Below are 144179 nucleotides of genomic sequence, written 5' to 3' on the forward strand. Positions count from 1 at the left end.
AACGGTTATTTTAAAGAATCCCCAATGCTAGCCTATGGGAGGAGTAGGTCTCTCAGCAGTGGAAAACGAATTTAGCTGTTTGTCACTGCCAGGACATCTAAAACTTAAAGTACATGTGCTGCCTTTTCGTTACACAGCACCCTGCCCTTAGGGTCACATAGGGCCTACCTCAGTGGTGACTTATGTGTAATAAAAGAGAAGTTCAAAGCTTGGCAAATGGTTTTAAATGACAATTCGATTGGCAGTAAGCGGCACACATAGGCCATACAATGGCAGGCCTAAGAACGGTTTGAAAACCCATGTCTCTGGTTAGCACAGTCAGATCTGCAGCAAACTAGTAGTATTTAACTTACAGACCCTGGGTGTATGGTAGATGACTTTACATGGGACTTGCAAGTAAATTAAATATGTCAATCAACTATAAATCAATTACACTTTTAGGGAAGAGAGAACATGCACTTTAATACTGCTGTCAATCAACTATAAACCAATTACACGTTTAGGGAAGAGGGCACATGCACTTTAGCATTGGTTAGCAGTGCTCAGAGCCCTAGAGCCAACAAAAGAGGGTGAGAAAAAGATAGAGGAGGAAGGCAAAAACTTTATCCTGCAAGAGGTGCCCGTTCATTCAAATCAGTAGTTCTTATTATACACATTCAAAAGGATGTATTATGGAATCGTCTTTGCCTGCATCTAACCGTGTGACTTGAATGTTGACCAAAGATGTCTGCAGCAGGTGTATTGATGCAATAATAAATTGCGAAATGTTGACTGTGCACACAAGAGTTATATCACTGTAAATGTCACCTGCAGTTAACTCACTCTTGGTGTTACCCACTCTGTGTCTATCGGAAAATGCGTTAGTACATATGGCCCATAGTTTTGCAGAGTATGAATAAAACCTCACAGTTATCTGAGTACAGATGATGTCTTCAGCATATTTTTTAATCTTTAGTATCATACATTGGATGATTTTCTTAGCCAGTTGCTCAAAGTATGTATCAAACATTCCCAGGGAGAGGGAGAGCCTCAGTTCCATATTATTCTTGTCTTAAAAGTTGTTAACAGGAATCTGTTCGCTATTGGGAATTTATACTCCCATACACCAATCCTGAAGCCCTTCATATAAAGGGTATCTCATAGATACCTCCAGCAAACCCTGACAAACTCGTTTTCCATGTCAACCTCATGTTACATAAGATGGGAGTTATTCGGAATAGCTAAGTCACAGTCACAATAGGAGCTTGAATGGACAAGGTGGACCAGATAACATCCTTCTGCTGAGAGAATGTATTATCACCTAATTACTATAGACAATCAGTTCAGGAAATACCCGCAACACTGTTCTATCCTGCTTCTAAACATCATATGGCATGGTAGCCATATTAGACTATTATTGCAGGTGGAACTTTGCTTGACAAATTTCTAAAGTACTTATTTTCTTGTACATAACACATAGCAATTCTATGTTTTCAATAGCCTGGACAGATTGACACAGAAAGATCAAATGATCCTTTCTTAAATTCTACTATCTTCTTTCAGTATCATTGTATAGAAAAAGACCATTTTTAGAACTATTTTTAAATGTAGTATTTATTGTATTAGGGCTAGGTGAATGCTTTTATGACAAATGTCGAATAAAGCTTTAAAAATGAAAATGAAATGAGAAAAAGACCTCTTTTAGTATAGACACTCCCATTTTTTCTGAACTGATGAGGGACTGCTACCAGGCGCCAGGGCATGGCCTCGGACTCCTAAAACATGTCGAAATTGACTACGCTCCTGATTGGCATATTTCGCTTACCAGAAAGGCACTTGTATATTATGCAAAGGTTTATCCAGGGCCTTCAATTCAAATGTAATTAGTGGACCAAAGCACATATTGTGCCACTATTAAAGTGGCCATGCAACGTTTGTCACAGGCCTGGGGCTGCACCCTGATAGCCAGTTTTTTTTAAGCTGCCAATTTAACTTGGTAGATAAAGCTTTTGGCAAGACTAAATCTTCCTTACATTTATTTACTAGTCACACCTCAAGCAGATGCTACATGCATAGGGAACGGTGCATGGTATTTGAAAGGATTAGGGGAAAGGGTGCTCCAAGTGTCTACAGCATGTTACCACCCCCCTGTACGCACTCGACAAAAGACAAATATTTAACCCGAGCTGTGTATATGGTTTCAAACGACATCTGGCTGGTAGAACGTCACCTTTCTCTTACTACTGAAGACATCACTCTTCCACAGATTAATCAAGGCTGTTGTGATCCATTAACATCTCAGAGCGCTTTAGGGGTAACAAGCCCTTCAGAGAAACCAAGGACCCTGATTTGCTCTATGACAGAGGTCCATAGTGTGGGTGTAGGCTCAGCCTGCGTAGGGGTTGTGCCTGCAGGAGGTCTTGAGTACGGCCCAACATGCACAGACGGTGGCACCCAGTTGTGTGACCAGTTGTGCGTTTCTGAAGAGGAGAGTGGCCCAAGAGCCAAGAGGAGGAGGAAAATTGCAAAATCCACTAGGCCGAGATATTCTACTAAAATTAGCGAAATTCCTTCGCATGACAAGGCTGTGGATGATGTCTCGCCTAGGGGTCCGGATGAGGTTAATGAGAATACCTGGTATTATTTGAGCAAATGCCTAGGTGACCTCTTGGACTCCAAGTTACGCCTCATTCTTGATCGATTAGCAAACATTGAATCCAAACTGGCGCGTTTGCCTGATCTCAGGTCTTCCATTACCACTTGTATCCAGTACTATGCCTCTGACTTTAACTGTACCATCTACGTTCAAAGCATGGGTGCTCCCCATCTATTTGACATCTTACCAAAATCCCAACCTGCCGTCCAACAAGTAGCCCGTATCCCAGACCTGGCCGTTCTTCCTGTGCTAGACCTTCCCCCAGCTACCGCTTCATAAGTCGTTGTATTGACAAATGTGCCCAGGCTCACAGAAACCAATATGGAAACTACCAAAGGCCTAATGAATAAATCCATCCATTGGCTGAATAACAACATTACTGGTAACTGGGACACATCGAAAGACATTCTTGATGGCTAGACGGGTGAAAGACATTGGGGGCAGGGGAGATGTAGATGGAGATGTAATTGTGGTAAATTTCCGTTCGCCTAGGTCGTCCAGGAAATACTGTAAAGAGCAAGTATGGGAATTGTCAAAACTGGATAACTGAAATAATATTGAGTGACAAAATATCGACCTTCAAAAATATCGTTGACAAAATATAGACTGTCAAAATATCGACTTTCTATGTACAAACAGGTAAGTACAAAAATATCGAGTTTTAAATATCGTTTACAAAAATATAGTTGTAAAAAATATCGACTTTAATAAAAACAATGTTTAATTACATTAATATAAAAAATTAATTACTAAAATATACTTAACAATACTTAAAATAACTTTTAATAATTAAATAATTAATGAAAGTAAAAAAATATATTTTTTTATTCATATTTCTTAAAACATATATATATATAGTAACAAAATTTAATTAAATAATAGCCAATATTATTAACGTACAAATACAAAAGAGTAAAAATTACTATTCGCACTCCAGTGGGTGCAACAGTAGGGAAAGCGTTGGATAGCGTAGGGGTTAAAATTACTATTCCCACTCCAAAGAGTGCAACAGTGGATATATGACGTTACAACACAACTTTTACAACGCACTACCATTACAACGAAAATTTTACAACGCAAAAACTATTACAACGCATGTTTTTACAACGCATGTTTTTACAACGCAGATACCTTTACAACGCATACCATTACAACGTAAGTATTGGTAAGTATATAATAATTTTTTTAAATTTAAATTATTTAAAATTAATTTAATATAATTTAATTTAATTTCATTAAATTAATTTAATGTAAATGTAATTTTACTTTATTTTTACACTGTACCCCTGTACCCCAAAAACCCAAAACTGACCCTGAACCCTAAAAAAAAACCTTTACCCAAAAACCCAAAACTGAACCTGAACCCTAAAAATACCCCTTTACCCAAAAACTAAAAAAAACTGACCCTGAACCCTAAAAATACCCCTTTACCCAAAAAACAAAAACTGACCCTGAACCCTAAAAATACCCCTTTACCCAAAAACTAAAAACTGACCCTGAACCCTAAAAATACCACTTTACCCAAAAACTAAAAACTGACCCTGAACCCTAAAAATACCCTTTACCCAAAAACTAAAAACTGACCCTGAACCCTAAAAATACCCCTTTACCCAAAAACCAAAAACTGACCCTGAACCCTAAAAATACCCCTTTACCCAAAAGCTAAAAACTGACCCTGAACCCTAAAAATACCCCTAATATCAATATAAATTTATTTAAAAATGATTAACTATTTAATATAACATAATAATTAATATATTAAAATTACTAATTAACTATACATATTTCAATTAGTTACCTATTAATACTAATTTATAACTAACTACCAATTATTTATTTGATAATTAAAAAGTAATTTACAAATATTTTATATTAAATACAATTAAATAAATGTTATTATTTCATTAATTATTATTAAATTACTTCCCACTCTATTCCCCTATAAACCCACAACCCGCTACAGGAAATAAATAATTTAATTTAACATAATTAGCAATTAATCCATTAAATTAAATTAATTACCAATTAAATTTTAATTAATTAACACATATTTTTTAATTAACAATTAATTAAATATTACTACCAATTATTAAATTTACATATTTAATTAATTATAATTAAATTACTTCCCACCCTATTCCCCTATAAACCCACAACCCGCTACAGGAAATAAAATATTTAAATTTACATAATTAGCAATTAATCAATTAAATTAAATTAATTACCAATAAAATTTTAAATAATTAACACATATTATTTAATTACCAATTAATTGAATATTACTACCAATTAATAAATTTACATATTTAATTAATTATAATTAAATTACTTCCCACCCTATTCTCCTATAAACCCACAACCCGCTACAGAATAAAATTACACAATAATTAAAAAAAATCATTAATTAAAAATAATTATAACATAAAATGACACTTTTCACACATATTATAACATGAAAAAACACTATAAATAATTAAATATTATTTAAAAAACGATATTTTTTACTATCTAGATTATATACTTGGATATTTTCACTTTCTATATTATTTACAGTCGATATTACTTCACTTACCTTAAAAACGACATTTTGGCTGTCTATATTCTGTCCTGTCGATATTTTGTCCAAACGATATTTCAAACTCGATATTCTGTCCAAACGATATTTTGGAGTCGATATTATGTCTGTGCACCGTCAAAACTAGCTCCATTAAGATAGTCCCTCTTGGATTATTTTATCAGCATTTGGAGAGCCAATTTAGTACTTTTAGTAGCTTTGTTCCCAGTGTCTCTGTGCCGCCTGGTCCCCCCTTCAGTATCACTCCACCTGTCTAATAGATTTGCCCCATTGATTGGGATGGAATAAATTGATTGACAGTTTGGGGAGAAGTCTGACTGTTCTGACCTCCAGTAGGAGGAAAAGTCAATCTGCCTCTTGTTATCTAAATGCCATCCTCTCCCTGTTAAATTCATTCACCCTTAGTGTCAGGTTTAGAGGAGGAGGGTGGGATTTTTTGTAACCCAATCCTGTTATACTAGTAAACAATACTCTCCCACAGAACCATTTGTGTGTAGGACTTCATACAGTGAATCCTATGAGTGATCTTGCTGATTTAATCTCTGTTCCCCAACCGCCCCCTGGATCCTTACTGACCCCTTCCCCCTTACGGGAATGTGGGTGCTTAGGCGTCGATGAAGGACAAATAGACAATGTATGCCTGAAAATCTTAAATTGGAATATAGCAGGTGTAGGCTCAAAGATCGCATTAGAGGGATGGCGATCTTTCATTATGACCTAATAGATATAGTTTTCATGCAAGGAACGTGGGAGTTAAAGAACATTGTATTTGATGGATTCATGTGTTTTAGCTTACCTGTCACTCCATCTATAGCGGGTAGAGCTAAAGGTGTCTGTCGACCTGGTTTAAAGTGGAAATTGCTGGCCTGATTGTTCAGTTATTTCAGGAACAGGGGGAGGCGCAGGCTTTTTGTCTTTCTTGGAATGATTATTTTAAGCTGTGCTTGGTAAATTTCTATTACAATAACTTTATATCCAAAGGTGACTTCCAAGGCTTTTTTGTGCTGATTGGCATGCTTCCAGAAAGAGAGGCTCCACCACTATCAGCTTAAAGGGGCAATCCACACGATTGCCCCTTTAAGCTGAGGGTGGCGGGGAATTTTAACACAAAATTGGGGCTTCCTAGCCCCTTTCCCCAACCATTTTTGATCCAATTTCCCATGAGCTGGATCACAATGTGATGGAGGCTAGGGAACAGGTTCTATTTACCCATTTGCTAGAACAAGATAAGGTCAATAAGGCTCCCAAATTGACTGACCAGCATATTCCCACCTTTATAGGATGAGATGCAGGAAGCACCATCAATTATATATTTGTCACCTGCAGCATGCTTCCCCTTATTAAGGACCGTGAGGTTCTTATCCAGCCATATAGCGATCACAACCCCATCTCCCCCAAGATGGTGTTACCACATAGGGGTCAGAAGCCTTTATCTATCCAGGTATTATCCACTAAGGACGCAGGGCTTTGGGTGGTTTGGCATACAGTGAAAAAGAACAGCATAATATCCCAGGTAATACCGATTAGTTCTGCGCTGGTGGATAGTTGTAATCGCATACCATGCGTGCCAGCCCATAATCTTCGCAGTTTTGCTATTTTATTAGACAAAGTCAAACTTTTATTTGTTAGACCCATTATCCATCCTAGCCATCGGGCTCCTTCCTGGTTTGATAATGCCTGTAGAGAAGCTAACAACACCTTATGCAGGGTTTTAAAGCAAAATCCCAGAGATCAGACTGTGGTCAGAGAAAGTAGGATGCTGTATAAGCTTGCTATAAACAAATAAAGTCAGCCTTAAAGGAGGAGAAGTGAGACTCTATGTTCGGAGCCTGTCACTACAAAGATCCCCAAGCCTTCTGGAAAGCTGTTCGGTCAGTTCTATCTCCCACCCTACCAGCTGATGAAGTAACCGTCCATATATCTACCGAGACAGGGGTGTTGCACTACACTACTCTTTATTCTGCTGATCTTTGTACCATGGAGGCCCCAGTACAGCTGAATTTAACATGTCAAAATCTTGTTTTTAATGAAGGGGTAGTCTGAAAAGCAATTGACAATAGTGAAGGTAAGAAGGCGCCGGGCTCAGACGGCATCCCATTGTATTTATTTAAGGAAGATTCAATATTCTGGTTCCGGGTACTCTCCGCAGTATTTAATTCAGTCTGTAGCGGGGGAGTGCCAAAGTCCTGGAATCTATTACAATGCTTGTTTTTAAAAAAGGTAATGTGCACGAGATCGACCGATATCCCTTTTGCATTCTTCCGTTAAAATAATTGGGAGAGTCGTGCTAGACCGCCTGTTGGACTGGATTAATGGCAACCATATCTTGGCCCCCAGTCAGTATGGGTTCAGGAAGGGGTTAGGCACAATCGAACAGTGCCTTAATCTTCAGCTCATCTTGGCTAAATATACACCAAGGGCACCTCTACCCACCTGGCAATTATGTATCTGACCAGCTCGTTTGACTTTGTCTCACGCTCTAAGCTGTGGGCCATTTTTGTAAATATGGGAGTCAATGCATGTTTGGTCTCCTTTCTGTGGCTTCTCCATCATGATTTTTCTGCTTCAGTGAGGTATGGCAATGCAGGAGAATGCTCAGAGTTGTTTAGCTTTAAGGTCGGAGTGCGCCAAGGTTGCGTCCTTGCCCGAATCCTATTCCTCCTATATACCAACAAATTGGAGAATACTTTAGTCATGGTTGGGGCTGATGTCCCGCAAGTTGAGAAAAAGGCTGTGCCAGCGCTACTCTATGCAGACAATGAAGTCCTTCTGCCAAGGACTGCGAACGGCCTACAAAAACTCATTGCCAGTTATGTCAGTTTTATGAAGGACCTGGAGCTAGAGCCAAATTATTAGAAAACTTTTGTAATGATTTGTGGCCCTAAAAATACCAAATCCTGCAATCTGAAAATAGAGGGCAAAAAGTTGGATATGGTTAGTTCCTTCTCGTTCTAGGCCTGGAATTCGGTGAAGGTTGTACGTGGCATGTCTGCAAAAAAAACAGAATAACATGATTTACACGTGCAGTTGGTCATACTTTATTCCTTTGCTACGATCATAGGTAAAAAACCCATAGCCCCAATCTTAGAGACTTATAATCCTAAATATATACTAATTTTAACATATGGCATGGACATCTGGGGATGTAGAGATGTTCTTGCTATGCAATAAGAGTAGAATAGATTTAGTCACAAAGTTCAAGGAGTTCCCACTTCCTCGCCGCACTTCTCCCTCCATCTGGAGTTAGGTCATGATTATATTAAAGATACAATAAATGCTGCACCTCTAGCCACCTGGGGCCCGATTCACAGGACAAACTTAAGACAAAATTCTAAACTTACTACCATTTTGGTATTCACAGAAGGCATTTATTAATTTTGGTATTCACAGAAGGCACTTACTCATTTTGGTATTCACAGAAGGCACTTACTCATTTCGGTATTCACTGAAGTTAGGAGTCCTAACTTTAGGACTCCTAAATGCCTTCTGTGAATACCGAAAGTCTTAAAGTTAGTATTTTTCTCAGTTTAGGAGGCCTAAAGTTAGGAGTCCTAACTTTACTACTCCTAAATTGAGAAAAATCCTAACTTTAAGACTTTCGGTATTCACAGAAGGCATTTAGGAGTCCTAAAGTTAGGAGTCCTAACTTTACTACCCCGAAACAGAGAAAAATCCTAACTTTAAGACTTTTGGTATTCACAGAAGGCATTTAGGAGTCCTAAAGTGAGGACTCCTAACTTCTGTGAATACCGAAATGAGTAAGTGCCTTCTGTGAATACCAAAATGAGTAAGTTAAGTGCCTTCTGTGAATACCAAAATGGTAGTAAATTTTGGATTTTGTCTTAAGTTAGTTCTGTGAATCGGGCCCCTGGTGTTCTATCTGAACAAATGAAGAAGCTGATCTCAATCGGGCTATTATCAGAAACTGTCTAAGTTGTACTCAAGGCCTCTTTATCCCTTGGCTCCAATATATAAAAATCTGCCTCACGGAACTTGGTTATGCCTTAATGTTTGAGCACCCAGATTCTATTGGTAAAGGGGGTTGGATAGTTTCCGAAAGCACAAATAATTGTCCAGGGAATTGCTTGAAGTGTCTAATCCCACTTTTCAGGATTACTGCCTTATACAAGTACCTCCCTCGATTGCACGTTTTTTTAATATGTAAATAATGTGCACAAAAGAAATTTGTTAACAAGATTTAGGCTGGGATCAGTCCGCTGGCTGATATGCTTCCCCCTGGGCCAGTATTCTTCTGAATCTATTACCACTTGCCTTTGTGATGAACATTTGTGCCAAAACATTTTTTCTGTCAATTTTATCCTCCATTTTCTAAGTGTAAAGCGGCTCTGTTTTTTCTCCAGCAACTCAATGATCGTGATTTTGTTTTGCTGTTGACAGTTTTCTGAAGTGCACTTTAGCAAAGAGAAGGAGCATGCTGTTTTAATAGTAATGCACGTTTATTAATTTCTGTACTTATTGTATTTGTATTGCTGCGAAAACGTTTACTGCTGCTACTAACTCGCTTATATGACTGATTATAACATTTAATGCCATTGGATAATAATTGCTGCTATTTTCAGATCTAGTCTATTTGCACCGTCACTTTAGTTATGGTCAAAATTACTGTTTTTTTGTCAGTGATCGTACTTATTTTATGGTTTAACTCTTTTTATTAGAAAACCAGCCAAAGCAACACAGCGCATTTGCGCAAAGCGGCATACCGTGGGCTATTCAGAGCCTGGAATATAGCTTGGCAGTTGGACAAATGGAACCTAAGACTAAAGGAAACAAAAAAGAACAACTCCGTCACCCTTCTCTTTATCCCCCCTCCCCCATCCACTGTGTGTTTGAGATTGTGTTGGGGTTGTAGTAATGGCAGATGCATCGAAGCTCATGGGGCCTTAGTGTCAGGTGTGGTGAGACGCAGGGGCGTAAGTATCTGGGGCAGCTGAGTTCCATAAACTCCTGAATGAGGACTACCAAGAGTGGTTGCCAAAGCTTTCCAAATGTGGAACCCTTCCTGGCCAGTGTAAGGGATATTTTTTCCATCCCCAGGATATGCCAAAGGTGTTGGAGCCAGCCTATGTGCGTGGGAATCCGGTAGGACTTCCAGTGAAGTAGAATGTTTTGAGTGCCCGTTCCCAGGGCAATAGCTATCTGGAGACCTCTTCTCGACCTGAGTGGATATGTCAGGGGGTTTGGTACACCCAAAAGAACATAGGCAGGGAATCTGGGGAGCTCCATGTCTAAGTGCTTATCAATGTCATCTAGAATCTGGGACCAGTATTATTGCAGTGTTTGCATTCCCAGAGGAGATGGACCAGTGTTCCACATCTTCTCTTTGTGTGGGGTCGGCATAATGCAAGCGCTGTGGGTTGTAATACCAGAAGGTGCCTAACTTGCTTAAGATTTCTGTGCGATCCATGTTGCTTACAGTATGTTGTGCCCTGTAGTACACCCTTCCCATTATTTACAGCTGAGTTTGCATCCCAGGTCCCTCTCCCATTGTGAGCGACTGGCGTTGTATGTGTATTTGTATCGGGAGAGTAGCATTTTATTGAGATTTGAGATCAGTTTTATGGGATCAGAAGTCTCTGAGCGTGAGGTCTATTGTCCGGTTGGAGCGTCCTGTGTCGTAGCTGCAGGTATCAGAGTCATTCTGACTCAGGCAGTCCATAAGCCGCCTTGAGCTGGGGAAAGAGAATCACCCCCTGGATATCAAAGAAGTGACCCAGTGCTCGGCATTCTGTGGCACGCCACTTCATGAAGGAGGATGCCCCATCCTTGGGCTAAAGTCTGGGTTGTCAAAAAGAGGGGTGAGAGGGGATGGAAAGGTCGTCAACCCGTGTCTCCTATTGGTCTGGGCCCATGTTATTTGAGTGGTATGTGTAATGTGAGAGGCGTAGAGGTTGGGGGGTCTATGCAGTTTCTTGAGGAAGAGAACTTTCCGAAGGAATGCACCCGCTACCGCCGGATCTTGAAATAACCAATATTTCTCTGACTCGTGAGATTCCACTCCACTAAGTGTTGTAGTAGAGTTTGATGTCAGGGATCCCAAGTCCCCCCTTAAGGGGTGGAAGGAAGCTAACTAATTTCTTCAGTCGTGGCTTGCGTCCCTTTTCGGTGTCGATGGTGAGGAGCATGTAGTCCCCTGAGATCCATGATGCCTCCTCTATGAGTTGTAAAACCCTCTTGGTGTTGTTGCTTGTTTGTCATTGGGGATAAACCCCGCCTGATCGGGATTGATCAAGCCTGGCATGTGGGGAGCTAACCTGCTCATTAATATCCCTGTGTATAATTTCAAGTCAATGTTCAGAAGGGAAATGGGGAGATACGCTCCACAGCAGGTTTTATCTTTCCCCGGCTTGGGAATTACCACTACAGCTGCATCAAGCATAGATCAGGTAATAGCCCCCAGGGACGCGAAGGATTTGTGTAGCCTAGTAAGTAGGGTGGGCTGGAGTAGAGCAGAACTGTTTTTGCTACTTTAAGTCATGCTATCGGCACTATGACCTCTTCTACCCTTCCAAGTGTTCCGCCTGTTCCGGCCTCAGCGTGGGGCGATGTGCTTGCGTCAGGTAAGCATTGGTGTCCGCGAGTTCTAACCTCTGTTCCACGTATAGTTGGGCATAGAAACCCCTAAATATGTCTGCGATAGTCGCATCATCTGTGTTTATCTCCCCTGTCTGGTCTCGGATCTGTGGGCGAGCCGGCACCTGCGTTTGTCACCCCCTATGTAAAAGGAATGGTGCAGTTGCAGCGCTTCGAACTCCGCCCTGTCTTGATCTATGACTGCCAGTTAGGTACGCGCTGCGAACAATTGGCCCCAGGTGCAACGTGCTCCGGTTCGGCAATGCATTTGCTCTCATTTCCTAACATTTTGTGTCAGCTCGTCCCGTTTACGCTTGTGTTCCGCGTTATCTGCCGTGGAGATAGCGATGAGTACGCCCCTGGTCACGGCCTTGAGTGATTCCCATCTGGTGGACAGGAGGATGTTGCAGTTGCAATTGTGTTGTGTAATAAATAGTCATCTAACTCGTGTTGTACCTGGTCGACCACATCTGCCCGCTGCAGGAGGGTATCTCAGAGTCGCCACTGTCGTGCGAATCGCTGAAAAGCAGGCAAAGTCAGAATGGCCACCTCTGGCACGTGGTAAGACAGTGACGCTACGAGAATGTCAACCGTTGACAAGATGTCGTGGAGTGCTGCAGAGCTTACCAAATAGTCAAGCCTAGTGTAGGTCTTGTGGGCGTTAGAGTAGTACGAGTATTCTTGGAGGTGCGGGTGTTGCACCCTCCAAAGATCCACCGGGACGAGCTCAGTCTGTTTAGGCTGCTCTGTGAAAGTAAACCTACTTGGCCAAACCGCTGGGCCGACCTATCCAGCGCATTGTTAAATACGAGGTTCAGGTCTCCTCCCAAGAGGATCTTGCATTCCGTTGTAGCGGTGGCCTCAGTCAATGCCTCATGCAGGAACCTCTCCTTACCCTCATTAGGCGCGTATATGGACCCAATAACCAGAGTCTGCCCCACCACTAAAAACTGGTAAGAGGGTAATCTCCCCTTGATTTTGGCTATCTTTTGCCCCACCTTCATTTGGAATCAATAAATCAATCAAAGCATGTATAAAGCGCGCTACTCACCTGTGAGGGTCTCAAGGCACTGGGGGGGGGGGGGTTGCTGCTACTAGCCAGGTCTTGAGGTGCTTCCTGAAGCCTAGATGGTCCTGGGTCAGTCATAGGTGAGTGGGGAGGGAGTTCCAGGTCTTCGCTGCCAGGTAGGAAAATGATCTTCCTCCGGAGGTGGTTCTGGGAATTCGTGGGACGATAGCGAGGGCGAGGCTGGTGGAGCGAAGCTGGCGGATGGGGGTGTAGAAGGAGAGTCGGCTGTTGAGGTAGTCGGGGCTCATGTTGTGGAGCGCTTTGTGTGCGTGGGTGAGCAGTCTGAACGTGATCCTTTTGTTGACGGGGAGCCAGTGGAGGTTTCTTAGGTGGGTGGATATGTGGCTGTGACGAGGGATGTTGAGGATGAGACGTGCGGAGGCTTTTTGTATGCGCTGGAGCCGAGTCTGAAGTTTGTCCGGGACACTAGTATTGCAACTCCTGCCATCTTAGAAGGGCTACATGAAAAGAGTTGGGTGGGGAACTTGCGAGATCTAAATCAATGGCATTCCCTGGAAAGCAGATGGGTCTCCTGCAGTAGGCAGACGTCTGCCCTGGTACTCTCCAGGTATGAGAGAATCGCCCTACATTTGATAGGATTATTAAGCCTGCTTACATTAAGCGTGAGGACTTTAAGAGTGTTAAGAGGCATCTAGTGGGCTGGGATTGTAGGATGCAGTATAAGGACCGTATCAGGACTGTCCTGTATGAGCTAGTGTGCACCTGTGGAGGGCTGCCCTTGTATTAACCCAAACTCAATACAGGCCAGAGAACAGTGGACGGGGGACCCCAACAACAAAAAACCCCATGTAAACTCTAGAAAAGAAGTTAAGTGGTCAATTCAGTCCATCATCCGAGGACGATCGGTAGGGAATCTTCATGGGGTCTTTAGTGTAACCACGTGTGTTTCCCCACCCCCTCTACCTCCCTCCTTAGATAATAGGAAGAGAGGACAGACAACCCCTGCGGTGTTCACGAGGCCTGTGTCTTCGCCAAGGCTCAGAAGGTGATTGGATGCATGGATATGGCCTTGCAAAGTATATCTTCTTTTCTGCGGAAGTCCTGAAAGCAGACCTTCATGTCTGCGGGTTGAGCTTTATCTGACCGGGAAAGGCCCGCTCTATGTGCTCTGTCTAATTTAAAGTCTGTGTTACGTGGTTTACCCAGGATATGATTAAAAAGCTCCCTTACATAGCTAAATACATAGCCGGCTTCTTCATTGGTGCGCACCCCTCTGATCCTGATGTTATGCCTTCGGGAACGGTTCTCTAAGTCCTCGAGGTGTGTTTGCAAATCCACCTGCTGCTCATGAATTCGGATGACCTCCTGTTGAAGGAACGTTTACTCCGTGTCCCCTTTGTCTTCTAGTGCAGCCACCCACTCACCAATATAGTCTACATCTCTTTGTACGTCCATGATTTCGGAGGTGAGGTCACGCTTGACGGAATGTAGGTCTTCTCGATGCATCATGAACATTGATTTGAGGAAGGCCCATGTCACCGGCTCCTCCTTAGTGTCATCTGCCTGCGATGCAGAGGGGTCCCCTAGTGGTGGGTGGTCCATGGTGGATCCCCCTGTTGCCGTGCGAAGATTTGCTTCAGTGTCTTATCTTTCTTCCCCCGGGTGGAGGTCATATTCTGTGTTTAGTGATAACAATTATTCAGTGAGCCAGAGCCGTTGGGCTTCCAGGACCCCTCCACAATGGTCAGGGTGGGCACAGATGGTCCTCTATGTCTACTGTTTTACTCCCTGTGTTTGCCCTTTTGGTGTGCAAAGAGGTCCAACTCAGACTGCGGGGATCACAGCTCTATGAGGTGCAATGGGACAGGGGCAGTGAAACACCCAGTCCGGCCTGTTCAGGGACCTCCCCCGAGGTCTCCGCTGTAGGTTTTAGGGGCCTGGCTGTGCCCGATGGATACATAACTGAGTGAGAGCTAACCCCCCGGTTTCAGCTTTTCTAGCCACTTCTGTGTACTTCGCAGGTACCTGCTGATTGTTGGATCCTTGGTGCTGCCTCCACCTCTAGAAATGCTTTCTAAGACACCTCCCAGGGTTCTCCCACTATTCTGCCTGGTGAGTCAGCACCTCCTGCTTGTCCAGTGACTGGGGCTAGGCATTCAAGGGTATCCAACTCTTGCTTGAGGGGGAGAGGAGGACCACACTGTGCCCCACAACCCGCACCCAAGCCTGGCTGGGCCACCTCCGCAGGGCGGCAGTTCTCATTCTCTGTGTCTGCCTCTAAGGGCAACACCACTCAAAACCCCGTGCTTCTTTCCTGGACCATCCCTCCTTGGGGTGGCAGGAAAGATAAATACTGGGCCATCGCTGTAGCATGCTCTGTATGCCTGATCTTTGCGCTCCCTACTGCATTCTGTGTCTGCGCTTGGGAGTCAGGGAGCACCCAGCTGTTTCTGGATCACTCACTATGGTGCACGGGCCGCTCAGTTCCTTGCGGCCAGCATCAGGCCACCATACACTCGTCTCGGGCTGTGGCCGAGCCTGTGCTGCTTCTATGTGTGGGGCCTGACTCCGGTAGAGCTGGTAGCTGTGTCTAGGCCCGCCTCATGCTGTGCGCCATTCAGGCCATGTCTCGCTGCACACTCCCCCTCTCTTCACTCCGCTTTCACTAGAGCGAGGGTGCAGGCTCATGGTCACCGATGCGAAGGTGTGGTAGCTGGCGGGCTCGCTCTCCCTTCTCTTACCGCAGGGCCTGGTATACGTCGGTGCGTTGGAGCCGGACAAGATGACAAGATGCGCTCCAGACCTACGTCCACAGCCGGTGGTCCCAGCACCTCCTGTGCTATCTCCAACCCGCTCTGTGCTGCGGGTGCTGGTATCCACATGTGAGACTCCCGGCGTGTTAAAGTGGATCCCACCACTCCAGGGCCCTGCCCGGGGCCATGGCAAATCTCCAGGCGGGGCCATCATTCCGAAGACCATTAAGCCACAGCACTGCCCCAGGCCCAGGCGCCGCTCCAACGGCCTAAGCAGACCTCGACACTGCACCTTTAGGCTCCCGCGTGTCTCAGGACACAGGGCTATCATCCCTCAATGTTCCTGGCTCCATTGGTGGTGGGCGGCCAGTGCTAAGCTCAATGGTCTGCAGAGAGGTAGCGAGAGACTTCTTACCTCGCCACCATCTTTGCCATGTACCCTCGTACTTATTTTGAATGGAAAATGCGATTGTAACTTTCTGTGATGTGTTGGAACTTAATGATGTTTGTTATTATGTGTATCTTTTATGACATGTCTTCAGAAGGTCGAATAAAGAAATAATTGAATTGAAGTGTTTGCTCTAAGTTGATAGGGTATGACAAGACATGGGTCCCTTACTCACTTTGCCACTGGATGCAAGTTAACCTGGCTGATGAGGGGTGTTACACCAAAACTGGTCCCAGGGTGCTTGTTTCTGGTCCTGAGAAGGCCTGGCTTGGCAGTTCGGCTGCACTGTACTCATAAGGAACAGCGTCAAGACTGATGTGCATATGGCTGGGTCTGAACTGGGGTGGTGAAGTAAGGTAAAAAATTAGGATGGATTCAACCTAGATTTGTGACTTGGGGTGAGGGTCTGAAAAGATTCAGCACTCCGTGCATTATCTCCTTTTATTTGCTTTGTTTACCTTACGTTGGCAGGATACGCGCAGACGTGGGTCCCTTGCTCACTTTGCCGCTGGATTCGAGCAAGCCTAGCTGTTATGAGGTGGTACCCCAAAACCTGTACCAGGTTGCTTGTTTCCTGTCCAGGGAAGACCTGGCTGGGCAGTTCGAAATGGACTGTTCCCATGTGCAACAGGGTCAAGACTGATTTGTTAATTGCCGGTTATGATTTCAAAGCACATCTAATAGTCACTGGGGTTGAGTGTCTGAAAGGTTTCTGCACCTGTCCATCATCTCCTTGTGTTTTCTTTGCCCCCTTTGCATGCCTATTACCAATCCTTTTTCCATCACTGAGCACTAGCAGGTCTGCCCCAGATGATGGCTGATTTACAGGGTGCATGACAATTCCAAATTCCAATATGTTGCCTTCATCAAAGATGAATACCTAATACCCGAACTACCCATGCTTGGATTGGAAGAGTTGACTTGAACTAATGCAACGGTGAGTGAGTGTTTGTGTGAGTGATGATGATTGAGGATTCATGATGTGGTGGCTGACAGTGAGGGAGGGTATGTATTGAATTGTAAATCAGGAAATTCTTCAGGTGATTGATTTGGGGCCTGAAAGATGAGTGATAATTTTTTTGCTAGAATTGATTGTCCTTTACAAATTTGCTGAGTGAAAATTAATTAACCTGTATGGTTCACTCCTATGATCTATGTTTTTTCATCACTTAGGATGGCTAACGAAGACAATTATTTGATTTACAAGATGACAAAACTCCAATTTGCTGCTTCCATAAAAGTGGACATAGTGTACTTACCACCGTGCTTGGATTACCACAGGTAACTGACAATTGCACCAATGAGTGATCTGATTATCGAGTGATGATTGATGTGTCATATGGTGGCTGATAGTGAGGGAGGGTGTGTTGAACTATAATGCAGGATCTCTCTTGAGATTATGGATTTGCAATGTGTTGGCCTGAGAGATGGGCTAGCATTTTGCCCCTGGAGGCGATTGGCCCTTTTACACTTAGCCAGATTTAATTTCAGGGTCCTCTCTTTTTTTCTGGTTTTCTAGGGACCAGAACAGTCACTTTAGGTAACAAACAAAAATCTATGAAAAATCTGCTATTCAGTTTCTCTACTTGTTCTTCAACACTACAGCAGTGAACTGCATGTCTACTGTGCTCGGGACATGATGACTGGTGTGGGACAGAGTTACTCAGAGTCAGGAGGAAGATGGAAGAACTCAGGATGGGAGCTGTGTGACTACCTAATTAACAGCTAGAATTAAGAAGTTATTGAATTCAGTTCAAAGGTAAATCAAGAGTCTGAGGCCTAGTACTCAGCTATGTGGAATGGAGAGAGGGGTGTTGTTTGGTGAAATGCTGAATTGTGTTTGTTGGACTTGTGGTAAAAGTGAAACTCTGAGTTCCCCTGCTGCTATTTTTGCTCTGTCTCTGAGTCTTCTTGATACACTAATGATAAACCTTAACTTCCCTCTGTCCTTCTACTTGACTCTAAAATACAGTTTGTTTAACAATCTGCAGTCCTTCTAAATCTTGTCTCCTGCAAGAACAAAAGGAAAAAGATGAGCTCAACACTCCTGCTTTCCTACTGGACCAGTCCAGACAGGCACCCAAATGTGATGGACAGTCCAGAAGAGAATGCAGCTGCATCATCTAATTTTGCAATACAGTATCATTTTTCTTATAGCAATATTTGGAGAACTGGATGGGTGGGTTCACTTCACTCGTAACCTAAGATAGAGACCATGTAGATGACTTTTAAGTTGGGTCTTGGGGGTAGAAAGACTGTTTTAATGTATTGTTTAATATAATATATAACATAATATAATTTAACTGTACTCTGGCATACTCATTCCTTTGTTTCCTTCCACAAAAGATTGTTGACGAATAATGTGCTGCTCATTTCCCAGATGAATGTTTCCTTGTGTAGTGTTTGTCTTTGTTAAACCTTTACCCAAATCCCATTTCCCATTCATTCATCAAACCCCTGACCCCCTTCTCTCATACTGTGTGATTTATTGGGGTGTTGCTTAATTTACACCATCAACGGATCACACACTTTGTGGGGCAGATGTGATTAAAGCAACTCCAACTTACCACAAGATCTTCTAAACAATATGCCACACTGGCCCCATTTTCCTATCCGCGCATGAAAAGTGATCCATATTTAATATACCAAATGTCGTCAGCATCATTGAGGCCTTGTGTTGCGTAACCATAAACGCGTAACTTACGATTATCCACTCCAGACTTTGAGTCAATTTTATATGGGCCTGATTACAACTTTGGCGCAGTCTCGCCGCCTCTCCACTGACACAGCTGTGCCAAATGCCATGCAAGAACCGCCCGCCATGTTACTTGTGTAAGGCAGACAGCCCTTCGCCTTTCCCATCTCGGTGACTGGAAAACAGGCACAGCAATCAGAACAGAAAAAAACTTCCAACACAGCATGGACCATGACATCCACGTCTTGCTGGAACTTTTCGGAACACAGACAGGAGGGCACATACTGTGCCCCCTGACTATATCCCCATGGTTGGGGGGCATGGCCACCCTGTAATGCCCCCTTTGTTCCTCCAGTGCCAGACTTTTCATGGCGGGGCCATGAAATGGCTAGCGATTGCGGAATTTGTAATATACTGAGCGGGACTTTGCCAGTCTTGCTAGTCATGTTACATTGCAATGTAGCCCTGCCACCCCCAGAAAACAACTGTTCCCTGGTACAGCTGGTAGCCATGTGCCACAACGACTTTTGAAGTCGTAATGCGGTGGACAGAATTCTTGTTGTGCCATCAATTTGTAGTACTCTGGTGTCAATTCTTTGTAAAGCTTTGATACAATCCATTAACTCAGTCTATTTATCTCTATTTAGTTGCCTACGATGAATATTAATTCTGTTGATTAATCCTACAGTTGGAGCTCACCTGGGTTTAACTGGAAGTCGGACCTTGCTTGTGTAGTTGTGATGCATTTCCTGTTATTGCTTCATCTATATTCAGGTAAGACTACTATGGAGTGAAGTGAACTTCTTAACTTAGTAAGTAACTAACTGCTTCTATCCTTTATCTAGGTTGTTGTTTACAATATAGGTCATAGCAGCCCCCTAAGGGTGAAGACATTTAGCCAGACAGAACTCTATAACCAAGAAGTACACTCTCCCTTACAAGGACATAAAAAGGCTGCGTAAAAACTAAAGGCAGCAGTGCAAGGTAAAAGTAAAATAAACTACTTTAGACATACACGTAGATAAACTATAAATTCCAATTTATGTTTTTTACTAAGAAACCCACACTCTCCACCCACACAACATGCGCACCCCTCTCCCAAAACAAACTGATCTGACCCAAGCCCCAATGTCCCAAATGTCCAAAAAAATCAAACCCGGTCCCAACTCCCTTTCCACCCTCTCCACACAGCCACAACAAGTACCTTCCACCAAAACCAAAAATGTAAAAAAGGGCTAGAAGAGGGCATTATGGATGTCACTCAGGAGCTTGTCAAGGCTCTTCTTCGTTGTGGTGATCCGCCTTCGATGGTGACTAGCAACCGCAGGATGCTACCCAGCAATGGCCTGTTGTCAGTTTGAGAGTGGGTTACAGCAGTTGGCTGCTGGTGGCACCTGTGATGGAATGAAGGGGAGTCTGGAGGCTGAGGAGGATCGTCTGTCCTGGGGCCCAGTAGAGCACAAGTTACTTCCTCCTTCTCCTCTTCCAGGACCACCTGCTGCCTGTATTCTTGCTGTATACATTCCAGCCACTGCAGATGGACAGCTGTCTCCTTCCTGTTGGGTCCTACGGGTGGACCAGCAGAAGTAGCTATATTGAGAAAAAGATAAAGAAAAATTACAAATTGTAAATAATGCTCTGTGAAAACAATTGTTTTCAATTAGTAGGTGGCCCAGTAGAAGTACATTGCTGGTCCCCTGGGGCCATTGGAATGTGATTATGATAGTGTTTGGCAAAAAAGTACTAAGGCAGAATAACACTGGATTAAAAAACAGTGATTTGATACATTTTATTCTAAAGGCTTTTTAAGTAACCACAAACACTTTGATTTTAAAAATGAATTACCTTTCATTAATGAGTACAGCAATATGTGCTATGGAGCACAAGTTGTGTGTTGTGTTAAATAATGGAGCCATGCTCATTTCTAGCCAGCGCATCAGGTATTTTGCTACTGTATGCAGTGATTAAACCACAAGCAATCAATCAATCAGTGGTTGGTAAAGCACGCTACTCACCCGCGAGGGTCTCAAGATGCTGGGGGGGAGGAAAAGGCCGCTCTGGTCAGTCGAAGAGCCAGGTTTGGAGGGCCCGCCTGAACGAGTGCAGTTTTGGAGAGCATCTGATGTTTACCAGGAGCGTGTTCCATGTTATGGCTGTGGTGTAGGAAAATGCCCTCCCACCCGCTCTGCTTCTGTGGATGCGGGGGACATCTGCCAGGTCGAGGACGGCAGAGCGGAGGTTCCTTTTGGGGGCGTGGACAAATATTTAGTTGTTGAGGTATTTGGGTCCGATGTAGTTGAGTGATTTGTAGGCGTGGGTGAGGAGTTTGTAGGTGACCTTCTTCTTGATGGGGAGCCAGTGGAGTTCTCGCAGGTGTTTAGTCACATATTCGCGGTGCTGTGTCCCCATGATGAGCCTGGTGGCCGCGTTTTGAATAGTTTTGAGCTTGCGTAGGAGGGTTTTGTTGAATCCGGAATAAAGGGTGTTGCCGTAGTCAAGTCTGCTGGTGATGAGTGCTTGGGTGACGGTCTTTCTACAGTTTAGGGGGATCCATTTGAAGGTCTTTTGGAGGATCCAGAGGCAGATGAAACTGGCAGAGGAGATGGCGTTGATCTGGCGGTTCATGGAGCGGGAGGCGTCGAGGAATATGCAGAGGTTCCGAGCGTGGTCTGTTGGGTGGGTGGGACCTCAAGGGCGGTAGGCCACCAGGAGTTGTCCCAGGCAAAGGGGCAGGGTCCGAGGATGAGGACCTCGGTCTTCTCGGAGTTGAGCTTAAGGAAGCTGTCCTTCATCTAGGTTGCCACGTTTTTCATTCCTTCCTGGAAGCTGAGTCTGTTGTTTTCTGGGCTCTTGGTGAGGGAGAGGATGTGCTGGGTGTCGTCAGCGTAAGATATGATGCTGAGCCCGTGCTGTCTGATGATGGCTGCGATTGGGGCCATGTAGATGTTGAAGAGAGTTGGGCTTAGTGAATATCCTTGGGGTACTCCGCAGATAATGTCAGTGGGGTCGGAGAGGAAGGGGGGGAGCCTGACCCTCTGGGTTATGCCGAAGAGGAAGGATCGGATCCAGTCGAGGGCATCCCCCTGTATTCCCTCGTTGTGGAGCCTGGTAGCTAGTGTGAGGTGTGAGACGGTGTTGAATGCTGCAGAGAGGTCTAGGAGGATGAGGGTTGCCGTGTGGCCTTGGTCAAGCAACATGCGGATGTCGTCGGTGGCGGCAAGAAGGGCGGTCTTGGTGCTGTGGTTCCTGTGGAAGCTGGACTGGGAGCTGTACAGGATGCAGTTTTTTTCGATGAAGGTGGTCAGTTGGGCGTTCACTAGTCTTTCGGGGACTTTGGCTGCAAAAGGGAGGAGAGAGATAGGCTAGTAGTTCTTCAGGTCTGTAGGGTTGGCGGTTGGTTTCTTAAGGAGGGGTTTCACCTCAGCACGTTTCCAGTCGATGGGGCAGGTGCCGGATGCAAGGGAGGAGTTGATGGCAAGGGCTATTTCGGGAGCGATGGCAGTGGTGGCTCTGTGGAAGATGTGCGGGGGGCAAGGGCCCGTTGGGGCTCCAGAGTGAGTTTTCTTCATGGTTGAAGAGATGAGTTTGACGGAAGCGGTGTTCCAGGTGGTGATGGTAGGCTTATCAGCGGTTGTTGGTAGATTGATGCTGGCTTCTGCTGGCTCGCTGAAATTGTCGTAGAGGGCCATGATCTTCAGGTGGAAATAGGAGATGAGTTTGTTCCAGAGTTCCTGGGAGGGTGCGATGGCGGTGGCTCTGCAGGAGGGTTTAGCAAACTGCTGAATGACGTTGAACAGTTCCCTTGTGTTGGATGCATTGATCTTGACTTTTTCACTGATGATGGTTCTTTTGGTGTCCCTTATGAGCTGGTGGTAATCCTTTATGGCGATCTTGTGGTTGTTGTGGGCTTCCGTGGTCTTCCGGTGCCGCCAGGTTTTTTCGAGATGTTTGCAGGTGCGTCTGGCTGCTTGGAGTTTGGTGGTGAACCGCGCAGCCTTGGGAGGGTGTTGTTAGGTGGTCTGTTGGAGAGGTGCCAGCTTGACGGCACAGCTGGCGACCCAGTGGTGGAATCCCCTGGCTGCAGCATTGATGTCGGTGGTGGCCTAGGGGGGGTTTTGGAGGAGGGTGGAGTTTAGGAGTTCTTCGGTGACTTTACTCCAGTTCCATTGAGGCAGGTGCAGGGCGGGTTTGGGTGCGGTGCTCGAGTTGAAAGTGAAATGGAAGCAATAGTGGTCTGTCCAGGAGGGCCGGGTGGTATGGCTGAAGTGGATGTTTGATCCTTCAGCAAAGATGGGGTCGAGGGTGTGTCCTGCTCTGTGGGTGGGGGTGCTCACAAGCTATTTCAGTCCCAGGTTGGCGAGGTTCTCGAGGAGAGCGGTGGAGTCGGGGTCCTGGCTGTTCTCGAGCTGGAAGTTTAGGTCCCCGAGCAGGATGTAGTCAGTGGAGGTAATGGCGTGGGATGCGGCGAGCTTGGTGATGGTAATAGTGGGCTGGGCACGGGGTCCTGGTGGTCTGTAGATGAGTGTGCCATGTAGCCTCGTCCTAGGGTTTGTCTGAATCTGGAAATGGAGGTATTCCGTGTTGGATTGGGGGTTGCTGGAGTTGAAGGGAGGTTTTGTGTGCAATGGCGAATCCACCCCCCCGGATGGTGTGCGTGGTCACTTCTCTGGAACTTGTAGCGTCAGGGATAGCTGTGGCGATGTCAGGGCCGGAGGTGGCGTTGGTCCAGGTCTTAGTGAAGAAAGTGACGCGAGTGTGTTGATCATGTCCCAGATCTCTATGGCATGTCGGTGAAGGCAGCGCACATTAAGAAGGATGCAGTTCAGCGTGTCGGTGGGTTTTATCGTTGGTGGTCCTTTGGTGGCTGTTGGCGTAGTGTATGCGGTGAAGGAACTCCGGCAGTGTCTGCACAAGAATTGTCCTTGGGTGTTACCGGGCGAGGCTCATTTGCAGTCTGCGAGGCCCCTGGGCTTGAGTGCGAGGAGGCTGGCGGAGTTGTACCGGTGGAGACCAGGAGAACCAGGGTTCCTGGTGCTAACCGCGTTTGGGTCGCAGACGGGCTTGCCTTAGGCGCGCCTTCGGCATGCCAGCGGCGCCTGCTGGGCACTTCAGCTGCGCGACCGATGCACGGTCCCTGTTAGGTAGGGGAGGGAGGTGGTATTCAAGGAGGAGTCGGGAGAGTGGCTGGTCAGGGGCGGGGCTAAGAGGAGGAGAGGAGTGTCGTGGCGCAGGAGGCGGGAAGTGATAAAGCGCTGAAGCGGAGCAGTCAGAAGCAGAAACCTGAAAAAAAGTGAAACAAGTACACAAAACCAAATATGTAACACACAGTGCTTAATGGGTGGTGAGACTTCCACGTGCACAAAAACCTGTGGCAGAGTAAGGCGCGAGGCTCAAACTCTGCTGCTGGGGCTGCTGGCGGCAATTAACTACTGGCGGAGCTGCCGGGGAGAGAGCTGCCTGGACAGAGATCAAGACGGATCACAAATGCGTTTACCACGCATGCCGAAACCACAAAGTTTAAACAGTGAAATTCTTAATCAAGAACATGCCTTTACCACGCATGGCTTTAAAGGAATCATGTGTTGTTAAGGCTGTTTTGGTAAATACATATTTGTGGTTACGAATTTAATCCCCCAATCCCTGCACCTGGCCTGAGTTCCTAAAGTACCCCACTTCCCCATCCCTCGTTACTTTTTCACCTCTGCCCTCTCCATATCCCTAAAAACGAATTCCTAATCCCTAAAAACAACCCTGTGCCCTCCCCGCCCTGAACCCTAAAGCAGCCCCCAAGCCCTGAACTAAACTACCCCCTAAAATCGACCCTTCACCCCATAAGTCCTAGGTGCTATCACGATCACTGGCCCCGCCCTGAGCCCTAATACGTCCCCCGATCCCTGAAAACTATCCCAAATACCTCCAATCCCTGAAAACTACCACAAACCCACCCCCCCGGGTCTCAAAAAACCCGAATCACCCAAGCCCAAAAAACTACAGCTACCCACACTGAGCCCACAAAACAACCCTCGAACCCCCAGCCCACCAAAGAACACCGAACCAGCCAAACTTTAAATAACCCCAACCCACTCACCAGCCTAGAAAACTTCCCTCAACTCACCCTAAGCCCACAAAACAATCCGACCCACCCCACAACCCCACTTACCTCACAACATTCTCTTCCTGCTTCCAACCATCTGCAAGCCCTACTGCACATATGCCTTAACCACGCACATGTGTGGTTAAGGCAAATGCGCGGGTGGGCTTGCGTAGTTCAGCCTTCGTTGTCAAGGCTGTTCATTGTTCAACCTTCGTGGTAGAGGCTGTGCTCTGTATGCAGCTGAAGCAGCTGTATTTGACAATTATTTATGTTTTAATTCCAATAGCGCTGTTATTCTACAAATGCATTTCTCTTTCGACCCCGTCTATAAAGAGACAGATGAATAATAAGTAAGATACTACCTCACACACCTCACGCATGAAAGGCAGATATTATCCTGTCTGCCATAATTAGACATTGGGGAAAATGATGGACTGCGCTACAGGGAAAGGAACTGGCTATATAGATTGTGTTTGGCCCGTTCATTACAGAGTATCCCTCACACCAAACTTGACATCAAATCATACATTATTCCCAGTTTATTCACTAGCCTCCCCCACCACCACATATTATTTCCAACAAATGTATTTGTTGTGCATTAAGTAAGGAAACTTGACTTACTCTACTGCAGGGTAGGCTAGACGGAGTAGGTGGGTAGGGTAGAACTTTTGCCATAGAATAGAGGGGTCACTACACTGATCATCGATTTGTCATATTTTCGAATTCAGTCACTATACTGGTTGATTGAAATCAAAAGGGAAAATTATGAACAGGTGTAAAATAAATCTGTTATAAGAAACCATGAAATATATTCTGGAATCACTTAACTTCACATGGTAAAATCAAACGTGGCACATGTGAAGAATGGATTTTCCAAATTTTTGGTAGGCTGGGATGGAAAAACTAAAAAAGAAAGGATTGAAGTACTAAGAGGTGGCTGAGTGGGCAAAGGGAAACAACTTATGTGTTCGATTTGGAATGCATTGAAAACTTTGTGAATGCCGTATTACCTGAAGCAGACATACATTGCACACTTCTGCAGTCATGTGACATCACAAATTGAACAACACTCTACTTTGGTCATAGGTGGCAAAATGCTACGGGCGAGGAGGAGGGTGATGAATGATCAGTGGGATACGCCTGGCTCACTTAATAAATACAGTGAGACAAGGGAGTAGAACAAAAAAGTACCCCCCCACTTTGAACCATAGTTTTGATAACCCAACAAAAACAAAGTAAACGAAGCAGATGAGCAGCATGCCCCTCTGCACGATAAGAGCTGCCTTGCTCATTCATCAAAACAATTCAAATATTCATTCATCCTTTCATTCTAATTTACCAATTGCCACCGTGATTAAGCTTTACTTTCTCTTATCCAGTCTTTCACTAAAAGTTTCAGTCCATTTGCCATTCATTTAATATCCACCTTTCCTTCCAGTCATCCTTTCAACCAACCTTGTGGCACTGTCATGGAAAACTGCTGGCATAGTGGTATACTGTATATATGAAAATGAATTCAAAAGCACCCAACATTGGGGGGGTGGTACATAAGACCACAGCCACTCTCTCCTGAACTCAACTGTTAAAGCATGGGCAGGAAAAGAAAGCCTTCTCAACAAACATAAAGGGTGAATATTATTTATATAGTAGCTTACATGGGCCTGCAATCTTCACGGTAGATATTAGAGTACCAAAAAAATGTGTTATTCTTAGTCTTACTCTTACAGCACCTATAGTACTAGCTTTGAGTGTATCAACTATTATACAGTTGCTCATACTAATCCTAAAATCTTTATTCTAAATTTCCTTAAGTAAAACTACATTTGGAAGTAATGCATTACAGTGAATGATCTTTGATTATATTATCATTTCTCAATCTCAATTCCAACCCCCTTGCTGGACCAGCTCAGTCTCCCTCTTTTGTAAAGCATAGATGCACACTACACATCACTGTCAGCTTGAGACTGCGTGAGCTACATAAACAAAGTCACGATGATGACAGGAGGACAGTCTGCAATGCCTTTTTAATTAATCAGCCAAATCGGCACCAATGATGAGTACGATTAGGTAGCACTGCTGAACACCTGCTTCACAGAAACTAGAAACTAGAACACATAATAATATTCCAACGTAAAATAAATGTATCCGTCTTCTGAGTGTGAGCAGCATGCTATTTGGAAAATAAATTGTAGAATGGTAGAACACAAACACAAACACAGCCAATAATAATTACTCATTGAGCCCTGGAATCTCGACGCCTAGCAGGTTGAGCATGTGCTGTTCGAGGTCCAGGATATCCTCCTAGTGGTGCATCAGCTGCTAGACTGTGTGCTGCACCTGGTTGATGCATCACACGCCTCAGTGCACCCTACCCCAGTGCAGCTGATGCTCCCACAGGGGGTATCTGCTAATGGTCCTGCCGCCTGATAACAGCAAGGATGGGAGGTGGCACTGCACAAAAGAAGCGAGTGCTGCCACCTCCTCCTCACCAAAAATCTCCCGGGACTGCACACCTATGAGGCGGTGCTGTCTGCCAGATAGCTGCATCACCCGCTGTTATGGCAACAGTTGAGTTAGAAAAAAAAGGAAAAGGAAAAGGAAGGGAAAGAAAAGAAAAGAAGTCAGAAGTAAGGGAAAACAAACAAAAGACAGATACGTAAAACAGGAAAAACAAAATTCCAAATACTTTAAATACACAAGCAAAAAGACACACACTAATATAAAAATAAAAAATGAGGGCTCAATAAGTTTTAATGGGGGAGAATTAAAAAGATTAATGAGAGATTAATATTTAGGAAAACATACGACGAGGAAACGCACTACCGTTATTGAACTAATTTATATGAACTGTTGTTTTTACGGAAACATGAACAATAGACATGGTGAGATATGCAAACTGTACAATATACATGAGATCATATCCAATGATTTTTTCTTTGTAAGACAAGGAGAAAATCATTGGATAAGTTTCTTGTGCACATTTTAGCCCCATGGGCTCAATGAAAGAATGGAATTCACATGTTACCTTTAAAAGGCGTGTTTGCAGAGAACTATTGTTTCTTAAGTATCATTGATATGATCTCATGTATATTGAACAGTTTGCATATCTCACCATTTCTATTGTTCATGTTTCAGTAAAAACAACTGTTCATATATATTCATTCACCGATCTCTTATGCACATACTTTTTTCAATTCACACCCCTTAAGTTCTCATTTATCCTCCACTATTCTTTTCCCATATTGTTAGTTTATCATACTTTTGCGGATAGCCTTTTCAAGATGGCGCCCACATCTTTACACTTTTAGTCCCTTGTTGATGTCCCCGACTAGGACATTCCCGGTATCTAACAAGATTAACTTTATTAAACACTGCGTTCACATCTCTGGTTCACTAACCATATCGCACTGGAACATCAGACCCGATTAACAACCTACGGGTTTCTCTTGCTATTATTCCAGTAAGTACCTTTTAATGAGGACTCAGATATTATGTGGCCACTGCAACATGCAGCTTTTATTAATATCGCTCTTATGTTATGTTATGTTATGTTATGTTATTAAATCATTTATTGAGCGCACTAACACTGATTAGTTTCTTGGCGCTAAAGTTGACAGTAACACAATCGGAGGTGGAAAAGGAAGATTAAAAAGCTTGTCTAAAAAGCCAGGTCTTCAGTGCTTTCCGAAAAGGTAAGAGATCTTGGCAGGAACGGATCTCCAGGGGAAAGGTGTTCCAGAGGCAGGGGGCCAGTGTTGCAAATCTGCGTCCACCAGAACGTTTAAGTTTAAAGGGAGGGGTCTGGAAAAGGGCTAGATGGAGTGAGCGAAGGTTGCGGGGGGTGACGTATTTGGTGATCAGTTGATTAATAAATTTAGGGCTTTTGCCGTGTAATGACTTGAAGATCATACAACCTGTTATGTTATGTTATGTTATGTTAAAAATTTTGTACCGCGCACGTACACCGAGACGGTTTCTTGGCGCTCATAACAGACATAGCAAGACAGGGCAAGGGTATCATACTGAGGCCGCTTTAAAGAGAGAAGTTTTCAAGGTTTTCCTAAATGACTCGTAGGAGGGGCAGTGACGAAAGGAAGAAGGGAGGGAATTCCAAAAGGAGGGGCCAAGAAAAGAAAAGCGCAATCCGCCGTGCTTTTTGCGGCGGTTAGATGGGATGCAGACCTGCTTTGAAGTAGCAGCGTTGTGTGACCGGAAGCCAATGCAGCTCGATGAGAAGAGGAGTCGTCGCCTGCCATCTTGGTTGCTTCAGGATCAGCCTAGCAGCATAGTTCTGCACCATCTGGAGACGCTTAAGTAAGTAGTTAGGGAGACCTAAATAGATGGCATTCGCGTAATCCAGATGGGACAGGACAGTGGCGATCACAACTTGGGTAATTGCTTCAGGCGTTAGTAGCCGCCTGACCTTCCTAATTTTTTTTAACTGGTAAAAGCATTTGGATACAACTTGTCCCACTTGTGTTTTTAGTGAGAGATCACTATCCACAATGACTCCAAGCGTTTTAGCCGAAGGTGATGGTTGCGGAGCTTGACCCAGTTCTGAACGCCAGTAGTGAGAGCCCCAGTACTTAGCACTATCCCCAGTCAGTACCAGTTCGGTTTTACCTGGGTTTAGTTTCAATTGATTTTGGTCCATGGACTCTTTCACGCTAAGAGCGCAACCGTTGGTAACGCTTTCATAGTAATTGCATGTTCTCGCTATATCTCTTCAAACACACGCTATCCCAGCGTACTATCTCTTTTCATGCATCAGGCTTTTTGCATTTACTATCGGGTTTTCGGTTCTGTTCGCACAACATATTTTCAACGTGCATTTCAGAGCACTGGACTGTTCTTTAAGAAACCGGGTTTAAGGTATTTTTAATGCACCATGTGATTTTTCTTTGCAACACTGCACACTTAATCACGGCACACCGAATAACCAGATTCTATCACCCTCAGCATAACGTAAACTCTATATACATGTTGATTGCACATGATTCTATGTATTTGGATTGAAGGGCTTCCTGTAAGGATTGTATATTTTTTTATTCATTTTGCAGAGTATTCCCCTGACGAAGGGCACAGATGATGCCCGAAATGCATTGGGATGGATACAAATATGATTTATCGACTTTTTGGTTGTTAAGCCACCAAAGACTTTAATGATGAACTGTGTTTTGAACACTTATTGACATGGAAAAAGAATTTCAAATGTTTGATTTTTGATATTGATTAAATACAAAAAACCTACAAACTGCAGTGCAAGTTCTAGGATTTTTACTTTGATTTAAAAGACTCAACCATTTTATGGTCTTTTGCGCTGTGCACTGGGGGACAGCTCCTCTGTAGGAGCTGCGACATTGTAGATTAATATTTAGGCACAGCACAATAACAGAGAGCAGAAAAACAAGCGGATTGAACCCCTTCGGACCAGGTGTGATTTGGAACACGAGGACGCGCATTAACACTGTGTGGTGCCGTTTGTGCGCGATTTGGAACTCGAGAATGCACTATGCCTTCATAGAGCAACCTGATCGGACGAGCCTGCAAACTCGGTCCGCAAGAGGAACTCCACATAGGGCAGCAGTGGTTTTTTGCGACTTTGCGGAGTTCCGCGTAGCGCAACTCCATGAATTCTGCCCGGGCCTAATATTGACATTATAACTTGTGCTGGACTGCCATCTACCCAGCTAATAATTCACTTTGTAAAACCTTGAATATGCCCAACCATGTAATATGTTATAAAGCCTCTCTACATTTATTTGATCTTGGACCACAACTCATAAATCTTTCTTTGTTGTTCGAGTTGGAAACAGATAAAGTTCATAGGAATCTTACAGAATTTAGAATTGTTAGCATTAAGAATGAACTCTTGTTTTTTTACTGCCACTGGCAGAGACATGCTTCATAATGAGCTGGATGTAGATGTGATTGGTTTGTGCAAGTGTTTGGGAATGGGAACACTGGCATCCCATTTTGGATTAAGGTGTTCTGGCTGGTGTATTTTTCCATCTCCTGCCTCATACCTCCTATTCAGCAATCCAATGACATGGCATGGGAAAGAAATTGCCCTTTGGCCAGACACAGGGTTCCTGCATAAGATCAATGAGACCACTTCATGGGGCTAAAGGAAAAGTGAAGTTAATGTTATTGAAGAAATTGTAGAAATGACAGGATCCTATGTGAGATTTTCAGGTAATGACCCACATTTGGTCTTTGAAAATCACAGGGATTAGCTTGGCTGCCTAAAGTGTTGCCACTAGAGTTGCGGGCAGTTTAGAAGAAGAGCACCTGCTTCACACAGTAAAGATAACATTACTCTTAGGGTCTGATCTAGAGTTTTGTGGACAGGATGCTTCATCACAAACTTGATGAATGTCCCATCTGCCATATTAGGCCACTTCTATTAAGGAGGGTGGGATATCCTTCATGTCTGCAATGAGTAATCCTCCCTCGTACGCTAAATCAGACCCTCAGGTGTGTGCTTTCAGCAGTGTTTATGCACTGGAGAAGTTCTAACTAGGCATGGGCGGAACTCACAGATTTTGACTTTGTGTAATTCTGTAGAGTTACAAAAAACTCTGCAAGATTCTGCAGAGTTCTACAAATGGGCAAAAATTGGTATATTTGTGCTGCTTGCACTGCGACTTAACGCTGGCAGGGTGTTCCACAATGAAAAACAAAACATGCAAATGGCACTATGTAGTGTGACTGAGGGCGCAGGTACCCAGGTTGGTTTTGCTGCTGCTCTAGTAGATTTTCTGCTTGGCAGCCTTCTGGCCACAAATGGTCACAACCGGCTGCTATACAAAAATCTCCCTACATGTCCTCCTAGCAACTGGAAATCATGCTAGGGGATGATAAATCTTGCTTGCATCCTGGGCCATGCATGCCAAGCAATTAGCAAAATTTGGTTGGAACTCCACATTATAAGAGTAACGCAAAGTTCCCAAAAGGAAGTCAATTCCATTTTCCGGGAAAGGAATATTTTGACCACTCCTAGTTTTAACAGTTCATGTTTGCCTGAAGTTTTAGCAGGAACGTCTGAGGTGAAGAAGAGGAGACCCAGTAAAAATCTAATGTGTTTTGCATTAGAGCTGTGCCTTTGAGACTAGCTGGTTTGATAATTGTGGTAATTGTCTTGTTTAGGGCAGATATCATAAATGAGTTTGTGGTATGAAAAAAGGATTCAACAAATTTACAAACAGTAAATGAAAGAGACAGTGACCAAGGCACTGGTGAATCTCAGGTCAAAGATAAGCCCAACAGGCATGGTCAGATATGGGTTAATGAAAAAGTATGTATGCTTAAACTTGAGAACTTTTAACAGCAACCACATTCTGATCCACTATGTCAGCAGACAATATTAGTAAGAAGTCTTATTAGTGCCTCTGGGGATATGGCATAAAGTAGGAGCGGGGCTCTTACTGTAGAAAACAAAACAATGATAAAATGTTATGTGGTCAAAGTCACAAAACTGATGATGAGTGCAATCATAGGCACCATTAAAAAAACACCCTCACCATTTGACTAAGTCACTTAGGCCCAGGCAAAGCCTTCCTTTTGCTAGCATAGTCCTCTGTCAGGTCCTACATTTCACATTATGCTTGTTACATGAAATTTGCAAAATTAAGGGGCAGATTTATGAGGCACTTGCGCCACGTTTACGCCGCTGTTGCGTCACGCAAGGCGGCGTAAACGTGGCACATCCCTACGAACGATTTACAACGTGACGCATCTAGGCAGATGCGTCACGTTGTAAAGCCCTGCGCCGCTTGTGGGCGTTCCGGCGCAGGGTGGGCGTTCCGGGGCAGGTGCGCCTCGCAAAAGTGGCTGAGTGAAATCTATAAGATTTCACTCAGTCACTTTCAGGCCAATGCTGCGTCAAAAGCCTGCGCCTGCTTGAAGCAGGCGTAGGTCTTGACGCAGCATTGTTAAGATGGGGCACCCCCGAGCCTTGCTGGAGCTGCGTCGCGCTTGCGACGCAATTCCAGCAATGCGTCACCTTTACGGCACAGATGCGTCACGCATCTGTGCCGTTTTTGCCCCATGGTGCGCTGCATTATAAATGCGGCGCACCATGGGTGGCGGAGCTGTGGCGCACTGTGGCGCACATTAACTGGCGCATCCCTGGGGATGCGCCAGTTAACATAAATCTGCCCCAATGCATTTAAGTCCATGTGAGTAAAATTACATTTGAGAGCATGGGAGCAGCAAGACTGAAGCGAATGTGGGTAGCTGTTGTTTGCAGTACTTGCATTTTTTAACCTATTTTTTTTAAAGCAAGCAAGGGTGCATAAATATATGGCGTGAAATGCCAGACTGCCTTCAGCATAAGTTCAAGTACGTTTTCCCAAATTTTAGATTATTATTCAAATAAAATGTCTGCAAATTTTGAACACACCTACCTATGATAGGTTTGTGTCTCAAGTGGACACACACAGATCAGTAACAGTTTTTTCAAATGTGTGTTGTAGATACTTGTGTTAAATGTGGGTGCATAGGTGGAGGTCTTCAACACCAGGGAGGAGATCTCCCTACGATGATAAAGTATTGGGGATTTAATAAACGCTATTAATCCTTAAAAACAATGTTTAAAATAGTTTAATCATAAAATTGTAAATTAAATTGAAATTATCATTAACCTAGAACTAATAAAATAAAAGTTACAGAACACATTACACATCAAATTAAGTGTACATTAACAAACAATTTAATAATTAAAATATTTGCATTTAACGTATAAATATTTTTTTAACACAATTATAACAACTCTTACATTAAGTAACATTTTATTATTCTACTAATATTTAATAACCTGAAGTAATAGGTATGTTTAAAAAAACAATTATATTTTTATTACAAGTTTTTGTATGATTTTTTTTTTAAATGTAAATGTAATATGGCTTTATAAAGCAAAATAATTATTTGCACAAAATACATCTTTTTTCTTTTTAATGTTGACATATTTTAATTAGTTTCATATTTTTTCATTGTGGGGTGCTATTTTAAGTCCCTGCCTCCATGTTTAATTTGTGGAAGTACCTGTGAGTGGTCATATGTGGTGCTATATTTACTACAAGGCTGGGTTGGAGTAAATTTATGATTGTTCTGTGCACTTTTTGTCTGTAGAAGTGTAGTATGTGAATAGCAATGTTCTTACTTTTTTTTGGGTGGGCGTTTGTATTAGCATATCTAACCCTAAACCGCTCCTTACCGCTCCCTAAAGTGCTCCTATTTTGCCATAAGTATTCCCCATTTTCCAGCCATTCCCCTGGTCCCACCAACATTTACTACCAAGTAGTAAATGCACATGTTTGGAGATTTCCCCATAGAAAAGATAGGAGAGGTGGAGGTTTCAAACAGTAGATTTGCAAGTAGTGGTTTGTAGAAAGTGAATGGTACTTTTTAACATACTGCAAAATGAAGTTTTTGAATCAGGCTCAATATGATTCATTAAGAAATCGGGCACAACCTATGGCCCCAATTAATTTAGTGCCTCTATCTTCCTGTTTTTCTACATCCATCTCCCCATCATGTTTCTTCCTTTTACTCTGTTGTTCACACTTCAAGCTCCTTCTATTTCTTCTGTTTACTCGCTCCCAAAAGCGTCTCAAGTTATTTGTCACACTTTTCTTTCTTATTTGATTAAACATGTTTCAGTGCACCACTCTCTCATAATTTTTAAAAAGTGCAACTTTAACCCCTGGCCCATCATAGGCAGCAGTTGATTTTTAGCTCCTGTCCTTCTTTGCTGGTAAAGAAGCAGAGACCAATCTAAGGGGTCAATTATGATTGCGGTTTTTCCGCATCCTCCGGGCCGGCGGAAGCCACCGCCGGCCCGGAGGATGCGGAAAAACCGCTGCGGAGCCTCCAAAGACCCACCGCCAATTTTGGATGGCTGGTGGGTCTGGAATTCCGTCCGCAGCTTTTCCGCCGCGGTCGCCTTCCGACCGTGGCGGAAAAGCTCTAACATGGCTGGCGGTGTCTATCAGACACCGCCAGCCATATTAGGATGGTGGTAAATACATGCTTTTCCGCGGCGGCTTTTCCGCCGTGGAAAAGCATACGGATTTTCACTTTGGGGGCCCGTTGCGGGCCCCCTGGGTGAAAGGGGGGTGGGGGTGCACATGGGGGGTACCTATGGTACCCCCCTGCATTTGCATGCACAAAGCAGCAGGCACTGCGCAGTGCCTGCTGCTTTGTGCATGCAAATGCGATGCATGCATTTTTAACATTGCGGCGGGTGCAGCTTGAAGCTGCATCCGCCGCAATGTTAAATATAGAGGATGTGACCGCCACCCTGGCGGTCACATCCTAATCGGCTCGGAGGGAACGCCGCAGCCCATGCGGACGTTCCCTCCTCCTCAGGGGTCGCGGACGGACTCAAGTCCGTCCGCGATCCTAATCGGCCCCTTAGTACCAAAAGCAGAAAGGCCCTTATAAGGCAGGAACGGCTATAACAGCAAAACATTAAGGAAACTCTGAATGCGGGTGACAATAAAAAAACACTGTCGGGCATAGTGTGCTGCTTTAACATATTTTCATGGCTTTGATGCTAGTAGTGAGTAAGCTCAGACCCGCAGGGGAGTGAGAGGTTTATTTGAAGTACCTTCAATGAAACAAATGTTGATAAATGGTGCATTTTCTATCATTATTCTCCAAATATATTGCCGTTATTTGTCCACAGCAGCAAGGTGTGCAGAGCAATCTGATTGAATGACAGCACTAAGAGGCCATACTAATGAGAGTCTGTGCACTATACAGATGCTGCTAAAAAACACATTAAGTATGTGCTTATCAGGAAAACTGTGCACACAATAGAAAAACCAAGTGCAGTGAATTTCAGTTGAGAGTTTCCGAATGCCAGGCAAAGTTTTCTATACATTACTGTAATTCAGGAAAAAATAATTAAACATGAGTCTTAGTGCTTGTTCATAACTTAGTGGCTTGTGGTTGGTAGGGGTTAGAATGGTATGGTTTTTTGTTTTACATTAATTAATCCATGACAGCAGTTCATAGTTGCAGACTAATTGCACCATACCTTGATATCAAACAACTGCACTAAACCCCAAAACAGGTTAATTTAAAGCTCGGTTTCCATACCCAAGTTTGGAATCATATTTTGTGAAAGAAGTTTAAGGTGACACAATCACCTATCAGAGCTGCTGAATGCTGGGGTTACCTAATATCATGTGTGCCCCTTACTGATTCCACCTTATAGATTTTTCTTCCATTAGTCTACAATGTCTCGTCCCTTGTCTCACACACTTGCAGGTTCTTTTTCTTCCCCGTTGCCTCCCTTTGTCACATTTTTTTAATTTCTTTCTCTTCCTGCTTTTTTCTCACTTTTCTAGCTTTCTCTCTCTTACTCTGTATTCAATTTTTAGGGTAAGACATACGTTTCACTCCCCAAAATGAATGTCTGTTCTGTTCACTGGTGTAAATAAAGCACTGCCTATCTCAGGTGTCTTTACAGTATTTGCAGGTTTACAAATGCAGTTTAGCAAACATACACACAATGAAACTATGGTAATTGGCTAGCATGTAATGCTTGCTAATAGGTTATATCAACCTTAGCTTCAGGAAAGGGATAGTGCTGGGATAAAACAGATCATAGCTGTATTTGGAAAATCACAAGCAGGCCAAAAGTAGTAGTAAACCGGTGAAGTATTACTGCATGACATTTACTCTTAGCTTCACTTGTGTTGGCTGTATGCAGTAGTTACTGGATTACATCACTCACCATATAGTTGTCCTCAGTATAGTCTGGTTGTATTTGTGAGTGACAGTTCTTGCAGCTACAGTCTCAGATGTATGGCCCCAGCTGGAAGGGTATGCCTTGGGAGATATGACCCTACTGCTGGAGAGGTTGAGGACAATATCTGTGAGAAGCTTGACTGTATGCCCATGGGTATCTCCTGCCTGCTGTTCACCTGGACAGCTGACAGGCACAGCAAGTAATCTGGCCACTAGTGAACTAGATTTGCCACAGAAGTGATGCAGAGTGCAGATCCTGCTCGGGGATGATCACAACCATCAGCACCAGCTCCCAAGTGCGGGTTCCGCTGGCACAATCAAGCTTCATTATAACTTTGTGAAGCACTAGCAATAAGTGGTGCATGCTGCAAAGATGTAGCAGAGAGATTACTATATTCTGGATTGCGCAACACATTGTCAAGAGACTATGGGAGCAGAACAGATGCTGAGGAGGCTTAAGCATGGCACCCAGATTCATAAATTATATGCACAAACCTCACACTGCTGTGCTGCATCTGATGAGGATTATAACAGTCTGAAAGGCAGAGACAAGCAGGGACAAGCCCATGTGGCTCTTTACCTTCGCATTCAGCCTGTGCCCCTCTCCCATATCAGTTTATTTCTGCCTAAAAGGTGCCCCTTCACACACACAGGCCCTTAGCTGACTTGACGTGCATAACATCAAGGCATGGGAGTGAAAGCAGCAAATGAACCCAATGTGTTTTTAGTTTATTTTGAGGGTAACCTTCAAGCACTGCTAGCTAGTGATCTTTGAAAATGTTGGGAAGTAAATGTCAGACATGAATTAGATCGAGCGAGAAAAGCCTTACTTCCTCAAGAGGTCATGATAATGTTCTTGTCATAAGAATGCTTTAACAATGCTAGGCTCAATTCTAGCACTAAACACATACATTTGCAAAAATGTTACAGGTTTGGAAGGTGGACTCCTGAAATATTCCTGCCCTTTCATGTGGGAAAGCTGATGGCGATCAACCCAGTTTTGTTTATGGTTTACCAATCTCTAAAACCTATAGAGGAAATGGTCACAAATTGGTGATTTTTGTTCAGCACAGTTTCCATAGAAGCTCCAAAATATCTTGTATAATAAAGGCAGCTCGAGAAAAGAATTTACACATGGTTTATCACTTCACGTCTGCATTTTTCTTTTTGAAATGTACTTTTAATTAAACAGTTGTGATGATACAGTAACACGTCACAGGCCCACAGGGTTGCAACGAAGCCCGAACAGGGCAGTTGTACATATTTACCCATTACTTCACAGCACATTATAATGTTAGACAGGAAGTCAGGAGGAGCATCAATGTCCTTAACATTTTTGCGTAATTCGACTGAGGGAGAGATACAGATTTCGCCTCTGGAAAGATTCGACTTTGCCCAGTTATTATCCCACTTCGCCGGGCACCCTCGATGCTTGAACACATCTTTTTCTGCGAGCATGGCCCTGTCCATATCAGTGTTTCGAGTGTTTCGGTAGCATACCAGTTCCCCATCCCTGAGCAATATTTCTTTTCGCCAAAGCAAACCTTAGTGATGCCCATGTACGTTCGGTGTGAGTCAGGTACGTAGCTTCCCATACATTCAATAAACAAAGCTGTGGGGCCATTGTGATAGCTTTCGCACTCACCCTTACCAACTCAGAGACTATTATCCCCCAGTATGCATTTTTACTTTTTGACACTTTGCCATCCAGCCACTTCTTGGTAGATTATCAGTGACAAGTTATAAATGAAACAGGTCTCGCCTTTGCTTATGCCGACTTTGCCAATGGTTTTTTGTGATGCTGTACAGCAGCCTTAATGCTGTGCAGTACAGCTAACGAAAAAACAAAAAGGAACTGCAGCTGCATCAATGTGTACTTATATGAGACGGATCAATAAAAAAAGTATAAAAAATGTGTTAAAAAAGCTTTAAGCTGTACACTATATGAACAGGGAAAGCACATAGGAGAGATGGCGGGCATCTGGGGAAAGCAACATGGAGGGAGGGCAAGCGGGTAAAGCAACAATAATCAAAATATCATGAATGGCTTGTAGGGACCATACACAGGGGCTTGAGGTGAGCTACATGGAAGACAGGAGAAAACAGCCAACAGAGAACTACATGGATGAGAGAGAGGAATGTGGAGGGTAGTTGGGGCTGATAAGTACAAGTGAGCTTGGGGACACTTAGGCCCCCATTAGGATGGCAGTGAATCGCCCCCGCCAGGCCGGCAGTAGCCACCACTGGCCTGGCGGGGGTGATCCGCCCGTTATCCTAGCCGGAATGACCCCCCGCCATATTAGAATCGCTGGGGGGTCCACGGCGGACGGAAAGACCAACGCCGCTTTTCCGCCTTGGTAGCAAGGCGACCGGGGTGGAAAAGAGTTTATATGGTGCCAGCCATATTACAATGGGCTTTTCAGATGCCTTTCTGTGGCAGCAATGCCGCCACGGAAAGGCATGCGGAGTCTGCTTTGGGGGCCTGATGTGGGCCCCCATGGACTCTGGGGCAATGGGGGTACCTATGGTACCCCCCAGCAGTTCCATGCATAGCATGGCAGGCACCGAGCGGTGCATGTAAGTGAACAGCATGCCTTCCTGCCATTGTGGTGAGCGGTGCTGAGTGCACCGCCTGCCACAATGGTAGGAATGCAGGATGCGCCCGCCACTCTGGCGGGCGCATCCTAATGCTAGCTACGGGACCCTCGCCCTTATGGCGGGTGGTCCCTTTCACCGGTAGGATGACGGGTGGACAAAGTCCGCCCATCATCCTAATGACCCCCTTAGTGTGTTAGGTCAGAGAAGCACATGGACGAGAGAATAACGCAAGCACAGGAATGAAGAGAAGAACACAGGCGAGAGAGAGCAACCTGGAATATAGGGGTGGAGAGAAGGACATGAGGGGGCCAGTTAGAAAACACCCTCACCTTGGGTGCTAAGGCTAAACGAACAAAAATGTTCACTATAATCAGCAGTAGAAGATATAAATGCCAGCTAATTAGACTGAGGTGAAAAGGCAGGGGGCAAATATGTATTTTATATTTATTTTTTAAATGTATCAGGGGCTGTTTGTCTATTAGAGCTCAGCGGCTGCACCCCTCTGAAATTCCTAAACATTTACATAAAATCATATTAAAAAGATCTTTTTATTTAGAGATACAATTGTACCTCTAAATAAATCTATGCATTTTAGTCTGGACTGGGCTGTCTGTTACAGGCCGCCTGCCTTGCCTCGCTCAGAAATTGAGACGGAAGCCAGAAAGTAAATTAGCTTTTGGAAACTGTGATGTAAGACAATGGTCTTTCTGTTTTAAAGCCCTTCATTGCCCTTGTCATCTATGGTTGTATGCACTCTGTAGGCCAGTGATGCAATAAGCGTCACGGTTTCAAGCAACGCGACATCATCCCTGCATTTGTTCAAATAGCCGTCATTCAAAGGCATAGATCTCACCCTTTCATCATATGTGAGAGCGGATGCAAGCACATCTCATCTGGAGCCTTGTTCTAGGTAATGGTAAGTGTTTGCATGCTAATGTTCTATTATGTATATTGTGCTGAGACCCCTCATCACACTAATCTCCCCCACTGTGACACCCCAGGCCCTCGCTGCTGATTGCTGGCTCTTTTAGAAGTCGAGTAGCTGCATTTATTAGACCGCAAAATGGATCCATATAATGAGAAGGGTTGTTGTTCCCTTGTGAAGATGGTCCAAATATCCAAGTCAAGCAGGGAGAGAAATATGTGCTTACAGTGGACAGTTGTCTGATGTATGACATTACAACTGACTGTGTCTTCATGTCCCTAAGTTAACACTGATGCCAAAAACATGGATTGGCTTGCAAACAATGAATGTTCAACATGTTAAGGGAAGGCATTTCAGTGATTTAGGGGTATATTACCAACAACTAGCGATAATTTTTGTCTCTAACTTGTTTAGAGACAAAAATTATCGCCGCACATCGGCGATTTTTATCGCAGGTAAACCTTGCTATTAGCAAGGTTTATCGCAAATGCGATAAAAAACGGCCGCAATGCATGAATATCGCTGAAAAGTCAGCGATATTCATGCATTATCGAGCAAATGCTCTTAGCCATGTTATCCACCTCCCATTGGATAACATGGTGAAGAACTGCTCAGGGCAGGTGTTAGCTTTTGGAGATATTCGCGCTTAGCGCGAATATCTCCAAAAGTTGGTAATAGGAGATAGCGATGTTAGCGACTGTTTCCAGTCGCTAACATCTTGGCACGCCCACTTTGCATGTCATTAGTGATAAATATCACTGACATGCAAAGCGGGGCCCAAGATGGTCGCTATCTCCTATTAGCTGTCACTAACTGGTGTTAGCGACAGCTTGGTAATAGGGAGATAATTTTATCTCCGCTTTCTTGGCTTTTAAAGCCAAAAAAGCGGAGATAAACCCCTTGATAATATACCCCTTAGTTCCTCTCATTTCATATGCTTTACTTAATCTTGCATTCCCCAAGAGTTAGCTATTTTATAATGTTGTTGTTTATCTGTATTTCTTTCTGTTCATACTTTGAGGCTTGAGCCTTGCCATGTGTTGATAAGGGGCTTTGATTGATCTTGTATGCACTAAGGCTGAAGCTATAAAAAGTGTGTGTAAGTGGGTTGGCCTCTCTGCGTAGCAGACAGAACAATGTTTATGTATTCCATTTGCAACTGAAATTCTGTGGATATGTGTGTGAAGGGGGTACACACATCTCAAAATATTGGAAAGACAAAAGTAAGAGAAATTAAAGTGCTTACATTTTGAGGGAGTAAAGTGCATGTTTGGAGGTGGTGAAGAGACAGAGATTCAAGGAAGTGCATTTGGGGAAGAGTGAAAATAGGATGCAGAAGAGGATAGAGAGGTAGTTGAAGATGTGTAGATGGACAACTTATAACTGAAGGCCAAAAACTCCTTCCACAGGCATCAATGCTATTTAATTCAGACTCATAGTTTCAGAATCGAAAAATGTCCAATGTTAACAATTTATAACATATTGTTGTTGCTCATTTATCTTAAATAGCTAACACCCATTGAGAAAGCCAGTCATACTGACAGGCTTTAGCTGTATGTCAGTTGTTGTGTCATTTATCTGGATAGAATTACTTCTCAGTGAGAAAGCAAAATGCTGGTCATGTGGCTCACTATGGAATCACACAAATATATTTGACATGTTCCTTTAAAGAGAGCCGCCACTTTTTTTCATTCCACTTAAAGACCAATCTGCACATATTTATATATGACTGGTTGCAGCCAGTAGCTCTGGGTGCTTCGCGAAGTCAGGTAAGGGCATATTTTTCCAAAGTTAATGGTACATGCAGTGCAAGACACTGGGCAAGCATACATTTTAAGGGCTGAAGATGGCATTCTGTACAATTTAAACATTACAGTAACTGTTGAACATATGAATGAAGGAAGATATGGGGTCGTTTTTAATCTGTTTAATATTTCAAGACTACGTTCCCACTGCTTTATAAGCCTTGTTTTATCGCTACATTCATTTGTTCTAAAATGTACCATTTTCAAATAATTTTCTTTATTCTTGCTTGGGAGAGGGACTCACCCTGGACCCCAGGTGTGTCCATTGAACTTGCTCACATCACTCGCTATATAAAAGTCATGCCCAACGTTTACACCTCACCACCTTCAAATGCCAACAGCCATCACTGAAATGTGGTAATTTTGGGTCTGAATATCAGCTTTTCAGTTTATGAGAATACATGGATTTTGCTTTTTACAACAAGGGACTGTATCATGATGGGCTTTTCTGGCACAGGGCAGAGAAGAGTACCTGTTTTATGCACCTGCAGGGCATTAAGTGAATTCATACAACTCGATAGTTCCTTAAATTAGTGCTTTATATCCAGACAATACAGCTCGGAAACAGTGGGCAAGGTTTGCCTCTTTCTTTTTTTTAGCTATTCTGTCTGAAAGTAAAGCACTAAGATAAATATACAGTTAAATGAATTAACTTTCTGAAACAGGCGCTCAGTTCTGCACTTCTCCAGAAAAGCCCATCATTATACGTTCTCAGGTTATAATTTTAAAATCATAAATGTAATTCTCAAAACTAAAAGATGAGCACTTCAATAACACAAAGTTACATCTTTTATTGAGATATTAGGTTTTAAGTTTCAGTAAAAGCAGCATGGTAGCCAAATATCAGTTTGCCACATTCATAAAGTACTCGTATGTACCCTTACCACACACCGATAAACCATGTGTGCATACCCATGCACCATCATCGCATGCCATGGATGCCTCGAATACGTCAGGAATTGCCAACATTATTTCAGGGTCAACATTACAGCACTGTTGGGTTTGCACTTCTCCCTCACACATGTGCAAGTTTTAATGAGGGTCAGCATCTGTCAGTAAACTTTGTTTTGATACAGAACTTGAAATTCTGACATCTTGTAGCACTATGCATGACAGGTGGCATGGTTAACCAATTTATAGAGACGATTAACCAACGTTACAAGGATGAAAGCTTGAGGTGGCAGTCCAAGACTCATGCAGGTGTCAGAGATAGCATTTAACTCACTAAGCTACACTTAATAGAACTATTTGGATGCATGTCTACACTGGATTTTTTAGATCTTTAACATTTTGAGCTTAAATGATAGAAATTGTGTAAGTATTCCTTTAAACATACGTCAACTACAGTATTTCTGTAATGAAACATGAAAACGACCACCTTTTGCATGCATGCCAACAGCCCAGATTCAGGTGGCTTTAATTTAGCCATAACACACCTAAAATGGTCCCAACTTCAATGTGCGTCAATGGGAAAATTAATCCTTAAGATCGTTTTTTGAGAATTTCCCTTTTATTACTCTTCAAATGTAAGCATATATTCTTATAAAAATGTCCACCATAAGATTAAACTGTATTATTTAAGCCAGGTGTGTAACTGAATGGGTTAACTAAGTTGAATTTAAACATCTGTCCTTGTTTATGGATCTCCCACCTGACCCCACCCAAATCCCTGATCTGCACCACCTGGCCCAAAAGCAAGTTAACTCACAGCTGTTTGAGTTGTCCACAACTCACTTGCTAATACCAATACAGATGAGGGACATCGTTGATAATTACCCTTTGCCAGTCGGGATGGGCAGGGCTTGAAATTTGAAGCATAAGGCCCAGAGTGGCACACACCACATGTATCCCAGGTTTATTCTGTAGCACCTCTCTGCAAGTAGGTGTGGCAGCTCTCCTTTCCTTCCCATTCCCAAAGGCCTTGTGGCTCCCTCCCGTGGTACGCAGGACACTTACTAAGCACCCAGACAAGTACAGTTATAGAAACATGAATTTAATATGCTTCAAAGGACGGTTGTCTTAAATGCACAGCCCTGCTGCAGCATTTTATTTTATTATTGTAGATCAGTGGACGAGGTCGACAGGAGCCGAATCCGGCCCTCCTGCTCCTAACCCACTTCACAAACACCAAATTTACAGTGACCGGCTGGACCAGTTGTTTTAAGAACGAGAAGCCTATGTTTTAGGGCAGCCACAAGCAAATAAAGGGGGCCTGACCCTTGTCACCCCCCCCCGTGGCTACGGCCCTGTTTGTGAGGTGACAAAGCTGGACTACATTTTGCAGCTATCTCGACCATTTTTTTAATTCTATTAAGGACATGGAGGTGAGGATTATGCTTTCTCACTTCTTTACTACTCAAACAGCCAATAAGAGAAAAGTAAAGATTATATAAAACTACTTTTCCCATGAGCCGTTGAACCACGCCTCTTTGCTCAACCAATACCATGAGAGCTTATCATACAAAATATTGGGACACCATCTTGGCTTCCTCTTTCTTTGCAAAACCAGTCTGTAAAAGTGTCTAAAGTGCAAAACAGTCTTGATTCTCAATGGAGAATGATAACATAACTTCAACTCTCAACGGAGAGCACGCTTCACAATCCTGAAAATGATTCTCATCCTCCAACGGCGAGGAGATGCAAATCCATGGTCATCATCAGTTTAATTTTGTTCAGACTCAGTTTCTGGAACAGAAACAGGTTTGAAAATATGGAATTCACAAGGTTTGAAACTTCAGGGTGGGAAAAAGACAGAAGATTGCATGAAAACATCTTTGCAACATGACAGTTGACCACTTACCTGTCCCAATGGGTGGGATAATCCTTGCCTCTGTGTCCTTAATGGAATCAAAAATGCTTGTCACGATAGATGGAAAGTTTTGTATTCTATAGCAGGACCAGAGCCTCAGATTATGCTGGTTCAAAGCTGACCAAAAACAACAGAAGAAACATGTACAATATGTTGGTAATAAAACATTTTATACATGGAACCTGAAGCCAAGTCTGCCGCTCTCAAGATATCCTCTAGTCGAGAGCCTAATACATATGCTTTAGAGGCCATAGCACCTCTCGTGGAATGTGCACCATAAACTGAAACATCAAACCCTATTTCTGACATGAGCTACCTGACCCAGCGGGCCAAGGTGGCAGCAGAAACTGGACAGGACGGGTTTTGTATTGCCAACAGCAATTGACCCAAGGGATTGGTCCTATGAGCTAATGTGCGTTCTTCATAAACCTTTAAACATTTTAAAACACATAATTTCTCATTGTGAGGAAAGCCAGGATACTCAACAGAATGTGACATCGTCTTAGTTCTCCTTGAGATGAGGAAAGAAATGCCCTGAGGAGAAAAAAATCTTCCTGCTAAATCTAAAGCATGAACATCAGACACACATCTACAGGACAATAAGCACAACAACATAGTGAGTTTGGCAGACAGTTGTTTTAAAGATAAATCTTTGTTATGAGGCCAAGTCTCCAACAAAGATAAACCTTTAGAAACATCCCACAAGGAAGCAAATCTGGGGCGAGGAGGAAAAGCCACCTTGATAACTTTCAACAACTTACACACTAAGTGATGCATACCCACTGGTTTTCCATCGATATGGTTATGCCCAGCAGAAAGGGCTGACCTGAAATTGTTAACGGACCTGTAAGCAAGACCAGATTCTACACATTCAGATAAAAAATTCAAGATTTCTTTCATATCTGATCCCATGGGATCCACATGGATTTGAAGGCACCAACCCACCAATCGCAACCAGGAAGCTGAATATCGTTTGTGGGTGGAAGGAGCCCAACTCTGGTGTATGAACTCAGCAGTCGCCCATTAAAGGCCCTCAATTCTTTCATGTCCCCTGAGATCATCCAGACCTTGAGGGTTAGCTGGTTCTGCAGGACCCGTGGATGAGGAGTGCCCACTGGGTCCTGGAGAAGCATCGGGAACACAGGTAACTGAAAAGGAAGATCCACTGATAACTCCAATAGTGTCAGAAATAAGCATGGGCGAATTTTACGGTTCGCAATCCGTGAAATTGCGTATTTATGGAATCGCAATCCGCAAAATCTGCGAACTCTCACGAATTTTGCGGATTTTTTATTTTTACGTGTTCGTGGGGCGCTTTGCGTGTTCACGGGGCGCTTTGCGTGTTCGCGTTTTTTTTTGCCTGGTTCATCACTGCCACCCTCTCGTTTTTTATGCCCTTCTGTCCCCTGTACCACTTGTTTTTGTGCTTTTCTGCCCTCTGCCCCACTCTTGTTTGTGCCCTTTTGCCCTCTGCCCCACTGCTTTCTGTGCCCTTCTGCCCTCTGCCTATCTCATGCCCTCTGTCCCACTTTGTGCCCTTCTGCCCTCAGCCATAAGTCAGCTTCAACAGGAAGCACTAATAGATAAAGTAAAGCAGGTGCTCCAGTTGAAGGTCAAATTAAGTTACACAGTCATTAATCACCCCAAGTTTGGGGTGATTAATGATTGTGTAACTGAATTTGATCTTCAACTCTAGCACCTGCTTTACTTTATCTATTAGTGCTTCCGGATGTATGACGTTACAACGCATACTTTTACCACGACTACCATTACCACGCAATTTTTACAACGGAGGATCCATTACAACGCAGTACCATTACAACGCATGTATTTACAACGCTGGTACCTTTACAACGCATACAATTACATCGTAAGTATTGGTAAGTTTAAAATATTTTTTTATGTAAATTAATTAAAAGTAATATAATTTAATTTAATTTAATTTAATTAATTTTTTTTATTTAATTAATTAAATTTAATTTAATGTAATTACTTTCTTTTAATGTAATTTAAATGTAATTGTATTTAATTTTTACCCTGTACTCCTTTACCCAAAAACCCAAAACTGACCCTTAATCTTAAAAATACCCCTTTACCCAAAAACCCAAAACTGACCCTAAACCCTAAAAATACCCCTTTACCCAAAAACTAAAAACTGACCCTGAACCCTAAAAATACCCCTTTACCCAAAAACTACAAACTGACCCTGAACCCTAAAAATACCCCTTTACCCAAAAACTAAAAACTGACCCTGAACCCTAAAAATACCCCTTTACCCAAAAACCCCAAACTGACCCTAAACCCTAAAAATACCCCTTTACCCAAAAACCCAAAACTGACCCTAAACCCTAAAAATACCCCTTTACCCAAAAACCCCAAACTGACCCTAAACCCTAAAAATACACCTTTACCCAAAAACCCAAAACTGACCCTGAACCCTAAAAATACCCCTTTACCCAAAAACCCAAAACTGACCCTGAACCCTAAAAATACCCCTTTACCCAAAAACCCAAAACTGACCCTGAACCCTAAAAATACCCCTTTACCCAAAAACCCCAAACTGACCCTGAACCCTAAAAATACCCCTTTACCCAAAAACCCAAAACTGACCCTAAACCCTAAAAATACCCCTTTACCCAAAAACCCAAAACTGACCCTGAACCCTAAAAATACCCCTTTACCCAAAAAACCAAAACTGACCCTGAACCCTAAAAATACCCCTTTACCCAAAAACCCAAACTTATAATATTTTTAATAAAATTATATACTTACCAATACTTACGTTGTAATGGTATGCGTTGTAAAGGTACCTGCGTTGTAAATACATGCGTTGTAATGGTATTTCGTTGTAATGGATCTGCGTTGTAAAAAATGCGTGGTAATGGTAGGTCGTTGTAAAAGTTGCGTGGTAATGGTTGTATACCAGTGCTTCCTGTTGAAGCTGACTTTTGTAAATATTTTAGAGGCTCTGGCAGCTTACTGGCGCCATTCTAAAATAGTTACAAAAAGTCAGCTTGAACTTTTGACCCAATCCGTTCCGCTCGCGGATTTTGCGGGAAATTCGCGAATCTCGCGGATTGCGAACTTACCGAAAATCCACAAAATCTGCAAGCGGAACGGATTTTCCGCCCATGCTTAGTCAGAAACCATGACTATGTCTTCCCCAAAGGTGTGACTAACACTAGGGATGTTCTCAGTTGATGGACCTGGGCCGCCACTCTCAGAATCAGAGCAAAAGGATGGAACGCATAGTTCCTCTGGGACCCCCAATGCTGTAGGAACGCATACGTTCCCATTGCCATCGTGTCCAGTCCCCAACTGAAGAACAGGGGGAGATGAGCATTGAGGCAAGAGACAAACAGATCTATCCTGCAAGGCCCTCGCATAATCATGATCTCTGTAAAATGAGAAGGATGAAGTCTCCAATCGCTGAAATCTCCCAGGAACCTGGAGTTCCAATCCGCAACTTGGTTTAACTTGCAGGGCAGATATTCCGCTATTACACTGATTGTCTGGTCCAGGTAAAAGTGCCAAAACTCCTTCACTATGATAGCCAACAGCTGAGATTTCGTCGCTCCCAGGCGATTGATATAACGCGCCGTGGACACATTGCCCATCCTGAGCAGGATGCAACAATTGCTTTTCAGAGGGGAGATTGACTTTATAGCAAAGGAGCCCGCCAGCAGCTCAGACAGTGGATGTGTAACTTTAACTCGTCGGCGGACCATCGTCCGCCATTGGCAAAGTCTCCACATCGTGCGCCCCAGCGGCTGGTGTCGGACTCTATAATGATGTCCGGGGAAGCTCTGAAAATCGCCTGACCATTCCATGCTTCCATGTGGTCTAACCACCACCGAAGCTCCTCCTGAGTCTCTTTTGAGGCACTGAAGTGCCCTGTAGTGAAGAGGACCAGGAAATATGGCTTGGATGGATGAGGCCAACATGCCCACAATCCCTGCTAACACTCTCAACAAGATCAGTTGCTTTGATAGTGTGGAATGGATTTCCCTCTTGATTGATTTAGATTTTTGTCATGGGGCGGTGTAACTGAGCAGTGAGAAGATTTATCTGAAACCCCAGAAAGTCTATCTGTCGACTCGGATTGGTTATAGATTTTTTTTGATTTATCACAAACCCTAAGTCCTGTAATAAGGAGATTGTTCACTCCAGGTGAGTGAGCAGGAGATTCCAATATTGGGCCAGGATTGACATGTTGTCGAGATAGACAATCTTGCAAACTCCGATTTCTCTCAGGTGGGTGACTACAGGTTTTAGCAATTTGGTAAAGACCCATGGTGCGGATGATAGGCCGAAGGGAAGGGAGCGATACCGGTACCATTGTCCTTTCCAGATGAATTGAAGAAATTTCTGATGAGAGGGGCAAGTCGGGACTATGAGATATGCATCTTTTAGATCCAACCTGACCATCTAGTCATTCTCCAAAAGAAGATCTCTCAACAAATGGATGCCCTCCATCTTGAAATGTCTGTATACCACAAAGGGTTTAAACTCCCTGAGATTTAAATCCAATCTCTGACCTCCTCCTTTCTTTTGCCCCAAGAAAACGTTGCCGCAGAACCTGTTGGGTATGAAAGGTCCTACGACAATAGCTTGCTTGGCCACAAGATGGTACAGTTCGGAGTCTATATAATGTTGCTCTTGTAGGGAAAAAAGGAGGATGGGTCACCTGGCAAGGGGAGTCGATCAACTCTATTTTATAGCCCTGAACAGTGTGGAGGACACACGCGTCTGGGTGAGACATGTCCAATTCATCACAAAATTCAACAGTCTGCCCCCATGGGGTTATCAGTGGAAAGATAGGAGGACATACCTGAAGATTGGCTGTCGAAGTTTTTGTAGCCCCCTGTTGACTCCTCTGTTGAAACGCCCACAAAAACCTTGGGACCTGGAGGGGTAGAAGCCTGCTTGGTCTGGCTCTTGAGTATACCCTCTTCGACAGGGTGCAAAACCTCTCTGGGGACTGGGATTGGAATACCGGCCAGTCAAGCGTCCCCTGCTACGACGGGCCCTGCCAGAGACTGGGTGAAAGACCCTTTGACGCGATGATTGTGACTTGTCTAGGGATGCAAAGGTACTGACGAAATTAGCAATGTCCTTGACAAATTTCTCACTAAAAAGTTGTCCTTTTGCCAGAGTGACTGCGTCGGCCGCAGCCAACTCCACCAATTGCAGGTCAATGTGCAACAAGACAGATTTGTTTCTTTCGGACAAGAGAGCACAGTTGGCGTTGCTCAGGAGACAAATCGCCCGTTGGGTCCACCCCGCCAATACCTCTGGGTGGATAGCAGCCCCAGTCTCTTGTGCCTGAAGGGCCAGCTTGTGGATTTTTGCCAGGGGACCTGAAACATCCAATAATTCATCCTGGCATGCTCTGAGGTCGCGGTCTATGCCCTTATTAGAGTCTTTCTTGTATTTTTTCATGAAGATTGTCATAAATAAATGAATGTCGGGGGTAACAGCCACCTTGTGCTCTAAATCAGGATGGAAATTGCAAAAAACACAGTTGATGGACAGAATGTAGAACAATGTCATACATTCACCCAAGTACAAGGATCTGGGCCTAAATCCATCATTTTTTTTCCCTCCACACCACCCTGGGTTAGACACTGGCTATATGCAAATCAGCTCTGACCCTGTGCCTCATGGGAACAGTCCAGTCCGAACTACCAAGCCATGTCTTTCCCAGACCGGAATCAAGCATCCAAGGACCAGTTTCTGGCTCTCAGCCTTCATCAGCCTGGATAGCTTGACTCCAGTGGTGTGGAGAGCCTGAGACTCACGTCTGAGCATACCCAGCCCACTCGGGGTGAAAATTGCAAAAAACACAGTTGATGGACAGAATGTAGAACAATGTCATACATTCACCCCAGTACAAGGATCTGGGCCTAAATCCATCGTTTTTTTCCCTCCACACCACCCTGGGTTACACACTGGCTATATGCAAATCAGCTCTGACCCTGTGCCTCATGGGAACAGTCCAGTCCGAATTACCAAGCCATGTCTTTCCCAGACCGGAATTAAGCATCCAAGGACCGGTTTCTGGCTATCAGCATTCATAAGCCTGGATAGCTTGACTCCAGTGGTGTGGAGAGCCCGGGACTCACGTCTGAGCATACCCAGCCCACTCGGGGTGAAAATTGCAAAAAACACAGTTGATGGACAGAACGTAGAACAATGTCATACATTCACCCCAGTACAAGGATCTGGGCCTAAATCCATCGTTTTTTTCCCTCCACACCACCCTGGGTTAGACACTGGCTATATGCAAATCAGCTCTGACCCTGTGCCTCATGGGAACAGTCCAGTCCGAACTACCAAGCCATGTCTTTCCCAGACCGGAATCAAGCATCCAAGGACCGGTTTCTGGCTATCAGCCTTCATCAGCCTGGATAGCTTGACTCCAGTGGTGTGGAGAGCCTGGGACTCACGTCTGAGCATACCCAGTCCACTCGGGGTGAAAATTGCAAAAAACACAGTTGTTGGACAGAATGTAAAATAATGTCATACATTCACCCCAGTACAAGGATCTGGGCCTAAATCCATCGTTTTTTTTCCCTCCACACCAAACTGGGTCAGACACTGGCTATATGCAAATCAGCTCTGACCCTGTGCCTCATGGGAACATTCCAGTCTGAACTACCAAGCCATGTCTTTCCCAGACCGGAATCAAGCATCCAAGGACCGGTTTCTGGCTATCAGCCTTCATCAGCCTGGATAGCTTGACTCCAGTGGTGTGGAGAGCCTGGGGTGGCAGAGTAGGCTAAAGAACGGTTATGGATTCATTTTTTGTTTTTTAATTAAATTATTTATTTGGCATCTCATAATTGCGGAAGCAGACATAAAGAACAACATTTTAGTCTCCAGACATATTTACCAAAAACAAAAATAAAACAACAATTAGAATAAAGAGCAGATATCGAGAATAAAAGGAAAAAGACCGCAACATTGTTTACATTAGTGGGAAAAGTCTAGCTAACCACTCTGATATTATTACACCAGTTCTCAATTGGTTTCCAAATCTTAATGCCCCGGGCTTTCACCCTCATACCTTTACAGGCAAAAATCGCCTTCTCTTGATTAAACATACCTAAGAGTCGGGATAACCAAATCTGGAAGTTAGGGGGGATCTGTATCTTTCCAACGTGCTGTTAATATTATACGATACACAGCTGTCCCCAAAAAGAGAGATGTTTCTTCTTCGGTGGTGTGTGACAGTGTATTATCATAGCCCAAAATGTACAGGGTGGGGGATTCGGCCACTGGATGTCCAAACACTTCCTGCCAAAAACCCGTTATCATATTTTTCAAACCTACTAATTTTTCACATTCATAGAGCAGATGTGCCGTAGTTCTTCCGCATCTAGGGCATTCTGAGGTAGCTCTTTTCCCCCAAGAGAAGAGTTTAGCGGGGGTAAAATATAAATCATAAAGAGTCTTATACAACTGTGCTTTCAAATTGGAAGACATAAACAATTTTGTTAACAATATAAGTGACATATCAATATCGACATTGGGGTTGTTTAATTTCCTTGACCAGCCCTGCTCAACCGAAGCAACATCGTCCCGTTGACTGTCAATTAAAATATCATAAATTGTGCCGATCCTAGTTAGAGGTCTAAATAAACAATCAAATAAAGGGATATTCTCTAATATGATATCCGCACTTTTTAGGTCTAGAATCGTACTGATCTGAATAAATTTGAATGCACTATTGCTGGGAATAGAAAATTTAAGTTGCAGCTGTTGAAATCTTTGACCGACAGGAAGCAATAAGAAGTCACCAAGGGTTAAGACTCCTCGAGTTTCCCATTTCCTAGCAATCACATCATATATAGGTGGTGGTAATAAGGTAGAGTGCCATAACGAGGTGTACTTATTATACTTAGGAATGCTCAATTGTCTTCGAGTTTTCTTCCAAATACCCCAGGCACTCAATATAATCTTAAGTTTCACTTTCTTCAAATATAAAGGTTCAAGTTGTTTTACTAGGAGGCCTTTAGCCTTATCCCCGATAACCAGTTCGAATATTGAAGGTATATGATTCTCCCCTGCTTCACTTTCCAGAGATTTTACACAAAATAGGGGCATCATCTGCTGGAGCAAAGCTGCCAACATGTAGAATCCCAAATTAGGAATTGCGAGCCCCCCTCTTATAACTGGAAGAGATAAAGAGCGGATAGATCTCCTTATCTTCCCATATCCCCATATAAACTTACTCATCTGAGTTTTGAGGGCCTTGATGGTTTTAACATCCACCAATAACGGGATTGCCCGAAACAAATAGAGGACCCGAGGTAGAATATTCATCTTAAGAAAATTGCCTCTTCCAATAATCGAGAGATGTATGCCATCTATCCATTTTAGATCTGTTTTAATTTTTTTGTATTAGAGGATCATAGTTTATTTTGATAATCTCATCAATTTTGGGAGATATACGGACTCCCAGATAAACAGCACTTTCTACTTTCCTGGAATCTGTAAATTGAGTATTTTGGGTACATATAACCATCGTTTTATCCCTATTTAAGAATAACCCGAGACTTGGCCAAATGTTTGAGTAATCTGTTCAATTTAAATTATTGCCTCCGTGGGGTGTGATGTTACTACCGCCACATCATCGGCGTAGGCTAATATTTTAGTGTCAAAGGGACCCAAAGTAATTGGTCTAATTGCCTCAGCATATAGCAATTTTAAAATAAGGGGATTTATATAGAGGGAAAAGAGGATCGGAGAACATGGGCATCCCTGCCTTGTCCCACGAGATATATCAAAGAGCATCGACTCCTGACCCATCGCCAGAACTCTGGCCTTCGGTGAGAAATACATTGCTTTTAGAGACTTCATAAAACATGGTCCCATATTATTTTGCTTTAATACTGGCCACAAGAATGCCCATGAGACCCGGTCAAAGGCCTTCTCTGCGTCTAGGAGGACCATCGACATCTGGCCCCCCGCGACAGCCACGGCGTCAAACAGGGCAATGACACGTCTAGTGTGATCCGTAGTGCCTTGCCCGGGATGAAGCCGTGTTGCCACGGAGAGACCAGACGCTCAATAGTCCCCCTGAGCCGATTAGCCAAGATCTTCGAGTACACCTTTGAGTCTGAATTGATAAGAGGAATAGGGCGATAGGATGAGGGCAATTTAGGAGGTTTATCTTTTTTTGGAAAGACCACAATATTCGTTTCCATCCATGACCTAGGGGGGGTGCCGCTAACTTGGATTCCAATAAATAAATCGAGGAGTAGAGGGGTTATAATATTACCCAAAATCTTATAAAGCTCGAGTGGGATTTTGTCTGGGCCTGCCGCCTTGCCCGAGTCTAGTTCTGCTAGAGCAGTTCGTACTTTACTCATGGTTATATCCCTTTCTAAATCTTGCCTAGTAACCATGTCTACTCCTAGGGTGCTTTCAGACTCGGCAGCCCATCTAACCACTTCTTCTTTAATTGTAGCAGAGTCAGAGGAGTCCTCATTATTATACAGTTTCTCATAAAACTTTTTAAAGACTTCTAATATAGTCTCAGGTGTTGTATATTCTTGTCCTTCTGACTCTATGCACGTAATTGAGTTGAGAGACTGCTTTTGACGAGTGCTGAGAGCAAGCTGCTTCCCAACCCTCTCTCCTGTTTCATAAATCTTATTACGATGGGATTGATAGGTCTCAGCTGCCCTTTGAGTAAGTTTATTATTTATCTCTGTTTTTAGAATCACCATTTCTCTCAAGGTTGAGCCCCCCTCTCCGCCCTGAGCAATTATGGCAGTATGCTTCTCTTCTATTCTAGCTAGCTCTTGAAGCTGAAGTTCATTTAAACTTACACTCTCTTTCCTCTGCCTAGCTACATAGCTAAGTGTCTCGCCCCGTATTGATGCCTTAAAGCAATCCCACACCGTGTTTCTTGATGAGCTATAACGATTGCAATCCAGAAATCCTTGCGCCCATACCTTGATATGCTCAATATATTCCCTATTGACAAGCAATTTTCTATCAAAGGTCCAACTTGAGCGAGGTCTAGCCATATTATCTATACTAACAGAGAGTACTAAGGGATTGTGGTCCACTATAATCTTTGGGAATTTGAAAATTCTTGCCTGACTAGCCCAGTTACTAGACATCCAGATATAATCAATGCGGACGTACTTATTGTGAGGATACGAAAATTACGTGTACACTGGGTCTTGCGGTTGCTTCAAATCCCATATGTCAGCCAAGCCTAAACTTTCCTTAAGTTGGGAAACAGCATTATAGACTTTAGGCTTATGGCCAGCATATTTATTTCGAGCTTGGTTATGTGCTAGATCCATTTTTGGCAAGGAGATATTAAAATCTCCACAAAATATAAGTACCTGAGACCAAGATGAAAGTTCCGTCTCGAGTTCAGTAAATATAGAGGGGTCATCTTCGTTAGGGGCGTAAATAGAACATATTGTGTTCCCGAACTTAAGTTCCACGATGCCCCACCTGCCCATAGAATCAGCAGCTACACGTATGGCCTCACCCAGAAACGGCTTAGCAAAAATAGCAACCCCTCTAGTCCTAGAGGTATGAGATGTACATGCCAGCAGATTGAATCAGCCTGGATAGCTTGACTCCAGTGGTGTGGAGAGACTGGGGTGGCAGAGTGGGCTAAAGAACGGTGATGGATTCAAACCAGATCTTTTGACTGGGTGTGAGTGTTTGATTGGTTTCGGATGCTCCGTCCATCACCACCCCCTTTTGTACCGCTTTTGGCCGCCATAAGTGTGGCAGGGTATGCTCAGACGTGAGTCCCTTGCTCACTTTGCTACTGGATTCAAGCAAGCCGGGCTGAAGACGGATGTAATGCCAGAAACCGGTCCTCGGAAGCTTGTTTCCGGTCCAGGGAAGGCATGGCTTTGCAGTTCGGGCTGGACTGTTCCCATGAGGCACAAGGTCAGATTGATTTGCATATAGCAATGTCTGAACTGGGGTGGCAGAGTGGGCTAAAGAACGGTGATGGATTCAACCCAGATCTTTTGACTGGGTGTGAGTGTTTGATTGGTTCGGATGCTCCGTCCATCACCACCCCCTTTTGCACCGCTTTTGGCCGCCATAAGTGTGGCCGGGTATGCTCAGACGTGAGTCCATTGCTCACTTTGCCACTGGATTCAAGCAAGCCGGGCTGAAGACGGCTGTAATGCCAGAAACCGGTCCTCGGAAGCTTGTTTCCGGTCCAGGGAAGGCATGGCTTGGCCGTTCGGGCTGGACTGTTCCCATGAGGCACAGGGGCAGACTGATTTGCATATAGCAATGTCTGAACTGGGGTGGCAGAGTGGGCTAAAGAATGGTGATGGATTCAACCCAGATCTTTTGACTTGGTGTGAGTGTTTGATTGGTTCGGATGCTCTGTCCATCACCACCCCCTTTTGTACCGCTTTTGGCCGCCATAAGTGTGGCAGGGTATGCTCAGACGTGAGTCCCTTGCTCACTTTGCCACTGGATTCAAGCAAGCCGGGCTGAAGACGGCTGTAATGCCAGAAACCGGTCCTCGGAAGCTTGTTTCCGGTCCAGGGAAGGCATGGCTTGGCAGTTCGGGCTGGACTGTTCCCATGAGGCACAGGGTCAGACTGATTTGCATATAGCAATGTCTGAACTGGGGTGGCAGAGTGGGCTAAAGAACAGGGATGGATTCAACCCAGATCTTTTGACTGGGTGTGAGTGTTTGTCATGCCTGCTTGCAGCACTCCGCAGTTGGATGTGTGGTTGGCAACAGAGAACAGACCGTGGTTGGCAAGGGAAAAGTCCCTGATGATGTGCGCGCATACGCGCATGCGCATTCAGGACAGTAAACATACTTAGACCCGCCTAGCACTCCAGGAAGTGCTTCGCGTTTAGCCAGATTCCGTGTTCCGTTCCGGGTCACTGGGGTTTTCGTCGGAGGAGTTAGAGGTGGTGTTTGGGTCTCGGCGTTTTCGACGGTGCCGTGAGTATAGGCTCTTGTGAGTCTTTCGGTATCCTGTTTATTTGTCCGTGTGACATTGCTGTGTTTTCGTTGTTTCCCTTTTACTTTGGTGCTTTGGTTTCGGTACAGCGGTTGACTGTAGGATTGCCCTGATATCCCGAGGCTTAGTTCTTTTCCGGTTTGCTGGATGTAGGGAACTCAGCGCTTTGTAGCACCTTGTTTTGGCCTCTGTTCCATTTCGTATTTCATACAGGGTAAGGTTCTGTCCTGATATTTGTGTTCTAATAAAGCGTTCCTTGTGATCTTAACCGGGAGCTCATGATACATGGAGATTATTCATTTTGGGCATTAGTTTATGGATATAAGGTGTGTTCTATACTCGGACTGATTTATATCTACAATAGGGAAGATTATAAGTACTGATCATCTATTCCTATGTTTCAGAGTGATTCATATACCATGTTTCCAGTGCATCTTTACATACAAACATAGGGGGAACAGCTAGATACCCAGCACATTCTAGGTACATATCTGTTTTATATCTTGCCCCTTTACATATCCCCGTAGGCCTAGGGAGGGAACTTATTAATGTGTTGCTTTGTATTCTAGTCACCGTTCTGCTGTACAAGAACCTGACAAGAGTGAAGATTGCTGGAGACTGTGTCTTCCCTACCTTTCCTTGTATGCCAGTGTTATTCCTGGCATCGAGGGGTGATAGGGGTGAAGAGGGGTACTATACGGCGGGCTCCGTGGCATTCCTGAGACAACAGAGCATCGGCACGACAGTGTTTGATTGGTTCGGATGCTCCGTCCATCACCACCCCCTTTTGTACCGCTTTTGGCCGCCATAAGTGTGGCAGGGTATGCTCAGACGTGAGTCCCTTGCTCACTTTGCCACTGGATTCAAGCAAGCCGGGCTGAAGACGGCTGTAATGCCAGAAAACGGTCCTCGGAAGCTTGTTCCGGTCCAGTGAAGGCATGGCTTGGCAGTTCGGGCTGGACTGTTCCCGTGAGCCACAGGGTCAGACTGATTTGCATATAGCAATGTCTGTACTGGGGTGGCAGAGTGGGCTAAAGAACGGTGATGGATTCAACCCAGATCTTTTGACTGGGTGTGAGTGTTTGATTGGTTCGGATGCTCCGTCCATCACCACCCCCTTTTGTACCGCTTTTGACCTTCATAAGTGTGGCAGGGTATGCTCTGACTTGAGTCCCTTGCTCACTTTGCCACTGGATTCAAGCAAGCCGGGCTGAAGACGGCTGTAATGCCAGAAAACGGTCCTCGAAAGCTTGTTTCCGGTCCAGGGAAGGCATGGCTTGGCAGTTCCGGCTGGACTGTTCCCATGAGGCACAGGGTCAGACTGATTTGCATATAGCAATGTCTGAACTGGGGTGGCAGAGTGGGCTAAAGAACGGTGATGGATTCAACCCAGATCTTTTGACTGGGTGTGAGTGTTTGATTGGTTCAGATGCTCCGTCCATCACCACCCCCTTTTGTACCGCTTTTGGCCGCCATAAGTGTGGCAGGGTATGCTCAGACGTGAGTCCCTTGCTCACTTTGCCACTGGATTCAAGCAAGCCGGGCTGAAGACGGCTGTAATGCCAGAAACCGGTCCTCGGAAGCTTGTTTCCGGTCCAGGGAAGACATGGCTTGGCAGTTCGGGCTGGACTGTTCCCATGAGGCACAGGGTCAGACTGATTTGCATATAGCAATGTCTGAACTGGGGTGGCAGAGTGGGCTAAAGAACAGTGATGGATTCAACCCAGATCTTTTGACTGGGTGTGAGTGTTTAATTGGTTCGGATGCACCGACCATCACCACCCCCTTTTGTACTGCTTTTGGCCGCCATAAGTGTGGCAGGGTATGCTCAGATGTGAGTCCCTTGCTCACTTTGCCACTGGATTCAAGCAAGCCGGGCTGAAGACGGCTGTAATGCCATAAACCGGTCCTCGGAAGCTTGTTTCCGGTCCAGGGAAGGCATGGCTTGGCAGTTCGGGCTGGACTTTTCCCATGAGGCACAGGGTGAGACTGATTTTCATATAGCAATGTCTGAACTGGGGTGGCAGAGTGGGCTAAAGAACGGTGATGGATTCAACCCAGATCTTTTGACTGGGTGTGAGTGTTTGTATTGGTTCGGATGCTCCGTCCATCACCACCCCCTTTTGTACCGCTAAATCAGGATGGGTATTTCGGATTTAAGTCGGGCTCTGACCTCCTTATCGAATCCTTTGTGTAAATGTGTATGCATATATTCAGTCACTTCTGGCGCGGGGGCCAAGTCTGAAGATCGAGAGTGAATGAAGTCTGCAGGGTCAAAGGAGAAGGAGGAAGGTTGGACGGAAGAGGAGGCATGTTTGGTCTTTGTGGTGCACTTGTGAGGCGGGAACTCTTGGGAATAATCAGTGTCTGTGACCCTAGCCCTGGTAGGGAAGTGGAGAAAGAATGGGAGGGAGAAAGAGGGGCAGGGAAAGCACTCTGTGCTTGATCTTTGGAAGTACGCAGTTTAGAATAGACTTTGACGTGAGGCCAGGGGGGTCCAGGTGGCTCAGGCTCGGGAAGGGGTGAGGGCGTCTGATTGTCAGAGGGAAAAGGAGTATTGCCCACAAGTTGCTCTAGCCATTGTGAAATAGGCATAAGGGCGGAGGAGAGGACTTTATCTAATTTAGAATTACGTTTTTTATCAATGATATCCTCCATTGAGTCATCATAATAATACTCATTGTCATCATGGGCATCATACGCAGCCACTTCCTCCTCATAGACGTCGCAGTCCGACATTCTACAGTAATATATGCCATATATATAATTCAACACAATTCTCCAGAGAGAAGCCAAATTTTGCAACCCAGAACTCTCACAGAGAACGGGTGTTGGTCGGGAACAAAAGCTGGGGCAGTGAGAGCCATTGTATTACAAGCCCGCTGTGTTGCTGGACAGAGACCTCTGCATCCTTCACTTTCACAAGCGCAATCCCCGTGCAGTTCCTGTGTCCAGGAGCTTCTTTCTCCTCATCTGCTGCTCTGATCAGTCTCTGACTTTTTTACACACAAGAATCATGTGAACTCGCATAGAAGCCTGCACGTTTGGCCCCGTCCACACACTAGCTGTGTACACCGTCTTCCTGCCATTTACCCACTATGATGGACAGCTCACACAAGGGACCCCTGCGCCCTTCGGCGCAATGGCATAGTAACACACATATGGTCACTGGAGACAACTCTTCTGGCACTTTACGCAGCTGTAGTGTAGGAAAAGCACTATACATTTACCCAACGAGGTAGCACTTACTGATTAGCCACTGTAGACAGTGGGAAACAATCTTTTTGGGCAAATCCGCGAGTTCGCGAATTTTTCGCGAACTCGCAGATTTTTTTGCGGATTTTCCGTGAATTTGGGGATCGCAGATCCGCAAAATTAACCCATACTTAGTTTTTGGATAATGGTGGCTGGAAACCACTCTCAAGTAGAAACCAGTTGGTATTTTTACAGCACTCAAACAGTAACAAAGTGAAAACACCAAAGAAGAAAAATCACATTCCAATTTAAAAAAATTGAGAAAAGTTGTAATAAATAATTTGACACCAGAATGACAAAAATCTGTGGAATTGGAGCAGGGAATGTTTAAAGTATGAGGTAAAAACGAGTGCCTAAAAGATCAAAGCTCCAACTGTGGACATCTGCACAAGACTAGGGCAAAATCAAAAAAGTTATGGCCAACCACACGGTGGAATGGACCCAGTACCCACTTACCTTCCAGCATAGAAAACATTTTGTAGAAAATGTCTGAGAAGGAAAAGTTCAGCGAGGCTAGGCAGGTTGATACCAGTCTCTTGTCGGTTCTTAGAGCACTTTTAGTTGGAAACATTTGTAAGTCCCATTTTGATTTTTGGCTGTTTTGGTACCTTTGGCACAACTTCAAGTGGGTGGGTACCACTTGGAAGGAAAGACCACCTTCAAGAAGGGTCAAGGTGCATGTTCACAGTTGCTGGAGCTTTTTATGTCCCTGTAGCTCATAACAGGAGGCCAGGCAAGTAGCCCTTGAAGTCACTCTAGTGTTCCTGGGAAGAAGCTGAAAGGCAAGCCTGAAGCAGCAGGGTAGTCCTCTGAGGGTTTAAGGAAGACTTCGAACAGCAGGGAAGTCCTATAAAGTCAAAAGCAGTTCTAGAGCAGCAGGACAGTCCTGTAAAGTACTAGGCAATACTTGTGGGTGTCCTCTGCAGGTCCAGGAGTGAACTAAAGAGTGGGACTCAGGGTCCTATTTTCATACCTAGTGCCAGCTTTGAAGTGGAAGAAGCTTCTGGAGTTTTCCCTCCACAGATGGTTCTAAAATTGCCTTCCTCCCCGCCCATGCTCCCTTGGGGCGACAAAAGGCTACTATGAATTTTTTTATGAGTATGCTGAGGCAGCTCCTTTGAAATTTAAGTGAGGTGGGGAACAGCTCCTCCCCACTCATCCTTTCAGGATGGCCCATTGCGTAAATACTTAGACCCCCATTATCTCACAATCTAGAAGGACTACACAAAGGCCAACTTCCATGCTAATCACAGTCATTTGATCAGTGACACAACTTTTTAAAGAGGTATTTTCTGAATTATGACTCACAACCTGACTATACCCTTAAAGCGGATAATTAATAACAATTATGTTGAGACCAAACATGTATTTTCTACTAATTCCCAAACAAATGTTATCACTTATTAAATATGATAAGGTAACCCAATGATATCCTATGGGAGAGATAGGCCTAACAATAGTAAACAAAAATGTAGTAGTTTTTTTCTAGCAGGGTTGGGTTTGCACTTCTCCCTCACACATGTGCAAGTTTTAATGAGGGTCAGCATCTGTCAGTAAACTTTGTTTTGATACAGAACTTGAAATTCTGACATCTTGTAGCACTATGCATGACAGGTGGCATGGTTAGCCAATTTATAGAGACGATTAACCAACGTTACAAGGATGAAAGCTTGAGGTGGCAGTCCAAGACTCATGCAGGTGTCAGAGATAACATTTAACTCACTAAGCTACACTTAATAGAACTATTTGGATGCATGTCTACACTGGATTTTTTAGATCTTTAACATTTTGAGCTTAAATGATAGAAATTGTGTAAGTATTCTTTTAAACATACGTCAACTACAGTATTTCTGTAATGAAACATGAAAACGACCACCTTTTGCATGCATGCCAACAGCCCAGATTCAGGTGGCTTTAATTTAGCCATAACACACCTAAAATGGTCCCAACTTCAATGTACGTCAATGGGAAAATTAATCCTTAAGATCGTTTTTTGAGAATTTCCCTTTTATTACTCTTCAAATGTAAGCATATATTCTTATAAAAATGTCCACCATAAGATTAAACTGTATTATTTAAGCCAGGTGTGTAACTGAATGGGTTAACTAAGTTGAATTTAAACATCTGTCCTTGTTTATGGATCTCCCACCTGACCCCACCCAAATCCCTGATCTGCACCACCTGGCCCAAAAGCAAGTTAACTCACAGCTGTTTGAGTTGTCCACAACTCACTTGCTAATACCAATACAGATGAGGGACATCGTTGATAATTACCCTTTGCCAGTCGGGATGGGCAGGGCTTGAAATTTGAAGCATAAGGCCCAGAGTGGCACACACCACATGTATCCCAGGTTTATTCTGTAGCACCTCTCTGCAAGTAGGTGTGGCAGCTCTCCTTTCCTTCCCATTCCCAAAGGCCTTGTGGCTCCCTCCCGTGGTACGCAGGACACTTACTAAGCACCCAGACAAGTACAGTTATAGAAACATGAATTTAATATGCTTCAAAGGACGGTTGTCTTAAATGCACAGCCCTGCTGCAGCATTTTATTTTATTATTGTAGATCAGTGGACGAGGTCGACAGGAGCCGAATCCGGCCCTCCTGCTCCTAACCCACTTCACAAACACCAAATTTACAGTGACCGGCTGGACCAGTTGTTTTAAGAACGAGAAGCCTATGTTTTAGGGCAGCCACAAGCAAATAAAGGGGGCCTGACCCTTGTCACCCCTCCCCCCCGTGGCTACGGCCCTGTTTGTGAGGTGACAAAGCTGGACTACATTTTGCAGCTATCTCGACCATTTTTTTAATTCTATTAAGGACATGGAGGTGAGGATTATGCTTTCTCACTTCTTTACTACTCAAACAGCCAATAAGAGAAAAGTAAAGATTATATAAAACTACTTTTCCCATGAGCCGTTGAACCACGCCTCTTTGCTCAACCAATACCATGAGAGCTTATCATACAAAATATTGGGACACCATCTTGGCTTCCTCTTTCTTCGCAAAACCTGTCTGTAAAAGTGTCTAAAGTGCAAAACAGTCTTGATTCTCAATGGAGAATGATAACATAACTTCAACTCTCAACGGAGAGCACGCTTCACAATCCTGAAAATGATTCTCATCCTCCAACGGCGAGGAGATGCAAATCCATGGTCATCATCAGTTTAATTTTGTTCAGACTCAGTTTCAGGAACAGAAACAGGTTTGAAAATATGGAACTCACAAGGTTTGAAACTTCAGGGTGGGAAAAAGACAGAAGATTGCATGAAAACATCTTTGCAACATGACAGTTGACTACTTACCTGTCCCAATGGGTGGGATAATCCTTGCCTCTGTGTCCTTAATGGAATCAAAAATGCTTGTCACGATAGATGGAAAGTTTTGTATTCTATAGCAGGACCAGAGCCTCAGATTATGCTGGTTCAAAGCTGACCAAAAACAACAGAAGAAACATGTGCAATATGTTGGTAATAAAACATTTTATACATGGAACCTGAAGCCAAGTCTGCCGCTCTCAAGATATCCTCTAGTCGAGAGCCTAATACATATGCTTTACAGGCCATAGCACCTCTCGTGGAATGTGCACCATAAACTGAAACATCAAACCCTATTTCTGACATGAGCTACCTGACCCAGCGGGCCAAGGTGGCAGCAGAAACTGGACAGGACGGGTTTTGTATTGCCAACAGCAATTGACCCAAGGGATTGGTCCTATGAGCTAATGTGCGTTCTTCATAAACCTTTAAACATTTAAAAACACATCATTTCTCATTGTGAGGAAAGCCAGGATACTCAACAGAATGTGACATCGTCTTAGTTCTCCTTGAGATGATGAAAGAAATGCCCTGAGGAGAAAAAAATCTTCCTGCTAAATCTAAAGCATGAACATCAGACACACATCTACAGGACATTAAGCACAACAACATAGTAGTGAGTTTGGCAGACAGTTGTTTTAAAGATAAATCTTTGCTATGAGGCCAAGTCTCCAACAAAGATAAACCTTTAGAAACATCCCACAAGGAAGCAAATCTGGGGCGAGGAGGAAAAGCCACCTTGATAACTTTCAACAACTTACACACTAAGTGATGCATACCCACTGGTTTTCCATCGATATGGTTATGCCCAGCAGAAAGGGCTGACCTGAAATTGTTAACGGACCTGTAAGCAAGACCAGATTCTACACATTCAGATAAAAAATTCAAGATTTCTTTCATATCTGATCCCATGGGATCCACATGGATTTGAAGGCACCAACCCACCAATCGCAACCAGGAAGCTGAATATCGTTTGTGGGTGGAAGGAGCCCAACTCTGGTGTATGAACTCAGCAGTCGCCCATTAAAGGCCCTCAATTCTTTCATGTCCCCTGAGATCATCCAGACCTTGAGGGTTAGCTGGTTCTGCAGGACCCGTGGATGAGGAGAGCCCACTGGGTCCTGGAGAAGCATCGGGAACACAGGTAACTGAAAAGGAAGATCCACTGATAACTCCAATAGTGTCAGAAATAAGCATGGGCGAATTTTACGGTTCGCAATCCGTGAAATTGCGTATTTATGGAATCGCAATCCGCAAAATCCGCGAACTCTCACGAATTTTGCGGATTTTTTATTTTTACGTGTTCGTGGGGCGCTTTGCGTGTTCACGGGGCGCTTTGCGTGTTCGCGTTTTTTTTTTGCCTGGTTCATCACTGCCACCCTCTCGTTTTTTATGCCCTTCTGTCCCCTGTACCACTTGTTTTTGTGCTTTTCTGCCCTCTGCCCCACTCTTGTTTGTGCCCTTTTGCCCTCTGCCCCACTGCTTTCTGTGCCCTTCTGCCCTCTGCCTATCTCATGCCCTCTGTCCCACTTTGTGCCCTTCTGCCCTCAGCCATAAGTCAGCTTCAACAGGAAGCACTAATAGATAAAGTAAAGCAGGTGCTCCAGTTGAAGGTCAAATTAAGTTACACAGTCATTAATCACCCCAAGTTTGGGGTGATTAATGATTGTGTAACTGAATTTGATCTTCAACTCTAGCACCTGCTTTACTTTATCTATTAGTGCTTCCGGATGTATGACGTTACAACGCATACTTTTACCACGACTACCATTACCACGCAATTTTTACAACGCAGGATCCATTACAACGCAGTACCATTACAACGCATGTATTTACAACGCTGGTACCTTTACAACGCATACAATTACATCGTAAGTATTGGTAAGTTTAAAATATTTTTTTTAATGTAAATTAATTAAAATTAATATAATTTAATTTAATTTAATTTAATTAATTTTTTTAAATTTTATTAATTAAATTTAATTTAATGTAATTACTTTATTTTAATGTAATTTACATTTAATTGTATTTAATTTTTACCCTGTACTCCTTTACCCAAAAACCCAAAACTGACCCTTAATCTTAAAAATACCCCTTTACCCAAAAACCCAAAACTGACCCTAAACCCTAAAAATACCCCTTTACCCAAAAACTAAAAACTGACCCTGAACCCTAAAAATACCCCTTTACCCAAAAACTAAAAACTGACCCTGAACCCTAAAAATACCCCTTTACCCAAAAACTAAAAACTGACCCTGAACCCTAAAAATACCCCTTTACCCAAAAACTAAAAACTGACCCTGAACCCTAAAAATACCCCTTTACCCAAAAACCCAAAACGACCCTAAACCCTAAAAATACCCCTTTACCCAAAAACCCAAAACTGACCCTAAACCCTAAAAATACCCCTTTACCCAAAATCCCAAAACTGACCCTAAACCCTAAAAATACACCTTTACCCAAAAACCCAAAACTGACCCTGAACCCTAAAAATACCCCTTTACCCAAAAACCCAAAACTGACCCTGAACCCTAAAAATACCCCTTTACCCAAAAACCCAAAACTGACCCTGAACCCTAAAAATACCCCTTTACCCAAAAACCCAAAACTGACCCTAAACCCTAAAAATACCCCTTTACCCAAAAACCCAAAACTGACCCTGAACCCTAAAAATACCCCTTTACCCAAAAAACCAAAACTGACCCTGAACCCTAAAAATACCCCTTTACCCAAAAACCCAAACTTATAATATTTTTAATAAAATTATATACTTACCAATACTTACGTTGTAATGGTATGCGTTGTAAAGGTACCTGCGTTGTAAATACATGCGTTGTAATGGTATTTCGTTGTAATGGATCTGCGTTGTAAAAAATGCGTGGTAATGGTAGGTCGTTGTAAAAGTTGCGTGGTAATGGTTGTATACCAGTGCTTCCTGTTGAAGCTGACTTTTGTAAATATTTTAGAGGCTCTGGCAGCTTACTGGCGCCATTCTAAAATAGTTACAAAAAGTCAGCTTGAACTTTTGACCCAATCCGTTCCGCTCGCGGATTTTGCGGGAAATTCGCGAATCTCGCGGATTGCGAACTTACCGAAAATCCACAAAATCTGCGAGCGGAACGGATTTTCCGCCCATGCTTAGTCAGAAACCATGACTATGTCTTCCCCAAAGGTGTGACTAACACTAGGGATGTTCTCAGTTGATGGACCTGGGCCGCCACTCTCAGAATCAGAGCAAAAGGATGGAACGCATAGTTCCTCTGGGACCCCCAATGCTGTAGGAACGCATACGTTCCCATTGCCATCGTGTCCAGTCCCCAACTGAAGAACAGGGGGAGATGAGCATTGAGGCAAGAGACAAACAGATCTATCCTGCAAGGCCCTCGCATAATCATGATCTCTGTAAAATGAGAAGGATGAAGTCTCCAATCGCTGAAATCTCCCAGGAACCTGGAGTTCCAATCCGCAACTTGGTTTAACTTGCAGGGCAGATATTCCGCTATTACACTGATTGTCTGGTCCAGGTAAAAGTGCCAAAACTCCTTCACTATGATAGCCAACAGCTGAGATTTCGTCGCTCCCAGGCGATTGATATAACGCGCCGTGGACACATTGCCCATCCTGAGCAGGATGCAACAATTGCTTTTCAGAGGGGAGATTGACTTTATAGCAAAGGAGCCCGCCAGCAGCTCAGACAGTGGATGTGTAACTTTAACTCGGCGGCGGACCATCGTCCGCCATTGGCAAAGTCTCCACATCGTGCGCCCCAGCGGCTGGTGTCGGACTCTATAATGATGTCCGGGGAAGCTCTGAAAATCGCCTGACCATTCCATGCTTCCATGTGGTCTAACCACTACCGAAGCTCCTCCTGAGTCTCTTTTGAGGCACTGAAGTGCCCTGTAGTGAAGAGGACCAGGAAATATGGCTTGGATGGATGAGGCCAACAGGCCCACAATCCCTGCTAACACTCTCAACAAGATCAGTTGCTTTGATAGTGTGGAATGGATTTCCCTCTTGATTGATTTAGATTTTTGTCATGGGGCGGTGTAACTGAGCAGTGAGAAGATTTATCTGAAACCCCAGAAAGTCTATCTGTCGACTCGGATTGGTTATAGATTTTTTTGATTTATCACAAACCCTAAGTCCTGTAATAAGGAGATTGTTCACTCCAGGTGAGTGAGCAGGAGATTCCAATCTTGGGCCAGGATTGACATGTTGTCGAGGTAGACAATCTTGCAAACTCCGATTTCTCTCAGGCGGGTGACTACAGGTTTTAGCAATTTGGTAAAGACCCATGGTGCGGATGATAGGCCGAAGGGAAGGGAGCGATACCGGTACCATTGTCCTTTCCAGATGAATTGAAGAAATTTCTGATGAGAGGGGCAAGTCGGGACTATGAGATATGCATCTTTTAGATCCAACCTGACCATCCAGTCATTCTCCAAAAGAAGATCTCTCAACAAATGGATGCCCTCCATCTTGAAATGTCTGTATTCCACAAAGGGTTTAAACTCCCTGAGATTTAAATCCAATCTCTGACCTCCTCCTTTCTTTTGCCCCAAGAAAACGTTGCTGCAGAACCTGTTGGGTATGAAAGGTCCTACGACAATAGCTTGCTTGGCCACAAGATGGTACAGTTCGGAGTCTATAAAATGTTGCTCTTGTAGGGAAAAAAGGAGCGGTGGAGGATGGGTCACCTGGCAAGGGGAGTCGATCAACTCTATTTTATAGCCCTGAACAGTGTGGAGGACACACGCGTCTGGGTGAGACATGTCCAATTCATCACAAAATTCAACAGTCTGCCCCCATGGGGTTATCAGTGGAAAGATAGGAGGACATACCTGAAGATTGGCTGTCGAAGTTTTTGTAGCCCCTGTTGACTCCTCTGTTGAAACGCCCACAAAAACCTTGGGACCTGGAGGGGTAGAAGCCTGCTTGGTCTGGCTCTTGAGTATACCCTCTTCGACAGGGTGCAAAACCTCTCTGGGGACTGGGATTGGAATACCGGCCAGTCAAGCGTCCCCTGCTACGACGGGCCCTGCCAGAGACTGGGTGAAAGACCCTTTGACGCGATGATTGTGACTTGTCTAGGGATGCAAAGGTACTGACGAAATTAGCAATGTCCTTGACAAATTTCTCACTAAAAAGTTGTCCTTTTGCCAGAGTGACTGCGTCGGCCGCAGCCAACTCCACCAATTGCAGGTCAATGTGCAACAAGACAGATTTGTTTCTTTCGGACAAGAGAGCACAGTTGGCGTTGCTCAGGAGACAAATCGCCCGTTGGGTCCACCCCGCCAATACCTCTGGGTGGATAGCAGCCCCAGTCTCTTGTGCCTGAAGGGCCAGCTTGTGGATTTTTGCCAGGGGACCTGAAACATCCAATAATTCATCCTGGCATGCTCTGAGGTCGCGGTCTATGCCCTTATTAGAGTCTTTCTTGTATTTTTTCATGAAGATTGTCATAAATAAATGAATGTCGGGGGTAACAGCCACCTTGTGCTCTAAATCAGGATGGAAATTGCAAAAAACACAGTTGATGGACAGAATGTAGAACAATGTCATACATTCACCCAAGTACAAGGATCTGGGCCTAAATCCATCATTTTTTTTCCCTCCACACCACCCTGGGTTAGACACTGGCTATATGCAAATCAGCTCTGACCCTGTGCCTCATGGGAACAGTCCAGTCCGAACTACCAAGCCATGTCTTTCCCAGACCGGAATCAAGCATCCAAGGACCGGTTTCTGGCTATCAGCCTTCATCAGCCTGGATAGCTTGACTCCAGTGGGGTGGAGAGCCTGAGACTCACGTCTGAGCATACCCAGCCCACTCGGGGAGAAAATTGCAAAAAACACAGTTGATGGACAGAATGTAGAACAATGTCATACATTCACCCCAGTACAAGGATCTGGGCCTAAATCCATCGTTTTTTTCCCTCCACACCACCCTGGGTTACACACTGGCTATATGCAAATCAGCTCTGACCCTGTGCCTCATGGGAACAGTCCAGTCCGAATTACCAAGCCATGTCTTTCCCAGACCGAAATTAAGTATCCAAGGACCGGTTTCTGGCTATCAGCCTTCATAAGCCTGGATAGCTTGACTCCAGTGGTGTGGAGAGCCCGGGACTCACGTCTGAGCATACCAAGCCCACTCGGGGTGAAAATTGCAAAAAACACAGTTGATGGACAGAACGTAGAACAATGTCATACATTCACCCCAGTACAAGGATCTGGGCCTAAATCCATCGTTTTTTTCCCTCCACATCACCCTGGGTTAGACACTGGCTATATGCAAATCAGCTCTGACCCTGTGCCTCATGGGAACAGTCCAGTCCGAACTACCAAGCCATGTCTTTCCCAGACCGGAATCAAGCATCCAAGGACCGGTTTCTGGCTATCAGCCTTCATCAGCCTGGATAGCTTGACTCCAGTGGTGTGGAGAGCCTGGGGTGGCAGAGTAGGCTAAAGAACGGTTATGGATTCATTTTTTGTTTTTTAATTAAATTATTTATTTGGCATCTCATAATTGGGGAAGCAGACATAAAGAACAACATTTTAGTCTCCAGACATATTTACCAAAAACAAAAATAAAACAACAATTAGAATAAAGGGCAGATATCGAGAATAAAAGGAAAAAGACCGCAACATTGTTTACATTAGTGGGAAAAGTCTAGCTAACCACTCTGATATTATTACACCAGTTCTCAATTGGTTTCCAAATCTTAATGCCCCGGGCTTTCACCCTCATACCTTTACAGGCAAAAATCGCCTTCTCTTGATTAAACATACCTAAGAGTCGGGATAACCAAATCTGGAAGTTAGGGGGGATCTGTATCTTTCCAACGTGCTGTTAATATTATACGATACACAGCTGTCCCCAAAAAGAGAGATGTTTCTTCTTCGGTGGTGTGTGACAGTGTATTATCATAGCCCAAAATGTACAGGGTGGGGGATTCGGCCACTGGATGTCCAAACACTTCCTGCCAAAAACCCGTTATCATATTTTTCAAACCTACTAATTTTTCACATTCATAGAGCAGATGTGCCGTAGTTCTTCCGCATCTAGGGCATTCTGAGGTAGCTCTTTTCCCCCAAGAGAAGAGTTTAGCGGGGGTAAAATATAAATCATAAAGAGTCTTATACAACTGTGCTTTCAAATTGGAAGACATAAACAATTTTGTTAACAATATAAGTGACATATCAATATCGACATTGGGGTTGTTTAATTTCCTTGACCAGCCCTGCTCAACCGAAGCAACATCGTCCCGTTGACTGTCAATTAAAATATCATAAATTGTGCCGATCCTAGTTAGAGGTCTAAATAAACAATCAAATAAAGGGATATTCTCTAATATGATATCCGCACTTTTTAGGTCTAGAATCGTACTGATCTGAATAAATTTGAATGCACTATTGCTGGGAATAGAAAATTTAAGTTGCAGCTGTTGAAATCTTTGACCGACAGGAAGCAATAAGAAATCACCAAGGGTTAAGACTCCTCGAGTTTCCCATTTCCTAGCAATCACATCATATATAGGTGGTGGTAATAAGGTAGAGTGCCATAACGAGGTGTACTTATTATACTTAGGAATGCTCAATTGTCTTCGAGTTTTCTTCCAAATACCCCAGGCACTCAATATAATCTTAAGTTTCACTTTCTTCAAATATAAAGGTTCAAGTTGTTTTACTAGGAGGCCTTTAGCCTTATCCCCGATAACCAGTTCGAATATTGAAGGTATATGATTCTCCCCTGCTTCACTTTCCAGAGATTTTACACAAAATAGGGGCATCATCTGCTGGAGCAAAGCTGCCAACATGTAGAATCCCAAATTAGGAATTGCGAGCCCCCCTCTTATAACTGGAAGAGATAAAGAGCGGATAGATCTCCTTATCTTCCCATATCCCCATATAAACTTACTCATCTGAGTTTTGAGGGCCTTGATGGTTTTAACATCCACCAATAACGGGATTGCCCGAAACAAATAGAGGACCCGAGGTAGAATATTCATCTTAAGAAAATTGCCTCTTCCAATAATCGAGAGATGTATGCCATCTATCCGTTTTAGATCTGTTTTAATTTTTTTGTATTAGAGGATCATAGTTTATTTTGATAATCTCATCAATTTTGGGAGATATACGGACTCCCAGATAAACAGCACTTTCTACTTTCCTGGAATCTGTAAATTGAGTATTTTGGGTACATATAACCATCGTTTTATCCCTATTTAAGAATAACCCGAGACTTGGCCAAATGTTTGAGTAATCTGTTCAATTTAAATTATTGCCTCCGTGGGGTGTGATGTTACTACCGCCACATCATCGGCGTAGGCTAATATTTTAGTGTCAAAGGGACCCAAAGTAATTGGTCTAATTGCCTCAGCATATAGCAATTTTAAAATAAGGGGATTTATATAGAGGGAAAAGAGGATCGGAGAACATGGGCATCCCTGCCTTGTCCCACGAGATATATCAAAGAGCATCGACTCCTGACCCATCGCCAGAACTCTGGCCTTCGGTGAGAAATACATTGCTTTTAGAGACTTCATAAAACATGGTCCCATATTATTTTGCTTTAATACTGGCCACAAGAATGCCCATGAGACCCGGTCAAAGGCCTTCTCTGCGTCTAGGAGGACCATCGACATCTGGCCCCCCGCGACAGCCACGGCGTCAAACAGGGCAATGACACGTCTAGTGTGATCCGTAGTGCCTTGCCCGGGATGAAGCCGTGTTGCCACGGAGAGACCAGACGCTCAATAGTCCCCCTGAGCCGATTAGCCAAGATCTTCGAGTACACCTTTGAGTCTGAATTGATAAGAGGAATAGGGCGATAGGATGAGGGCAATTTAGGAGGTTTATCTTTTTTTGGAAAGACCACAATATTCGTTTCCATCCATGACCTGGGGGGGTGCCGCTAACTTGGATTCCAATAAATAAATCGAGGAGTAGAGGGGTTATAATATTACCCAAAATCTTATAAAGCTCGAGTGGGATTTTGTCTGGGCCTGCCGCCTTGCCCGAGTCTAGTTCTGCTAGATCAGTTTGTACTTTACTCATGGTTATATCCCTTTCTAAATCTTGCCTAGTAACCATGTCTACTCCTAGGGTGCTTTCAGACTCGGCAGCCCATCTAACCACTTCTTCTTTAATTGTAGCAGAGTCAGAGGAGTCCTCATTATTATACAGTTTCTCATAAAACTTTTTAAAGACTTCTAATATAGTCTCAGGTGTTGTATATTCTTGTCCTTCTGACTCTATGCACGTAATTGAGTTGAGAGACTGCTTTTGACGAGTGCTGAGAGCAAGCTGCTTCCCAACCCTCTCTCCTGTTTCATAAATCTTATTACGATGGGATTGATAGGTCTCAGCTGCCCTTTGAGTAAGTTTATTATTTATCTCTGTTTTTAGAATCACCATTTCTCTCAAGGTTGAGCCCCCCTCTCCGCCCTGAGCAATTATGGCAGTATGCTTCTCTTCTATTCTAGCTAGCTCTTGAAGCTGAAGTTCATTTAAACTTACACTCTCTTTCCTCTGCCTAGCTACATAGCTAAGTGTCTCGCCCCGTATTGATGCCTTAAAGCAATCCCACACCGTGTTTCTTGATGAGCTATAACGATTGCAATCCAGAAATCCTTGCGCCCATACCTTGATATGCTCAATATATTCCCTATTGACAAGCAATTTTGTATCAAAAGTCCAACTTGAGCGAGGTCTAGCCATATTATCTATACTAACAGAGAGTACTAAGGGATTGTGGTCCGCTATAATCTTTGGGAATTTGAAAATTCTTGCTTGACTAGCCCAGTTACTAGACATCCAGATATAATCAATGCGGACGTACTTATTGTGAGGATACGAAAATTACGTGTACACTGGGTCTTGCGGTTGCTTCAAATCCCATATGTCAGCCAAGCCTAAACATTCCTTAAGTTGGGAAACAGCATTATAGACTTTAGGCTTATGGCCAGCATATTTATTTCGAGCTTGGTTATGTGCTAGATCCATTTTTGGCAAGGAGATATTAAAATCTCCACAAAATATAAGTACCTGAGACCAAGATGAAAGTTCCGTCTCGAGTTCAGTAAATATAGAGGCGTCATCTTCGTTAGGGGCGTAAATAGAACATATTGTGTTCCCGAACTTAAGTTCCATGATGCCCCACCTGCCCATAGAATCAGCAGCTACACGTATGGCCTCACCCAGAAACGGCTTAGCAAAAATAGCAACCCCTCTAGTCCTAGAGGTATGAGATGTACATGCCAGCAGATTGAATCAGCCTGGATAGCTTGACTCCAGTGGTGTGGAGAGACTGGGGTGGCAGAGTGGGCTAAAGAACGGTGATGGATTCAAACCAGATCTTTTGACTGGGTGTGAGTGTTTGATTGGTTTCGGATGCTCCGTCCATCACCACCCCCTTTTGTACCGCTTTTGGCCGCCATAAGTGTGGCAGGGTATGCTCAGACGTGAGTCCCTTGCTCACTTTGCTACTGGATTCAAGCAAGCCGGGCTGAAGACGGCTGTAATGCCAGAAACCGGTCCTCGGAAGCTTGTTTCCGGTCCAGGGAAGGCATGGCTTTGCAGTTCGGGCTGGACTGTTCCCATGAGGCACAAGGTCAGATTGATTTGCATATAGCAATGTCTGAACTGGGGTGGCAGAGTGGGCTAAAGAACGGTGATGGATTCAACCCAGATCTTTTGACTGGGTGTGAATGTTTGATTGGTTTGGATGCTCCGTCCATCACCACCCCCTTTTGTACCGCTTTTGGCCGCCATAAGTGTGGCAGGGTATGCTCAGACGTGAGTCCCTTGCTCACCTTGCCACTGGATTCAAGCAAGCCGGGTGGAAGACGGCTGTAATGCCAGAAACCGGTCCTCAGAAGCTTGTTTCCAGTCCAGGGAAGGCATGGCTTGGCAGTTCGGGCTGGACTGTTCCCATGAGGCACAGGGTCAGACTGATTTGCATATAGCAATGTCTGAACTGGGGTGGCAGAGTGGGCTAAAGAACGGTGATGGATTCAACCCAGATCTTTTGACTGGGTGTGAGTGTTTGATTGGTTCGGATGCTCCATCCATCACCACCCCCTTTTGCACCGCTTTTGGCCGCCATAAGTGTGGCCGGGTATGCTCAGACGTGAGTCCATTGCTCACTTTGCCACTGGATTCAAGCAAGCCGGGCTGAAGACGGCTGTAATGCCAGAAACCGGTCCTCGGAAGCTTGTTTCCGGTCCAGGGAAGGCATGGCTTGGCCGTTCGGGCTGGACTGTTCCCATGAGGCACAGGGGCAGACTGATTTGCATATAGCAATGTCTGAACTGGGGTGGCAGAGTGGGCTAAAGAATGGTGATGGATTCAACCCAGATCTTTTGACTTGGTGTGAGTGTTTGATTGGTTCGGATGCTCCGTCCATCACCACCCCCTTTTGTACCGCTTTTGGCCGCCATAAGTGTGGCAGGGTATGCTCAGACGTGAGTCCCTTGCTCACTTTGCCACTGGATTCAAGCAAGTCGGGCTGAAGACGGCTGTAATGCCAGAAACCGGTCCTCGGAAGCTTGTTTCCGGTCCAAAGAAGGCATGGCTTGGCAGTTCGGGCTGGACTGTTCCCATGAGGCACAGGTTCAGACTGATTTGCATATAGCAATGTCTGAACTGGGGTGGCAGAGTGGGCTAAAGAACGGTGATGGATTTAACCCAGATCTTTTGACTGGGTGATAGTGTTTGATTGGTTCGGATGCTCCGTCCATCACCACCCCCTTTTGTACCGCTTTTGGCCGCCATAAGTGTGACAGGGTATGCTCAGACGTGAGTCCCTTGCTCACCTTGCCACTGGATTCAAGCAAGCCGGGCTGAAGACGGCTGTAATGCCAGAAACCGGTCCTCGGAAGCTTGTTTCCGGTCCAGGGAAGGCATGGCTTGGCAGTTCGGGCTGGACTGTTCCCATGAGGCACAGGGTCAGACTGATTTGCATATAGCAATGTCTGAACTGGGGTGGCAGAGTGGGCTAAAGAACAGGGATGGATTCAACCCAGATCTTTTGACTGGGTGTGAGTGTTTGTCATGCCTGCTTGCAGCACTCCGCGGTTGGATGCGTGGTTGGCAACAGAGAACAGACCGTGGTTGGCAAGGGAAAAGTCCCTGATGATGCGCGCGCATACGCGCATGCGCATTCAGGACAGTAAACATACTTAGACCCGCCTAGCACTCCAGGAAGTGCTTCGCGTTTAGCCAGATTCCGTGTTCCGTTCCGGGTCACTGGGGTTTTCGTCGGAGGAGTTAGAGGTGGTGTTTGGGTCTCGGCGTTTTCGACGGTGCCGTGAGTATAGGCTCTTGTGAGTCTTTCGGTATCCTGTTTATTTGTCCGTGTGACATTGCTGTGTTTTCGTTGTTTCCCTTTTACTTTGGTGCTTTGGTTTCGGTACAGCGGTTGACTGTAGGATTGCCCTGATATCCCGAGGCTTAGTTCTTTTCCGGTTTGCTGGATGTAGGGAACTCAGCGCTTTGTAGCACCTTGTTTTGGCCTCTGTTCCATTTCGTATTTCATACAGGGTATGGTTCTGTCCTGATATTTGTGTTCTAATAAAGCGTTCCTTGTGATCTTAACCGGGAGCTCATGATACATGGAGATTATTCATTTTGGGCATTAGTTTATGGATATAAGGTGTGTTCTATACTCGGACTGATTTATATCTACAATAGGGAAGATTATAAGTACTGATCATCTATTCCTATGTTTCAGAGTGATTCATATACCACGTTTCCAGTGCATCTTTACATACAAACATAGGGGGAACAGCTAGATAACCAGCACATTCTAGGTACATATCTGTTTTATATCTTGCCCCTTTACATATCCCCGTAGGCCTAGGGAGGGAACTTATTAATGTGTTGCTTTGTATTCTAGTCACCGTTCTGCTGTACAAGAACCTGACAAGAGTGAAGATTGCTGGAGACTGTGTCTTCCCTACCTTTCCTTGTATGCCAGTGTTATTCCTGGCATCGAGGGGTGATAGGGGTGAAGAGGGGTACCATACGGCGGGCTCCGTGGCATTCCTGAGACAACAGAGCATCGGCACGACAGTGTTTGATTAGTTCGGATGCTCCGTCCATCACCACCCCCTTTTGTACCGCTTTTGGCCGCCATAAGTGTGGCAGGGTATGCTCAGACGTGAGTCCCTTGCTCACTTTGCCACTGGATTCAAGCAAGCCGGGCTGAAGACGGCTGTAATGCCAGAAAACGGTCCTCGGAAGCTTGTTCCAGTCCAGGGAAGGCATGGCTTGGCAGTTCGGGCTGGACTGTTCCCGTGAGGCACAGGGTCAGACTGATTTGCATATAGCAATGTCTGTACTGGGGTGGCAGAGTGGGCTAAAGAACGGTGATGGATTCAACCCAGATCTTTTGACTGGGTGTGAGTGTTTGATTGGTTCGGATGATCCGTCCATCACCACCCCCTTTTGTACCGCTTTTGGCCTTCATAAGTGTGGCAGGGTATGCTCTGACTTGAGTCCCTTGCTCACTTTGCCACTGGATTCAAGCAAGCCGGGCTGAAGACGGCTGTAATGCCATAAACCGGTCCTCGAAAGCTTGTTTCCGGTCCAGGGAAGGCATGGCTTGGCAGTTCCGGCTGGACTGTTCCCATGAGGCACAGGGTCAGACTGATTTGCATATAGCAATGTCTGAACTGGGGTGGCAGAGTGGGCTAAAGAACGGTGATGGATTCAACCCAGATCTTTTGACTGGGTGTGAGTGTTTGATTGGTTCGGATGCTCCGTCCATCACCACCCCCTTTTGTACCGCTTTTGGCCGCCATAAGTGTGGCAGGGTATGCTGAGACGTGAGTCCCTTGCTCACTTTGCCACTGGATTCAAGCAAGCCGGGCTGAAGACGGCTGTAATGCCAGAAACCGGTCCTCGGAAGCTTGTTTCCGGTCCAAAGAAGGCATGGCTTGGCAGTTCGGGCTGGACTGTTCCCATGAGGCACAGGTTCAGACTGATTTGCATATAGCAATGTCTGAACTGGGGTGGCAGAGTGGGCTAAAGAACGGTGATGGATTTAACCCAGATCTTTTGACTGGGTGTGAGTGTTTGATTGGTTCGGATGCTCCGTCCATCACCACCCCCTTTTGTACCGCTTTTGGCCGCCATAAGTGTGACAGGGTATGCTCAGACGTGAGTCCCTTGCTCACCTTGCCACTGGATTCAAGCAAGCCGGGCTGAAGACGGCTGTAATGCCAGAAACCGGTCCTCGGAAGCTTGTTTCCGGTCCAGGGAAGGCATGGCTTGGCAGTTCGGGCTGGACTGTTCCCATGAGGCACAGGGTCAGACTGATTTGCATATAGCAATGTCTGAACTGGGGTGGCAGAGTGGGCTAAAGAACAGGGATGGATTCAACCCAGATCTTTTGACTGGGTGTGAGTGTTTGTCATGCCTGCTTGCAGCACTCCGCGGTCGGATGCGTGGTTGGCAACAGAGAACAGACCGTGGTTGGCAAGGGAAAAGTCCCTGATGATGCGCGCGCATACGCGCATGCGCATTCAGGACAGTAAACATACTTAGACCCGCCTAGCACTCCAGGAAGTGCTTCGCGTTTAGCCAGATTCCGTGTTCCGTTCCGGGTCACTGGGGTTTTCTTCGGAGGAGTTAGAGGTGGTGTTTGGGTCTCGGCGTTTTCGACGGTGCCGTGAGTATAGGCTCTTGTGAGTCTTTCGGTATCCTGTTTATTTGTCCGTGTGACATTGCTGTGTTTTCGTTGTTTCCCTTTTACTTTGGTGCTTTGGTTTCGGTACAGCGGTTGACTGTAGGATTGCCCTGATATCCCGAGGCTTAGTTCTTTTCCGGTTTGCTGGATGTAGGGAACTCAGCGCTTTGTAGCACCTTGTTTTGGCCTCTGTTCCATTTCGTATTTCATACAGGGTAAGGTTCTGTCCTGATATTTGTGTTCTAATAAAGCGTTCCTTGTGATCTTAACCGGGAGCTCATGATACATGGAGATTATTCATTTTGGGCATTAGTTTATGGATATAAGGTGTGTTCTATTCTCGGACTGATTTATATCTACAATAGGGAAGATTATAAGTACTGATCATCTATTCCTATGTTTCAGAGTGATTCATATACCACGTTTCCAGTGCATCTTTACATACAAACATAGGGGGAACAGCTAGATACCCAGCACATTCTAGGTACATATCTGTTTTATATCTTGCCCCTTTACATATCCCCGTAGGCCTAGGGAGGGAACTTATTAATGTGTTGCTTTGTATTCTAGTCACCGTTCTGCTGTACAAGAACCTGACAAGAGTGAAGATTGCTGGAGACTGTGTCTTCCCTACCTTTCCTTGTATGCCAGTGTTATTCCTGGCATCGAGGGGTGATAGGGGTGAAGAGGGGTACTATACGGCGGGCTCCGTGGCATTCCTGAGACAACAGAGCATCGGCACGACAGTGTTTGATTGGTTTGGATGCTCCGTCCATCACCACCCCCTTTTGCACCGCTTTTGGCCGCCATAAGTGTGGCAGGGTATGCTCAGACGTGAGTCCCTTGCTCACTTTGCCACTGGATTCAAGCAAGCCGGGCTGAAGACGGCTGTAATGCCAGAAAACGGTCCTCGGAAGCTTGTTCCGGTCCAGGGAAGGCATGGCTTGGCAGTTCGGGCTGGACTGTTCCCGTGAGGCACAGGGTCAGACTGATTTGCATATAGCAATGTCTGTACTGGGGTGGCAGAGTGGGCTAAAGAACGGTGATGGATTCAACCCAGATCTTTTGACTGGGTGTGAGTGTTTGATTGGTTCGGATGATCCGTCCATCACCACCCCCTTTTGTACCGCTTTTGGCCTTCATAAGTGTGGCAGGGTATGCTCTGACTTGAGTCCCTTGCTCACTTTGCCACTGGATTCAAGCAAGCCGGGCTGAAGACGGCTGTAATGCCATAAACCGGTCCTCGAAAGCTTGTTTCCGGTCCAGGGAAGGCATGGCTTGGCAGTTCCGGCTGGACTGTTCCCATGAGGCACAGGGTCAGACTGATTTGCATATAGCAATGTCTGAACTGGGGTGGCAGAGTGGGCTAAAGAACGGTGATGGATTCAACCCAGATCTTTTGACTGGGTGTGAGTGTTTGATTGGTTCGGATGCTCCGTCCATCACCACCCCCTTTTGTACCGCTTTTGGCCGCCATAAGTGTGGCAGGGTATGCTCAGACGTGAGTCCCTTGCTCACTTTGCCACTGGATTCAAGCAAGCCGGGCTAAAGACGGCTGTAATGCCAGAAACCGGTCCTCGGAAGCTTGTTTCCGGTCCAGGGAAGACATGGCTTGGCAGTTCGGGCTGGACTGTTCCCATGAGGCACAGGGTCAGACTGATTTGCATATAGCAATGTCTGAACTGGGGTGGCAGAGTGGGCTAAAGAACAGTGATGGATTCAACCCAGATCTTTTGACTGGGTGTGAGTGTTTAATTGGTTCGGATGCACCGACCATCACCACCCCCTTTTGTACTGCTTTTGGCCGCCATAAGTGTGGCAGGGTATGCTCAGATGTGAGTCCCTTGCTCACTTTGCCACTGGATTCAAGCAAGTCGGGCTGAAGACGGCTGTAATGCCATAAACCGGTCCTCGGAAGCTTGTTTCCAGTCCAGGGAAGGCATGGCTTGGCAGTTCGGGCTGGACTTTTCCCATGAGGCACAGGGTGAGACTGATTTTCATATAGCAATGTCTGAACTGGGGTGGCAGAGTGGGCTAAAGAACGGTGATGGATTCAACCCAGATCTTTTGACTGGGTGTGAGTGTTTGATTGGTTCGGATGCTCCGTCCATCACCACCCCCTTTTGTACCGCTAAATCAGGATGGGTATTTCGGATTTAAGTCGGGCTCTGACCTCCTTATCGAATCCTTTGTGTAAATGTGTATGCATATATTCAGTCACTTCTGGCATGGGGGCCAAGTCTGAAGATCGAGAGTGAATGAAGTCTGCAGGGTCAAAGGAGAAGGAGGAAGGTTGGACGGAAGAGGAGGCATGTTTGGTCTTTGTGGTGCACTTGTGAGGCGGGAATTCTTGGGAATAATCAGTGTCTGTGTCCCTAGCCATGGTAGGGAAGTGGAGAAAGAATGGGAGGGAGAAAGAGGGGCAGGGAAAGCACTCTGTGCTTGATCTTTGGAAGTACGCAGTTTAGAATAGACTTTGACGTGAGGCCAGGGGGGTCCAGGTGGCTCAGGCTCGGGAAGGGGTGAGGGCGTCTGATTGTCAGAGGGAAAAGGAGTATTGCCCACAAGTTGCTCTAGCCATTGTGAAATAGGCATAAGGGCGGAGGAGAGGACTTTATCTAATTTAGAATTACGTTTTTTATCAATGATATCCTCCATTGAGTCATCATAATAATACTCATTGTCATCATGGGCATCATACGCAGCCACTTCCTCCTCATAGACGCCGCAGTCCGACATTCTACGGTAATATATGCCATATATATAATTCAACACAATTCTCCAGAGAGAAGCCAAATTTTGCAACCCAGAACTCTCACAGAGAACGGGTGTTGGTCGGGAACAAAAGCTGGGGCAGTGAGAGCCATTGTATTACAAGCCCGCTGTGTTGCTGGATAGAGACCTCTGCATCCTTCACTTTCACAAGCGCAATCCCCGTGCAGTTCCTGTGTCCAGGAGCTTCTTTCTCCTCATCTGCTGCTCTGATCAGTCTCTGACTTTTTTACACACAAGAATCATGTGAACTCGCATAGAAGCCTGCACGTTTGGCCCCGTCCACACACTAGCTGTGTACACCGTCTTCCTGCCATTTACCCACTATGATGGACAGCTCCCACAAGGGACCCCTGCGCCCTTCGGCGCAATGGCATAGTAACACACATATGGTCACTGGAGACAACTCTTCTGGCACTTTACGCAGCTGTAGTGTAGGAAAAGCACTATATATTTACCCAACGAGGTAGCACTTACTGATTAGCCACTGTAGACAGTGGGAAACAGTCTTTTTGGGCAAATCCGCGGGTTCGCGAATTTTTCGCGAACTCGCAGATTTTTTTGCGGATTTCCCGTGAATTTGTGGATCGCAGATCCGCAAAATTAACCCATACTTAGTTTTTGGATAATGGTGGCTGGAAACCACTCTCAAGTAGAAACCAGTTGGTATTTTTACAGCACTCAAACAGTAACAAAGTGAAAACACCAAAGAAGAAAAATCACATTCCAATTTAAAAAAAATGAGAAAAGTTGTAATAAATAATTTGACACCAGAATGACAAAAATCTGTGGAATAGGAGCAGGGAATGTTTAAAGTATGAGGTAAAAACGAGTGCCTAAAAGATCAAAGCTCCAACTGTGGACATCTGCACAAGACTAGGGCAAAATCAAAAAAGTTATGGCCAACCACACGGTGGAATGGACCCAGTACCCACTTACCTTCCAGCATAGAAAACATTTTGTAGAAAATGTCTGAGAAGGAAAAGTTCAGCGAGGCTAGGCAGGTTGATACCAGTCTCTTGTCGGTTCTTAGAGCACTTTTAGTTGGAAACATTTGTAAGTCCCATTTTGATTTTTGGCTGTTTTGGTACCTTTGGCACAACTTCAAGTGGGTGGGTACCACTTGGAAGGAAAGACCACCTTCAAGAAGGGTCAAGGTGCATGTTCACAGTTGCTGGAGCTTTTTATGTCCCTGTAGCTCATAACAGGAGGCCAGGCAAGTATCCCTTGAAGTCACTCTAGTGTTCCTGGGAAGAAGCTGAAAGGCAAGCCTGAAGCAGCAGGGTAGTCCTCTGAGGGTTTAAGGAAGACTTCGAACAGCAGGGAAGTCCTATAAAGTCAAAAGCAGTTCTAGAGCAGCAGGACAGTCCTGTAAAGTACTAGGCAATACTTGTGGGTGTCCTCTGCAGGTCCAGGAGTGAACTAAAGAGTGGGACTCAGGGTCCTATTTTCATACCTAGTGCCAGCTTTGAAGTGGAAGAAGCTTCTGGAGTTTTCCCTCCACAGATGGTTCTAAAATTGCCTTCCTCCCCGCCCATGCTCCCTTGGGGCGACAAAAGGCTACTATGAATTTTTTTATGAGTATGCTGAGGCAGCTCCTTTGAAATTTAAGTGAGGTGGGGAACAGCTCCTCCCCACTCATCCTTTCAGGATGGCCCATTGCGTAAATACTTAGACCCCCATTATCTCACAATCTAGAAGGACAACACAAAGGCCAACTTCCATGCTAATCACAGTCATTTGATCAGGGACACAACTTTTTAAAGAGGTATTTTCTGAATTATGACTCACAACCTGACTTTACCCTTAAAGCGGATAATAAATAACAATTATGTTGAGACCAAACATGTATTTTCTACTAATTCCCAAACAAATGTTATCACTTATTAAATATGATAAGGTAACCCAATGATATCCTATGGGAGAGATAGGCCTAACAATAGTAAACAAAAATGTAGTAGTTTTTTTCTAGCAGGGTTGGGTTTGCACTTCTCCCTCACACATGTGCAAGTTTTAATGAGGGTCAGCATCTGTCAGTAAACTTTGTTTTGATACAGAACTTGAAATTCTGACATCTTGTAGCACTATGCATGACAGGTGGCATGGTTAGCCAATTTATAGAGACAATTAACCAACGTTACAAGGATGAAAGCTTGAGGTGGCAGTCCAAGACTCATGCAGGTGTCAGAGATAACATTTAACTCACTAAGCTACACTTAATAGAACTATTTGGATGCATGTCTACACTGGATTTTTTAGATCTTTAACATTTTGAGCTTAAATGATAGAAATTGTGTAAGTATTCTTTTAAACATACGTCAACTACAGTATTTCTGTAATGAAACATGAAAACGACCACCTTTTGCATGCATGCCAACAGCCCAGATTCAGGTGGCTTTAATTTAGCCATAACACACCTAAAATGGTCCCAACTTCAATGTACGTCAATGGGAAAATTAATCCTTAAGATCGTTTTTTGAGAATTTCCCTTTTATTACTCTTCAAATGTAAGCATATATTCTTATAAAAATGTCCACCATAAGATTAAACTGTATTATTTAAGCCAGGTGTGTAACTGAATGGGTTAACTAAGTTGAATTTAAACATCTGTCCTTGTTTATGGATCTCCCACCTGACCCCACCCAAATCCCTGATCTGCACCACCTGGCCCAAAAGCAAGTTAACTCACAGCTGTTTGAGTTGTCCACAACTCACTTGCTAATACCAATACAGATGAGGGACATCGTGGATAATTACCCTTTGCCAGTCGGGATGGGCAGGGCTTGAAATTTGAAGCATACGGCCCAGAGTGGCACACACCACATGTATCCCAGGTTTATTCTGTAGCACCTCTCTGCAAGTAGGTGTGGCAGCTCTCCTTTCCTTCCCATTCCCAAAGGCCTTGTGGCTCCCTCCCGTGGTACGCAGGACACTTACTAAGCACCCAGACAAGTACAGTTATAGAAACATGAATTTAATATGCTTCAAAGGACGGTTGTCTTAAATGCACAGCCCTGCTGCAGCATTTTATTTTATTATTGTAGATCAGTGGACGAGGTCGACAGGAGCCGAATCCGGCCCTCCTGCTCCTAACCCACTTCACAAACACCAAATTTACAGTGACCGGCTGGACCAGTTGTTTTAAGAACGAGAAGCCTATGTTTTAGGGCAGCCACAAGCAAATAAAGGGGGCCTGACCCTTGTCACCCCTCCCCCCCGTGGCTACGGCCCTGTTTGTGAGGTGACAAAGCTGGACTACATTTTGCAGCTATCTCGACCATTTTTTTATTCTATTAAGGACATGGAGGTGAGGATTATGCTTTCTCACTTCTTTACTACTCAAACAGCCAATAAGAGAAAAGTAAAGATTATATAAAAATACTTTTCCCATGAGCCGTTGAACCACGCCTCTTTGCTCAACCAATACCATGAGAGCTTATCATACAAAATATTGGGACACCATCTTGGCTTCCTCTTTCTTCGCAAAACCTGTCTGTAAAAGTGTCTAAAGTGCAAAACAGTCTTGATTCTCAATGGAGAATGATAACATAACTTCAACTCTCAACGGAGAGCACGCTTCACAATCCTGAAAATGATTCTCATCCTCCAACGGCGAGGAGATGCAAATCCATGGTCATCATCAGTTTAATTTTGTTCAGACTCAGTTTCAGGAACAGAAACAGGTTTGAAAATATGGAACTCACATGGTTTGAAACTTCAGGGTGGGAAAAAGACAGAAGATTGCATGAAAACATCTTTGCAACATGACAGTTGACCACTTACCTGTCCCAATGGGTGGGATAATCCTTGCCTCTGTGTCCTTAATGGAATCAAAAATGCTTGTCACGATAGATGGAAAGTTTTGTATTCTATAGCAGGACCAGAGCCTCAGATTATGCTGGTTCAAAGCTGACCAAAATCAACAGAAGAAACATGTGCAATATGTTGGTAATAAAACATTTTATACATGGAACCTGAAGCCAAGTCTGCCGCTCTCAAGATATCCTCTAGTCGAGAGCCTAATACATATGCTTTACAGGCCATAGCACCTCTCGTGGAATGTGCACCATAAACTGAAACATCAAACCCTATTTCTGACATGAGCTACCTGACCCAGCGGGCCAAGGTGGCAGCAGAAACTGGACAGGACGGGTTTTGTATTGCCAACAGCAATTGACCCAAGGGATTGGTCCTATGAGCTAATGTGCGTTCTTCATAAACCTTTAAACATTTTAAAACACATAATTTCTCATTGTGAGGAAAGCCAGGATACTCAACAGAATGTGACATCGTCTTAGTTCTCCTTGAGATGAGGAAAGAAATGCCCTGAGGAGAAAAAAATCTTCCTGCTAAATCTAAAGCATGAACATCAGACACACATCTACAGGACATTAAGCACAACAACATAGTGAGTTTGGCAGACAGTTGTTTTAAAGATAAATCTTTGTTATGAGGCCAAGTCTCCAACAAAGATAAACCTTTAGAAACATCCCACAAGGAAGCAAATCTGGGGCGAGGAGGAAAAGCCACCTTGATAACTTTCAACAACTTACACACTAAGTGATGCATACCCACTGGTTTTCCATCGATATGGTTATGCCCAGCAGAAAGGGCTGACCTGAAATTGTTAACGGACCTGTAAGCAAGACCAGATTCTACACATTCAGATAAAAAATTCAAGATTTCTTTCATATCTGATCCCATGGGATCCACATGGATTTGAAGGCACCAACCCACCAATCGCAACCAGGAAGCTGAATATCGTTTGTGGGTGGAAGGAGCCCAACTCTGGTGTATGAACTCAGCAGTCGCCCATTAAAGGCCCTCAATTCTTTCATGTCCCCTGAGATCATCCAGACCTTGAGGGTTAGCTGGTTCTGCAGGACCCGTGGATGAGGAGAGCCCACTGGGTCCTGGAGAAGCATCGGGAACACAGGTAACTGAAAAGGAAGATCCACTGATAACTCCAATAGTGTCAGAAATAAGCATGGGCGAATTTTACGGTTCGCAATCCGTGAAATTGCGTATTTACGGAATCGCAATCCGCAAAATCCGCGAACTCTCACGAATTTTGCGGATTTTTTATTTTTACGTGTTCGTGGGGCGCTTTGCGTGTTCACGGGGCGCTTTGCGTGTTCGCGTTTTTTTTTTGCCTGGTTCATCACTGCCACCCTCTCGTTTTTTATGCCCTTCTGTCCCCTGTACCACTTGTTTTTGTGCTTTTCTGCCCTCTGCCCCACTCTTGTTTGTGCCCTTTTGCCCTCTGCCCCACTGCTTTCTGTGCCCTTCTGCCCTCTGCCTATCTCATGCCCTCTGTCCCACTTTGTGCCCTTCTGCCCTCAGCCATAAGTCAGCTTCAACAGGAAGCACTAATAGATAAAGTAAAGCAGGTGCTCCAGTTGAAGGTCAAATTAAGTTACACAGTCATTAATCACCCCAAGTTTGGGGTGATTAATGATTGTGTAACTGAATTTGATCTTCAACTCTAGCACCTGCTTTACTTTATCTATTAGTGCTTCCGGATGTATGACGTTACAACGCATACTTTTACCACGACTACCATTACCACGCAATTTTTACAACGCAGGATCCATTACAACGCAGTACCATTACAACGCATGTATTTACAACGCTGGTACCTTTACAACGCATACAATTACATCGTAAGTATTGGTAAGTTTAAAATATTTTTTTTTAATGTAAATTAATTAAAATTAATATAATTTAATTTATTTAATTTAATAAAATTTTTTTAATTTAATTAATTAAATTTAATTTAATGTAATTACTTTATTTTAATGTAATTTAAATTTAATTGTATTTAATTTTTACCCTGTACTCCTTTACCCAAAAACCCAAAACTGACCCTTAATCTTAAAAATACCCCTTTACCCAAAAACCCAAAACTGACCCTAAACCCTAAAAATACCCCTTTACCCAAAAACTAAAAACTGACCCTGAACCCTAAAAATACCCCTTTACCCAAAAACTAAAAACTGACCCTGAACCCTAAAAATACCCCTTTACCCAAAAACTAAAAACTGACCCTGAACCCTAAAAATACCCCTTTACCCAAAAACTAAAAACTGACCCTGAACCCTAAAAATACCCCTTTACCCAAAAACCCAAAACTGACCCTAAACCCTAAAAATACCCCTTTACCCAAAAACCCAAAACTGACCCTAAACCCTAAAAATACCCCTTTACCCAAAAACCCAAAACTGACCCTAAAACCTAAAAATACACCTTTACCCAAAAACCCAAAACTGACCCTGAACCCTAAAAATACCCCTTTACCCAAAAACCCAAAACTGACCCTGAACCCTAAAAATACCCCTTTACCCAAAAACCCAAAACTGACCCTGAACCCTAAAAATACCCCTTTACCCAAAAACCCAAAACTGACCCTGAACCCTAAAAATACCCCTTTACCCAAAAACCCAAAACTGACCCTAAACCCTAAAAATACCCCTTTACCCAAAAAACCAAAACTGACCCTGAACCCTAAAAATACCCCTTTACCCAAAAACCCAAACTTATAATATTTTTAATAAAATTATATACTTACCAATACTTACGTTGTAATGGTATGCGTTGTAAAGGTACCTGCGTTGTAAATACATGCGTTGTAATGGTATTTCGTTGTAATGGATCTGCGTTGTAAAAAATGCGTGGTAATGGTAGGTCGTTGTAAAAGTTGCGTGGTAATGGTTGTATACCAGTGCTTCCTGTTGAAGCTGACTTTTGAAAATATTTTAGAGGCTCTGGCAGCTTACTGGCGCCATTCTAAAATAGTTACAAAAAGTCAGCTTGAACTTTTGACCCAATCCGTTCCGCTCGCGGATTTTGCGGGAAATTCGCGAATCTCGCGGATTGCGAACTTACCGAAAATCCACAAAATCTGCGAGCGGAACGGATTTTCCGCCCATGCTTAGTCAGAAACCATGACTATGTCTTCCCCAAAGGTGTGACTAACACTAGGGATGTTCTCAGTTGATGGACCTGGGCCGCCACTCTCAGAATCAGAGCAAAAGGATGGAACGCATAGTTCCTCTGGGACCCCCAATGCTGTAGGAACGCATACGTTCCCATTGCCATCGTGTCCAGTCCCCAACTGAAGAACAGGGGGAGATGAGCATTGAGGCAAGAGACAAACAGATCTATCCTGCAAGGCCCTCGCATAATCATGATCTCTGTAAAATGAGAAGGATGAAGTCTCCAATCGCTGAAATCTCCCAGGAACCTGGAGTTCCAATCCGCAACTTGGTTTAACTTGCAGGGCAGATATTCCGCTATTACACTGATTGTCTGGTCCAGGTAAAAGTGCCAAAACTCCTTCACTATGATAGCCAACAGCTGAGATTTCGTCGCTCCCAAGCGATTGATATAACGCGCCGTGGACACATTGCCCATCCTGAGCAGGATGCAACAATTGCTTTTCAGAGGGGAGATTGACTTTATAGCAAAGGAGCCCGCCAGCAGCTCAGACAGTGGATGTGTAACTTTAACTCGTCGGCGGACCATCGTCCGCCATTGGCAAAGTCTCCACATCGTGCGCCCCAGCGGCTGGTGTCGGACTCTATAATGATGTCCGGGGAAGCTCTGAAAATCGCCTGACCATTCCATGCTTCCATGTGGTCTAACCACCACCGAAGCTCCTCCTGAGTCTCTTTTGAGGCACTGAAGTGCCCTGTAGTGAAGAGGACCAGGAAATATGGCTTGGATGGATGAGGCCAACAGGCCCACAATCCCTGCTAACACTCTCAACAAGATCAGTTGCTTTGATAGTGTGGAATGGATTTCCCTCTTGATTGATTTAGATTTTTGTCATGGGGCGGTGTAACTTAGCAGTGAGAAGATTTATCTGAAACCCCAGAAAGTCTATCTGTCGACTCGGATTGGTTATAGATTTTTTTGATTTATCACAAACCCTAAGTCCTGTAATAAGGAGATTGTTCACTCCAGGTGAGTGAGCAGGAGATTCCAATCTTGGGCCAGGATTGACATGTTGTCGAGGTAGACAATCTTGCAAACTCCGATTTCTCTCAGGCGGGTGACTACAGGTTTTAGCAATTTGGTAAAGACCCATGGTGCGGATGATAGGCCGAAGGGAAGGGAGCGATACCGGTACCATTGTCCTTTCCAGATGAATTGAAGAAATTTCTGATGAGAGGGGCAAGTCGGGACTATGAGATATGCATCTTTTAGATCCAACCTGACCATCCAGTCATTCTCCAAAAGAAGATCTCTCAACAAATGGATGCCCTCCATCTTGAAATGTCTGTATTCCACAAAGGGTTTAAACTCCCTGAGATTTAAATCCAATCTCTGACCTCCTCCTTTCTTTTGCCCCAAGAAAACGTTGCTGCAGAACCTGTTGGGTATGAAAGGTCCTACGACAATAGCTTGCTTGGCCACAAGATGGTACAGTTCGGAGTCTATAAAATGTTGCTCTTGTAGGGAAAAAAGGAGCGGTGGAGGATGGGTCACCTGGCAAGGGGAGTCGATCAACTCTATTTTATAGCCCTGAACAGTGTGGAGGACACACGCGTCTGGGTGAGACATGTCCAATTCATCACAAAATTCAACAGTCTGCCCCCATGGGGTTATCAGTGGAAAGATAGGAGGACATACCTGAAGATTGGCTGTCGAAGTTTTTGTAGCCCCTGTTGACTCCTCTGTTGAAACGCCCACAAAAACCTTGGGACCTGGAGGGGTAGAAGCCTGCTTGGTCTGGCTCTTGAGTATACCCTCTTCGACAGGGTGCAAAACCTCTCTGGGGACTGGGATTGGAATACCGGCCAGTCAAGCGTCCCCTGCTACGATGGGCCCTGCCAGAGACTGGGTGAAAGACCCTTTGACGCGATGATTGTGACTTGTCTAGGGATGCAAAGGTACTGACGAAATTAGCAATGTCCATGACAAATTTCTCACTAAAAAGTTGTCCTTTTGCCAGAGTGACTGCGTCGGCCGCAGCCAACTCCACCAATTGCAGGTCAATGTGCAACAAGACAGATTTGTTTCTTTCGGACAAGAGAGCACAGTTGGCGTTGCTCAGGAGACAAATCGCCCGTTGGGTCCACCCCGCCAATACCTCTGGGTGGATAGCAGCCCCAGTCTCTTGTGCCTGAAGGGCCAGCTTGTGGATTTTTGCCAGGGGACCTGAAACATCCAATAATTCATCCTGGCATGCTCTGAGGTCGCGGTCTATTCCCTTATTAGAGTCTTTCTTGTATTTTTTCATGAAGATTGTCATAAATAAATGAATGTCGGGGGTAACAGCCACCTTGTGCTCTAAATCAGGATGGAAATTGCAAAAAACACAGTTGATGGACAGAATGTAGAACAATGTCATACATTCACCCAAGTACAAGGATCTGGGCCTAAATCCATCATTTTTTTTCCCTCCACACCACCCTGGGTTAGACACTGGCTATATGCAAATCAGCTCTGACCCTGTGCCTCATGGGAACAGTCCAGTCCGAACTACCAAGCCATGTCTTTCCCAGACCGGAATCAAGCATCCAAGGACCGGTTTCTGGCTATCAGCCTTCATCAGCCTGGATAGCTTGACTCCAGTGGTGTGGAGAGCCTGAGACTCACGTCTGAGCATACCCAGCCCACTCGGGGTGAAAATTGCAAAAAACACAGTCGATGGACAGAACGTAGAACAATGTCATACATTCACCCCAGTACAAGGATCTGGGCCTAAATCCATCGTTTTTTTCCCTCCACATCACCCTGGGTTAGACACTGGCTATATGCAAATCAGCTCTGACCCTGTGCCTCATGGGAACAGTCCAGTCCGAACTACCAAGCCATGTCTTTCCCAGACCGGAATCAAGCATCCAAGGACCGGTTTCTGGCTATCAGCCTTCATCAGCCTGGATAGCTTGACTCCAGTGGTGTGGAGAGCCTGGGACTCACGTCTGAGCATACCCAGTCCACTCGGGGTGAAAATTGCAAAAAACACAGTTGTTGGACAGAATGTAGAATAATGTCATACATTCACCCCAGTACAAGGATCTGGGCCTAAATCCATCGTTTTTTTTCCCTCCACACCAAACTGGGTCAGACACTGGCTATATGCAAATCAGCTCTGACCCTGTGCCTCATGGGAACATTCCAGTCCGAACTACCAAGCCATGTCTTTCCCAGACCGGAATCAAGCATCCAAGGACCGGTTTCTGGCTATCAGCCTTCATCAGCCTGGATAGCTTGACTCTAGTGGTGTGGAGAGCCTGGGGTGGCAAAGTAGGCTAAAGAACGGTTATGGATTCATTTTTTGTTTTTTAATTAAATTATTTATTTGGCATCTCATAATTGCGGAAGCAGACATAAAGAACAACATTTTAGTCTCCAGACATATTTACCAAAAACAAAAATAAAACAACAATTAGAATAAAGGGCAGATATCGAGAATAAAAGGAAAAAGACCGCAACATTGTTTACATTAGTGGGAAAAGTCTAGCTAACCACTCTGATATTATTACACCAGTTCTCAATTGGTTTCCAAATCTTAATGCCCCGGGCTTTCACCCTCATACCTTTACAGGCAAAAATCGCCTTCTCTTGATTAAACATACCTAAGAGTCGGGATATCCAAATCTGGAAGTTAGGGGGGATCTGTATCTTTCCAACGTGCTGTTAATATTATACGATACACAGCTGTCCCCAAAAAGAGAGATGTTTCTTCTTCGGTGGTGTGTGACAGTGTATTATCATAGCCCAAAATGTACAGGGTGGGGGATTCGGCCACTGGATGTCCAAACACTTCCTGCCAAAAACCCGTTATCATATTTTTCAAACCTACTAATTTTTCACATTCATAGAGCAGATGTGCCGTAGTTCTTCCGCATCTAGGGCATTCTGAGGTAGCTCTTTTCCCCCAAGAGAAGAGTTTAGCGGGGGTAAAATATAAATCATAAAGAGTCTTATACAACTGTGCTTTCAAATTGGAAGACATAAACAATTTTGTTAACAATATAAGTGACATATCAATATCGACATTGGGGTTGTTTAATTTCCTTGACCAGCCCTGCTCAACCGAAGCAACATCGTCCCGTTGACTGTCAATTAAAATATCATAAATTGTGCCGATCCTAGTTAGAGTTCTAAATAAACAATCAAATAAAGGGATATTCTCTAATATGATATCCGCACTTTTTAGGTCTAGAATCGTACTGATCTGAATAAATTTGAATGCACTATTGCTGGGAATAGAAAATTTAAGTTGCAGCTGTTGAAATCTTTGACCGACAGGAAGCAATAAGAAATCACCAAGGGTTAAGACTCCTCGAGTTTCCCATTTCCTAGCAATCACATCATATATAGGTGGTGGTAATAAGGTAGAGTGCCATAACGAGGTGTACTTATTATACTTAGGAATGCTCAATTGTCTTCGAGTTTTCTTCCAAATACCCCAGGCACTCAATATAATCTTAAGTTTCACTTTCTTCAAATATAAAGGTTCAAGTTGTTTTACTAGGAGGCCTTTAGCCTTATCCCCGATAACCAGTTCGAATATTGAAGGTATATGATTCTCCCCTGCTTCACTTTCCAGAGATTTTACACAAAATAGGGGCATCATCTGCTGGAGCAAAGCTGCCAACATGTAGAATCCCAAATTAGGAATTGCGAGCCCCCCTCTTATAACTGGAAGAGATAAAGAGCAGATAGATCTCCTTATCTTCCCATATCCCCATATAAACTTACTCATCTGAGTTTTGAGGGCCTTGATGGTTTTAACATCCACCAATAACGGGATTGCCCGAAACAAATAGAGGACCCGAGGTAGAATATTCATCTTAAGAAAATTGCCTCTTCCAATAATCGAGAGATGTATGCCATCTATCCGTTTTAGATCTGTTTTAATTTTTTTGTATTAGAGGATCATAGTTTATTTTGATAATCTCATCAATTTTGGGAGATATACGGACTCCCAGATAAACAGCACTTTCTACTTTCCTGGAATCTGTAAATTGAGTATTTTGGGTACATATAACCATCGTTTTATCCCTATTTAAAAATTTACCCGAGACTTGGCCAAATGTTTGAGTAATCTGTTCAATTTAAATTATTGCCTCCGTGGGGTGTGATGTTACTACCGCCACATCATCGGCGTAGGCTAATATTTTAGTGTCAAAGGGACCCAAAGTAATTGGTCTAATTGCCTCAGCATATAGCAATTTTAAAATAAGGGGATTTATATAGAGGGAAAAGAGGATCGGAGAACATGGGCATCCCTGCCTTGTCCCACGAGATATATCAAAGAGCATCGACTCCTGACCCATCGCCAGAACTCTGGCCTTCGGTGAGAAATACATTGCTTTTAGAGACTTCATAAAACATGGTCCCATATTATTTTGCTTTAATACTGGCCACAAGAATGCCCATGAGACCCGGTCAAAGGCCTTCTCTGCGTCTAGGAGGACCATCGACATCTGGCCCCCCGCGACAGCCACGGCGTCAAACAGGGCAATGACACGTCTAGTGTGATCCGTAGTGCCTTGCCCGGGATGAAGCCGTGTTGCCACGGAGAGACCAGACGCTCAATAGTCCCCCTGAGCCGATTAGCCAAGATCTTCGAGTACACCTTTGAGTCTGAATTGATAAGAGGAATAGGGCGATAGGATGAGGGCAATTTAGGAGGTTTATCTTTTTTTGGAAAGACCACAATATTCGTTTCCATCCATGACCTAGGGGGGGTGCCGCTAACTTGGATTCCAATAAATAAATCGAGGAGTAGAGGGGTTATAATATTACCCAAAATCTTATAAAGCTCGAGTGGGATTTTGTCTGGGCCTGCCGCCTTGCCCGAGTCTAGTTCTGCTAGATCAGTTTGTACTTTACTCATGGTTATATCCCTTTCTAAATCTTGCCTAGTAACCATGTCTACTCCTAGGGTGCTTTCAGACTCGGCAGCCCATCTAACCACTTCTTCTTTAATTGTAGCAGAGTCAGAGGAGTCCTCATTATTATACAGTTTCTCATAAAACTTTTTAAAGACTTCTAATATAGTCTCAGGTGTTGTATATTCTTGTCCTTCTGACTCTATGCACGTAATTGAGTTGAGAGACTGCTTTTGACGAGTGCTGAGAGCAAGCTGCTTCCCAACCCTCTCTCCTGTTTCATAAATCTTATTACGATGGGATTGATAGGTCTCAGCTGCCCTTTGAGTAAGTTTATTATTTATCTCTGTTTTTAGAATCACCATTTCTCTCAAGGTTGAGCCCCCCTCTCCGCCCTGAGCAATTATGGCAGTATGCTTCTCTTCTATTCTAGCTAGCTCTTGAAGCTGAAGTTCATTTAAACTTACACTCTCTTTCCTCTGCCTAGCTACATAGCTAAGTGTCTCGCCCCGTATTGATGCCTTAAAGCAATCCCACACCGTGTTTCTTGATGAGCTATAACGATTGCAATCCAGAAATCCTTGCGCCCATACCTTGATATGCTCAATATATTCCCTATTGACAAGCAATTTTCTATCAAAGGTCCAACTTGAGCGAGGTCTAGCCATATTATCTATACTAACAGAGAGTACTAAGGGATTGTGGTCCGCTATAATCTTTGGGAATTTGAAAATTCTTGCCTGACTAGCCCAGTTACTAGACATCCAGATATAATCAATGCGGACGTACTTATTGTGAGGATACGAAAATTACGTGTACACTGGGTCTTGCGGTTGCTTCAAATCCCATATGTCAGCCAAGCCTAAACTTTCCTTAAGTTGGGAAACAGCATTATAGACTTTAGGCTTATGGCCAGCATATTTATTTCGAGCTTGGTTATGTGCTAGATCCATTTTTGGCAAGGAGATATTAAAATCTCCACAAAATATAAGTACCTGAGACCAAGATGAAAGTTCCGTCTCGAGTTCAGTAAATATAGAGGGGTCATCTTCGTTAGGGGCGTAAATAGAACATATTGTGTTCCCGAACTTAAGTTCCATGATGCCCCACCTGCCCATAGAATCAGCAGCTACACGTATGGCCTCACCCAGAAACGGCTTAGCAAAAATAGCAACCCCTCTAGTCCTAGAGGTATGAGATGTACATGCCAGCAGATTGAATCAGCCTGGATAGCTTGACTCCAGTGGTGTGGAGAGACTGGGGTGGCAGAGTGGGCTAAAGAACGGTGATGGATTCAAACCAGATCTTTTGACTGGGTGTGAGTGTTTGATTGGTTTCGGATGCTCCGTCCATCACCACCCCCTTTTGTACCGCTTTTGGCCACCATAAGTGTGGCAGGGTATGCTCAGACGTGAGTCCCTTGCTCACTTTGCTACTGGATTCAAGCAAGCCGGGCTGAAGACGGCTGTAATGCCAGAAACCGGTCCTCGGAAGCTTGTTTCCGGTCCAGGGAAGGCATGGCTTTGCAGTTCGTGCTGGACTGTTCCCATGAGGCACAAGGTCAGATTGATTTGCATATAGCAATGTCTGAACTGGGGTGGCAGAGTGGGCTAAAGAACGGTGATGGATTCAACCCAGATCTTTTGACTGGGTGTGAGTGTTTGATTGGTTTGGATGCTCCGTCCATCACCACCCCCTTTTGTACCGCTTTTGGCCGCCATAAGTGTGGCAGGGTATGCTCAGACGTGAGTCCCTTGCTCACCTTGCCACTGGATTCAAGCAAGCCGGGTGGAAGACGGCTGTAATGCCAGAAACCGGTCCTCAGAAGCTTGTTTCCAGTCCAGGGAAGGCATGGCTTGGCAGTTCGGGCTGGACTGTTCCCATGAGGCACAGGGGCAGACTGATTTGCATATAGCAATGTCTGAACTGGGGTGGCAGAGTGGGCTAAAGAATGGTGATGGATTCAACCCAGATCTTTTGACTTGGTGTGAGTGTTTGATTGGTTCGGATGCTCCGTCCATCACCACCCCCTTTTGTACCGCTTTTGGCCGCCATAAGTGTGGCAGGGTATGCTCAGACGTGAGTCCCTTGCTCACTTTGCCACTGGATTCAAGCAAGCCGGGCTGAAGACGGCTGTAATGCCAGAAACCGGTCCTCGGAAGCTTGTTTCCGGTCCAAAGAAGGCATGGCTTGGCAGTTCGGGCTGGACTGTTCCCATGAGGCACAGGTTCAGACTGATTTGCATATAGCAATGTCTGAACTGGGGTGGCAGAGTGGGCTAAAGAACGGTGATGGATTTAACCCAGATCTTTTGACTGGGTGTGAGTGTTTGATTGGTTCGGATGCTCCGTCCATCACCACCCCCTTTTGTACCGCTTTTGGCCGCCATAAGTGTGACAGGGTATGCTCAGACGTGAGTCCCTTGCTCACCTTGCCACTGGATTCAAGCAAGCCGGGCTGAAGACGGCTGTAATGCCAGAAACCGGTCCTCGGAAGCTTGTTTCCGGTCCAGGGAAGGCATGGCTTGGCAGTTCGGGCTGGACTGTTCCCATGAGGCACAGGGTCAGACTGATTTGCATATAGCAATGTCTGAACTGGGGTGGCAGAGTGGGCTAAAGAACAGGGATGGATTCAACCCAGATCTTTTGACTGGGTGTGAGTGTTTGTCATGCCTGCTTGCAGCACTCCGCGGTTGGATGCGTGGTTGGCAACAGAGAACAGACCGTGGTTGGCAAGGGAAAAGTCCCTGATGATGCGCGCGCATACGCGCATGCGCATTCAGGACAGTAAACATACTTAGACCCGCCTAGCACTCCAGGAAGTGCTTCGCGTTTAGCCAGATTCCGTGTTCCGTTCCGGGTCACTGGGGTTTTCGTCGGAGGAGTTAGAGGTGGTGTTTGGGTCTCGGCGTTTTCGACGGTGCCGTGAGTATAGGCTCTTGTGAGTCTTTCGGTATCCTGTTTATTTGTCCGTGTGACATTGCTGTGTTTTCGTTGTTTCCCTTTTACTTTGGTGCTTTGGTTTCGGTACAGCGGTTGACTGTAGGATTGCCCTGATATCCCGAGGCTTAGTTCTTTTCCGGTTTGCTGGATGTAGGGAACTCAGCGCTTTGTAGCACCTTGTTTTGGCCTCTGTTCCATTTCGTATTTCATACAGGGTAAGGTTCTGTCCTGATATTTGTGTTCTAATAAAGCGTTCCTTGTGATCTTAACCGGGAGCTCATGATACATGGAGATTATTCATTTTGGGCATTAGTTTATGGATATAAGGTGTGTTCTATACTCGGACTGATTTATATCTACAATAGGGAAGATTATAAGTACTGATCATCTATTCCTATGTTTCAGAGTGATTCATATACCACGTTTCCAGTGCATCTTTACATACAAACATAGGGGGAACAGCTAGATACCCAGCACATTCTAGGTACATGTCTGTTTTATATCTTGCCCCTTTACATATCCCCGTAGGCCTAGGGAGGGAACTTATTAATGTGTTGCTTTGTATTCTAGTCACCGTTCTGCTGTACAAGAACCTGACAAGAGTGAAGATTGCTGGAGACTGTGTCTTCCCTACCTTTCCTTGTATGCCAGTGTTATTCCTGGCATCGAGGGGTGATAGGGGTGAATAGGGGTACTATACGGCGGGCTCCGTGGCATTCCTGAGACAACAGAGCATCGGCACGACAGTGTTTGATTGGTTCGGATGCTCCGTCCATCACCACCCCCTTTTGTACCGCTTTTGGCCGCCATAAGTGTGGCAGGGTATGCTCAGACGTGAGTCCCTTGCTCACTTTGCCACTGGATTCAAGCAAGCCGGGCTGAAGACGGCTGTAATGCCAGAAAACGGTCCTCGGAAGCTTGTTCCGGTCCAGGGAAGGCATGGCTTGGCAGTTCGGGCTGGACTGTTCCCATGAGGCACAGGGTCAGACTGATTTGCATATAGCAATGTCTGTACTGGGGTGGCAGAGTGGGCTAAAGAACGGTGATGGATTCAACCCAGATCTTTTGACTGGGTGTGAGTGTTTGATTGGTTCGGATGCTCCGTCCATCACCACCCCCTTTTGTACCGCTTTTGGCCTTCATAAGTGTGGCAGGGTATGCTCTGACTTGAGTCCCTTGCTCACTTTGCCACTGGATTCAAGCAAGCCGGGCTGAAGACGGCTGTAATGCCATAAACCGGTCCTCGAAAGCTTGTTTCCGGTCCAGGGAAGGCATGGCTTGGCAGTTCGGGCTGGACTGTTCCCATGAGGCACAGGGTCAGACTGATTTGCATATAGCAATGTCTGAACTGGGGTGGCAGAGTGGGCTAAAGAACAGTGATGGATTCAACCCAGATCTTTTGACTGGGTGTGAGTGTTTGATTGGTTCGGATGCTCCGTCCATCACCACCCCCTTTTGTACCGCTTTTGGCCGCCATAAGTGTGGCAGGGTATGCTCAGACGTGAGTCCCTTGCTCACTTTGCCACTGGATTCAAGCAAGCCGGGCTGAAGACGGCTGTAATGCCAGAAACCGGTCCTCGGAAGCTTGTTTCCGGTCCAGGGAAGACATGGCTTGGCAGTTCGGGCTGGACTGTTCCCATGAGGCACAGGGTCAGACTGATTTGCATATAGCAATGTCTGAACTGGGGTGGCAGAGTGGGCTAAAGAACAGTGATGGATTCAACCCAGATCTTTTGACTGGGTGTGAGTGTTTAATTGGTTCGGATGCTCCGACCATCACCACCCCCTTTTGTACTGCTTTTGGCCGCCATAATTGTGGCAGGGTATGCTCAGATGTGAGTCCCTTGCTTACTTTGCCACTGGATTCAAGCAAGCTGGGCTGAAGACGGCTGTAATGCCATAAACCGGTCCTCGGAAGCTTGTTTCCGGTCCAGGGAAGGCATGGCTTGGAAGTTCGGGCTGGACTTTTCCCATGAGGCACAGGGTGAGACTGATTTTCATATAGCAATGTCTGAACTGGGGTGGCAGAGTGGGCTAAAGAACGGTGATGGATTCAACCCAGATCTTTTGACTGGGTGTGAGTGTTTGATTGGTTCGGATGCTCCGTCCATCACCACCCCCTTTTGTACCGCTAAATCAGGATGGGTATTTCGGATTTAAGTCGGGCTCTGACCTCCTTATCGAATCCTTTGTGTAAATGTGTATGCATATATTCAGTCACTTCTGGCGCGGGGGCCAAGTCTGAAGATCGAGAGTGAATGAAGTCTGCAGGGTCAAAGGAGAAGGAGGAAGGTTGGACGGAAGAGGAGGCATGTTTGGTCTTTGTGGTGCACTTGTGAGGCGGGAATTCTTGGGAATAATCAGTGTCTGTGTCCCTAGCCATGGTAGGGAAGTGGAGAAAGAATGGGAGGGAGAAAGAGGGGCAGGGAAAGCACTCTGTGCTTGATCTTTGGAAGTACGCAGTTTAGAATAGACTTTGACGTGAGGCCAGGGGGGTCCAGGTGGCTCAGGCTCGGGAAGGGGTGAGGGCGTCTGATTGTCAGAGGGAAAAGGAGTATTGCCCACAAGTTGCTCTAGCCATTGTGAAATAGGCATAAGGGCGGAGGAGAGGACTTTATCTAATTTAGAATTACGTTTTTTATCAATGATATCCTCCATTGAGTCATCATAATAATACTCATTGTCATCATGGGCATCATACGCAGCCACTTCCTCCTCATAGACGTCGCAGTCCGACATTCTACGGTAATATATGCCATATATATAATTCAACACAATTCTCCAGAGAGAAGCCAAATTTTGCAACCCAGAACTCTCACAGAGAACGGGTGTTGGTCGGGAACAAAAGCTGGGGCAGTGAGAGCCATTGTATTACAAGCCTGCTGTGTTGCTGGACAGAGACCTCTGCATCCTTCACTTTCACAAGCGCAATCCCCGTGCAGTTCCTGTGTCCAGGAGCTTCTTTCTCCTCATCTGCTGCTCTGATCAGTCTCTGACTTTTTTACACACAAGAATCATGTGAACTCGCATAGAAGCCTGCACGTTTGGCCCCGTCCACACACTAGCTGTGTACACCGTCTTCCTGCCATTTACCCACTATGATGGACAGCTCCCACAAGGGACCCCTGCGCCCTTCGGCGCAATGGCATAGTAACACACATATGGTCACTGGAGACAACTCTTCTGGCACTTTACGCAGCTGTAGTGTAGGAAAAGCACTCGCAGATTTTTTTGCGGATTTCCCGTGAATTTGTGGATCGCAGATCCGCAAAATTAACCCATACTTAGTTTTTGGATAATGGTGGCTGGAAACCACTCTCAAGTAGAAACCAGTTGGTATTTTTACAGCACTCAAACAGTAACAAAGTAAAAACACCAAAGAAGAAAAATCACATTCCAATTTAAAAAAATTTAGAAAAGTTGTAATAAATAATTTGACACCAGAATGACAAAAATCTGTGGAATTGGAGCAGGGAATGTTTAAAGTATGAGGTAAAAACGAGTGCCTAAAAGATCAAAGCTCCAACTGTGGACATCTGCACAAGACTAGGGCAAAATCAAAAAAGTTATGGCCCCAGTACCCACTTACCTTCCAGCATAGAAAACATTTTGTAGAAAATGTCTGAGAAGGAAAAGTTCAGCGAGGCTAGGCAGGTTGATACCAGTCTCTTGTCGGTTCTTAGAGCACTTTTAGTTGGAAACATTTGTAAGTCCCATTTTGATTTTTGGCTGTTTTGGTACCTTTGGCACAACTTCAAGTGGGTGGGTACCACTTGGAAGGAAAGACCACCTTCAAGAAGGGTCAAGGTGCATGTTCACAGTTGCTGGAGCTTTTTATGTCCCTGTAGCTCATAACAGGAGGCCAGGCAAGTAGCCCTTGAAGTCACTCTAGTGTTCCTGGGAAGAAGCTGAAAGGCAAGCCTGAAGCAGCAGGGTAGTCCTCTGAGGGTTTAAGGAAGACTTCGAACAGCAGGGAAGTCCTATAAAGTCAAAAGCAGTTCTAGAGCAGCAGGACAGTCCTGTAAAGTACTAGGCAATAATTGTGGGTGTCCTCTGCTGGTCCAGGAGTGAACTAAAGAGTGGGACTCAGGGTCCTATTTTCATACCTAGTGCCAGCTTTGAAGTGGAAGAAGCTTCTGGAGTTTTCCCTCCACAGATGGTTCTAAAATTGCCTTCCTCCCCGCCCATGCTCCCTTGGGGCGACAAAAGGCTACTATGAATTTTTTTATGAGTATGCTGAGGCAGCTCCTTTGAAATTTAAGTGAGGTGGGGAACAGCTCCTCCCCACTCATCCTTTCAGGATGGCCCATTGCGTAAATACTTAGACCCCCATTATCTCACAATCTAGAAGGACTACACAAAGGCCAACTTCCATGCTAATCACAGTCATTTGATCAGGGACACAACTTTTTAAAGAGGTATTTTCTGAATTATGACTCACAACCTGACTTTACCCTTAAAGCGGATAATAAATAACAATTATGTTGAGACCAAACATGTATTTTCTACTAATTCCCAAACAAATGTTATCACTTATTAAATATGATAAGGTAACCCAATGATATCCTATGGGAGAGATAGGCCTAACAATAGTAAACAAAAATGTAGTAGTTTTTTTCTAGCAGGGCATGTAAAACTTAAAAGTACATGCACAACTTTCTAATTACTATGAACCTTGCCCTATGTGATGTTTTGGGCCTTGTATTGGTATGAGTTATACATGTAAAAAAGGAGATTTAGGCCTTGCAAAAGGTTTGTTCTGCCAAATTTGACTGTCAGTTGAAAACTACACCCATGCTGCAATGGCAGCCCTGAGGCATGTTTTAACCCCTTCGCTGCTAGGCCTTTCCCCCTCCTGTGCTAAGCCATTTTTTGGCGATTTGGGTCAGTGCGCGCTTAGGCCCCTGTAACTTTTTGACCACATAAGGTATCCACTCCAAATTTGCGTCCTTTTCTTCCAACATCATGGGGATTCTAAAGATACCCAGGGTGTGTGGATTCTCTTGGAGGCGTCCCAGTAATTAAGCAAAATACAGTCATATTTTTGTTTTTTTCAGAAAAATGGGAAAAACGGGCTGCAAATGAAAGCCTCTGGGGTTTTCCCTGCAAATGTTATCAAAAAAGGGTTTGTGGGGCTGAAATCACCATTTTCCTAGCTTTTAGGGAATGACAGTCTTTTGTCAGAGAACCAACATTCTTCATACAGTTTTGCCATTTTTCTGGGACATATCCTATTTTTGCTATTTTTAGTGCTTTCACCTCCTTCCAGTTAATGGTAGAAATGAGTTTGAAAGCAATAATGGATCCTGGAAAACTATACATTTTTGAAAAGTAGAGAACATTCTTAATTCAGAAAGGGGTCACTTGTCTAAATCCATGAAGGTTTCTTTATAGAAACTAACTGTTAAATATTAGAATAATTGAAAATTAGTTGAAAAAAACAGCCTTTTGTCTCAACGTTTTCACAGCTCTTTGAAAGCAATATACCGTTACATCCGTTGGACCTTCCTGGTTGTGGGGATATATAGGACTTGTAGTTTTACCAAGAACCCGACGAACCCAGAGCCAAAAACTGAGCAGCAACTTGCAATGGTATTTTATTGTTTACCGGGTATAGAGCACTTATTCTTGGAAAATGTATACATGGAAAAATGGGTATGAATGACACCTATGTATTTCTGAATTGGGTACATCTTTGGAAACTACCAAACCCAAACAGGTCTGAAAACTAGACACCCGGGGGAGTCTAGGGAGGTATGGCATGCATGGGTCCCCCAACGTTTTCCTACCCGGAATTCCCTGCAAACCCTAAAATTAGGTAAAAAAAACACTTTTCCTTACATTTTTGCGTGGGATCTCCGTGCCGGCACAAATGTCCTACCACCCAGCGTTCCCCTTGTTCTCTTGAGTAAAATGATACCTCACTTGTGTGGGTGGGCCAAAGGCCTGTGACTAGGGTGACCCCAAAACAGCAGAATTCTCTGTGCTTAATTTGCCAATCCCGAACGCTACAATTTCTTAAAAATACATTTTTAGCCTGTTCTGCTTTGGACACCTACAAAAGTGAGGTATCATTTTACTCGGGAGAACAAGGGGAACGCTGGGTGGTAGGACATTTGAGCCGGCACGCAGATCCCACGCAAAAGTGTATGGAAAAGTGTTTTCTTTACCTAATTTTAGGGTTTGCAGGGAATTCTGGGAAGGAAAACGTTGGGGGAGCCATGCATGCTATACCTCCCTGGACTCCCCCGGGTGTCTATTTTTCAGAACTGTTTGGGTTTGGTAGTTTCCAAAGATGGCCGCTGAGCCCCGGGCCAAAAACTCAGGTGCCCCTCCCCCCAAAACAAGGTTTGCTATAGGTAATATTTAAGTCTCCGCAGTACAATTTGGGCCTTTTCCTGTTGCAGCCACCATGCCTACCCTCGCAAGTGAGGTACCATTTTTATCGGGAGACCTGAGGGAACGCTGGGTGGGAGGAAATTTGTGTGAGCCAGTGATGCAACACTTTCCCACACAAAAATGTGTGAAAAATCTGATTTTCTCAGCTAAAATTGAGGTTTGCAAGGGATTCTGGGTAAAGGAACGTTGGAGGATCCACACAAGCCATACCTCCTTGGAAGCCCCCGGGTATCTACTTTTCAGAAATGTGTGGGTTTGGTAGGTTTCCCTAGATGGCCGTCTAGCACGGGGCCAAAAAGACCGGTAACCCCCCTTGCAAAAGCTGGTGGTTTTCAAATAGGCAATTTTGAAGTTGCCTATGTCAAAACCACCAACTTCTGCAAGGGGGTCACTACCAGAATCTTCACCTCCCACCTCTGCCTCAGAATCAGAGTCAGTCTCAGCACCATGGTCGGAGGAAGAATCAAAAAGCATTCCAACAACTTGCTGAGCGGTAATCCGGCGGCTAGCCATTATCCTCACTAAGCATGGGCGGATCTAGCGGATCTCGCGTACGCGAATTTGCGTATTTACGGATTCGCAATCTGCAAAATCCGCGAACTCTCGCGGATTATTAAGTTTTTTGTGTTGGCGAGCGTTCGCTAGGATTTGTGGACCATTTCGCAATTGCGAACTTACTTTTCGGCTCGCAACGGCCGCGACTATGTTGTTTCTACGTCTGGTTTATCATCACAGGTTCACAGCACCCTCTGTTTCACCACTGCCACCCTCTGGTACACCCATGCCACCCTCTGGTACATCCTCACTGCCACCCATTAGGTTTGTTTATCACTGTAGATTATGGGGGTGAAAAAAAGCAAGCACACCTGCCCTGCTTCAACTGCCATGAATTAATTTGGGGTTGATTAATGTGTCACTTATTTTTAAACTTCCAGTCTGGCTGGCACCTGCTTCCTTCCTTATCTGTAATTTGCTTTCTGTTGCAGTGAAAGCAAGCACACCTGCCCTTCTTCAACTGCCATGAATTAATTAGGGGGTGATTAATGTGTCAGTAATTTTGAAACTTCCAGTCTGGCTGGCACCTGCTTCCTTCCTTATCTGTAATTTGCTTTCTGTTGCAGTGCAATTTTTTTTCACAGGACCTTTATGGTCTACTTGTAGCTATTCTATGAGCCTGCTGTTTGGGTCATAGCAGGGTCATGGAATAGTTGCAAATAGGCAACTGAACTCTGGAGGGGCCCCTCAGGAAGCACTAGAGTGAATGGTTACTAATGTTAAGTTTGAACTTTTGCACCTGCTGATTGCTTTCAGTTTAGCAAAAATCGTTTTTCTGCAATTTCGCGCGATTTGCGGGGCGCGAATCCGTGCGAGATCGATTTCGGAAGCCGTGAATGCGTGCGAATACACTATTTTTTTTTTGCGGCGTGTATGTTCGCGTGATTTTTTGCGTGTTCGCAAGGCGCTTGTAGCTATACGTTTGCGAAGTTACCCTAGCGGTCGTACACGGGCGCAGCCATCTTGTTTGCGTGACGTAATTCCGTTTCCGGCCGCTATGTGTAATCTCGCAAAGTGTGCTGCTCGCTAGTACAATTTCGCACGTGATCGCGAGGAAAATCTCGCGCGAACTTACCCACGCGGTCGTGAATGGGCACGGCCATCTTGTTTCTCATTCATTGCTATGGTTCTGGGCATGCTTTCTGTATCCTCTCTGAATCTCTGCCATCCTTTGCTTGTTTGAAGTTTATTTGATCTATTTTACTTATTATCTATCCCTCTATTTTTCTAGCTCTATATTTTTGTGTTTTCTGCTACTTTTTGTTAATTTTAAACTACTTTTTTAAACTCTTTTCTTTTCTTCTTCCCTATTCTATTTCTTCTTTATTATTTAACTCATTTCTGCCCAGACCATGGTAAAGGGAGCCGGGAAGCACCCTGAGAAGGGGAAGGGTCCCGCACCCCGTGCCCGGCTCCCGTGCGGGAGTTTGAGGGGGGAGCTAGTGATACCACGGGAGATCTTTAGCGTGGAGGAGGTGGCCGCACTCATCTTCCACGTCCAGCGCCGCCTCCCCAAGACCATCCTGGGAGGCGGCAAGATCGCAACCGGCTATGGGATCCGGGAGCGCCGGAAGCGGTGGGAGAAGGTGTGCCGGGCCATGTTTAAGCTCTCTGGGGTCCGGCGCACCTATAACCAGGCCACCCACCGCTGGACGGATGTCATGGACCGGGAACGGGACTTGCTGGACGCGCTCGGCATAGAGGTCCCCGGGCTTGGTGAGTAGTAGTAGCTATTTCTAGCTATTTCATCACTAATCTGTTTTATCCGGCTCTGTTATTTGCAAATCTTTGTTCTTTACCAAGAGCAATAATGCTGCCGATTACATTGTAGGTAAATTATATTTCAAAATCTTCTATGCATTTCAGGTGCACTGCTCTCCTTCTCAGTAGCCTTGCTTGCTGTTATGCTTATTTGTTTTGTATTTTGTGTTCATTTCATTGGCCTGAGAAATTATGTATGAGTGTAGTGTAAAGAACTGTGTAATGCTAGACACTAAGGGTCATATTTTCAATTACCGGCGCATCCCTGCAAAGTAGCAGGGATGCAGCAGTAATTGTGCGCCATGCCACCACCACCCATTGGCCCAAAACGTCACAGAAGCCTTACGCATCTGTGCCATAAAGGCGGCGCATTGCTGGAGTTGCGTGCCAACGATGGCGCAGCTCCAGCAATGCTCTGGGGTGCCCTATCTCCCCAATGCTGCATCAAGCCGTACGTCGGCTTCAAGCAGGCGCAGGGTTTGAGTCACGCATCATTGTCCTAAAAGTGACTGATTGACATCTTGTCGATTTCCCTCAGCCACTTTTAGGATTCGTTCCTGCGCAGGAACGCCCTCCCTTGCGCCGGAACGCCCCCTGATGGCGCAGGGCTTTACAACGTGATGCATCTCCAATATGCGTTTTATTTTTTATATATACGCCGCACCATGGCGACTCTTTTGTTCTGCCGCTGCGTCACAAAAGTCACGCAACAATGGAGGAAAATGAGCCGCAAGGGACTTCTAAATCAGCCCCAACAGACTGAAGTCCAGTCCTTCCTTTAGACACATGGCTATAAGAAGAAATAGTGGTGGTGGTCGGTGGATTGATAGTTTGAGTATTCACTGATCTGCAAGCAGGATGGACTTTGTCTGTCACTTCGCGTGCTGCGGACTGCTGCCTGCCAGGCCTCGGCAAACCTTTTTAGTATTCTGTTTAGTGAGTTACATAGGAACTTTCAAAGTCAACGGTCCGCAAATCAGGCAATACGAATAATGTAGTATACCACATGAGATAGATCCCGTGGAATAGTTGTCTATCTATTTGCTATTTCTCCAAAATATTTTGTTATTATTCTTTTGAAATGTTTGATTTGGTTGACAAATCTCATCCATGTTTTCTGGTCTTTCTTTCTTTCATGTTGTACATCAGCTCCCCCCAAGGGCAAGAGGACACAGGAGGAGGAGGAGGAGGGTGCTGTTCAGGAGGATGCAGGCCAGGATCGGGCAGGCGAGGGCTCCTTTGCTGGCCCCAGTAAGTTTTAATTTTAACATAGAGTACCTATTTTTTCCTAGCGTTCCTCATTCGATTTTTTCTAAATCGTCTTTGATCTTCTTGTAGACTGGATCTAAATTCTTATCCTGCCTCGACTATGACTCCCTGTGGTATTACTAGATTATTCTTATTAGTCTGTCTGTGTAGCTAACTAAGATTGCACATTTGGCAATTCCATTGGACTCCCATTCTAGTCAGCAATAGCTCTATGCACTGAGTGCAGTCCTCTGGGATTGTCCATAATGTCTTTTCAAGTCTTCTAAATGTTTATGCTTTGACAATTGCCAACAATAAAAAGGTGAATGACCACCAAGAAAGAATAAGATACTAATTTACTTTTGGTTTGGATAGGAGGACAATCCATTCAACGACTGTTGCAGGGACAAATCTGCACAAACCGAACTATGAACACTAAATAGTGCATTGTTTATCAATTATAATAGGCGCAGGTAGACTTTCTTTCCACATACCTCAGTGCTATCAGACTTTGAAGAACACCCAATCTCCTTACTGACTAGATAGTGTGGCAGAGCCATTTAGCTCCCAAAGTCACCGATGATTGATCCCCAATGATCATTAGATTATCCAACGCAGGACAAGAGTACGGAGTCAGAGTCAAGAAGTGCCAGAGGCACTCATGCTTGCAAAAATTCCAAAACCTTTAGCTCATCCACTCTAGTCTGGAGGACCAAAAACCACAGAGTCTATTTAAGTTTAAAAGCTTTATTAAAAGTAAACACATTTATTAAAATCAAATTTGTCATAAAAAGTAAACGTTTAACTGAAAATGGAAAAGTGCTTAGTGCTAACGATTAATTGGACACATTTCTTGTGGAAAAAGGGACATTTTTACTTTAGAGTAGACAGTTACAAATTATTACATTGTATTTCGTTTTTTTAACATTTGTTTATTCCTCCTAGACCAAATATTATATAGTAGTGAGTGGTGTATTCTAACATTCTTAAATGTACTTTGTAGGTGGAACATCTGGTGGCGGGGCCAGCGCGGAGGTGGTGGTGTTGGGCGAGGACTCTGGGGAGGAGGTGGTGCAAGTGCCGGACGTTCCTGTGAGGGTTCGCACGGTGGTGGCTGGAAGAGGTAAGCTATATATTCCTTACTTATTGAGATTGAAGACTGCATGGTGTGCTTTCTGCACGGGTGTATTATAAATCAACCAGGTAGTAGCCTCCTCTAAATGTACTTCGACTTAGCTGTGAAGTTTTTGGTGAGAAGAATCCCAATAAGATCTTAGATGAACTTGATGGATGGGATGAACGAAAAGCGAAAGAAGGGTGTAAGTAAGTGTGGAAGGACGAGAAATGTTATGATGGCTGGCAAAGAAGAATGATATGTGTTTGCTTGGCCCCCGAGGTGGCTGGGAAGGAAAGAATATGGTATGGTGCATGGCTGGGTCAATGATGAAGCAAGGATGGGTGGAAGGACAACAGCCTGGGTGGGTGAAACAGAAACTGTATGTGTGCATATACTTTGAATGGATGGATGCCTGGAGCATGGTATTATCTGACTCTTAGATAGCACATGTGTATCTAGAGAGAGTAGATGGTCACTGGATGAACTAAGTGTTACCTTGAAGAGCATGTAACACCGCACCCGCACGTCCGTTCCAGTGTAGGGAAGGCAAGGAAAAGAAATTGTTAATTTGTCCAATACTACCATGAATAGTAGCAGTAGTTTGTATTGCAACTGCAAGCACAGCATATATCCGGTTATTACGGTGCACACTCCGTACCTCTCTTAATAACTTTAGTTAGGTAGTAGTACGTCATTCATGTGTGGGTGTATCACTGTTCACTCAATAATAAGCAAAGCACCTAAAGTCATCCCACATGTCATTAAATACATCCCATGTGAAGTGATAGATAATCAAAATATTTAGCTTCTTCATTTTCCTTTTCTAGTACTCATTTGCACTGTAGGGTGAAAGATAAATTAATTAAGCAGTAGCCCTTGTAACAGAGTATTCTCACTGCCACCCGTAATAGAAAAGTAATAGCTTCACCACCTGCATGTACTGGACCGGTACAGTAACGCAAGTCTGTCTCACTCATCATGGTGTGCGTCTGTTTTTCTCGGGTGCAAGTTCACTGCGCTGGCATTTTGCCGGCTTGCATAAGATAACGTACCAATTTTCCTAAACAAGAGAGAAGAATAAGAATAAGACTGGTGTACTGTCATAGTCGACTGTAATGGAAGTCCATAGTGGTCGTAGATTTTGTTCATTAAACTCCCACTAATGTTAGAGCAAGGATGCAGAAGTGGGAGGTTAGATAGATACTGTCCTCAATAGTTATGTACTGTGCTTTCAATTTGCTACTTGTACTGTGACACAACTTTCGGCTCAATCACTTTGTGTTCTTAATGTTAAGGAGCATTGGTTACAGACTATATCTTTCTTTCTTCATATAGTTGCTCCTTCCAAATCGACATCACGGAGGGAGCAGGCTCGAATGGCCCGGCAACGGAGGCTGGATGCCACTGTCGCCGAATATCGGCGGCTGGTGGCCCTGGAGGAGGAGGACTCGCAGTCAACCGGTGGAACCACAACATCCTCCACTGGGACAGCTGCATCCTCCTCCGTGCCCCCACGGGCTGCCAGCCAGCGCATTGCTCCAGCGGTACGGAGCCGGGCTAACAAAGCCAACCGCCACCGCCAAGCAGCAAAAAGACCAGCTGCCCCCCATAGGAGTTGCAAGGCACGCCAGCGCTGCCTAGGAGTCAGAATGTCCTACCTGGAGCAGGAGGTCCTTAGGTACAAGAACTTGGTGGAGGGCCTCCGCTTCGACCATGCCACCCTCCGCAAGGAGTATGATGCCCTGGCCACAAAATTCACCAGCACCCTCCAGTAGTGGAGTGTCCCTTGCCCTTTTTTTAGAGACTTTTGGGGGGTGGGATTTGGGAGTTGGGTTCTTTTTGGGACTTTTCAAAGACAATCGTTGGGGTTAGGGAGGGTCTTGAGGGAGATTATTTTGTTAGGGCTACATAAATATACTTTTTTAAACTTTATCTGACCATACCTGTTTTTTACTGCTTTTCAGTCTGGTGGGTGGGGGTTTAACAGTAAGTTTGTTTTCCTGAAGAGTCCTAGGACTTTAGTAGTACTACCGTCAATCTCTCGTCTAGTCCTAATACTCCATTATACTACCTCCCACCAAACGCTTATCTTACCTGTAATTTGTGTTAGAAATTAGGGCTAGGCCCAGGGCTGGCTCCACTGGAAATGGGGATTAAGGTTGGCAATCCTGGGCGGATGAAATTTCCTCGTTGCGGTGGTACTAGTGGTGTGACACAGTGGCAGTTGCATGCCTATGGAAAAAAAGAAAACGAAACCTGGTTTGTCCTTACTGTAGCATTACAACGGTTACGGTACCATAGAGAATATAGCAGGTGACAGTACATTAGAACAGTGCCACAATGTAGCTTAACAAATGGTAAAGTATTGCAAGTATAACTAGTACTTGCGTTGAATTTATTTGACATTGGCTCCTACTACTACAAGAAATAGTACTGAAGCTGAGTAAGTCTAGAATATATCCTCGTATTCCTTCACCAGCCTGTTGCTATGACCTTATCCTCCCCAGCAAGTGTGTGGAATTATTGATGTCATTTAGTCAGACATCAAGCAAAACCACACAGCCCGGGGGAAGAGGGTTAGGGTTTGGAAAATGGATAGGAATGGGGGTTTCTTTTTGGGTAGGTTTTGTTGAGAGAAGAAAAAAAAGCACAGCATGGACAAACAATATTTGAAGATAAAGAAATCTTTGGGTACAAACTAAAGCTAACCACATGCAGTCACACTCATTGAAGAAAACAATGGATACTGTATCTGTATTCTGTATGTTGTTGGAGTTGTCCTGTTGAATTTGGTAAGTAAGTTGCATGCAGCAAACAATTCCTCTTATTAGCGGCACTCCTCCATTCCAGCTGACGCTTCGTCCATCAATGTTGGTGACCAGTGACCACTGACAGAAGACACCCTGTCCACTGCCTGCCTGGCGGATGTTGACTGAAACCCGGCCTGTAATTATTGAACGGAAAACAGGAAGTGCTATTACAATACCACTGATAAATAAATATAAGGTATGTACGCTGTGTGGTGCAAAAAGTCACACTTTGATTTTCCTAATAGACAGTACAATATTTTTGAAATTGCGTAATCTGTCTGAGTCACCTTTTTAAGGATAAATAAGTATGGCCAAATTAATTTAGCGGATCTTTCCCCTCAAGCTAGGTGTACTGTAAACTGTGTTTTAGAACAAAATTAGACCTTCCCAGCAATGCTCCCACCAAGACCCTTACTAAAGCCAGTCGCAAAAATGTAGAAGACCCCCAATCAGATCTCAAAAAACGAGGCCTAGCAGAAAAATGGTGACAAAACGTACTTTGAAAGTAAAAGTAGGCCCAAATACACCCTTACCCACCGTGGATTGTATTCAAACCACTTGCAAGCAAGCAAAAGTATCCATAGCCAGCATCGCTCCAAGAGTGCTCTAAGACCCCAGAACTCAGTTGCAAAAATCTAGAACACCCCGAAACACATGCAATTCTGCTGCTAGGGCTAACCCTAACGAACCCTAAGTTACAAAAAGAGCCAAAAGGCTTTTCCTTATGGATTTTGTCCAAACCACTTCTATCCGGTATTAGACCTTCCCAGGAATGCCCCAAGAGACCCGCCAACCCACCCGCAAAAAAGCACGCGACAACACCCCCAAACAGCCAAAAAGCAAAATCTCATACTTACAATATCTCTCGGCCTTCGGTCCAAACGCGCTGTGCAGCTAGGTCATCATCATAACTCCTGTTTTCCACCACGGATTTCCTGAAAATCAAATGCAATCAAGATTAGACTGTCGCAGCAGTGCTTCGACAGAGACCCCGCAACCCACCCACAAACACCAGGAAGCCCCCCAAACAGGCCCCCGAAAACGCTACATTGAGCAAGATGTCAGAAGAAATAGCAAAAAAAAGGCTTTTCCTTATGAATTTTGTCCAAACCACTTCTATCCGGTATTAGACCTTCCCAGAAATGCCCCAAGAGACCCGCCAACCCACCCGCAAAAAAGCACGCGACAACACCCCCAAACAGCCAAAAAGAAAAATCTCATACTTACAATATCTCTCGGCCTTCGGTCCAAACGCGCTGTGCAGCTAGGTCATCATCATAACTCCTGTTTTCCACCACGGATTTCCTGAAAAGCAAATGCAATCAAGATTAGACTGTCGCAGCAGTGCTTCGACAGAGACCCCGCAACCCACCCACAAACACCAGGAAGCCCCCCAAACAGGCCCCCGAAAACGCTACATTGAGCAAGATGTCAGAAGAAATAGCAAAAAAAAGGCTTTTCCTTATGGATTTTGTCCAAACCACTTCTATCCGGTATTAGACCTTCCCAGGAATGCCCCAAGAGACCCGCCAACCCACCCGCAAAAAAGCACGCGACAACCCCCAAAGAGCCAAAAAGCAAAATCTCATACTTACAATATCTCTCGGCCTTCGGTCCAAACGCGCTGTGCAGCTAGGTCATCATCATAACTCCTGTTTTCCACCACGGATTTCCTGAAAAGCAAATGCAATCAAGATTAGACTGTCGCAGCAGTGCTCCCAGACCCCAAAACTCACCCACAAACACCCGGAACCCCGCCAAAGAGCACCTCAAAGGCAAGCAAGTCAGCAAAAACGGCAAGAAATTTCTGCCTCATATTTGGTCCAAAACACTTTTATCCGTTATAAGAGCTTCACAGCAATGGGCCCAGAGCCGTCAACTCAACCGCATAGAAGTAGAACACCCCCACAAGTGCTGAGTCTTTCTTCATTGGACGTAATCCAGCCCTCTGCTTTGAGGGAAATAGGAGGAGGAGGATAGAGGAGCATGTTCTTCTGAACTTGTGAACCTGAGGAATGTAGACTGCGGCACCTTCAAATCAATAAGCAAACAAGTGAAGACAGTTCTGCTGATGGGCTTGTTTTTGGGATTAGGTGATTAAAGTTTGAATTAAATTAACTGTGCAAAACAAAGAAAGACAGACACACAGGAATAAAAGTGAATAAGGACAAAAAAGAAAGTTATTGATTCATTGTCTCATTTTCAGGGCTCGGTGTCAGGGAATAAGAAGAAGATTTCGTCATCATACTCTGCGAATTCAGGCAGGATGAGGTCAGCGTCACCGAACAGAGAACAAATCCCCTCATCTACGTTGCCGTCCTCCTCGTCTTCATGCGGCGTGCTTTCTCGTACTTTGTAATCTGGTGGTATGAGGTGCTAATTCATCTTGATCATTGTTAGCCTCTCCACATTTTTGGGCGAGAGGCAGCTCCGTTTGGGAGTTACAATGCCACCAGCAGCACTGAAAACACGTTCAGAAGACACACTTGTGAGTGGGCAAGACAAATAGTTTATAGCCAGGTTGGAGAGCTGTGGCCACAATTGTTTTTTCCCATGCCAATACTGCAATGGCTCATCATTAAGAAAGACCTCTGTTGAGTCATTCAGATAGTCCTGCACCATCGACTCAAGGTCCTCAACGGTTCCTCCACTTTGCTTACTTTTTGCTGTGCCTGTGACCTTTTTTCGAGAACCATACCCAAGCAAAGTTAGCCAATCCGCTTCAGCAGCCACTGTTACTCTTGTGTGTGGTGCAGATGATCCGGTTGCCGGTGTCTTTAACGGCTGAGAGGTCACTTGTGCCACAGCCACAGGTGCAGAAGTGGATTCTTTTGACTGGGGATGGCCTGCTGATGCTGATGCTGATGTACTGCCTTCTCCTTCAATATCCTGCCGTTCTTTTTCAAACCTCTTGGCTGACCAGGCTAGCCAACGTTTGTACTTTTTAACATCTTCATCAGCAAAAGGAAAGAATGCTTGGCCTGCCAGCGCCTTTTTGTAGCGTGGATCCAGAATAGTAGCACAAATGTAATGCTGTTCTGAGTTGATCTTTTTAAGACGTTCATCACCACGTAGGCGCTCTAATAATTTCTCCGACAAAAGAAAAGGGTCTTTGTTTTTTTCATCTTTTTCTAACTCAGAAGACACCGCCTTCAGTTGGTGCTCCAGCATGCACAACAATGGGATAGCTTTTCCCAAATTACAGTCCTCCTGGCTGACTGCACGCGTGAAGAACTCAAAAGGACGAAGCATGTCTGTCAGGCTTTTAACTATGTCCCATTGCGCCGCACCCATCCGCAGGTCCTTCTGAGCTGTACCCTCTTTTAAGAAATAGTGATCGAGTACCGTATACTGCTCATACAGACGCTCAAGCATGTAGAAGGTTGAGTTCCAACGTGTTGCCACCTCCTGGATGAGTGCTTTCACTGGCATTCGACGTTCAAGTAGCAGGCTCCTCAGATGCTTCCGGGCCTTAAAAGAATGGCTGAAATGGTTGCACATTTTGTGGCAGGTGGCCATTACCTCGCACGCTGGACTGTCTTTATCACTCAAGAATTTTTGAACTACCAGGTTGATACAGTGCGCCAAACACGGCACTCTGAAATAGTCACCCAGCGCCATGGCCTTAACTACATTGGCGCCACTATCCGTGGAAACATAACCAATCTGGCGTTTTTTTGGGGACAGCCAGTGAAAGACCTTTTTGTTAAACTCGTCCAAAATGTTTTGTGATGTGTGACTTTTCTCCAAGCCAAACATGGCTAGTGTTGCATGTTTCCGAGCAGCTTTAAAAACTTGGTCCGGGTCAACACCTGCGTTTAGCTTTGCTTTAACACCTGAAAAAGAGACATAGTGTGCAGTGATGCACATGTAATCAGCGCCTGCGCCACTGGTCCATATGTCTGTTGTCAGATGTATTGTGTGAACAGCACTCTTCTGCAAAGCTGCCCCAATCGCCTCCAGCACATCTTCATGTAGTGCTGGAACCGCAACTCTGGCAAAATAGAACCGGCTAGGAACCTTCCATTTAGGGCAGAGCGTTGCCACTAATTCTAGAAAACCTACCGCTTCTACAAAAGAAAAAGGGAGAAGGTCCACAGCTAGCATTTTAGCCAGCTTAGTGTTATACAGACGCGTCAGTGGGTGGTTGCGTTCATATGGCGCGTCTGAAGAGAACATGGTTCTAATGTTGCCCTGGACCAAGCATTTACGGGATGATAATGACTTCGTTGACCCAATTATGCTCGCTGGTGAACTTTTGCGCGTTGGTGTCTCACTCGCTCCAACACTCTTAGTGTGCCTCACATGGGGTGTGCTGCTGACAGGGGTACTGGGTGTAAGTGAAGTGTTTGACACGTCTTTTTCCTCCTCGTCATCATCAGATGCAACATCAACGTTTTCTTGACTTCCAATTCGGGCTTCCTTGATCGCCTTTTGGTGCGCAAACCATTGGACAGTGTGCTGTCTCCTAAGATGACCTCTCTGGCCTCCGGTACCATAGTTGGTACCAAACTTACCACGACTAACTGCAACCTTACAAATGGTACAAATGGCGAACTTTTGCCTTTTTGGGCAAACAGTAAAGAAGTCCCAAACTGGGGACTTGAAGTGTCTGTGGGGGCCGGAGGAGGCGGCGATACTGGTGGTGGTGGTCATGCTGCTAATGCCAGATGAAGTGGAGGATCTGGATTGCCCAACTTTTGTACATTGTGCACTTTCACCGCCACTAATTAAGGTCGAGGTGGATGGAGGTCCCTTCTTGTGAGAAAGAAATATGGAAGCGGTACGAGTTGGTGTACTACTTAACTCCAATGATTGTGGTGTTTCCACTGCCTCCTCGTCGACAACATCATCATCATCACGCTCAGCAGCTTTTCGGGCTAGGGTCAAAATGTCTGTTTGCTGCATGCCCGCTGGGGCTGCAGTGACCTTTATGATGACTGGGTCGTCGTTGTCAGAGTCTTCATCAGCAGCAGTATCCGCCACTTCTTGTTAAGCCTCATCATCACACTCCATAACTCTGAGACTTTGGACGAGCTTCCTTTTACGCTTAACTACCTTTGTCATATCATGTGCCTCACTCTCAGACGGCAGTGGTGCTGGTTCCCAATTTTGATCCGTATCATCAGAAGGAGGTGTGCTTGAAGAAGATGTAGACACCACCCTTGATCTCTTCCTTGCTAGGGGTGTGGAAGACAATGAATGATCATCAGGAGGAGTGTCTTCCTCAAATGATACCTCGCCTTGATTGTCGATTTCCTGCTGTGCCCCTACTTCGGGAGGAACAACTATTGTGGGAACTTGTGACCCTCCATGCACCTCTGCTTGCGCATCTCCTTGCGCTGCCTCTAATTCCACATGTACTTGGGCTTGTACTTGCACATGTGGTTTTTGTTGCGGCTGTGGTTGTTCAACACTCGTCAGATGAGTTACAACAACCTGTGTTGATTGAGGGACATTGCTGCTACTTTCTTGCGATGAGCCAACATCACTGGTCGATGGTGATTGAACAACTAGACTAAGTGCCTCTGCAGCACTGAAGGGCTTGGACTTAAGTTGGCGTGGTGGTGGTGGTGGCACTGAGCCCAATGGAGCGGGGGTGCTGCTCCCAGCTTGGTCCCCAGCAGATCCCGCTGCTGCTGCAGGCATACTTTTTTTTTTACTCCCAAAAAAAGGGGCGGCTGGCACACCAGTCTCCTTGGTAACTTGCTTCTTCTGCTCCTTACTGGCAACTTTCTTGCTAGAGGAGCTACGGGTAACTTTTTTTGGGGCCATCTTCTTCAGAACAGCAGGCAGCAGTTGCACGAGTTGCAGAGTTGTCTGTGTCCAGACGTGACGTCGCGTGACATTATGCTGCACACACACCGCTGCAGGACTTCTTCCTGGCACTGGTGGTTCTCTAGAGTCTTGTGCACCTAAAAGCAATGGAAGACAGAGGAACATCAGTACAGTTATACACCCCAAAAAATGGGAAAACACAGAAAAAAGAAGCACAATCCCATGCCATCCATGATGTTTACATTCAAGACACCACACAGAAAGACTAGGCCCATGCAACACTCACTACCCCTGGGGATAATGGATGAAAAGTAGGCTAAATAAGTGCAGGCCTCAGACACTGCCTCTCTTCAAAATGGCCCCTTGCACCCCAAGCACATGTTGCCTGTACCAGCCAGCACTCAAGATGGCCACCACCACCACCCACATGGCCAGTCCACATCAACAGTACACCCCAAAAAAACAGAAAAACACCCAAAAATCACCATAATCCAATGCCATCCAGGATGTTTACCTTAAAGAGAGTGAGACCCCACAGGCACACTCAGTCCATGCACCACTACCCCTGGGCAAAAGGCCACACCAACAGCCCCAAAAAAACGACAAAAAACACAACAAACAGCACAATCCCAGCCCATCCATGGCCTCAATGGTGTTTAAATTCAAGAGGACACCCCACAGAAAGACTGGGCCCATGCAACACTCACCACCCCTGGGCAAAGGGCCCCACCAGCAGCCCCAAAAAACGACAAAAAACACAAAATTCAGCACAATCCTAGCCCATCCATGCCCTCAATGGTGTTTAAATTCAAGAAGACACCCCACAGAAAGACTAGGCCCATGCAACACTCACTACCCCTGGGGATAATGGATGAAAAGTAGGCTAAATAAGTCCAGGCCTCAGACACTGCCTCTCTTCAAAATGGCCCCTTGCACCCCAAGCACATGTTGCCTGTACCAGCCAGCACTCAAGATGGCCACCACCACCACCCACATGGCCAGTCCACATCAACAGTACACCCCAAAAAAACAGAAAAACACTCAAAAATCACCACAATCCAATGCCATCCAGGATGTTTACCTTAAAGAGAGTGAGAGCCCACAGGCACACTCAGTCCATGCACCACTACCCCTGGGCAAAAGGCCACACCAACAGCCCCAAAAAAACGACAAAAAACACAACAAACAGCACAATCCCAGCCCATCCATGGCCTCAATGGTGTTTAAATTCAAGAGGACACCCCACAGAAAGACTGGGCCCATGCAACACTCACCACCCCTGGGCAAAGGGCCCCACCAGCAGCCCCAAAAAACGACAAAAAACACAAAATTCAGCACAATCCTAGCCCATCCATGCCCTCAATGGTGTTTAAATTCAAGAAGACACCCCACAGAAAGACTAGGCCCATGCAACACTCACTACCCCTGGGGATAATGGATGAAAAGTAGGCTAAATAAGTGCAGGCCTCAGACACTGCCTCTCTTCAAAATGGCCCCTTGCACCCCAAGCACATGTTGCCTGTACCAGCCAGCACTCAAGATGGCCACCACCACCACCCACATGGCCAGTCCACATCAACAGTACACCCCAAAAAAACAGAAAAACACCCACAAATCACCACAATCCAATGCCATCCAGGATGTTTACCTTAAAGAGAGTGAGACCCCACAGGCACACTCAGTCCATGCACCACTACCCCTGGGCAAAAGGCCACACCAACAGCCCCAAAAAAACGACAAAAAACACAACAAACAGCACAATCCCAGCCCATCCATGGCCTCAATGGTGTTTAAATTCAAGAGGACACCCCACAGAAAGACTGGGCCCATGCAACACTCACCACCCCTGGGCAAAGGGCCCCACCAGCAGCCCCAAAAAACGACAAAAAACACAAAATTCAGCACAATCCTAGCCCATCCATGCCCTCAATGGTGTTTAAATTCAAGAAGACACCCCACAGAAAGACTAGGCCCATGCAACACTCACTACCCCTGGGGATAATGGATGAAAAGTAGGCTAAATAAGTCCAGGCCTCAGACACTGCCTCTCTTCAAAATGGCCCCTTGCACCCCAAGCACATGTTGCCTGTACCAGCCAGCACTCAAGATGGCCACCACCACCACCCACATGGCCAGTCCACATCAACAGTACACCCCAAAAAAACAGAAAAACACTCAAAAATCACCACAATCCAATGCCATCCAGGATGTTTACCTTAAAGAGAGTGAGAGCCCACAGGCACACTCAGTCCATGCACCACTACCCCTGGGCAAAAGGCCACACCAACAGCCCCAAAAAAACGACAAAAAACACAACAAACAGCACAATCCCAGCCCATCCATGGCCTCAATGGTGTTTAAATTCAAGAGGACACCCCACAGAAAGACTGGGCCCATGCAACACTCACCACCCCTGGGCAAAGGGCCCCACCAGCAGCCCCAAAAAACGACAAAAAACACAAAATTCAGCACAATCCTAGCCCATCCATGCCCTCAATGGTGTTTAAATTCAAGAAGACACCCCACAGAAAGACTAGGCCCATGCAACACTCACTACCCCTGGGGATAATGGATGAAAAGTAGGCTAAATAAGTGCAGGCCTCAGACACTGCCTCTCTTCAAAATGGCCCCTTGCACCCCAAGCACATGTTGCCTGTACCAGCCAGCACTCAAGATGGCCACCACCACCACCCACATGGCCAGTCCACATCAACAGTACACCCCAAAAAAACAGAAAAACACCCACAAATCACCACAATCCAATGCCATCCAGGATGTTTACCTTAAAGAGAGTGAGACCCCACAGGCACACTCAGTCCATGCACCACTACCCCTGGGCAAAAGGCCACACCAGCAGCCCTACAAAAACGACAAAAAACACAAAAAACAGCACAATCCCAGCCCATCCATGGCCTCAATGGTGTTTAAATTCAAGAGGACACCCCACAGAAAGACTGGGCCCATGCAACACTCATCACCCCTGGGCAAAGGGCCCAACCAGCAGCCCCAAAAAACGACAAAAACTACAAAATTCATCACAATCCTAGCCCATCCATGCCCTCAATGGTGTTTAAATTCAAGAAGACACCCCACAGAAAGACTAGGCCCATGCAACACTCACTACCCCTGGGGATAATGGATGAAAAGTAGGCTAAATAAGTGCAGGCCTCAGACCCTGCCTCTCTTCAAAATGGCCCCTTGCACCCCAAGCTCATGTTGCCTGTACCAGCCAGTACTCAAGATGGCCACCACCACCACCCACATGGCCAGTCCACATCAACAGTACACCCCAAAAAAACACAAAAACACCCAAAAATCACCACAATCCAATGCCATCCAGGATGTTTACCTTAAAGAGAGTGAGACCCCACAGGCACACTCAGTCCATGCACCACTACCCCTGGGCAAAAGGCCACACCAGCAGCCCCCAAAAAACGACAAAAACACAAAAAACAGCACAATCCCAGCCCATCCATGGCCTCAATGGTGTTTAAATTCAAGAGGACACCCCACAGAAAGACTGGGCCCATGCAACACTCACCACCCCTGGGCAAAGGGCCCCACCAGCAGCCCCAAAAAACGGCAAAAACCACAAAATTCAGCACAATCCTAGCCCATCCATGCCCTCAATGGTGTTTAAATTCAAGAAGACACCCCACAGAAAGACTAGGCCCATGCAACACTCACTACCCCTGGGGATAATGAATGAAAAGTAGGCTAAATAAGTGCAGGCCTCAGACACTGCCTCTCTTCAAAATGGCCCCTTGCACCCCAAGCACATGTTGCCTGTACCAGCCAGCACTCAAGATGGCCACCACCACCACCCACATGGCCAGTCCACATCAACAGTACACCCCAAAAAAACAGAAAAACACCCAAAAATCACCACAATCCAATGCCATCCAGGATGTTTACCTTAAAGAGAGTGAGACCCCACAGGCACACTTAGTCCATGCACCACTACCCCTGGGCAAAAGGCCACACCAGCAGCCCCAAGAAAACGACAAAAAACACAAAAAAAAGCACAATCCCAGCCCATCCATGGCCTCAATGGTGTTTAAATTCAAGAGGACACCCCACAGAAAGACTGGGCCCATGCAACACTCACCACCCCTGGGCAAAGGGCCTCACCAGCAGCCCCAAAAAACGACAAAAAACACAAAATTCAGCACAATCCTAGCCCATCCATGCCCTCAATGGTGTTTAAATTCAAGAAGATACCCCACAGAAAGACTAGGCCCATGCAACACTCACTGCCCCTGGGGATAATGGATGAAAAGTAGGCTAAATAAGTGCAGGCCTCAGACACTGCCTCTCTTCAAAATGGCCCCTTGCACCCCAAGCACATGTTGCCTGTACCAGCCAGCACTCAAGATGGCCACCACCACCACCCACATGGCCAGTCCACATCAACAGTACACCCCAAAAAAACAGAAAAACACCCACAAATCACCACAATCCAATGCCATCCAGGATGTTTACCTTAAAGAGAGTGAGACCCCACAGGCACACTCAGTCCATGCACCACTACCCCTGGGCAAAAGGCCACACCAGCAGCCCCAAAAAAACAACAAAAAACACAAAAAAGAGCACAATCCCAGCCCATCCATGGCCTCAATGGTGTTTAAATTCAAGAAGACACCCCACAGAAAGACTCGGCCCATGCAACACTCACTACCCCTGGGGATAATGGATGAAAAGTAGGCTAAATAAGTGCAGGCCTCAGACACTGCCTCTCTTCAAAATGGCCCCTTGCACCCCAAGCACATGTTACCTGTACCAGCCAGCACTCAAGATGGCCACCACCACCACCCACATGGCCAGTCCACATCAACAGTACACCCCAAAAAAACAGAAAAACACCCAAAAATCACCACAATCCAATGCCATCCAGGATGTTTACCTTAAAGAGAGTGAGACCCCACAGGCACACTCAGTCCATGCACCACTACCCCTGGGCAAAAGGCCACACCAGCAGCCCCACAAAAACGACAAAAAACACAAAAAACAGCACAATCCCAGCCCATCCATGGCCTCAATGGTGTTTAAATTCAAGAGGACACCCCACAGAAAGACTGGGCCCATGCAACACTCATCACCCCTGGGCAAAGGGCCCCACCAGCAGCCCCAAAAAACGACAAAAACTACAAAATTCATCACAATCCTAGCCCATCCATGCCCTCAATGGTGTTTAAATTCAAGAAGACACCCCACAGAAAGACTAGGCCCATGCAACACTCACTACCCCTGGGGATAATGGATGAAAAGTAGGCTAAATAAGTGCAGGCCTCAGACCCTGCCTCTCTTCAAAATGGCCCCTTGCACCCCAAGCTCATGTTGTCTGTACCAGCCAGTACTCAAGATGGCCACCACCACCACCCACATGGCCAGTCCACATCAACAGTACACCCCAAAAAAACAGAAAAACACCCAAAAATCACCACAATCCAATGCCATCCAGGATGTTTACCTTAAAGAGAGTGAGACCCCACAGGCACACTCAGTCCATGCACCACTACCCCTGGGCAAAAGGCCACACCAGCAGCCCCCAAAAAACGACAAAAACACAAAAAACAGCACAATCCCAGCCCATCCATGGCCTCAATGGTGTTTAAATTCAAGAGGACACCCCACAGAAAGACTGGGCCCATGCAACACTCACCGCCCCTGGGCAAAGGGCCCCACCAGCAGCCCCAAAAAACGGCAAAAACCACAAAATTCAGCACAATCCTAGCCCATCCATGCCCTCAATGGTGTTTAAATTCAAGAAGACACCCCACAGAAAGACTAGGCCCATGCAACACTCACTACCCCTGGGGATAATGGATGAAAAGTAGGCTAAATAAGTGCAGGCCTCAGACACTGCCTCTCTTCAAAATGGCCCCTTGCACCCCAAGCACATGTTGCCTGTACCAGCCAGCACTCAAGATGGCCACCACCACCACCCACATGGCCAGTCCACATCAACAGTACACCCCAAAAAAACAGAAAAACACCCAAAAATCACCACAATCCAATGCCATCCAGGATGTTTACCTTAAAGAGAGTGAGACCCCACAGGCACACTTAGTCCATGCACCACTACTCCTGGGCAAAAGGCCACACCAGCAGCCCCAAAAAAATGACAAAAAACACACAAAAAAGCACAATCCCAGCCCATCCATGGCCTCAATGGTGTTTAAATTCAAGAGGACACCCCACAGAAAGACTGGGCCCATGCAACACTCACCACCCCTGGGCAAAGGGCCCCACCAGCAGCCCCAGAAAACGACAAAAACCACAAAATTCAGCACAATCCTAGCCCATCCATGCCCTCAATGGTGTTTAAATTCAAGAAGACACCCCACAGAAAGACTAGGCCCATGCAACACTCACTGCCCCTGGGGATAATGGATGAAAAGTAGGCTAAATAAGTGCAGGCCTCAGACACTGCCTCTCTTCAAAATGGCCCCTTGCACCCCAAGCACATGTTGCCTGTACCAGCCAGCACTCAAGATGGCCACCACCACCACCCACATGGCCAGTCCACATCAACAGTACACCCCAAAAAAACAGAAAAACACCCACAAATCACCACAATCCAATGCCATCCAGGATGTTTACCTTAAAGAGAGTGAGACCCCACAGGCACACTCAGTCCATGCACCACTACCCCTGGGCAAAAGGCCACACCAGCAGCCCCCAAAAAACAACAAAAAACACAACAAACAGTACAATCCCAGCCCATCCATGGCCTCAATGGTGTTTAAATTCAAGAGGACACCCCACAGAAAGACTGGGCCCATGCAACACTCACCACCCCTGGGCAAAGGGCCCCACCAGCAGCCCCAAAAAACGACAAAAACAACAAAAATCAGCACAATCCCAGCCCATCCATGGCCTCAATGGTGTTTAAATTCAACAAAACAGTTGTATCATGCACCCATAACCAACACTGGTCCTACTGGATACTGTGGCTACCCACAATATATTTTATTTAATGTTCTGAAAAAGTTCCAAAATTGTAGTTGCAGCAACTGTAATGCCCCAAACAAACTTACTTGTGAAAGTTGATTTCTAATCCAAAAGTGATCCAAAGAAAGTCAAAAAGGCCTCAAATCCAAATATCCTGCAGCACCCACAAAAAGTAATCCTTCCAGGTCAAGGTCCAAATGAAAGTGACCAGCACATGAAGAAAGCACTGGGAGGAGCCTGCTGGACAGGAACAGGAAGTTGGAGACTGTGGGGCACTTCCTTCCCCCCCCCAAAAATGGACTCCTTGCAAAAAAAAAGGCCATGCAAATGTCAACCTGAGGAGTGATTCTGATAAAAATCATCATTTTCTGAAGGTTTATCCTGTTTGCTGGTGGATTTCTTGTGCAGAATTGCTAAATCTCTATTTCGCGAGTGCGAGATTGTTCCTTTTCCCCGCAACTACGTGTTCGCAATTGCGAACTCTCGCGAGGCGTGCTGTGCAAGGTAGAAAGCCGCGATTACGTATTCGCGGGCGCCAAACTCCCGCGGGATCCCGCAGCAAGATCCAAAATGGCGCAGCACTCGCAAAATATGATCGAGAAAAACAACTCGGCAAACGCTGAATGACAGAAAGTGAACGCCGTGCACCACGCCGCGCGCCGCAATATTGTATCACCAAGCAAAAAATCCGCCGTGAGCGAATTCACGGATTTTCGACAAATTCGCGAGAGTTCGCGGATTGCGAATTTGCCAAAAATCCGAAAAATCCACGAGCGGAGCGGATTTTATGCCCATGCTTAATCCTCACTAAGAAAGGAGACTGCACAAACAACTCAACAACCAACACTGTGCAAAGTAGGTAAAAAAATGTAATCCTTTATCACAAAGATCTATAAACTGAATAACTATACAATTCACTTACAAAATACAGCCACACTCACCAGCACCTACTCTGCAAAGACACAGCAAATAGTCAGCGATATCCCACTAGAAAGAAGAAGAAAAACTTAAATCTACAAAAAGCAAAATACACATCAAGCACAAATGCAAAACATGTTTCACAATCACAAAAAACAGAAACCAAACATACTCGTATTACTACACACTTTAAAAAAAACATTTACATAAAAATTGTACAAAAAAGGTCTCCTACCAAACACATGCAACTACACAAACAGCAGAACCACCACGAATGAAACCGCACACTGCAATAGTCTAAAGAGAAAAGAAAACATTACACTTTAGAAAACAAAAAATACACATTACAACAGTCTATGTCACAGGTTATGTTACAAATGGGGTGACTGTCCCAATGGGGGACAGAATATAAATCATTTTTAAATGTGGACCCCCTGGAAGCAACCCTTGCCCAAGGGTTCGCTTCCATTTAGAAAAAAAAAGATTTACCTGGTGTCTAGTAAGGTTTTTTGCTCCCTCCAGAGGGCAGAATGGCAAAATTATGAGGCAGAATATATTCAATAAAAAATAAGGGCCCAAGGAAGAGACCCTTGCCCAAAGGGTTGCTTCCTTTGGGAAACAAAAACAATCCCTATAGTCTAGTGGGCTTTTCTACCCCCCTCCTGGGTCCAGATTCGATAAAAAAGGGGCTGGGCAGAAACATCTAAAATAATTATTTTGCCCCCAGAAATCAACCCTTGCCCAAGGGGTCGCTTCCTTTTCGAGAAAAAAACTATCCCTGGTGTCTAGTGGGCTCTTCTGCCCCCCCCTGGGTCCAGATTCGGTAAAAAAACGCCAGAAAAGTCTAAAACAATTATTTCGCCCCCAGGAAGCGACCCTTGCCCAAGGGGTCGCTTCCTTTGCAAAAAAAAAGACAATCCCTGGTGTCTAGTGGGCTTTTCTACCCCCTTTGGGTCCAGATTCGGCCAAACAAATGGGCGATCTGCCCCCAGGGAGGGCAGAAAAGTCTAAAATAATATGTTTGACCCCAGGAAATGACCCTTGCCCAAGGGGTCGCTTCCTTTTGATAAAAACAATAATCCCTGGTGTCGAGTGGGCTTTTATGCCCCCCCTGGGTCCAGATTTGGCGAAAAAACACGTAATCTGCCCCCAAGGGGGGCAGAAAAGTCTAAAATTAGAAATTATGCCCCTGGAAGCGACCCTTGCCCAAGGGGTCGCTTCCTTTTTCCCCAAAAACATTCCTGGTGTCTAGTGGGGGCATTCCTGGTGCAGGATCGCGACGTTGTGCGTGATCCTGAACCAGGAATGGCCTGTATTGGGACATCAGGTGGGAGGAAACAGTGTTTCCTCCCCCCGATGCCTCAAGGCACCGAGAAACGCCAACCCCCCCGCCCCAGCAGCGCGTCCAGCACTTTCTGGTGATGTCGGCGCGCGCTGAGGGCGCTGACGTCACCAGGAAGCGTGGGGGGGCCCGGGGTGGCAGCGGAAAGTCTTCCGCTGCCACCCCTGCATCCAAAACAAAGATCGATGCCCCGGGGGGAGCGCCAGCGCTCCCCCCGAGGGCTGTGCCGATGACAGAGCGGTTCCGTCATCAGCACAGCCCAACCAATGCTGATGACGCAACCGCTCCATCATCAGCATCGAAGGGCAGCTTAAGAGGGTGACACAATAAGTACTGCAATCCCACCAGTAGTGTTTAATTTACATATCCTCGGTACATTTTGTGCCACTTTACTAGTGACTTACAAGTAAATTAAATGTGGCAATTGTTTGTAAGCCAATTTTACTATGTTTTGAGTACTGAGCACAAGCCTTTTAACACTGGTAAAGTGCAGAGTCCTAAGGCTAGAAAAACAAATTTCAGTAAACAGAAGGGGAGAAAGCAAAAGGTTTGGGAACAAACCACCCTGAGGACTGTCAGGTGAAAGAAAGGCTAAATGTTTTCATGGATGGTATTGAAAGAGAGTTTCATCCACATTAATTTCAGTGGTGTTGCATTGTTTAGTTATAACAAGTTTCAGCTTCAATTAATGGGGTTACACCCTGACAAAGCTAGTTCGCCTACCTTTTTGTAAATTACAGCCCCTCATTCTCTGTTTACTGTAGGTGGGAGGATTTTAATTATAGGATTCAGGGCTTACACAGAGATGTAAAGTGTTCTGACTGTGTCACCATAGGCATAACCATCTAATTGTAGATATTTGTATATAATGTGTACAATTCAGTAATAAAGTACTTTCCTTTTTTATAAGAAAAGGCACTGATTGGGTAATGAGTTATTGAGCCCTGTTGTTACGTACCAACAAGCTGGCGATACTAGCACACACCCCCTCCCCTGAGTAGGTCTTGCACTGCTCTTCCTCCCTACCCTGAGTGAATCAAGTGCTACAATGGGATACTTTATTTCCAGTAGAGAGAAAGCTCCAATCATTTTACATATGAAATGCTCACCTTTTATGCAGCTAGTATTTGCAGTCTTTTACTTTACAACATTGGCTGAGTGAGTTGCTTTCCATTCTAAATATGTACAAGAACTGAAAACTGATACGTGTAATATAGAGATTTTGTGCGCAGAAAGTTCTGCTCTGAAAATGCTTTATTAACTCAGGGAATAAGTGTCAATGTCAGCTGGCTGCTTAATGTTATACACTGTAGGATAAGATATGATTTGTCAAATATGAGTTTTGGAGAACACCAGCTTGTGCCTGGCTCATAACTAAATCTTTGAGGATTAGCTAATCCTGAAGTAGAAACTAAAGTAAACAAGAGGTATTTTAAAAGTGAACATGTCCCAGACTTCCTAGTATTCTCTGTATTCAAGCTGGTCATAATGCAATGTTTGCTTGCCTTTGCATTACAACAGCATGACATTAAATACTTCAGTACACTGTTTGAAAAATGTTGAAACAATTTTTCAATATGAATGGATAGGAAAGGAAGATAGCGGACCTCAGTCATTTTTATGATTAGGAGAAAGGACCTCAATAATATCTCTGACCAACACGCAAAGCATCAGGAACAAGTGAAATCACAAGGTCCGGCATGCCTGATTATTAATGATACTGGGGGGTACAAGACATTTCTGTGAATTAGCTCTGTATATGGCAATTCAGAATGAATTGTGAGTTGCAAATGGAGTATTATGAGAGTATTTTGGGAGTATCCTGTGGCTCCAAGCTACCGGTCCCTTTGCATAGCTGTGCTTACACACCCCGTCTCACTCCACTGATTTACCTTTTTTTAATTACTACAGGGTGTAGTCAATATATAAAACAACCAGAGGAATCTTCAGTGCACCTCCAATGAGGGAATACATATCCAGTGCCCAAACACTCTTTCTTAGTTATATCCATGGTTATGGAAGTTGATCATTCACCTTAAAATGAAACATTCCAACTATCACCTACTTATGGAGGAAGCAAAGGTGTAGGAAGTGGAATGTCTACAGTAGGTATTAAAATGATCACTCCATTTATAAGCTGGTAGACATTTTGACATATTTTAGGCAACCACTGATCTCTAAATGAGTCCATATTACTATATTACTGTTATGCGGCATAAATACAATAGTACTGTGCAGACCTGTGTCTAACACCGCACAGCCAGATAAACACTACCTACTTGTGCATAATCTGGAACACTTGTACAGTCATCTCAGTCAAGGATGTACACACATTCCATGTCATGTCATACTCATCACCAACTAAACTCACATGTCTCCTCTCCTGTCTGTACGCTCTGGAATCAAAATTCATGTGCTGTATTGACGAGAGCACATTGATATTTATTGCATTGGTATCACTGACTGGGGATGTGCAAACATACATCAGGAATACATATACTTTCCTCCATCTTCACTTACTAATATATACACCATTCACACTTCCACAAAACATCATCACACTGGAGTCAAGGTACATGTGATACACACACATACTGCGTAGTACTAAGGACATGATTTGATCCTGACATTTATCACATCTCAAATTGACAACATTTAATGGGTGTACTCAACAGTGTCATGTGGGTCCCTGAAGGCGTCACTGTCCCCCTGTGTGATGTATTGCCTTCTAGATGTGAGACATAAAACAAAATGTGTGTTTTTAACCAAAAAATATAACTCACACATGTGTCCTATTCATCATCCAATTGATCACCTTTGTTGTAAATACTCTGTAACTACTTTTGCAGGTCATGTTGCATACATGATTGTATTGAGTTTGCCTGTTATTCACAAAACATGATAATGCAGAGTTATGCCAAACAAGACAATAATGCTTGCACATTCACACATTTTACACAGACGACTTGTGTGACACATTCCCAAAGCCCTGTTTCCCCAAACATAATCTTGTTCTCCATGCTCATTTGACAATACAGTTGATGGAGATTGCACACGGGTGTGTCAAAACTATTGATGGTGTATGTCACTCTTGCGAACTAATATGATAAATTGTATAAGGTTAATATCGCATACAATGTTACTCTAGACAGAGGTACAAGGGCAACATATATAGTAGTCTGTGCCAATCTAGAATATTAATGAAAAGCTGATCCTATCTTAGCAAAACTCAGAAAAAAGTCATTGCTCATATTTTTTGCTTATTACATGTGTGGTGCCTTGTGCAGCGCACATGGAATGATCAAAATGCATTGGATTGTTTGTGTATTGTAAGGTCACACTTCATGTACATGAACAATCTTTTCCCTGCACGCAGACACACTTGCATTATGGAGCAAGGATGCCTGGGTTGCCACTACACTGCAATTTTTTGCACCAGCACTGGTGGAAACGCAAGCCTGCACCATATGCTTGGAAACATGGTACAGTTAACGAAAACAAGGTCTAGGTGAGGTCTAAAGTGGTCCTCCAGTAGCTACGGCTACAAATTACTAGAAGGAGTGTGACTCCCTGGAAGTTAAATGTAAACTGAATCCTGACTGAACTCAGTGAGCAATGTATGTGTGGACACAAGCTTTTAAAATGACATCACATTTTATTACCATCATAAAAAGGAGTATCATTCAGTTATTTACAAGTAGTTCTGGTGCTCACACATAGACGAGTGAAAGTGCATGAAGTGAAAGTGCTCTTGTGAGAATAAACACTTTACATCTCATTGAAAACACTATGCCGAACTCCTAATTAAATTAATACAGTAAGGAGTTTTGATTGTAAGGTCGACGGCGTTTCGATCTTATAACATTAAGATTATCATTAGGACAAATTGTGTGAGCAAGTAGAATTTCCAGAAGGAAAAGGCCCAAAAGTGGACCAGCTTGAGCCACGAGGGGCTAGAGTTAATAAGAGAATGCGTAGTCTTCCATGCAGAGATATGGGAGCTTGCTCGGAAGCTCTAAGAAGGTGCTGGAGGTTAGGAATTAATCAGGGTAAGTTGTAAAAGTCGCGTGGTGCGCCTGAGTGATTACTACCCAGGTCACATTATTGTGGGGTCCCCTTGTTCTTATACATATGGAAACATGGTGATGCATTGCGTTTATGCAGTGGAAAAGTTAGGCCTTAAGGCACAATGTAGAATGCCTCACAATGCAAATGTATTGTTCATATACCCCATTGTGTTACAGACAGCATTTTTAAGTAGTAGCAAACTGTTCATTTAGCTAATTTGAGGTTGTACTTACCACTTTGTTGGCCAATGAGGACTCCAAGGTGCTCCAACATGTCATCCTCACGGCCAACGCAATCCCGCCATTGATGCTTCCATTGTCGGACAGTCCTGCCCACACCGAAGACCCGCAGCATCTGGCTCCTCACATTCTCCCACTTCACCTTCCTCACATGTACTACATAGCCCTGCAGGATCCAACCCCTACCTTCAATCATCAATGGCAGGTAGTGCTTCACCAGCCAGAGGAAGCCCCCCAATGCCCCCTCCGACATCCTGCCCTCCCTACCCACACCCACCATCTCCCAGCACACACCTAAACCCACTCCTAAAAAATAAAATCCCAAATATATACCCCAACATCTAATTATATTTCAAAATTGCCCTTGGACAAACACCCAACAACAAATAGTACTAGACACAAAAACAAGTAAGGACAACTACACAGGACTTCACAGGGATACTAGGGACAGTTCATAGGACACAACCACATTCTCAAAACCAAATTCAGCAGCACACAACACCAAAAACCTCCAACGCTCTCCACAATCACAAGAAGTGTGCTCAAAAGTGAAAGTGAAAGTGCACAGTATTCCTCCAGGCAACAGGATGCATGCTGACATCACTTCCTGTGTGTTAGCGGCCTGTTTTTTTACTGCTAATATCATTTTATGAAACCTACATTTATTATGTGGTTATATTTCATGTTTTCATATGTATTCAGCTATATTTTTCTATTGCAGTTATGAACAAATTATTGCATTAGCATTAATGCTGCAAAAGTTTGGACTGCAAGTTTTATCTCAGATGAACTGTATTTGCTGTAATTTCATCTATGACCCCAAAACACAACCTAAAATTCATCCATGACCCCAAAACACACCCGAAAATTCATAAATGACCTGATAACACACCCTAAAATTCATCTCTGACCCCAAAACACACCCTAAAATTCATCAATGACCTGATAACACACCCTAAAATTCATCTCTGACCCCAAAACACACCCTAAAATTCATCTATGACCCCAAACCACAAGCCCACCCACATACATACACTTCAACATCAATAGCCTTAGATTGTTTAACTTTCACTTGTGAGATGGATGTACTCATGCAGAGTATGAACATGCACAAAAGTATTTTTGTGTTGTGATGTTTTATTACAAAAAATATGCTTATGTGCATTTTGCACAGTCAAAACAAAGAAAGGGTTGTCATATTTCTACGTGGTCATGTGACGAAATTGTGGATAATTCTGTTCCTTTGTGCTGTTCCTGCAGCCATAGCTGGGGTGTGTGCAGCATCAGCCTCTTCTTCTACGTCATCCTCAGGATTGCCTGGTACATCTGGAGCTTCTACCCATGGTGCAATGGTGCGGACACATATGCTGTGCAGCACGGAACATGCTATGATGATTTTGCAGACTATTTCAGGGCTGTACAGTAGTCTGTCGCCTGAGATGTTGTGACTTGACCACACCAAATGTTCTCTCCACAATGGACCTGGTGCATAGAAGTGCAACATTATAATGTATCCGTGCCTGGGTGTTTGTGGCTCTGAGGGGTGTCATCAGCCATGGAGTTAGTGCATATCCAAGATCACCTGTAACATCGAATGGAGATATGTGTCCATTAGTATTTGTGCATGCTGTGTTTGCAGACTTTCTCATTTTGTGTGTGGTGCAATGAAGGCGCACAAAATGCAGGCATGTCTGTGTCCGTCTGCTACCCTAACACAACTGGCATCAGGGACCCTGGATCTCATAAGGTGTACCTCTTTTTTTAATGTTATTTTATAGTTTCTCTCCATTGTATGCAAGGAATATATAGTCTTTATATTCAAACACAAATAAGCAGATTCAAAGGACATGAAATAAATGCAGATACACATAAGGCAATAAAAAATGGACAAAAAAGAAAACAGACAAGAGAAAAAAGAGGAACAACGTTTTAAGGCAAAAAACAAAAGCTACCAACTTTTTAGATCCAGTCAGTGACAGCAGCCAAAATCTGAGCTCCCATTACACTCTTCCTTCTCCCCTTGGTCTTATAAATGGCTATTTCCAAGTTGTACATCGCAAGCAGTCTTGCCCGCCAGCTTGCAAATGACGGGAGATCAGGGTTAATCCAGTCTTTCGTAATACATGCGCGCACCACTGCCATACAAATAAACAAAAAAGATATAGTTGCCTAAGATCTTATATGCGCCCCAGTAACTGAGTTAAAGCCAATCAGCACCAGTTCCCCAGTTATACACACTAGAAATCCCATTATTAAAGCTAAGAAGCGTTCAATAGACAAAAATAGGCCCGCTAATTTGGGGAATGAGAAAAACATACGAACTGCATTGGCAGCAAATAAACAACATCTGTTACACCTAATCCCTGCTGCTGTCCCCCATTTGGAGATCTTGGGGTATAATACAAGTCATAGATAGCCATATAGTGCTGAGCCCGTATCCTCCCGGTCATCAGAGCTTAATTTGCCAAACTAAAAGATTCATTAATGTTAATTCCTTCTTGATTTAACTTTGTCACCCACTTTTGTTGACATTGCTCCACATCATCTGGAAGTACATCAATCAAATAGGAGTAGATTTGACTGATTGGTGTTTTTTTTCCCATTTTCTCAATTAGAGGGAATTTTCTAAGTTGATATTCTCGGCCCGGGCCTAAAGTGCTCAGTAAGCTACGCATTTGGAAGTAATAAAAATATAAATGCTTTGCCCAAGCCATATTTTGCTTGTAGCTCAAAGAAGGATGCCAACTGTCCATCTGCACATAGATCCCCTAAACATAAAATTCCCTTTGAGCGCCATCTACACAAAGTTGGATCTCGCAAAATCAAAGGAAGTAGACCGGCGGCCGCAAATGAAGTATATGCATTTAAACTCGGCAAACCCAAATGCCGCTTAACCAAACCCCAGACAGAATATGCTGCTTCAAGAATTTTGAATTTTGTTTTTTTTAAAGAACTTGATTCTAACACTTTAACCAAACAACAATGGCATCCCCCCCCAGCCCAAGTTCGTAAATCTATGGTCTGTGGCAAGGCAGGATCCTAGCCCTGTCCCCTACAACCAAAGGACTAATAAATTGCAAAACTGCTGCCCAGTAATAAAACAAAAATGAGACAATCCCCAACCACCATGATTCTTGGGAAATACCGTCTTTTTATAAGCCCTTCTCTGCCGCCCATAACCCCACAAGAATCTAGAACTAATTCTCTCCAGCCTCCTGAAACAAGAGCCTGGAAATTAAAGTGGGATGGTTCTGAACATATAAAGAAATTTGGGCAATACTAACATTTTTAAAACGTTTGCCCTCCCCTGCAGAGATAGGTGTAAATGGTCTAATCTCTCCAAGATTGAGTTCACTTTAGTGAGTACTGGATTCATACTTATCTCAGGAATCTTATTAATTGGTAAGGAGATTTTGATTCCCAAATAAGTGACTTCCGGGACAGATGTTATATTGTTAAGCGGTTCGCCACCTATAAGTAAGAGATGTGTTTTAGTGATGTTAAGTTTATACCCCGAGAAGAGTCCAAACTTAGATGCCAATCCCCCAATTGCGGTTAATGCAAAGACGATATCTTTGGTAACGTCAATGTTGTCCGCATATGCCAGAGCTCTATAATCAATATCCCGCAGTTGGACTGGTTTATTATCAATGGATTGATTTAACTTGGACAAAACAAGATCAATATATAAAGCAAATAATAAAGGAGAACACGGGCATCCTGTCTAATTGTAAACACCCCCGATTCTCTGCCTGCAATCCGTATGCAAGCAACTGGGAACAGATATAATGAATTCAATGCTTGGAGCATCACAGGTCCTAAGCCCTTCAATCTTAAAACCTCCCACAAGTATGGCCAGGAAACCCTGTTGAATGCCTTCTCGGCATCCAACAGGGTTATCCCGATTGTCGACTGAGTTGCTTCTGCCCAATCCACCAGCGATATCAAACGCCGAACATGATCTGCAATGTCACGTCCTGGGATAAACCCATGCTAGTATTTTGAAACCAGTTTTAAAATGACCCCCGATAAACGTGCAGCTAGGATTTTAGAGAATAATTTACTGTCTGAATTAATTAACGAAATTGGTCTATAGGAAGATGGGAGTAGGGCGGGTTTGCCTTTTTTTCCGAATACTGTAATAATTGATTTTCACCATGACAATGGTTCATTTCCCCTTTGTGCGGCCAAGAAGGTCGACTTAATTTGTTCTTTCAGAACCTGTTGAAAGGTTCTACAAAATTCAAGCGGAATCCCGTCCGGCCCCACCGCCTTGCCAACTGCCAATGAAGTTAAAGCTGCCTCCACCACCTCCTAAGTAATGTCAGCATCCAATTCTTCCTTTTGATCATGCGTCAACTTGGAAATTTCAATATTTCTGCAGACCTCCACTACTTTCCCTTCTGATCCCGGAACATCCTCATCCGTATACAAATGGCTATAAAATTTGCCAAAGACCTCTAGCACTAGGCTTATTATAAACTTGTCCCTGCTCATCCTGGATGGCATTAATTCTTTAAGCCACCTCTTTTTGTTGTAGCCATTTGGCCAATAAACGGCCAGAATTTTCCCCCACCTCATATAGCTCTGACCTATATACAGCCATTTGTGTGGCCAGCTTTGTAGCAAAGTTCTGATATACCCTCACTTTTTGGATAGCCAGATCACTCAAAATTTGCTCTAGATCCTGACCATTACTAACTTCCCGCATAAAACTAGTTTCAACCAGGCAAAGTTTACTCATCTCATCCAAAAATTCTACCCTTAAAATACGCTGTTTATTAACAGAGTAGCTTAAGGATTCTCCGCGCACACCTGCCTTAAAAGCATCCTCACAGTATGAACAGGGGCAGACCCACTATTATTTTTTAAAAACTCTACTATCCATTTGCACATATGTTCGGAGTAGGCAGAGTCAACCAGTAGCTTACCTTCAAATGTCCAGACCCTTATAGGAGATCGATGACAGACTTCTATTTCTAACATAATAGGGTTATGGTCAGATATTATTTTGGGTTGAATATCAATCCTAGCTTTAGTCAACAGCTCATCCGTTATGAAAAAGTAATCAAGACGCACATGCTTACGATGAAGAGCGCAGTAAAAGGTATTCCCTGGGGCACCCATTCCTTTCAACCACCAGACATCTATTAGTCCGAAATCCTTAACAAGACCCCCTAATAGCTTTAAAAACTTTGTTCTTCTTCCCATCATAAAGATAATTACCAGATATGTCAACATTCCCTCCTAAATGGAGGTTGAAGTCCCCGCATAAAATCAAGGGAGACAGCCAAGTGGCTAACTCAATACTAAGATCATTCATCATAACAGGCTCATCTGAATTTGGGCCATAAATTGAGCAGATAGTCAACAAAAGACCATCTACCCTTAACTCAATGATTAACCCTGGGCAAAGCACTACGCTACGCTTGCGTAGTTTGAGAAGTTTGTGCAACTTCGCACTACGTGAACTGCACGTAGCACAGTGCAAATATGCGTAGCGTAGTGCAGTGGTCATTTTTTGCTCGAGTAAAAATCTACTCGAGCGGCAAAAGTACAGCTCCCACTGTACAAGACGCCGTTTTCAATTATTGCACAGTGCCGGATGCCTGTCCTCACTGAGCATTCATTGAAAATAACATCGTGCACAGTGCGATCATGCGAGTACGCAGTTCGCGTAGTGCTACGCGTAGCTCGTGTAGTATGAACTGCACTTTGCTTAGCTACGCGTAGCGCGAACTACGCCCACCCCTATCAATGATCACCCATCGGCTGCAAGGATCTTCTTTTACATGCTTACACTCCACCCACCCAAATCTTTTCAAGATTGCGACCCCTCTCGTTGTTGACCCTTGACGCGTACACCTCACAAGTTCCTTAGCCAGCTTCTATTGTTCCAACCGATGTGTGTCTCCTGTATACACAGCAGATCCACCCTCATTGATTTAAGAATCTGAGCCATAATCCCTCTTTTTTTCCAATCGTTCAGGCCACAGATGTTCCAGGAACAGACAGAAAGTTTAGCCATCGTAAATAAATTGGTTTATCATAGCTGAAATATTTAGCGATTGCCATCCCGCCAGACTATCAAATAATACTGTTATGAAACATGCAACAAATACATTTGTGATACATTTATTTACCCACTCCTTACTGTTACTCAAGTACAGGGACTCAACTATTCTATTCCTACCCCACTGCCCCAAACACCCTCCCCAACCTTAGCCTCCCTGACATCCCCCTCACCCATAACCCCACCCAAATGAGGTATAAGGACTGAAAAGTCACTATTAGCGATGGAGAGAAAGGATTGAGTGCCCCCCACCACCCCCACATCCCCCTGGCATAAAAAGCATTCTACATTACATTACATGTATTGCCAACTTCTCGCTAAATTGTACCAAGAAAATCCTTTGCGGCTATCTTGATATAAAAAATAAAATTTTATCCTTATGAATAACTTTGAGCTTTGAAGGATTTAGTAGGTAGGCCTGGGCCCCTTTCCCTTGAAACAGCGGGATAAACTGGTGCAAATGCCACCTCTGCTGAACTGTAGCTTGGCAGTAATCCAGTCGCACAAAGAACTCGCAGCCCTTCCCTTTCCCCTTACGATCTGGGCTTGCTAGGTCGTACAAACATTCGCAGAGTAAAAAGTTATTCAAACAAATCAGTATAGCCCTCTGTTTACTCTCCACCCCCCCCTGGTACCACCACGCATCTGAAAAGGGAATCTATGAACCCTCTGCAATTCAATGCTCCCCTTTCCACTGAATCAATTCTGGAAAAGCTTCCAAAAACATATCTATAACAAATTGACAAATGTCTTTTCCTTCTGTTCCTTCCCGTATACCAAGTACTCGCAAATTGTTCCTCCTTGATCTGTTTTCTAAGTCAATGAGTCTCCAGTTGATATCGTCCTGAAGAGAGTGTAAGGCAGATGCATCCGTTTTCTGCTGTACAATATCGTCCTCCATCAGGGAGATTCTCCCCTCCGCTTCCCCAATCCTTGCTGACATCTCTGTGCAAGACGTGACAACATGACACACTGTATTCTGTAACTTAGGGACTGCTCCCTGCATCCGCAGGCCTTCTGATTTTGTCTCTTCACGGTGTAACATGATAGCCTGATACATAGTAGCCAGAGTAACCTCTTTCTCTGTTGGTTCACCAGGACAAACAATTCCTCCATGTAAGTCGACAAGGCCTCCTCTACTGTCACTCAACCCCTCAAGTTGCGGTAAGAGGGTATGGTCCAGAATGAATATATGACGGTATTCTGCAGCCTTTTTCCCCACAGGGAATCACAACGCGGTCGTTACAACGACCGCGTTGTGACACCGCATACCATTACTCCGCAAGTCGGTACAACAATTTGCGGAGGGGGGCGCTGGATGTTGGAATAGTATAATTTACTATTCCAACTCCAGTCTGTGCGGACACTTGGGAAGGTGTTGGATTTTAAATCCAACACCTCCCTTCCCCTACGCATGTCTTTGTTCCGACTTGCGGACTGAGGAATCACAACGCAGTCATTGTAAAGACCGCGTTGTGATTCCCTGCATTAAAAAAGTTAAACGTTGTTTACCGCCCAGAATAGGAGACCCTTCATTACCAATTGCCACCCTGGATGATACATTGGATAATTCCTTTGTTTCTTTTACTTTTCAAACGGTAATTCTTTCCCCAAAAATTGCCATACTATTTTCCTCTCCATCCAATGGAGCAGAACTAGTCAGGCTTCTATCATCAGCCCAATCACCCTCAACACTCTCGATCTCTGAGGTATTAGACACATCTGACATAGAGTAAAAATTTCTGCCTGAATACCCTTAATCGACCTCAATACTCACTATCCCTTGAAGTGACCCCGCAGAACTTACATTAGCAACTGTCGAGAGTGGGGCAATTAGAAAGTTAGTTTGAACATCAGTCAAAGTCCCGGATGCCATCTGGGGCGATGCAGCATTCTCTAATCCAAGAACTAGCTTCTCCTGCACAGAAGTGCTACCCGCGTGAACTTCCCCCATAATTTCAACAGTATCCTGCATTTTTAAAAAAGAGGGAACACTGGAGCTTAAAAGGAGAGCGGGTGAATTTATTACTGTTCCAGGTGTAATAAAATCTTTATCGCCTTGCGCATCTGGTATTCTAGACACTTGCTCTATAACCGGCGTCTTGTTTTTACCTTGCGTTTTTTTTTTTTAAATCCCAGGAATTTTTACCTTGACCGCTGTGTCATCAATAGAACAAAAAACTCCTGGGATACAAGTCAGGTCCTCGTGCAAGACACCGGATGCCACAAGAACTTCAGGACTTCAGGGCCTTCGAGCACGACCATGCCTCCCAAGCCTGCTATGACAGAAGCGGGTAGTGTTGCAGCGGCCGCAGTGGGTCTTCGGCTCTTTAGCAATGGCGCTGGTGCTGGTGTTCTTGGGCCCCATCACAGTTGTTGTGTTCCAGCCCGGGTTTTCGCAATGGCCCCACGTCGGTGTCTGCCACACCACAGCAGCAGCTCTCTCCTCACTAAGCCAGAAAACGGCCGCGCCTCCGCTGCGCTGAAAAAAATGATGAGCCTCGGAATGCCAGGTATGCCGGCGACCTTCTCGATGCAGATGTATTAGCAGCCACAGCATTCTGTGTAAATTACAAACACGTCTCAACAAAATTCATCAAAGTTCAGCAAAAGTGCTCCTCTTTCGCATATCTCATATCGCGCCAGCAACTAGGGGGTGTGGACAGTTATCATAGAGCACTCGCAGCCTGCCTCACTCGGACACAGCCGCGTCAGCCATCTTGCCCCCCCCATGAGGTCTACCTCTATGACACATCCGCCATACTCACACTCAACCACAGAAGGAATTAAAAATGACAACAGGCCACAATGAACACCACCCATGACCAGTTAATTCATCTTGCAAATAGTGATTATAAATGGACACCGAACTATAAATGCTTAAAAATGACAAATCCCTATAGATGTTTTCACCCTCCACGTGACTAAACGCGACAACGCTACCTCGTCACTTCGGGTCCCCACTGGGGCGAGTCACGGCACTCGTACAATTCTTCCCGCGTTCCCCTTTGTAAATAAAAACACTGATCCCCAGAGGCTCTAGGCACCAGCCAAGGGCTGGTACCTATCAGGTATAAGAAGTGGGCAAGATCTTCAATATAAGTGAGTACTTAACAACGCGCACTGGCACAATTGGCATCCGATCACGGCAACTAAGATGTAGGAGCAGCCTCTAGAAGTTTTTAAAGCTCTGAGTTTTCCACCTCTTCTCCTAATTTCTCGATCTTAACCTTCACCTCAACTTGACGATTATCTCAGGACCACCCACAGTATTTTACTGGTCCTGTGTGATACAACCAGCCTCCCCAAGTTGTGTAAGGAATTGAAAGAGTGAGAAAGAATATACAGTATGGATGGGTGTATGATGGATACAAGTGTGCTTTACATTACTTTTAAATGTACTAGGTTGGAGGGTTAAGCACGGCTAACTGTTCTTAGAGGTTGACACATGGTCTAGGTGCCTATATGTCTTGTCTCTCCCATGCACCAAAATGGTTATAAGCATAACAGTAAAACTGTATTGATGTCATTTTAATGTTGTGTATTGTCTGTCTTTGTTCTTTGCTTTTGTTCACAGATGGAGAATCACACATTCATACTAATATAATAAAGAGAGAGCCCAAACCTTTGAGGCGGGTAATCTCAGGAACCACAGCACCAATCACAACACCCAATACAACGTTGGAAAGGGCAGTTGCAGCAGAAGGACATAGGCTATGCAGACGCCCACCATATACATGTAAAATGTAAAAGAACCGTGCCAGCAAAGTAGTCCCTTGTGGGCGTGTCTGCGTTGTGCTGTGGGCGTGTGCTGGGGGCGTGACAAACTCTGGGGGTGTATGGTACGTTCCACCCTTCATGCCATGTCTCATATCTGTGCTAATCCCACCCTGCTCCCTTTAAATACCCCTGCACCCCATAATCATAACCCACCCTTACTCCTTAAAATACCCCAACACCCTTAAACACTAACCCATCTTAACCCTATGAATATACCCTGTACCCCAAAACTAAAACCTATCCCTAAACCCTAAAAATACCCCTGTACCCCAAACCTCAAACCTAGCCCTGAACCCTATAAATACCCCTGTACCTCAAAACCCAAACCTACCCCTGAACCCTAAAAATACCCCTGTACCCCAAAACCCAAACCTAGCCCTGAACCTTAAAAATACCATTGCACCCCAAAACCCAAACCTACCCCTGAACCCTAAAATACCCCTGTACCCCAAAACCCAAACCTACCCCTGAACCCTAAAAATACCCCTGTACCCCAAAACCCAAACCTAGCCCTGAACCCTAAAAATAACCCTGTACCCCAAAACCCAAACCTACCCCTGAACCCTAAAATACCCCTGTACCCCAAAACCCAAACCTAGCCCTGAACCCTAAAAATTCCTCTGTACCCCAAAATCCAAACCTAGCCATGAACCCTTAAAATACCCCTGAACCCTTACAATACCCCTGTACCCCAAAACCCAAACCTACCCCATAACCATAAAAATACCCCTATACCCCAAAACCAAAACCTAGCCCTGAACCCTAAAAATACCCCTGTACCCCAAACCCCATACCTATCCCTAAACCCTAAAACTACCCCTGTACCCCATAACCCAAAACTATATCTGAACCCTTAAAATACCCAAACACCCCAAAACATATACCTCAGTACCCCAAAACATATAGCCCTATGCCCATACTTACCTTATCCAAACATTAAAAAAAACATGCTTTTACCATTCATGCATTTACAACTAATTTTGTTGTAAATGTATGCGTGGTAAAAGCATATAAAATGTAATGCCATGCGTTATAATGGCATTGCGTAGTCATTGTACTTTCGTAATGAAAGTATGCGGAGTTGGGTATGCGGAAAGAAAGTTGCGGAATAATGGGTGTTTACCCTCCCCCGGTAAGTTCATTGGTGGCACGGCGGCCCACATCTCCAGCAATATACTCATATTTTTTCACCACCCATTTGAAAAATGCACAGGTCTCTCTCATTGATGGCCAGCACCCACATACACTTTTAGACACACCTCCCGCCACAAGTTCTAGAATTGCGAACTTTAGAGCGCTACGTTCGAATCTCGGCATCAGCTCAACATCCTGTGATTCCAGGCAAATCGCTTTGTCTCCCCGTGCCTACCACAAATGAATGTGTTCTTCTGTAATGTAAATTGTGCTAATGCCATTTTGTCGAGTTCGCCCTATATAATATTGCAAGGAAAAATAAATTAGGGAAACTCGAGTTCACACGCTACTGAACGCGCACTCTTAAGTGCATCAGCAGTGCACTGTGAATCGGAGCGTTTCACAGGCCTGTCACAGATAAGAAATGCTATCTAAACGAAATCCTACAAAACAATATACTACTGGCCGGCAGCAATTCATACCCGGACAACGTCGGGACGGGCTGCTAGTAATAGATAAGTCATCTGTTATATGCACACGAGGAGCAGCTACTTTTCCCTCGCTTCATTGTTAGGATAGGGACTTCCCTGCCTTATAATTCCCAGAGGGGGTATCCACTGCCCTGAAGAAAATCCAGGACCTACATGGCCACCCAGGACTTAAACATGTCGGCACTAGGGTCTTAGGACTATAATACTCCTACGGACTCTTTTTAAAGATTTTTTAATAACCCAGACAGATCCAAGAATAAAGGTAAACCAGGGATCTGCCTGAGGATTTTTAATCATTAATTCCCTTCGTCTTCATTTATCCAAAGAGCTCATAACACTGTGGTCAAGCCCACCCCGACGTTGAGGAGTCGGGCTGACCCGATGATGAAGCATGACACCACTAGGGTGCGTGAGGGTAACTAAACAAGGAGTGTTTTCCTTCCTCATATTCATGGTTGAGTTAGGTACAACCTTTCATTAGAGAGGTACCTTTCCTTCCTTCCCCCCTCCCCCGGTCTTCAGTCAATTGCCCCCAAAACAAGGGGAAAGCCAGCAATTGCATAGACGCCTTGTTTGGTGTCAAGCTATTCTTGAGCAGTGTTGGGGAAGTGTAGGTGCTGTGGCGTGAGGCTGATGATGGCATCCAAGACATTTGGGAGGAACTTTTAAAAGGATGACTGGGAGACTACCCCAACTCTGGCAGTTGTTGGCTGGAAGCTACCTGAGGCCAACATGTGCAGCATTGCTAGAAGCTAAGTATGCGGAGGGATGTTGAAGCAACACTGTGTTGGTACCTTCATCCTCGGGGCTATCTGGGCCATTATGCGGAGGATAGAGGACCTTTTCAGCCTGTAGTGGGCTATCACATGCTCTGGTATTAGGTCTATCGGGTGATGCTATGACAATAGACCCGCTGTCTTCTTTGGCGCTGCCTCTGTGGTGGTCCTGGGGTCGGGAGCGGTGGCGGTGGTTGTTCTGGTCTTCTTGGTGCTCCAAGCTGCATGAGTAGTACCTCATGGCATCAGTAGGTTGTCAAATGTGTTTCTGGGCTACTCTCCCTTATATTCTGTTTTGTTTTCTCCATTTTTAAGACCACCTTTTTTTAGATCTTAGAAACCAGCTGCTAACAGGCCTTAGCGGCTGTTTTTTTTTTATGTATCTCTGGCCTGACGACATTGTAAATATCGCAAAGTGGGGTTAGCGGCAGTTTTTGCACAGGAACACCTACCTTGTATCTCATTTTCATTAGCTATAGCAAACAGAAGAGGCAAACGGAAAAACAGACGATATCATTAGTTAACTGCCGCTAACTGAGGTTAGCGGCAACTTGTAAATACAACGATAAAAAAAAGCTGCTGTAGTATCAGAAAACAGATGCAACTGCGGCGTTAACTCCTAGTACATATGCCCCCTAGAATTCTTTCCAGACGGTAATACCTCAACTGGCAAAGCTGATTTCCTAAAAAATATGTTTCCTCCGACACCGAGTCTGGGAAGTAATTCATTCGTTTTAGGCTCTCTTATCTCCAGTGGTAGTAACTAGCTCTTCCAAGAGGTGCGATTGGCCCGATCCAGAAGGCAGTTTGCCTTGGTAAACTGGCAGGATGAGGTGGGAAGAGTAATTATTGGCAACATATTTTAAAATATGATGGAGTGGAGTTGACAAGAACAACAGATAGCTCCACAATGATTTGCTGAATCCTCATCATCGTGCTCTATTATGGTATAGCACTCCAGCCAGGGCCAAACTGGCCTTAGCAGACACTTGGCATTTTCCCGGCAGGCTTGAATGACGGGGAGAATTTTGGACAGAAGGGGGCTGTTTTGGTACAGAGGGACAGTTTTGCGGGGTGCTGCAACATCAGCCCTCTGTACCAAAAGCGGCAGCAGTGTTTCCAACCACCCCACAACCAACGCGGTCAGACTTATATGTCAGGGCCGGTTCTCATTCCTGGTCTGGCCCTGACTCTAGCAGAGGTCCACATAACACAATATCAAAAATACCAAATACAACAATACATAAAACATTTTAAAATACAACATATTCAAGTATGGCTCCTCCAGACTATTACATGATTGACAATTTGTATGTTCAAACAACAAAATTAATATATATTTAAAAAGTGCCTAAAAGGTTTAAAATAAAATAAAAACTTAAAGAATTTCTGAGTCTCCAATACAGATCAATAAATAGCTTAAAAAACAATAGCCTTGGAAAGTGATGATATGGATTGCACAATACACACCAAGCAAGTATCACAACCCATTTCATTAATGCATATCTTAAAACTATCAAAATCATTTACTGTGCCTAATTTGTAAAATATTAAGTGCCAGGGCTCTGACCAGGTCACTGCAGCTTGCACCACCCATCACCTCTGTCATCACTGGCAAAACAACTACTAACCCTTTCTCTCGCATGTAAATGTGACAGTAAAGATTATTCATGGTTTCCAAAGCTAAAGGAATGGCTGGAGAGGCAGATATTAGTATTTTTTAATGTATGTTGTTTCCCCAAACAGCTGTTATACTGCTCCTCTCTAAATTACATTTGCAGCGCCACCTTGTGGCAGACTGCCCTAAGTCTGGCGCTGACAATTAGGTGCCAGTGCCCTGCACCGGGAAACCAATTAAGTGCCGGTGCTCAGCACCGGAACGCTCTGGCTCAAATTAAGCACTGCATTTCAAAGATCTTATTACAACCCATTTCATTAGGCAGAAACATTATGCACTTGCAATCCTCCAAATAAAAGCGTGTATTATATTTCAAAAACTGTGGCCTTAAAAGGTGATGTGGTGCAATGTGAAAGACGGGTCAAATATTACATGGTTAAGATCTTGAATATGTAGCTGGCAAAACTCACAGATTCTCTCCTTTTTTGTGACTTTATCCCAAATACCAGTTATAACATGTAGGGGGAACAAATCCATGCTCATTAAGGATCAATCTTCTAACCCCATGATTTAGATTCCGGATCACTGAAA

The sequence above is a fragment of the Lissotriton helveticus genome, chromosome 4_1, assembly GCF_964261635.1.
Source record: "Lissotriton helveticus chromosome 4_1, aLisHel1.1, whole genome shotgun sequence".
NCBI classification, from domain to species: Eukaryota; Metazoa; Chordata; class Amphibia; order Caudata; family Salamandridae; genus Lissotriton; species Lissotriton helveticus.